We start from the raw sequence: 141928 nt of genomic DNA, 5'->3' as shown, positions 1-141928 counted from the left end.
AAATAGTGGACACAGAAGGAGAAATTAGCAAATTTTTCTTTCCAGTCTTCTAAGTAGCAAGACCAAGCCTGAAATTAATGCCTCAACAAATTAGCTTGCTAAGAGTTTTAAAATGTATATCTCTCTCATGTTTTTACTGTGAATTTAAGAGACTATTATTTCTTGAAGGAGGGTATTGGCACATACTTACACATGATCTTAGAAGTTTTTTTTTTCTTTTCTTCCTTTCCTGTTTAATCCGGGCATGGTGAAAAGTCAGAAAAGATGGGCAGTCCTTTTTGGAGGGGAAGGTAAGAGGAATCACGAAATCATTTCCTGTGAAACATAGTTTCTGTTAGCCAGAGATTCCAGAGAAGCATGCTTGGCAGTCCTGTTTTAGCAGTTTCTCTGTCTAAGGTACGTGTCTGTCATGTGGAAGCTCATCATTAGAAAGCCAGACTGGGACCAGAGGGTCAGCTTTCACAGAGGGTCACATGGATCCCTCAGATGGTTGGCTGTTGTCAAGAAACCTCAGTGACTCTCCAGGAAGGTCAGGTCTCAAGACTCTTGAGTGTCCTGACAGGACAGCTTCTGGCAGGGCAAGAGATCCAAGAGCCTGCAAGACAGAAGTCACAGTGAGGCAGCTCTTTCAAGTATTGCCGTCATCTCCACTTTGGTCACATAGACAGACAGACCCTGATAAAAAGAGACCACACAAGGGCATGAATTCCAATAGAGGATTGTTGGGACCCCTTTGAAGCTGTTATCACATATATAGTCTCTGAAGTCACATCTATTTTTTTAATTTTGAAAAATTTCAAACTTACTAAAAGTACGCAACGAACTCGTATATATCCACCATTCTTAGTCCATAACTGACAAGAAAAGCCCATCGTATTTTATGCAAATATCCCTGGGAAATGCATGCTCCTCCTACCCTGCTTTGCCCGCCCCTGTTCTTCCTTTAGAGAGCATTGCAGGCTCTCTTCCGTCCCTCTCCTCTTTCTACTGTGTTTGGTAGGGGAAATAAAGTAACAGGAAAGAAAAAGGCCCTTTGAGCTGGACATCAGTTTTAAGAGTTGGTACCTAAGCCAAGTGGTTGTGGCACATCCTTTTAATCACAATACTTGGGAGGCAGAGGGAGGTGGATCTCCAAGTTTGAGGTCAATCTGGTCTACAGAGAGAGTTCCAAGACAGCCAGGGCTACACAGGAAAACTGCCTTGAAAAACAAACAAACAAATAACAACAACAGAAGAGTTGGTATCTATAATTTATGTTGCTCTTTAGTCTCTTTTAATCTCAACAACACTTAACTTTTTAAAAATATACATACAAACCACCGAGGACTCTTGTTAACAGTGAGATTCTGAATCACTAGTCCAGACAGGGACCCAGTAGCCTGTGGGTCTAACAGGCTAGATATTAATGCTTTGGATCCACAGGCCATCTGTTGAATCACAAGCGGCTAGGTGTAAGCCATTTAAATAGGTAGCCATTACTTAGCACATTTGGCTATGGAATTAATTACCAATAAATAGCATTAGAAACCACATCTTCAGTTTTCCTAGCCATGCTGAAAATAGCAGTGACATGTGGCCAGCTACCCAATGGAACAAGGCATTGTCCCAGGAAGTCCTTTGGGTGGCACTGTATAGAGAATTGACTCATAACAACTCTCCCACAGCTGCTTTTTAGGCCAAACAACTACCTATTAATTCACAACAAAAGACAACCTGTTCAGGATAAATAGCAACAGGTTATTTATAGTCTGTATTTATTTCCTCTTGCTGGAATAGATCAACTCAGTGTTCCTAACTACAGCTTCAAAGGTTATTTGTCTAGCTCAGGGCTTGAACAAAAGAAGCTGCATGTATCTACTAGCTAACGAGACTGGACGAATTGCCTCCCTCCACACTAGAAGTGTTTTTTCTTCAGTTGGACTGGCCGATATTGACCACTGGCATCAAAGCAGAGAGTGGTTGGGGAAGACATCCTTTAAGGATGCTAACTTTTGGGTCTGGAGAACACAAAAAATTGGGGTTGAGGATATATTTAGTTGGTAGAGTGCTTGCCTAGCATTTAAGACATCCTGAGTTTGATAAAAACCAGCATAGTTTATATAAAGTCCCGCCTTAAAATTAAAATTAAAAATAAGTAATAAGCAAGGATCCAAAATCGTGTGTGTGTGTGTGTGTGTGTGTGTGTGTGTGTGTGTGTATGTGTGGTATATGTGTGTGTATGTGTATGTGACCTTGCAGAGCCCAGAAGAGGGTATTGGGTCCTGTGGAGCTGGAGTTACAGGTGTTTGTGAATGCTTGATGTGAATGCTGGGAGTTTAGATTCTTTGCAAGAGCATCAGGTGCTCTTAACTGCTGAGTATCTTCGGCCCTAGTGGGTGCTCGCTCACTCACTCCATCTATCTATCTATCTATCTATCTATCTATCTATCTATCTATCTATCTATCTATCTATCTACCTACCTACCTACCTACCTACCTACCTACCTACCTACCTATCTACCTACCTATCTATCTATCTATCTAGCTATCTATCTATCTATCTAATATATTCGAGTACACTGTAGCTGTCTTCAGATACACCAGAAAAGGACATCAGATCTCATTATAGATGGTTGTGAGCCACCACGTGGTGGTCTGCAGCAACCATATGAACACATTAACCAGAGCCTGAAAATAAGTCAATGGTGTGGGCTGGCTGGAGTACCATAGACAGTTTACAGTGCTCTGGGCTCTTTGGATCTATCAAACTCATCTAACAGTGTTTGGTTTAATCTATAGCTCCCAGTCAAGGCTGCCCTGCCTTTATAGAAGTGATTGTCCCAGGTAGCTAAACTATGAACATTCTCTTGACTTTTGATGCTCACATAGTCCTGCACTTAGTCACCAGATAGTTGTTTCTTGGAAATATATCTGACAACTGTGTGGTCTAAACCATTATTTATCCCTTAAAGACAAGATTCTGCTACCACAGTCTCCCTGTACCTGACTAGGCAACCCAGAAATAGAGAATCATTTCCAAGGTATGGTTACAATTTCCTACCTCTCAATCCTTTATACTGTGGGATTTGGCTTTTTTTTTTTTTTTTAGATTTTTGTCATGAACCTGAAAATGTTTTCTTTTCCTGTTCATACAACCCTCTCTTTTGATTTTTAAAGGCTTTTAAGTCTAAAATTAAATTTTAGCTAACAGGCTTCTCAGCTAAACTTCATATCATACAGATTCTTGACTCGTTTGCATTCTGTCTGGAGAGCTTGATGTTCGAGTTCAGGGAGTCAGAGTTCGTTCACTTAGGGATGGATAATTTTAAACAGCTAAGGATGTTTCTCCCTGATCTATGGCCATTTGGTTAACACTTTGTGTGAATAGATCTTTCTCCTCTAACCTTTCTTTTTATTTGTTTGTTTGTTTTCTTGATTCTTTGAGACAGGCTTTCTCTACATAGCCTTGGCTATCCTGGAAGTCACTGTATAGATCAGGCTGGCTTCAAATGCACAGAGATCCACCTACTTCTGCCTCTCAAATGCTGGAATTAAAGTCATGTGTCACCATGCCCAGCTCTAACAATGTTTTCTGCATCCAGTTCAATCAGGTTTGAGGAATTCCAACCATTTATACTGTTCTTAACTGGTTAACATGTTAATTATAATTTGGGCTGATCTGGCCCTTACCTGTAATGAGAGAGCATCAGACGGCCTATGTTGTAAGAGATTTTAACAGTCAAGTTCACTGGCAGAGCAGTAAGGGCCAGGAGAAAGAAGTGTCATTTTGTGGTTTAGTGTGCAGCCTCTGCAGCCAAGCTTCCTGTCCTTGCTCGTCCGTCACTGGGAGGGGGCAGTTACTTAGCCTATACTGTGGAGACAATAAAAACACCTGCCTAATGGAATAGTGAGACTTTAGCTGGCTTATCCATCCCAATAGAGTTTCTTAACAGGCAGTAAGCACTACACATATCAGGAAGCAGGAGCTGGCTACCGTTGCATCTTTGGTTGGGGTGCTTTCTTAAATGTATTTTATTCTTTACCAGTCTCATATGTGTACATAATGAATTGTAGTCATTCTCACACACCCCATTACTCTTCTTCACCACCATGCCTGCCACTGAAATCCTTCTTCATAGCAAGTTGCCTCTCTCTCTCTCTCTCTCTCTCTCTCTGTGTGTGTGTGTGTGTGTGTGTGTGTGTGTGTGTGTGTGTGTAATCAAGTTTAATCAAGCATTCTTGCACAAGTATAAGTGGGAACTTATTTAGTGGAGTACGGAGAGTTTATGAAAGGCCACATCACTTACGAAAGCCAGACCTCTCATCCCAGCCACAATTAACTGTCAATAGTCCTTAAAACAAGGGTGGGGCCTCATGAGCCCTTTCACCGTCCATAATAGAATGTTGATGGGCCTAATGTCCTGCAGGTAACCACAGCTGCAGACTCTCCACTGACTCTCCATGTACTATAAGACTGTTAGGGACAATTCCAAACACACAGAATAGGGGGAAAGCTGTGATCTGTGGTCTATCTATATTCTGCAGGGTCCTATGTTCCAGAGTCCAGTGGAAGTTTACGGATAGAACAGAGTTGTAAATCTTAAAGAATGGGAGGCTATGGGGCTGGCGAGATGGCTTGGAGCTTAAGAGCACTGCCTGCTCTTCCAGAGGACCCTGGTTTGATTCCCAGAACCTACTTGGAGGTTCACAAGCTTCTGTAATGCCAGTCCTATCTGACACCTTCTCTGTCTTCCACGGGCTCTGTGCACATCTAGTGCACTGACATATGCAAGGAAAACACCATACACATAAAGAAAAAAATGTAAAAAATTGGGAAGTCATGAGGAAGCCACAATAGCTGCTGAACTATCAAGCAGGACCACATGTCATTAGCCTGTCCTGCCAGCTCCTAAGAGGGTTCCTGTCATTCCAACAGGTCCGGACCCAGCACAGGCAGCAGCTCCTTTAAGACTGCGGGAGCTCTGCTGTCCTCAGTTTGGGCCAGACCATAGCTACAGTATCCAGATCAGTTCTGGGAAGCTCGTTTACAGCCTGGAGCACAGCCAGAGGTCGCTGATGGAGCTGTGCACAGTCCAGTAATCATATTATATGCATTTGCTCACAAACATCTGTTGAGTCCCTAGGGCAGAGCACTGTGTTACAGGCCTCAGGGTGAGGCTGGATAAAGTGGATGTAAACATCCTTTGGAAATAGTTCTTCTCCTGTCTGGGGCCTAGAAAGTAAGATATGTACTTTAGCAAGTACCTATCAACTGCCTGTTTTGTTCAGGATTCCCTGTAAGTGATATGACTTTGGGGTCTAATAGAAAGATCTCTGGATTGACTCCAAGGCAGCTGGACTCCAGTTCTGCCCCTGTCAACTATGGAGACATTACCCCACGTCTCAGTTTTCTTGAGTAGAAAGTAGAAATTATAATCCCTTCTTTATTAACAGTTCACATTGGGGTGGAGGAATGGCTCAGTGGTTAAAACAACTGGCTGCCCTTGCAGAAGGCCCAGGTTCAATTTCTAACACCCACAGAGAGGCTCATAGCCCTCTGTAACTCCAGTTCCAGCGCCCCCTTTTGTCTCCCTAGGCATGACATACACATGGTACACATGCCTACATTTAGGCGAAACACCCAGATGCAAAAAAATAAAAAAATAAAAAGAAATCTTTAAAAAGTGCAAATTGCAGAGCTGCTGACCCATTGAATCAGTATCTTCTTAATTAAGATCCCGAGAGGCACTTTGATCAGGTAAGTTGGGGAGCACTATCTGAGGCGATTTGAATAGGATTGGCTCCTATAGACTCGTGTGTTTGAATGTTTGGTCTATAAGGAATGGCACTATTAGTAGGTGTGTCACTGTGGGGTGGACTTTGAGCTTTCTTACGTTTAAGATATACCCAGGTTAGCACACTGTCTCCTTCTGCCTGCCTATCAAAATGAAGAACTCTTGGCTCCTCCTGCACCATGTCTGCCTACATGCTGCCATGCTTCCCACCATGACAATGATAGACTAGACCTCTGAAACTGTAAGCCAGCACCAAGGAAATGTTTTTCTTTATAAGAGATGCTGTGGTCATGGTGTCTCTGCACAGCAAGAGAACCTTAACGAAACCTTAACTAAAACCCTACCCTTCAGAGCAATGTTCTCTAGATGTGTGTTCCACAGACTCCACTAGAAGGTCGAAAGAACTTGGAAAGAAGATTCCGAAGCCCATCTCCAGATTTACTTAGAAGGCTCGGGTTTAGGGCCTGTAAGTCTTTATTTAATGTGATTCTAAGTGATTCTTTGTGCCCTTAGATTTAAAAGCCATTATTATAGAATTTGGCAGGGTCAAGTGAAGAGTTTTGAGGAAACATTGGTCGCTCATGCACAGAGGACGATGGAGCACGAGGAGTCATCATAAGCACTCTTGGACAATGTAGAATGATGTACCGTTTGAAATCTTCAGAGCTGCAAACAAGAGTCTCATGCAGTCTGGGTGTGGTGGGGCATGCCTTTACTCCCAGAACTTGGGATGCAGAGGTAGGCTGATGTATGTGAATCTGAGGCTTCTGTGATCTACACAGTGAACTCCAGGCCAACCAGACCAGCCAGAGATACATAGTGAAACCACCACCACCACCACCACCACCATCAAAACAATAACAAAAACAACAACAATCTTACATAGCAGGCTTTGGGAAGAGAGATTTGCTATAAGACCCCAAAAGGCAGCCAGAGTACTAGCTGAGGAAATTATGGGCCCACAGCCTCCATAGAGAATTGAAACAGTGTTGTGAAATGCTAAAAAGAGGCTTTCAAGGACTGGAGAGCTGGCCCAGTGGTAAAGAGCACCTGTTCTTGGGAAAGACCAGGGTGGATTATCTCTGCCCATGTGGAGGCTCCCCACCTTCACCCATGTGGAGGCTCCCCACTTTCTCAGGAACCAGACATGCGTGTGGTACGGCAGACATATGGCTAAACATTTTTAAATCTTAAAAAAATAAAAGAGGCTTGTAATCCAAGAGTCACTTACTTGTTTGTTTGATTTGTTTTGTTTGTTTCTATAAGGGCATACTTGTAGGTCTTGAGTAGGTCAAATTGCTCCCATCCAAAATGAGGAAGCCTTATTTTTAAGTGTTTTTCTTTGGCCTCTGTGCACCCCAACCTTTCATATTTAATTATAGTATGTGACCAATCTCCATTTAATTACTGTGATTAGTGGAACAGAGTTAGTTTTGTTCATAATACCTGGATGCATAATGCCTGGGGTCTGCTTTCTTTTTAGGAAAGTAGGGAAAAACCTTAAAGGAAGCACAGGGCCGACACAATGGCTCTGCAGTTAGGAGCAGATTCTGTTCTTTCCAAAGGTTCCCGGAACACACACCAGCTGCCTCACAACTACCTATGCCTACAGCTCCAGGAATCCAGTAGCCTCTTCTGGCCTCTGTGGACACTGCATTCATGTGTCCAACTCCTCCCCACCCCATACACATTTTTCATTTTTTTCTTATTTATTTATTTATTTATTCAGTATACATCTGAATATCAGCCCCCACATAATTTAAAATAAACAATAAAATCTGGGGAAAAGAAGCAAGCCCTTTATTTCCCTAGAATAGATGTTTATGAGAAACAGGAAGGAAAGAAATGAAGTGTGTTTCAGAAAGTTGGTAGTTCAGTTCCCTTTGTGAACCTAGCAGACATTCCTGCAATTTCATATCTGTTTCCTAGAGGCACAGGCTTCCTGAATTGCTAGATTGAGAACATCTAGATTGAGAATTCTTCTGGGCCTTTTAAGTGATGGAACTTCACTATTGCCTAGCAAGGGTCAGAGAAACAGATTCCTACACCATGTTCACAAATATCCTTTGACAGTTCAGCGATGACTCATCTCCATCTTGAGGTGGTATGCATTCCATCCCAGGAGGCAATTGGGTGCCTGACCGGTTTGCACAGACGTCCCTTCATTCACTCGTTCATACACACCCCATTCACACACGGTGAGCCACTCTCCTGAGTGTTAGGAGTGCAAGAGTGGAATACGAAGGTACACACAAGAGAAACTCTCTTCTCAGTGTTACCACTCAGTGAAGGAAACTAAGATTCATGTTGTTGTGGGACACAGTGGCAGGGACAACTCACATAGAAAAGGCTCAGAGAGTCAGAGAAGGGAAAAAGATGAGTCTACAGATGGGTCCTGCCCAGCCCCAGAGAGTGACCAGATGGCCTCTAATCTCATTCCAACTCTGTCCAGTGCAGCAACAGAGACAGTGGGTAGCTGCTGTTGGAGGGGGCTTCAGCCATGCTCTTCCACACAGATGTATTGTTAAAGTAATACAGCAACAACGTGCGTTCTGTACAAACAAACTTCAGGACACACCTACCCCCACCTCCTGCCTTTCAACCATATGGCAACCTCTTAGCCTGTCCCATGTGGAAATTCTGGAACCGCCATTGACCCTAAGTTCAGAACCCATCCCAGTGATTAGTACTGGGATGGAACATCTTCAATTGGCTGTTGAGGTAGAAGCCAGGGAGCACCTGTGAGAACAGACTGGTTAGGATGCTGAAGTGGACAGAGGGGAGGGGAGTGAGCTGAGCACAGTTTGGCTATGCCCAGCTCCCCATAATTGTTCCAACTCTGAGGTTGAAAGCATTTCCTTCCCTGCAGGTTTTCTTCCTTTTCTGCGCCTGCTTCCACAGACAGTACACCCGCCCTTCCTCCCTCCCACCAAGGTCACCACTCAGCAGGCTTTGATAAATGTCATCTTTTTTTGAAAGTCGCCTTGGAAAAAGGCAATTTGACTGCAGTGAGGCAGAACAGGGAGCTGAACACCAGCCGCCCTTTATCGACCAGAGCCCAGCCTAAGAACAAAATGAAGAAGAGCGTGGCGTGGCCCTGAGCTCCTGGCAAGGCTTGGACTGGCTCTCCCCAGGGACCTGTGCGCTGAGCAGACAACCTTATGGAGGAGCTGAGGCCTGGGGGTCCAGGTCTCCTCCTCCCCCCTCTGTCCTTCTCCTGAGCCCTTTGTCTTCTGCTGCTTGTTTTCTGGCTGGTAACTAGAGGTCCCCGAGACCCCCCCCCACACCCTTAGCTCTGGAGGCGGGAGCCCTCTCCACTGTGCAAGCAGTGGGCCGCTGATTAGCGCAGGGAATAAATAACAGCAAGCTAATTATCTCCCTGATTGCGGCTTGCCTCACTAACAAGGCTGGGCTGGAGTGGTGATGCGGCAGTTGATACTATTCCAAGCATGCTTCTGGGCTCGGGGAAATTTCCATGCCTTTCCAGTCTGTTGCTACACTCCCTTCCCAGATTCCCTGGAGCTCTAAGTGGAAATGTTCACTCTTCTGCTTCACCTTGGAATTGAGAGACTCACCCCAGACAGTTTATGTCATTCCCTAGTGGGTGCAGGAGCCGGCTTCTCAAAGAAACAGGCAAAAGCTTTCAGAGGGAGGCTAGAGGTTGGCCAAGGGCATGGAAGGATGGGTCCTTAGGGACCACATACTCCAGTACTTAGTATCCTAATTACATCTGTTACTCCTAAAACTGAGTGGTTTCCATTGGGCTCTCAGATAAAAGAAGGAGAGTGTGAAGAAGGGTGTGGGTCCGGACTCTGGCCAGACCATGACTACCTCTTCCACCTTAGGTTATGTGCTCCAAAACCACTTTCTCCTTTATGAAGGAAGTGTGATGACTTCGGAACTTTGTTTCAGTCTGGAAGCACAGTTTTGTGACTACTCCTCTGAAATCTGATTGCAATGTTGTTTGGAGTTCCATGCTGTAGAAGCTGCCTGTGCCTCTGGTGGCCTCATCCCCAGTAAGCACTTTCTCCTTCTGTGCTTCGAGCATAGCTCTTCCTCCCCAGTGGGTGGAACAAAGGGTGAGCAACACCTGCCTTTAGGAAGAGTTTCTTTTCTTTTCAAGGTTTATTATTTTGAAATTATATGTCATATATGTGTGCACATGAGTGAGGGTCCCCGAAGAGTCCAGAAGAAAGTGTCAGATGCCCTGCAGCTGGAGCTATGCATAACTGTGAACCTCCAGATGTGGATGAGCTGGACCCCTCTGCAAAAGCAGGGCATGTTCTTAATTGCTGACCCATCTTTCCAGTTCCAGAAGAGTCCCAGCAGCCTATACTGTGCTAAATTTGTAGAGCCTGCAGTAGTTACCAGCCTGCAAAAAGATAGATGTGGAGGTACCTTCTATTAGAACAGAACTGCCTCTGGACTACAGTGGACAAAAGAAAAAGTCAGCTTGCCTCCTAGGCATTTTGGACCATCCCTGGTTATAGGGCCTATTAGTATCTTCACACCAATTGCAAGAGGACCCAACTGAAGGACCATCCCCCTCCCTCCAACAAAAGTCCCCCCCACTCTCTCCCTCCCTCCCTATCTATCTATCTATCTATCTATCTATCTATCTATCTATCTATGGTGTGTGTGTATGTGTGTGTGTGTGTGTGTGTGTGTGTGTGTGTGTGTGTGTGGTGGGAGAGTGGGAGTGAGAGAGTAGGGGGTTGAGAGTTGGGGGTAAAAGGATGAGGGGTGGGGGGGTTGGTGGGTGTGGGATGTTAAGTCTATCTCTACTGGAGGGCAGATGCTACACAAACCAGATGTTTTCATCTCATCTGAAGACAAATCTAGTGAAAGCAAACCTGGAACTTTCTGGGAAAAGAATGGAGAACAACATGTGGGTATAAACTCCTTTCAAAGGGGGAAGGAAAAAGGGGGGAGAACTGATGTTCTATTTGGACCAAAGAGAAATGTGCTGTTTGAGGATAGCCCCAGGTACCAAGTCTGTACTACCGGCCTGTCCTGGCAGTGATGCTAGACTTCAGCACTTCTAATATTGTATCTGGATAATTTGCTGATTTCTGAATTGGGTAGGGTGAGCTTATCATAACCCCCAGCATCACTGGCTGATCTCGGCAGAAGGTGCAGCATAGGTGCACAGTGACTGTCCTACCTGGTGACACTGGGTAGCAGCACTGTCTATCAGAAGTCCTGCTCACTGGACCTGCTTTTGAATTCTCTGCTGGGCCCTCTGCATTCCGTTGGCAGTTGCCAGAAGAAACAGGGAGCACAAAAAAACAAAACAAAACAAAAAAAGAAACAGGGAGTATGCTGGATTGTGTGGAATGTTTTAGAAGTCAAGTTTGCAACTGGCATTCATCATTTCTGCCACATTCCCCTGACCCATGATTTGGTCGTATGAGTACATCTGACTAAAGGGGACTTCGAGAAATGTACTCAAAGCTATGTACGACGGAGGTAAAGAAGAAACCATTTGGTAAACAGCTAGTTAGTCCCTGAAAGACATTGCTTGAAATTCTGTTTCTGGGTGGCAAGGAGCCTAATTTTTGTCATCTGAGTGGGTAAGATAAAAAGCAGAATAGGATGCATGACCTTCACAAATGCAGAGTAGATATACAAGTGTGTTTGTCTCAGATTAACGCGCAATTAACTAGTCTAAACCCTGGTCTACATAACAAATACCAGGCCGGCTCAGGCTGCATAGTGAGACCTTCTCTCTGCTTTTTTTCTCTTTAAATTGATCTAGCATTAACTTTAAAATTACAGGCTCTATTAGAACTATTAGAGCTCTCTGTGGTTGGAATACATTTATTTGAACTGGAGGACATGGGTTGGAATAATGGAGGGACTGAGTTAATGCTGTGATGGAGAGAAGCTCTTCAATACATTCAACTCTTAAAGTTGTAGAACTTTTGTCCTTCCTCTCCTCTTGCCCCGGTTCTGAGTGGAGGACCCAACCAGTACAGCTGGTGTGGCCAGTGTGCCTGGGGTCATGATTTGGCTGCCCCAAACTGCATACTGGAGGAGCCTGGCGCAGAGAGGGTAGCCGGTGTGCTCTTGATCAAAGAAATTGAATAAACAAATGATTTATTGAGGATGAGAACAGTGTTTCTCCTGTAGTAAACTTGGAGTTATCAGTGTGGAAAGCCAGATGTGTAGGTACGTTGGTAAGAAGGAGGTAATTAAGTCCACCTTCGTGTTTGCAATATAAAAAGGTGTAGCTATGTGTGTGTGTGTATATACAATCATATCTCTTTTGTCTATAGTATAGGTGTGTGTGTGTGTGTGTGTGTGTGTGTGTTCACATCTGGTCATTTGTTTGTGGAGACCAGAGGCAAATCATGTGTCTTCTTCAATTGCTCACTAATCTAACAATTGAGACAGGGTCCTCGCTGGACCTGGAACTCACTGATTCAGCTACACTGACTGGGCAGTGAGGTCCAGTCTCTGCCTCCTCGATTTAGGGCTCACCGTTAGCAACTACTAAGCATGGCTTTTATGTGAGTGCTGGGGATCCAGACTGGGGTCCTCATGCTTGTGTGGCAAACTTCATTGGCTAAGCCACCTCCCCAACACTGTACAATTATTTTTCTATTGTAATCTAAGAATTCACTTATGTGCCTTGAGAGATGTGAGAAGTACTAGCAGCAAGCACCTCAGCACACAGATCTTGGCTTCTATCATTTTCTACACACACACACACACACACACACACACACACACAATTGATAAACCTAGAGATTATTCATAAACCTGGGATATCTTACAATAGAAATGAAGAAATATCAAAGAATGATGTAAACTTAGAAAGTTCAACCTTAAAGGATACTCACCAGTCAAATCTGAGACAAGTTATGTATCAAGACAAATCATTTTGGTATTAGGTTATAACCCATTGAGTAAAATATGAATGAATTGGTGTATGCTTTAATAAATAAAAGGGAAATGATCATCTTAGCCAATATAAAAAAGGATAAAGTTCGAAAAATCACCACTTGGCAACAACCATCATAGTAATAAATAATTTAGGGGAGACCCATCTGTGGATGTTAAAACCACTGGGTGAAATTTTGATGAGGAATTAGATATTTACACAACCTTAAAGTGTCTTCCCACAAACAGTGCTAATTGATACGTACACAACACCTATTGACTTTATAGTGGAGAAACTTGGCTGACCTCAACCCAACTAAGTGACAAAAGCTAATGTCCCAGATGATGGGACAGATGAACATGGTCACCTCTGCATGAAGTGAGCTGAGAACAGTAATGAACACCATCACTTCTGTAAATTCCTGTCAGAGCCATATAACCTAAGTTCACTGGCTAGGCTGCCCCAGTCAAACCCAAACTGAGAGATGTTCTACAAGGTAACCAGAGAGATATTTATTCTTAAGAAAAAGTGATGTAGTGGCACACACTTTTGATCCCAGCATTCGGCAGGCAGAGGCAGGCAGACCTCCTTGAGTTTGAGGCAGCCTGATCTACAGTGAGAGAGAGAGGTCTAGGACAGCCAGGAATGTACAGAGAAATTCTGTCTCAAAAAGCAAACAACCAACCAACATCAACAACCCCCCCAAAAGAATATGTTTTGTATGTGTCTGTGTGTATGCACAAACATGTATATTGTTCCAGATTGGAAGAGATTAAAAGACAGTTTTAAATGCAACGCACATCATTTTAGATCCAGATTAAACCTTGATCTGTAAGCAACGTCATTAGGACAATCTAGGAAATTTGAATTGAGCATTGTTCTGCATCAAGGTTAGAGTCCCAACTGCAATGTTGTACTGTGGGTATGTTGGAGAATGTCTAGGTTTTTCAAAATTAAGTATATACTGAAATATTAAGCTGTAAAAGGACATTATATCTGCAATCCACTGTCTAATGTATCAGAAATGGTGCACACACACACACACACACTTACACACACAAAGAGTGAGAGACAAGGGCACAGAGAGAATAGAACAGTTGAGATGTAAATCAAACTGAGGAAACCGATTGAAAAGGGAATGCAAGAGTTCTTTGAAACTGTTCTACAAATTCAAAACTATTTCAAAATAAAAAGATGGAGCTGGAGAGGTGGTTCCATGGTTTAGAGTGGCGTTGCTCTTTCCGAGAACCCAGGCTCAGTTTCTTGTGCCCACGTGATGCTAAAATAACCTGCAACTCCAGTTCCAGAGGATTCAGTGCTCTCTTCTGGTCTCCTGGGCACTGCATGGATGTAAACAAAACAGCCATGTGCATAAAATGAAAATAAATAAAATTGTAAGATAATAAATAATAAAATGCACACGGTGAGCAGAACGATTTAGGACCCTGGCAAGAGAGACATGTAAGAGGTAGAGTTCACAACTGTGAGAAGGGGGTAGTAATGTCAGGGAATGAATGCATTTGGGTTCGACGGAAGCCTTGGATCAGGTTCTGATCTTGTCTTCTAACAGTCGGGGGATCTGGAAGAAGCCATTTCACCTCGCTGAGCCTCAGCTGACAGGATGGAGCCGCCCAAGAGTACAATGCAGCTTTAAACATTAATGTAATAATATATGTGACAGAACTCTGTGAGCCATGAAATGTGGCTGCAGGCATGTCACAATAGTGTTTTCTCTCGGGAAACTACAGCCAATGGATGCCCCCTTTACACCCAGGCTTCTCCGCTTCTCATCCAAGTATCCACGTGGTCACTCTCATGGAGATGACCTCTCTTATGGACTCAGAACTAAGTCCTGGCTCCCAGAAAGAGGTGCTATTGGCATAGCCACCAGAGCTTGGGATGGTGTGTGTAATTGTGTTCATGTGTGCAGCTGTGTAAGCGCACATGTCTTGGAAGCCTTGGTTTCTGACACTCTCTGTGTAAACAGAGATGCTGTGGGACTGATGTTGTTACCGATTCATAAACATCTGCTTGAGTGGCCTGGGTCCCTTCTAGAAGGGAAGCCCTCCAATTGTGTCATGCGTATCAGAAATAATCGGGTACAAAGTGTTATATACAATCAAGACAGCTTAGGAAGTGGGGTGCTAATACTGCCCACCCACCCACTGGCAGACAGCAGTATGGACCAAAGAAAATCATTGCTGAGGTCTGAGCACTTCTCAAAGCCTTTCACCCACATTCCTTTGGGTAAGCCTTCCAGCCACAGCAACCTGGGCGGCTGATTACTTACAGATCAGAACTTGCCCTGATCTGGTCTAGGATTTGCCACAGGCCACAGAGCTTATAAAGGGCATCCAGGAGAACAAACTGGGGACTGGAAAAATGTTCCTTACCACAGGCACTGTTGTCTCCCTTTGTTCCCTTCCTTGAACCCCTTGGACAGGATGTCCTTGATTCTCAGCGCTCTCTTTTCCAATCACAAGACCTCCCCTGAAAACATCCTGCCCTGGGGCTCCTGCTCTAGCTGGTCCAACCATCCCTTCCTCCTCAGATTCCAGCTAGAACCAGAGGGGTTCAACATCTTAGTCCCTGATGCGAGGCTGTCACTCCTTCCCTCCCAAGAGGAAACAAAGATTAGTATCTTGTGGGCACAGGAAACAAAGATGCCTGTGGCCCCAGGAAGCCCCAGACCTCACTCACAGCCCCGCTGCTTCCTGGTGCTGTTGCTATGACCTCTTCATCTCCTGTAGACATCCCCTTCCCTCTCACTGTTAGAAGGAAGAGCAACCCTGGTTTCTAGTCTATTCCCGTGTAACTGGTTACAGGGAGTTCAGCTGAGGCAAAGTTGTCCCCAGGCTCTGTCTGCCCTGAGCACTGTTTGGCTGCAGACTGACAGATGGCTCTCTGCCTTCAGACAGAGCGGAGCCCAGTGGTCTCTGCTAAGCCTCTAAGGTAGTTGATGCTCCTTTACATTACTGAAGCTCATCTGTTAGGTGACTCTGGTGGTGTGACCAACGAGTCTATGACAGTCCTAGGTCCCGTCACTGTTCCAAGAGCCCTGAACAGATTGGAGACTGGGAGTAAGGAGGGGTTAGGAGTGAGGATGAGGGTAGAGGGGGTGTTTTCTGGTTTGTTGGAGAAGATCTCAGAGCTAAGCCATTCGGTGAATCCTACCAATACTGGCCCAGTTGGAGTCTGGAAATCTGATCCCCAGTCAGCCTGTGGATGTCCTTAAGCAAAGCCTCTCACCAGGACTCAACCTCCTCATCTGTAACACAAATTCCAAGTGCCCTTTTCTTCCAAGTATTCTACTTAGAGCCAAGCACTGGTTTCTAAGGACTGAAGATCAGTCCAGATGGAGCTCAAGTCTAGAATTCAGACCATTGTCTGTCTGTGCTTTGTTCACGGGTGATTCTGCAGGGCCGTCATAGCGGTCTAGAGAGCAGAGGGTGTCGTATGTAGCCTGGCCTCTGTTCAGCAGGGGCAGGACCACTGTCTGGCACTACAGCAGCTGGGGCCCTGGGAGGCCATGATATGTGGGAGGGACAAGAGCGAACAGATCCACCCTTCTCCTACCTCTGCCAGAAACTGGAGGACATGTGCTTGGGAGACCTCAGGGCTCCAGGAAAACTCAATATGGAATGCTTGTGTGGGGTGGATGAAGCCGGAAAGGAGCACCTGGTAGACTACTTGGTCAGGTACAGCAGGACTCAAAGCTCAGTCCAGCCATCTCTCACTAATTCAAATGAGGGAGAAACCCATGATATTTTAGAAGTTCCTTCCAGGTTTCACACTTTTAAACTCTGAAAGTAAAGAGCCAGTTTACTAAGCAAATTCTGGGCTCCCTCGAACCCCCCCCCCCCCCCCCGGTCAGACAACTTGCCTCAGGTGCCATCGGACTGAGCCCCAGCCCAGGGATGGGGAATTCCAGAGAACTGTCCTCTCTTCCCTGCCGCCTTCCAGCACCACTATTCCCTAAGGATCAGGAGATCTGCCATTGCCCCATCCTACAGGAAGCCAAACCCAACTGAGCCCAGGGGCACACTGAAGTGGCCAGGGGCCAAGAGAAACAGCTGCCCTGGGTGTCATCTTGCTGCAGGAGTGGAGAGGACCTGGACTTTTAAGGTCCCCTTTGAGACTGGGTAGGTAATACGAGCCTTTCTCCTCCCATTGCCCTGGGAGACAAGGTTGGAATGGTCCCCAGAACTGGGCCAGTACTGGCTCGAAAGTGAGTCTATTTCACCAAGCTCCCAGATGGTTAGAGCTGGGTTTCCAAGTGTGAACTCAAAGCTTGTGAGCAGGAGGCAGCCTTTGAGAGAAACAGAGCCCAGAGAGCCAGAGGAGGCAGCCACCAAGCTGTTCCCCCCACACACAGACAGGGTATTGATCCTGCTTGCTCACCCCGCCTTTTCTCCACTTCATGGCGCAGCTAATGGCCTGGAAAAGACTGGCCAGCTGTTCCCCAGCTGTGACATAATGAGCTCAGGGACGATCAATGCCGTTCCGGTCTCTAATTAGGCCGGGAACTGGCTGGGGTGAAAGTGTGGCCTGTTTCCTGAGGGTGCAGCTTCCACTCCAGCCCCCAGCTGCATGCTGCTGGGAGCCACCTGGGTCCCTGCATCTGTGCCCTGGAGGAATAGACAGGGCCCTCCAGTGGCTGTTGGGAGGGTTTCTGGCCCAGAATTCTGTCTCGGGAGGCAGAAGTAGGGGCTAAAAAATCTTCTCTCTCTCTCTCTCTCTCTCTCTCTCTCTCTCTCTCTCTCTCTCTCTCTCTCTCCTCTTCCCCCTTTCTTTATATCTGTCTCTGTCTCTATCTCTGTCTGTCTGTCTGTCTCTCTCTCTCTCTCTCTCTCTCCTGTGTGTGTGTGTGTGTGTGTGTGTGTGTGTGTGTGTGTGTGTATGTGTGTGTGTGTATGTATATGTGTATATGTATGTATGTATGTGTGTGTATGTATGTATATGTATGTATGTGTGTATGTATATGTGTATATGTATGTATGTGTGTGTATGTAGGGGGGCTCCCCCTCATTTGCTGTCATACCCTATTCTTTGTTTGCAGTCACTCTGTGCAGTGGTCTTCAACCCTGATCACCTCCAGCTCCATAGGCCTGAGGCTCTGTCTGTTGAAGCCTCTCCCAGTCCCAGGTCCCAGATGCCCAAGCCAGAGGCTAGAGGCAAATCTGGCTGCTGGCCCAGCCTCCCTCTGCTATTTATACCCTTGTCCAGGGAGGCAGGGATCAGCTTCTCAGTATATCACTGCAGGGGAGGAAGTCAAAGGTGTACATTCAGGCAAAGATGGAGTAGAGTGGGGAGCTGACCCAGAGCTCAGAGAGAGAGAGGGATGGGGCAAAGGAGGGAAACAAAAAGCCAAACAAGAAAGGCAGAAAAGGCGAGAAAATGGGACCTCTCTGAAGAAGCAGGAGCTTAGGGACAAGAACCAGATACACCTTGTGCTTGGACGGTCAGGCCCCAAGTGCAGGATCAGATGCCCCACCAGGGAAGCTGAGGTGCCACAGAGACTCTCCAGGGGCCTGGTGTGTAATTTCAGGACCAGGAAGAGAATGGTTGGGGTCAGAAGGGCACAAGGCAAGAACCCCGGGTGTGTGGGAGGGGCTGCCCAGAGGGCCGAGCAGGCCTGTGAGCTGTGCTCTGTAAGTACAGGGGGAGCTGAGAGCAAACGTCAGAAGAATAGAGGAGTTATTTAAGGAGTCCTCAAGAAATCTCTGGAGGGAGGGGGGCTGGGATTCTGTAGCCTCTAACTCAGATCAAGTCAATGTGGCCCCCATAATTTCAGGGGTAGCCTGAGTTGAAGAATGTACATTCCCAGCCCTTGTACCACTTGAACCTTTAAACACAAACCAATCAGACCCAATTAATTATGGTTATCTCTTTATTGGCCCATCCCCTACCCTTGGGCACTGTTTCTGTCTGGCCATGATTCCAAGAAGAACGACCCATTTGGAGAGATCAAAAGTGCTCACTTTTGTTCACTGACCAGGCAGTGAGCCTCTAAAGCTGTCAGGGCCATGGAGCCAGGAGCTACCACCCGAAGACCACAGCTGCTGACTCAGATCAAAAGACACACAGGAAAGGACATTCCCTGCCAACAGTCTCAATTCAGCTTACTCATTAGAATCTGAGGCTTAGGGAAGCTAACCTGTCCACACAGGGGTGCTGTGGGGATGTCAGTTCATCAAATCCAGCTCACAGACTTTTCTTTTAGGAGCTCTGTCCCTTCTGACCAGCCATGTGAAAAGGTGCCCGAAAGACCACAAGCCCCCAGAATAAAGAAAGCAGGTGTGGGCTTGGCAGAGGGAAGCAGTGTCCCTAGACACTGCAGTAACTCTTCAGAGCTCTGTGGCCAACACTGCTCTCTTGTGGTTAAAGTCTACCAATGCAGGCTGAGGGACCTAAAACATCGCTGTTTGGTTTTCCTTTCTCTCTTGATCCTTCTTATCCAGGGTCCCCCAGTCTCAGTATGAAGGTGCTTTAGACTCACTTAAGATTATTCCTGAGAGTCAGTCTGTAAGGAAGACAGGTTCCACATACCATTCTTTATCACGCACTCTAAGGGGGCATTCTCAAGACATCTCTCGATCCGCAAAGAGCAGTTCAGAGTTAAAGGTCTCGGAGTGTGGTCTGGTGGGCATGTGAGCCAAGTAAGGCATGGTTCTTCTGATTGTAGGTAGTCCAGGAGTACAGGGCGAGAACTAGGAAGAATGGGGAGTTGCCAGGGAAAAGACCACAAGGTGGGGCCAGCCTGGAGAGAGAAGAGTTTAGTTTCTCTAGGGCCCATTAGGGCCTGGCTGGGTTGGGCTAACCTCAAGACGCTTGAACAGTTGCCCCCAGGAACATAGAGCAGAGGTTACTCCAAAATGAAGAGGTCAGACACCCGGGGCTGGGGCTGCTTTGGTTCTTTCCAGAGGGGAAATCAGCCCAGCTCTTGTTCTTAGGCCAAAGCTAAAGTTGGTGTTCAGTTGGGCGTCGGAAGCTGGGATGACCATCCGTATGGCCTTGGGTACCACATCGTGCATCAGGCTGGGCAGCTTCTTATGACATCAGAAACTGAGACGGGTGATATCTAGGTACTCAAACTGCTCCTTTTTCCCTTTGCACCTTCTCCCCAAAGAAGGGACATGCAGCCTGCACACAGTTACATGGCCAAAGTTCTCCAGGCTTCTCTGGAAACCTGAGGATTGTTGGTCTCCAGGTCTCCTCCCCTCTGACCTGTCTGTCCTCTTCTCTATGTTCCATTGACCTTCCATCCCATCAAGCCTAAGTCCTAACTCCCTCATGACATAGACACTTTATGCTCCTCTCTCGGGTTTCAAAAGTCAAGGCAAAGCCTATGTGCATAGTTTATCCCCCTTTTCTCTGGGACTTGTAAGTTCAGCCATACTTAACCATCAGCTCAAAAAGATCACTGGGGACAGGCCCATGTTTCCCTGCCCACAACATTTTACTGTGTTGATTTCCTGTGTCTGACTCCACAGGCAGGCTCACAAGACCCCTGCAACCCTGTAGGGGTGCCTGTCTATTCTCCCTCCTTTCCTACGTGTGAATTATTTTCCTGTCAAGTGAACAACTCTAGACAGATGTCTTGATAATTTCTTTCCTCTTTCTTTTTTATATGCCTTCCTTCCTTCTTCCTTCCCCGCCCTCTCTCATTGTGTATGCATGCATGTCCCGGTGTCCATGCGGGGTCATGAGTGATTAGTGCACATGCACATGTCTGTGCATGCATGTGGAGGCCAAAGAGTAAACTTGGGTGTTATCTTTGGAAATACCTTACATCTCTTTTGAGACAGAGTCTCTCATGGGCTAAGAACTCACCCTTTAGGTTAGACCAGCTGTTCCAACACTCTCTGTGGGCCCTGTCTCTGCCTCCCCAGTACTGGGGTTTCCCCCCTCCTCCTCCTGCTGCTTTTACATGAATTCTGGGGATCAGGCTCACACCTTCTTGCCTGCACCACAAGTGCTTTAACCTGAGCCATCTTCTCAGAGTTTTTCTTTCTTTGAGACAGTTTCAAATGTAGCTTAACCTTGAATTCATGATCCTCCTGCCTCAGCCTCTTGACTGCTAGGATTACAAGGATATATTTCCATTCAGGGCTCCTGATGTTTTCTTTTCCTTTTATTGAAAATGGGTTTACACAAAGGACCTGTAGGGTGAGATGGGGAGAGAGACAGAGAGACAGAGAGAGAAGTTTAAGAAACAAAAATTCCTGACACTGCATTATGGAACAAGAACCACCAAAGCTTCTGCTGAATTTATCTTTTGTTGGCCAATACTGCTGGGCACGCAGCCTACCCTTAAGAGTAGTTTGTGCCCCCAGAGAGACTCCCTTGGAGAAAACTAAATTTTTATTTGCAAGCGATTATCAATTGGAGATAGCTAAGGCACACCCGACACTGCTTGGGTGACCAAGAATCTGAGACTAGATTGCTTAGGGGCCTAAGGTAAAGCCAAGTACTAGTGTTCTATTAAAAGAATGTAGCAAAAGTCTCCTTATCAGGAATTTACTGATCATCTTGTAAAAACCCACACCAGAGTCTCTGTTCAGAGGACCCAGGCTCCAGCTGTGGCTACCACATAAGGGTTTTTATAACAGACAAAATAAATGAACTAAGTCTGTTAAAAAAAAAAAAAAAAAAAGAATGTAGCAAATGACTCCTAATGGCATTCTGCTTTACTCATAGATCAGTGCCTTGCTCAGCCATCATCAGAGAAAGTGGTGGGAACAAATGCAGAGAGACGCCAGACAACGTGCAGACCGTGAGGGATCTTGAAATACTCAGCCCTAAACAGATGTCTCTATCACATCTCTTCCCTCAGGCCTCAGGGAACCCTGGGAGCAGAAAGAAAAATGTAAAAGCCAGAGGGAATGGAGGACACCAAGGAATCAAGATCTATACAACAGAGTTGCCCAGCACAGATGGTTGTGAGCCACCATGTGGCTGCTGGGAATTGAACTCAGGACCTCTGGAAGAGCAGAAACCGCTGAGCCATCTCCTCCCCCCATATGGTTCTAGACTCACCATTCTCCATGATTTGCTAAGCCTGTGCCTTTCTTCTGAACCACCCATTCAGCTTCCTTCCTTCACTCACTGTTAACATCCCCCCACCCCCAGCCGAAGCTTCTAATCTCCTACAGCACAGCATGGTAACTGTGGTCAGAAACCAATGGACTCTCTCAAAAATGGGAATTGAGCACTGGGGGCATAAGCCTGCAATCCTAGTCCTTGGGAAGCTGAGCTACAAGGATTAGGAGTTCAAAATCAGCCTGAGCTACATACTGATCTGTCTTAAATACAAAACAAAACTTACTCCTATAGAGGAGTTTGAATGCTTCAACATAGATAAATGATAAACAGAGGGTGAGCTGGAGAGATGGATCAGAGGTTAAAAACACAGGCTCCTCTTTCAAAGGACCTGGGTTCAATTCCCAGCATCCACTTAACAGCTAACAACAATGGTAGTTCACAACTACCCTTAACTCCAGTTCCAGGGGATCAGATACTTTCTTATGGCCTCTATAGGTACCAGGCATTCACGTGATACACAAATATAAGCACAGACAAAGCACTTACATACAGACAGACAGTCAGTGGTGGCATGTGTCTTTGATCCCAGCACTCAGAAGGCAGTGGGAGGCTGTTCTCTGAATTTGAGGCCAGCCTGGTCTACAGAGTTTCCAGACAGCCAGGGCTACACAATCCCTGTCTTGAAAAAACAGTCTCCCCAAAACAACAACAACAAAATAACCACACTTATATACATAAAATAAAAATAAGTAAGTCTGAAAAAGAAATAAATGATACATGTGTGAGGTAATGTTAATTACTCTGACCTAACTATTAACACATTGTATACAATTGTCAAAATGTCAGACTGTGCCTTGGGAAAACATACAATTATTATGCCTGAATTGAACATGGAGATAGCTCAGGCAGTAAGAAACTTGCTGTGTATGAAGGAGTGAGTCTGAGCCATAGAATCTCCATTTTAAAAAAGCCAGGATTAGCTGGGTGTGATGGTGCATACATTTAATCATAGCACTTGGTAGGCAAAGGCAGGAGGGTCTCTGTGAGTTCAAGGCCAGCCTGGTCTCCACAGTGAGTTCTAGGACAGCCAGAGCTAAATAGTGAATCACTGTCTCAAGGCTTGTTGTGTGTCTTGATATCAGGACTGGGGAGGTAGAGACAGATAGATAGGTCCCTGTAGCTTTACTGTCCAGCCAACTCAACAGCAAGCCTCAGTTCCCGGTGAGAGACCCTGTGTCCAAAACACCAAACAACAACAGAACACCAAATAAACAAACACCAGTGGGACTGAACTCAGACCAATCTCTGCAACCACACAGTGGAAAGAGAGAACCACTCAAAGGTTGTTCTCTGATCGCTCTCTCACTGTCTCTCTGACCCTCCCTCCCTCCCTCTCAGATATACAAATACAAAAAAAAAAAAATGTATTGAAAGTTTTCAAAACAAAATGAGGAGTCAGAGGGCCACACAAACCTGACAGCTTTAGTTCGATCCCTGGAACCCATGCAAAGGTAGGAGAGATCCAACTCCACAATTGTCTTCTAATCTCCATGTGTGCAGTGTGACATATGTGTGCCCACACATACATATCACACTCATGAAAACACACACACATACACACACATGTACCCCCACATGCATGCACACATGCATGAATGCACACACACTCACATACATGCACTTATGCAGACACATGCATGAATGCACACTTGCACATGCACACACACACACACACACACACACACACATGCACACACACACAGAAACTAAGTGGATGGATCCTGTGGAAAGGCACCAAAAGTTTACCTCTTGCTTCACATGCATGTGTACACACACATTAATGCACACATACCTGCAAACACACACATGCACGTGATATATAAATTAATAATTTAAACATTGGGAGACAGTACAGACTGAGAACTTATGTATCAAGGTTGACATTGAACATCTGATTCTTCTTTGCCTCTCTAGTGCTGGGATTCCAGACACCCAGCATTATCCTCAGTTCACGAAACCATTTGCAGTAGGGATTGAACCCAGGCCTTTGAGTATGCTAGGCCAGCACTCTTCCAACTGAGCCATGGCTACAGTTCAATAACGAACATTTGCAATTCCTAGAAAAAAAATCAAACATAATCCTATCCCTCCTTTAGAGTTTATGCCACCTCATTAAATCTTCCTTGGCCTCCTCATGGAATATGTCCCCCCCCAACACCCCGTCTTTCTCTCTCTCCCTCTCTCCCTCCCTCTGCACGCCCCTCCTTTCTTTGGCTCTGCACAGCAGCCTGACTTGCTCTTGTGGTTTATAACCTGCCCTCTGTGCAGCCAAAGGCAAGGCCTGGTTTGTCTGTGTATCCCCAATCCCTCTGGAGCAAGAGTGCGATACGTATTTATTGAGTGAATTGGAGCTTCCAGTTTGGGCTGTTGGGAGCAGAAGGCACGGGTGGGGACATGGTGCTATGGGACTTTAGGAGATAGATGTCGAGACAAAGCCTGTGCAGTGAGGAAGGGTGCCAGGGTGTTGGGAAGGACTCCTCGTTACCCTGAGCCAAGTGTAAGGAATAGACCAAAAAGGGGAGAGGGGGATAGAACCTAAAAACTTGGGGTCTGGTTGACCATAATTCCTCCTCTAGCTGTGGAGCCGGGGCAAATATGTTCTCCTCTGGTCCTATTCACCTGTAAGATTGGAGCCAGGCTCCCAAACTCTCAAGACTCCTTCAGCTCTGGTACCCTCACTCCGAAAGACTGGAGCTTGTCATCACAGGGGCAGGGGGCACGGGTGGGGCTTGTGTGTGACGTATGTCCTGGATAAGCTGTGAGGAAGCAGATGTGGAGACAACACCCTGACTCATAGCAAGTAGGGGCAACTGGACATGCCTCATGGGGGAGTTTTGAATGACCCTCTCCCCTTTCCTCTGCTGTGCTTCCTGTCTTCTTCCATACCCCATATGCCATTCCCCGTTTGAGTGATGCTGAATCCTAGAAAGTCAACTACGTGGCTTGGAGAAAAAGCCACTTAACCCCTCCGAGCCGCCCTCTGTCCTGCTTTTGGAGATGCTGAAACTGACCCAGAAGACTGGGTGAGGAAAAGTGCTTGTCTGGAAGGTCCCGCATTGTGCCTGTTCCCTGGCTGGAAAAGAACACCTGCTACTCATTTGTCCCCCGGGTCCCAGGCAAATGGTCAGCGATGCTCTACACAGAGCTGGCATGTGTGAGGCCTGGGGGTAGGGTGGGGGTGGGGCAGCTGATGAGGGGGTGGGAGCTCCTGATAGTGAAGCTGTTCCCGATTGCCACCGAGATGGCCACTCAGCCTGTAAACCTGTTTATTGTGTTGTTAGGGAACCTGAAGCTGTCTGTGTCCCCCCCCCCCCTTTGGGGGTCCAGGACTGAGACAGGCTGCTGGGTAGGAAGCAGCCAGGATGGCCAGACCTGTTCATTCACTGTGGATGTTTCTGTCACTCTTTTGAGCCTGGTTCATCCGAGGCCCCCAGTTTCTAATCTGGTTGGGAAGGATTTATTTTTGGGTCCCTGTAACCTAGCAATGGGCTCACATGACCAGTGGCAGCTGCAGGCTGAATATACTGTTGGATCTCGGCTCCTGGCAGGGGGTGTGGGCCAGACTTGGGGAGGCGGGCGGAAAAGGAATGAAAGGGCTCTCACCTCTGCCCTGCTTCCAGCCCCTCAGCCCAGCCCACTCAGATGGGGGCAGGGGAGGTGGATGCTTCCGGTACTGATGCACCCCAGGAATCTGGACAGCTAGGGCCTGAGCCACAATGGAGAGGCCCATGTGAGAGCCTGCTGTTCGGGAGTCTGTGCCAGGGTGGAATGGTTGGGGCTCCAGTGGCTGGAGATGGGTACAGACTGGACACAGTGCTGGTGTGCTGGGGTGACCAGAGAATAGGCAGCTTAATGGGCTCCCTGTATATAGTAATGAGATGTGAGGGGCACTTCTGGTTCATGCTATAGTCCTTGGCTTCTTCCCTTTGTTTCCGGTTAAACTGTTAGTACTCCTTGGAGAGAGAACACGTGAAGCTACTCTCTGAACAGATTGATCAAGTTCTTTCCTGAGAGCAGGCTTTGGCAGAGGGGCAGGGAAGGAAGACAGGGGGACTGCTAAACAGTGGAGAGGTGGCAAAGGAACGTCTGGAAAGCCACTCAACATAGATGTGCACAGAGGAAAGGTAAACCTGCTCAGCTTCTTCACCTTGGGTAGGAAGGGGTGGATGGGATGGGGAAAGCTTCTCGGGGTGGGCAAAGATGAGATGATGCTCTTGAGGAGTTTAGGAAGGTTCTCAGGGCTCTACCTGACCCTAAAAAGAGACATAGCACTTTGAGGCCTCTTCCCTCAAGCCTGTGGCGGAGGTCCTAGGCGTATGCACTAGACCAAGGGGAGCTGTGGCCCTGGGTGGAGGAGGTCTTCCCCACAATCCTGTGACAGAGGTCCCATGTGTGTACACTTGACCAAGGGTTGCCTGTGAAATCTGAGGGGTCACATCCAGCGGGGCCTTCCTTGGTTTTCTCACCTCCTCTGTTTTGCTGGGCCTGGTGGCTCTGATCTAGAAGGCTGTAGGAAGATCATATGTACAAGGTTAGCCTAGGTTACCTTGTCAGACCAGATACTTTCTCAAAACAAACAAACAAACAAAACAAAACACAAAACAAACAAACAGGAATGGAGAGATGGCTCAGTGGTTAAGAGCACTGACTGCTCTTCCAGGGGTCCTGAGTTCAATTGCCAACAACTACATGGTGGCTCACAATGATCTATAATGAGATCTGATGCCCTCTTCTGGTGTGTCTGAAGACAGTGTACTCATATAAACAAACAAACACACACCCAAACCCTAAATTAGCAAATGGGTTAGAGTTGAGATGTAACGTTGAAAGCTACTCTGATCTCTCACTGAACAGAGGTAACAGCAGCACCTTTGCTGTTGCTAGTTTTGCTGGCATGGGTTGCTCCAGCCTTAGACCTGCAGTTTTCTCCCCTGCCCACAGGTCCCTTTCTCTCTTCCCTGAGCCAAGACAGCTTCCAGCACCTGAGAAATTGTGCTAGAACCCATAATTCTAACCCTTTTCTTCAAACCTTTTTCTTCTACAATAGCTTTGTAGAAGGCTCATGATCTTGCCCATGACTTATTGGCCAGCCACTGTAACTGTCCTAACTCCCTGGGAAGCAGACCCTATCTGTTTTAGAGCCTTTGTTTCACTGTTAGAGACACTGGGCAGTGAGGAATTTTGACTTTTGCATATATGGAAAAACTTGTGGCCAGCAGAGCTCACCCAAAGCTGAACCTTGGTTTCTCACCCAGTCTAGTGCTTTTTGTCTGTATTTCTGTTGGAACGATGGTGTCTGCTCTATCTTTCTCTGAATCCCGGAAGAGTTCTAGGTCCTGTATCAGGACCCCAGAGAGGCATAGGACTGAGAAAGACTGAGAAAACACCTCACTTTCAAACTGACTGGGGTTCAGATATTGGCTCTGGCTGTATTTGATCTGGAGAAGGTCACGTCACCTTGTGCCCTCTTTTCCCCAGAGGTGCTGCTTTGAACACTGATGTGAGGACTGAAGTTTATGTCATTAGGAATTCAGAGATGGTGACTGCTGGAGTCGGTTACCAGCGGTAGGCTTGTCAGTTCTCATGGTTGTTGGCTTGGGGCCTAAAGAATCCAGCCTGTTCTGAGCTCCCTGGGCAAAGTCACTGTTTTTATGTCTCTTTGTCTGGATCTAATTCTAGAATTCCCTTTTGGAGCCAGAAGAAGTTGTTGAATACGTAGGTCAGTCCCCACAAGGCTGTGGAGTCAGCTCTAGATCTGATCCAAATTCTCTGTTCAGGCTCAGAGTTCTTCTATGTGGAGCTATGGACACTGAGCAATTGTCTTCACCTCAAGAATACAGATATCAACCAGGTAGTAGTGGTGCATGCCTTTAATTCCAGCACCTGAGAGAGAGGCAGGCAGATCTCTGTAAATTCAAGGCTAGCCTGGTCTACAGAGTGAGTGTTAGGATAGCCAGGGTTACACAGAGAAACCATATTTTGAAAAACCTGAATGAAGAAAGGAAGGAAGGAAGGAAGGAAGGAGGGAAGAAGGGAAAGAGGGAAGAAGGAAGGAAAGAGGGAAAGAGGGAAGAAGGAAGGAAAGAGGGAAAGAGGGAGGAAGGAAGGAAGGAGGGAAAGAGGGAGGGAGGGAGGAAAGAGGGAAAGAGGGAGGAAGGAAGGAAGGAGGGAAAGAAGGAGGGAGGGAGGGAGGAAGGAAGGAAGGAAGGAAGGAAGGAAGGAAGGAAGGAAGGAAGAGGATACCTGGCAGCTGGAGAGTGGGGTCAGCATTTGTGTCTCTTTCAGAGGACCCAGGTTTTGTTCAGTACCCACATGGTAGCTCACTTCTAACCATAACTCCAGTTTCAGGGGACCTTCTGACGTCCATGGCCAGCACACACACAGGCAGTGCACACACATATATGCAGGCAAAACACCCAAACACCGAACAAACTTAAAAGAGAGCAGATGTTGAGTCCCTGTTCCGTGAACATTTTAAGCTGCTGTTTTAGGAACCTATCCTTGGCATCAGTCACTGATAATGTTCTTCATGGCTAGCAGGGAGCCAGACCCCTTCTCTCCCTTCTAAAGGTTTGTCACATGATGGTGACACTCTGAGTGATGCTCCCAGCCCTGTCATGTCCTACAAATGCAGACTAACCCGAGCCTCACAGAGAATCTGGCTTCTACTCTGCCTTCAGGGAGCAGAGGTGTGGCTGTTTGGGAGGTCGTTCAGTTATTAGATTCCCCTGTCTCCATAAGCCCCCAGAGGTTCGTTTCAAATAAACATACAGTTTAAGCAAATAATAGTGACGTGTTTTGGGCAGTGGCAAGTGCCGGGTCAAGATAGGACCTTTGGCTCTTCAAACCTTACTGTTGCCCATTAAGCTGTCTGCTATACAAGTTTGTCACTTTCTTAAGGGCGTCAAGTCATGGATCAGCTTCTGGAACCTCAGCCTTTCCCAGGTCTACTCTTGACATTCTGGTTGTGCACTGACCTGCCTACTACATAAGCACCTTGGTTCTGTTATTGTACAGAACCAGGCAATAAGCAATAAATCTGCCAGAAACCTTGAGGATCATCCATCCCCGAATCATATTGAACAGATCAGAAACAAAGGCCAAATGGAAATGACTTGCTCAAGGTAACTCAGCTATTAAGTGCCAGGGCTTTTTCTTTAACCAAGCTGATTGGGAGGATTTCCCCTGCCTGTCCATCAGCTGGCTCCTGGAAGCTTCGAGATGCAGTTCAGAATCCTGAGAGAGGCACGAGGAACTGGGCTTTCTGAACACTCTGCCTGGGAGCCCCAAGGCCCAGCTGTCTGCTCCAGAAGTGGCTCTAAGGGGCTGGTGGATAGCAGGAGGCCACTAGGACCCAGAAGCTCTCTGAGCATCCTGCTTTGCTGGCTGCTTCTCTCCGCTCACTGCAGTGGTTCAGGCTTCAGCAGCCTTGGAGAGGCATCAGCTGAGAAGAGCTATCACATAGGAGCTGGGAGCTTCTCAGCAAAGGTAGGAGTTGCCGACTAGGCCAGGGATGCAGGGCAGACCCAGGGCCTGGTGGTGAGTGCTGTCTCAGCTTACAGAAGGGTGGCATTCCAAGGAGCAGCCCACCCTATCCCGTGGTGAGCAGTTCTGTCATAGGATGGGCTCTCGGGTGTCCCAAAGGTAGCACTGGCATGTGGGCATCCCTAAACCCAGGAAATGGGAGGTTGATCATCTTCTGCTGGCCAGAGAAACTACACCCTGCAACAGACAGCATTTTCTGTCTTCCTTGCTCAGTGTCATAGAGATAGGTCCCCACATCCCTGGAATAGGCCCTACGGCATTCTAGGATGATGGGTCTCTAAGTCCTGGGCGTGGGCAGCTCTGCTAGGAAGAGGTGTTGAAGGTCCCTGGAAATCTCCCCTGGCCTAAGAGGCCCATAGGCAGGCCAGGCTCTGATCCTTGGCATAGAAGCTCTGGATGTTAGAAACAGGTACATAAGAATCCCAACAACACCTATGTGGCCTTGGGCTAGGCACGTGTGCACATCCTACATCCTGAAGTGATATCTCCCTCCATGGCCCTGCCAGAAGCCAGACCTCAGACCCTTCCAGGTGCTTGAAGGTCTCGAAGATGAGGAGGAGATATTGAAGGAAACGGTGGGAGGATGCGAGCGTCTAATGAGGCATGATGACATGAGCTAGGAGTGGAGTCAGACTCCTTGGGTTTCCCCTATGAGGCCATTACACCACAGCCCTCCCCTCCACAACCCTCCATCAATGAGAGAGTACTAAGTAGCCAACTATATTGGTGTTTCTGCTACGTGGTAAATTGGAATCCTGGAATTTGAAGTCACTGTAGAATTTTTGACAAGACTGGAGGGTGGGGGCTGGGAAGGGAACTATAAGAAAGAAAAAAAATGCCTAGTGTCTGCCTGCCTAAGGCTCCATCATGGCTGCACACCCATGTCCATGTGTCCACGGGAAAATCATGTCTGCTTTTCTCAGTCAGCGACTGTAGCTAGGTCTTGCTGGATTGGACTTCTGCTATTCGTTTATACCTGGTGGACTCTTCCTTCTTTAGGTACTACATCTTTTAGGCCCCCATCCCCAGGTCGAATGGATGAAGGGGTAAAGGATAAAGATGCATCTTCCAGGATTTCTTTTGAACATTGTGTTTTCCCTGGTAGACTGTCTTATGAGAATCTGACATCTCCCTGGAGAGAGAGGCAAATCTCTAGGCATTTGTCCAAAGTTAGAGAAGCCGCAAATCCAGGAGCCTGGGCTCTCCTCTCAGAAGAGAATCCCCTGGCTGGCACATAGAAGACTGACTGAGTATTTCACAAGTTTGTACTCTGGGGCCAGGATTCAATTAGTCAATTTGAGTCTGATACAACTCACGAGAATTGCACCGAACACCTAATGTGTGTGTGGCATGTCAGAAGTGGATTAGTGTAGACTTCATGGTGATGTCCTACACTGACAGTGATTGTAAGGGAACTTTGAGAGGAGTGAGACCCTGGAAGACTATGTGGGTCTCTTCATGGCTGTTATAGAAAAGGTAGATTTTCTTTAAGTGGAGCTACCACCAGGTGCTCCCTAGCCCAGAAGCTCACAGAGTACTAAAATGTTATATGTAGGAAGCTTGGCTGGCTTCTAGTCCAACATTCCCATTTCACAGATGCAGAAAGTGTGGCCCAGAAAACTTTTAAGTTGTCTACAGAACAGCCATCAGACTTGGTGCTGTGGCTTGTCTCTCAGCACACTCTATGGAGGGAATATATATTTTTATATATATTAATACATAATAATATACATTATGTATTATATGTACTATATAAAATATACAGTGTAATATATAGTACATACGTATTCCATGTATATATGAAAGCACGATGATTACACTGGGGACCATTTATTTCAATTATATGCAAACTTGATGTGGTGATGACTCTTAATCAGGTGGGACCTGCCATTTGATCAGGAGATATGGGAGGTGCCGATTGAGTTTTCTCTGCTTTATGTGTACCTAGTTCCCTAATAGCAGTCCTCTACCCTGTCCCCCAATACTTTCACCCTTTTCACACAGGCATTTACCTTCACCTTTTGTTCTGTGACCACCGGAAGGGGTCAAAACCAAGAGGGTATTGGGATAAGCAATTCTTGGTTAGTTGCAATGACCAAGCTACATGGGAAGCCAGGGAATGGGAGGTAAGGAGCTGCTGTTCATCTACCAGCCAGGACACTACAAAAGCTAAAAAGTAGGTAGAGAAGGACAGCATGTGTCCTCTGGCCTTGGGAGTTCAGGAGCGGAGGGTGGTGGTGCTCCCAGCTAGGCATTCTGCAGTGTGTGGCTCCTCATCTGTCCCAAACTGGCAGCCCTTTGTTTTGGCAGTGAAGATGTCAGTAGGGACTAAGTACAGTTGACCTTTCCAGATGATTGATGGTGAGCAGCCCTTAGTAGGGTCTTTTCAATTTCAACAGTGATTTACTGGAAGCCTACTAGATTCCAGTTGATATAGAGGTTGCCCTCTGCACACAACGGCATCACAGGCAAAAGAACTGTTCCCAGAGCCAAACTACATCGGACTGTGTGGTCTTGGTTGTGCTCCCTGACTTCTGTAGGCTGCAGATCTATCTGTGGAGACATGGGGATTGTATCATCTGTCTCATAGGATTGTGTGAGGATGCGGATGGACCAATGGACACAGTGTGCATAGGCCGGGGCCTGGCGCGTGTAGAGCACCATGTGACCATCATTTCCCATGATTGGTACTATTAAAGCAACCAGACTAGACCCTATGAACAGTTACAAAATAGGTGTTGTTCCTTCCTTCTACAGATGCCTTCATGAGGAAACCGGAGTCCGGGAGAGTCGCAGAGTGAGTAATACCCAGACCTGGAACTAGAAGCTGAACCTCCTGCTCCTTCCACTCCCTGTTCTGATGAGAAAAGCAGACATTTCACAAAATCAACCCTAAAGCCAGAGCACCGTCCTAGAGCAAAGCAGGACCTTGGAGAAGGGAGACGGAGGATTTAGCATTGTCCTCAAAAGGGAAGAAATGAATGGAGAACTAGAAAATCAAGCAGGAAAAGAGGTGCCAGAGGCCACTCGGAAGGTGGAGCACTTCGGAGTATGAGAGAATCCGTCCCCTACATGGCTGCTACGTCTCATCACCGGGGCTGACCCTGGGGCTACCTTCTGACAGAAACTGGACATGAGCTCCTGAGTTTGGAGTAGCCTCGCCTGGCACTCTAACCTCATAGGAGCCCGGCTTGAAGGCTGGTGATAAGAGCCTGCCTTACAGGCTCCATCAGAAGGTCCCCCAACAAAATTGGGAAGCCTGGACCTGGGCTTACATCCCAGGGTTGTGGAGTAGGATGGGGGATGGGCCTGTAGCAGGAAGTGCCCTGGGTGTCCTCTTTCGGCCCCATGGAGTCCTCACCCATCCCCCAGTCATCAGGAAACTCGTCCACTTTGGGAAGGGCCCTTCAAACCCCCGGTCCCTCTACTGCCAGTGGGGTCCCAGAGTTGGGACTACGGGACGTGGCTTCAGAATCCGTGGCCCTCTTCTTCATGCTCCTGTTGGATCTCACAGCTGTGGCTGGCAATGCTGCTGTGATGGCTGTTATTGCCAAGACACCTGCCCTCCGAAAATTTGTTTTCGTCTTCCATCTCTGTCTGGTGGACCTGCTGGCTGCGCTGACCCTCATGCCTCTGGCCATGCTCTCCAGCTCGGCCCTCTTTGACCACGCCCTCTTTGGGGAGGTGGCCTGCCGCCTCTACCTGTTCTTGAGCGTCTGCTTTGTCAGCCTGGCCATCCTTTCAGTGTCTGCCATTAATGTAGAGCGCTACTATTATGTGGTCCACCCCATGCGCTACGAGGTGCGCATGACACTAGGGCTGGTGGCCTCTGTGCTGGTGGGCGTGTGGGTAAAGGCCCTGGCCATGGCTTCTGTGCCAGTGTTGGGAAGGGTCTACTGGGAGGAAGGAGCGCCCAGTGTTAACCCAGGCTGTTCTCTCCAATGGAGCCATAGTGCCTACTGTCAGCTTTTTGTGGTGGTCTTTGCTGTTCTTTACTTCTTGCTGCCCTTGATCCTCATCTTTGTGGTCTACTGTAGCATGTTTCGAGTGGCTCGCGTGGCTGCCATGCAACATGGGCCACTGCCCACGTGGATGGAGACGCCCCGGCAACGCTCTGAGTCTCTCAGTAGCCGCTCTACTATGGTCACCAGCTCTGGGGCTCACCAGACCACCCCACACCGGACGTTTGGGGGTGGGAAGGCAGCAGTGGTCCTCCTGGCTGTAGGGGGACAGTTCTTGCTTTGTTGGTTGCCCTACTTCTCTTTCCACCTCTACGTTGCCCTGAGCGCTCAGCCCATTTCAACAGGACAGGTGGAGAATGTGGTGACCTGGATCGGCTACTTTTGCTTCACTTCCAACCCTTTTTTCTACGGATGTCTCAACCGTCAGATCCGGGGCGAGCTCAGCAAACAGTTTGTCTGCTTCTTCAAGGCAGCTCCAGAGGAGGAGCTGAGGCTGCCTAGTCGCGAGGGCTCCATTGAGGAGAATTTCCTGCAGTTCCTCCAGGGGACATCTGAGAACTGGGTTTCTCGGCCCCTACCCAGCCCTAAGCGGGAGCCACCACCTGCTGTGGACTTTCGAATCCCAGGCCAGATTGCTGAGGAGACCTCAGAGTTCCTGGAACAGCAACTCACCAGCGACATCATCATGTCGGACAGCTACCTCCGTCCTGCCCCTTCACCAAGGCTGGAGTCGTGATGAACACTAGGAGGGAATAAGGCTTGGGGCTGGTTTATGATCTCCAGGACTGCTTTTCCAGATGGCTGGGGTTTGGACTAGGGTCTCTGGACTTAGCTTTTGCCTGGTGTTTCCTGAGTTAGGACCAAGTCAACCGGATGGACATGTGGCAAAAAGCCTTGGACTTGGCTGTGATCTTTGACTATTGGGGGAGGGAACCTGGGTATGGTGAGACGGTGATGAGAGAAAAGGGTAACAAAGGTGAGGGAAAGCCTTTCTACCAGTGAACTCTTCATGCCTCAGGAGACAGGGAAACTTCCTAAGGGTAGGCGCTGGAGCGGCAGGCTAGGAACAGTTAGTTATTCTGGGGACCGTTGAGATTTACTTCTTTCCAATGTAATAGTTCAGACTAATACTTACACTAAGACGAGGTAAGAAAACAGCCCACATCTCATTTGCTGACTAGGTTAAAAAGGAAGACTAGCCAAGTGTTTCCATGAGTTAATAGATCCCTTCCTAAAAGTTAATGTCTAAGGTGAGAGGACCTGTAGGGGTGAACTCTTTCCTGGATTTGGCCAGCAGCAAGGAAAAGTTGCAGTTAGGGTAGTGGAGAAGACAGAGGGGCTCTGCAGCTCTCCTGTTTTTCACTTTCCTGCATGCAGATTAAGTGTGGGTCCTGACCTCAGCAGAGATGAGCAGGAGACAAGATGTCCCTTTCCTCCCTGTCTTTTGAGTAACTAGAATGACTCAGGGGTCAGAGAGCGGAGGGTGGGTGTTAGCCTTTGAGTTGGTAGTGTGGCTGGATACAGAAAGGCCAGGTAAATTACTCTGATCAATAATACTGCCAATCTTTTCTTTCCAGGACTGGCCTCCCCGATCTATCTCCTCATGGCAGTGACCCACTTCCAGCCCCCTGGACATTCGGGTACAAGAGATTCAGGTCGGGCACGGGAAGGGTGGGGTTTCCATAGTCCACGAAATGCCTCCCTGTTCTCATCCATTGCTCTCGGAATTAGCTTCTGTGACAAAGACTTAAATCTGTCTCCTACCTGCAGCCCTAGGTTGGAGAGAGAGAGAACAGAGAATTGGGCCTTGCTGTTTATTGATTAAGACTATAGGGACCGTGTTGGTTAGTGTCAGCAATGGTATTTTCAGTGGAGAGGGTTTAATTGCAAGCTGGACAGGCTTCCCCTCTGGGCCATGTCCATTCCATGTCCCTCAGCTGAGCACTAAAGTGTCAAGTTAGGACCAGAGGGTGATGTGGTTCATATCTGAACAAATTTCTGATTCACTGAACATGAAAGAGGGAAAGTGTGTTGGGGTGGAGTAGTTTCCCCTTTGAACAACCAATAAATTTTATGATAAAAAGTTATATTAATATCAACACTGACTCCTTCCATTCTATTCAATGCAAAAATAGCTGAACACCAACATGCTCCAGGGGCATACACATATACTGTGTGGTCTCTGCCTTCAGGGACTTCACAGTCTAACTCCATCAGATATTTGTATTTCTGTAGAGCATTTAGGTCTGATAAAGTTGTTCAGTAAGGAGAATTTATCTATGGTCCTGGCCTTTGAGATTTTATTGAAGTGATACATAGAGACTCCACTCAGGCTGTGGAAAGCATGGTGGGTGTAAGCAAAACTCTCTAGTGAAGAAAAGAATCTACTAAATAAAGCTAGGCAAACAGCCTTTTCCCCTTTGGCTTAGGTACATTTCCAGGTTTCTGTCTTCTCATCATTTGTGGTTTTTTCTAGTCTAGTACCTATTACATTTAGGAAATCCTTTAGAAAGTAATACACAGCACACGAGAGTCCTCCTGACTTTAGAGCCATTTCCCTTTCTTTTGAGATAAAACTCATGCTGAGAAATCTCTTTAGTATATCATAAGGGAAAAACTTCATATTATTAATCCACCAATCAGCTAGTAAACCCAGAAACTGCCAGTAGATGGCAGAGTGAGCCCAGTAGAAACAGGAAATGTACACAATCTGTGTGTGTGTGTGTGTGTTGTGTGTTGTGTTAAACATTGCTTGGAAGCCATTTTGTTAATTTTTTTTTTTAAACTTTGTCCTACAACCCTTGTTTTGCATTAAAAGGAAGTTTTAAGAGCAAAGATATTTCTAATTCATATTGAAGTACGGAGACCTTGCTGCTGTTAACTACTAAGCTGCCATTTTCCTCCCTGGCTGTAGGAAAAGATCATAAAGGAAGTAAAACTTTCCTTTTATATGAAGAGAACTTTCTCCACAACTTTTGCTATGACCACCTTCCAGGAATTTTCTAGTCACTGAAACGGATTGGTAAAGTTCAGTATACAATCCTTAGCTCTCAAAACTGCTCCTAGACGTAATCTCCCTTACATGCTGAGGAAGCAACAGGGTAAGACAATAATCCTGTCAGTGAATTGTGCCAACATCTTGGTATTGAGGTGACTGCCACCCATAAACTTTAGATTCTCTGTTGTCAGGTAACTCCGAGCGGTTTCTTCTAGAGGTCTGGTAGGAAGGTATGCCTTTGAAACTAGGCAGCTGTACCTACGGTGGGACATGGGAAATCTTAATTTCTCTCAGTCTATTCCCTCATTGGTGACAGCGGGGATCAACAGTACCTACCTCACAGGGCTGTTGTGAGGATTAAGAGATATGAAAGCGCCTACCCGGCAAATAGGTCCTCAATAAATGTTGTGTTTCCCCTTTCCTTTTGAACCTTGCCCCCCAGTAGGGATCAGAAAGGACTGTTCCTTTTGAAAGGTCATTTGGAAGTCAGCGGAAGACTTTTCAGATTTGGAATTGATAAGCATTATGGGTAACATGGATGAGGTTAATCTAATTAAATGGTTCTAATTAATTAATTTTCACTACTGAGACCTTTCTGTTAGGAATTTGATTTGAAGTTGACCTCCTACTAGAGAAATGTTTTAAATTCCAGGGAAAAGTTTCAATAGCTGCAAAAAGTGCCCCTTCCTAAAACGGGTGGTGAGTCATCTGTGGGGCTCTTTGACAGTAAAGGCACGTTAGGATATTCTTCACAGGGTTATGATTCACAAATATTCAGGTGATTAATTAGAGAGACGACTTTTACTAAACTTCCCCTTTTCTGTGGATATCACACAGGATCTTGTTAGGTTAGAGAAGGACGCGCTGGTTTACTTCTGGGTATGGAACTAAGCCCCCAGTGTAGAGCCGCTGGGTTATATGGGAGAAAGGTAAGCATGGAAACGCTGTAAGTGAACTACAGCTATTTTCGTGTTCTGATACTCATTACCTACTTGCTAGCGGTCGAGTGATCCTTTACCAACATAGGAGTGCCAGGCAAATGTACAGCTCAAAGAAATTCGTACGCAGTAGCAGAAGGACTAAAGATGTTTGGCATAATGGGTGTAGCCTGAGGAATGGATGAAAACCCAGGCTGGGCATCTCAAAGATCAGACTGAGGAAAGTTTTGCTTAAGTGTTCAATACTTGGCTTTGGGCAGAGACCCGGGCTCCACAATCACAGATGAAAAGGATTTTTTGTTGTTTGTTTGTTTTTATTTTGTTTTATTGTTATTTACTTATTTATTTATTTATGGAGAGGGAGACTTCCCGGGAGAAATTCCCAGAGGGCTGTGAGCCCTTGTTTGGGAATCTGATCCTCACCGCCAAACTACCAGTGCATCTTCAAGAGCACACCATGTGCTGGAAGTCCCGCTTCTTCTACACTTGGAATCCAAATCCCGGAGCCCAAGAAGTAAAAGGTATTAAGGCTGGGAGGTGCGAAGCGACTGATAACTATCCCTCCACAGGAACAGCCAGGTTCGCAGGGACTTCCGCTTTCCGTACCTCCTCCGCCTCCCACTGCCACAGCGCTCGTAGTAGTAACGGCCGCTGGGCGTCGCCGGAAGTGTCGTAAACAGCAGATATCCGGTTCTTCCGGGCGCTAGGGGAGCTGACGGAGAAGGCCACCGCCCAGCTCAAGACGCGTCTCAGCCGGTGTGTCGCGGTTCCCGCGGTGTGTGAGTGAGCCAGGGCCCGGTCCCCTCTCCCGCCGCCGCCATGGGCTGCACGTTGAGCGCCGAGGACAAGGCGGCGGTGGAGCGGAGCAAGATGATCGACCGCAACTTGCGGGAGGACGGGGAGAAAGCGGCCAAAGAAGTGAAGCTGTTGCTGCTCGGTGAGGGGCTGGGGGGCGGAGCTGGAGTGCTGGAACCAGAGAGCCCGGCCCGGGAGCAGCCCGAGCTGATAGGGGTCTGGCCAGGCCGGCGGAAAGCACCCCAAAGGGACAGGGAGGGGCGGGTGCTGGGCTTGGTGATTGAGGCCCCGAAGGCGTGGGGATTTCAGGTTGGAGAGGATGTAACCTGGCTGGGATGGTGCTTGGCAGAGTTGGGGAGTTTGGAGCCCTGAGACCGTTGGGAAACCAGGAAAGGCTCCTAAAGGGGGAGGGGGCGGGGACCGATATTAGGGAGGTTTCCCACTGGACTGGAACGTGTTGAAGAACATAGTGTATGGATGGTGTCTGGTGGGCCTGTCTAGGGTTTGAGTGAGTTTGATACTTGATTGTCAGGATAAAGCTGGAAGGATTGAATGGTTAAAATGAAGCTAGAACAGAGAGGTCACATAACGAACCTGTTCGCAAGCCTTTTTGTACTGTTGGTAAGGTGGATTGTCCAGGAACACCCAGGAGGCGGGTTAAATGAATGACAGGTTCTCAGGTATAAAAGAAAAGTACTTGGTTCAGAGGCCGCCAATACCTTTTCAACTTTTCTTATCTTTTTTTATTCTCTTGAGGTTCTGTAACTCTTGTTTTTATTAAAGGGTTAGGGATGTTGGAAGCTGGGGAAATTGAAAAAATGCTATTTTTGAGGTTCATGCTAGAGGACAATAGATAACAGTGGGACCATGTGTGTCCGGAATAGTATAGGATAACATATGGACTGGGCATCTTTATTGTAAAGATTGTGATTGTGATACATTTGGGAGGAGCTGATTTTTATTGTTTTTTTTTTTTTTTTTTCAAAGTAAAAGTATTGGCTTTCAGACTACAAACAGCGTGTTGCCTTATAATCAAGTGGATTTTTATATCTAGTCAGACATGTTTTAGTCATAATAGTTTAGTTTTAAACTTTGATAGGCCCAGTAAATCATAAAAATTTATTTGGTATTAGCTTACCAGTAAATCCAGCTGTATTTATTTTCGTGTATTTGAGTAATCTGTTAGATGAGAGTAAGTACGAGTCACGGGTTCTCTAAGCAGCAGAACTTTTTAGATAAATACAATTCTGAAAGGTCAACTGTAGAGTACAGATTTCACTTTGTAAAGCTCCGGAGGACAGACAAAACTGCCGTACTATCAGACTGACTTTGTGCTTTAGGATGGGCTGGCTGCTTATTTATATATTTTGGAAGTTCTGAGTGACAGCTTGAATATAAAGAAAAAGTTTCAAAGTGGAGTTTGAGCTTCCAGAAGGTACAAATTCAAATCATAGCTCTGGACCACCAGTGCCTGTATCACAGGCATCTTCTATGGATGAATGTGGTTTCTGGTACTTTGTGAGGCTTAAATATTTACCATTAACAACCAGTGTAGTCAAGCTCATGCTGAATGTTGGTTCCTGGGGACCTTTGGGAGTCTGATGTAAAATACAACACTTGTCGGGTTTCTCCCCTGCCCTCATTTCTGTATTTTGAGACAGTGTCACTCTGTAGCCTAGTCTATCCTTCGATTCTCCATCCTCCTGCAGACGACGGCTTTCCCAGTGCTAGGATTGCAGCATCTGTCAGCAAACCAGTGACATTAACATTTTTTGTAATTGATTGTGACATCAAAGATGCATTCTCATGTTCTGGAATTTGATCTATATTGACCATCGGAAAAATTTGGGCAAGCAGAACTATCCAGGTATCTGGAAAAATCTTTATTCAGGGCCTTTAGTTCCTTTAATTAAAAAAAATAATAATAAATGCACAATAGCTTACAGAATTAGAAAAGTTTAAGTTCAAGTCAATGTACTGAAATATTTTTTAAAAAATATTTACAGCTTTTTAAAAAAAAGTTTTGTTTTGTTTTTGAGACAATCTTAGCTTCAAAATTCATGACTTCCTGTAGCTGAGATTATAGATGTGTACTACACCATGAAACTTTCCCCTCTCAGAATTTCTTATGACCATATTTTGAACAAATTAAAGCAGTAGGCTGAAGTAGGTTGCAGAACAGCTGGTCTTACCTGAACTGTGTCATGATTCATATTCAAAGTTAAAATGATCTTTTTTCATGGGGCTGGGGACCCGTCTCAACAGTCAGGAGCACTTGCTGTTCTTACAGAGGCCCGGCATTAGGTTCTCAGTACCCACATGGCTCACAACCATCTGTAGGTATGTACATAAACATACATGCAGATTAAACATCCAGACACATAAAATTAATAATTCAAATTAAAGACTTTTTAAAATGGTATTTCTTTAAGTAAAACTTGCCTATGTGGTATATAAAAACACCCTACATGATCCTCCAATTATTCCCCCCCCCTTTTTTTTTGCTGCAGAAAGCTTCCTTTGGTACATGTAAGCCCTTTTCCTTTAGCACTGTGCTACTATCCAATTTAGTTTACATTAAAATCTACCTCTCTCGTCTCTGCTGGTTTGTGTCTTTTCTTTATGTGGATGTAATTTCATGTAGTGATATGCAGCATGGGCTTTGAAGTCAGAAGGCTTCTAATTCTAATTCCTGTTTACTAACTGTAACTTAGGGAAGTCATCTCCACTTGCCTCAGTTCCTTTACTGTTAAGATATAGAAAGTAGAGATCCTTTAGAATTGCTGGGAAGATTAAATGTGGTAATAATATAAAGCAGAACTCATTCAGTGAGTATTAACTGTTTATTATTGTTAAAAGTCAAACGAAGAAGTTAGTATAGGCTTAATTCCTAAGGAAGACTTCAGGACTATAATTCCTCCCTTGGTTTGGATTTCCTCTAGATACTCTTGGGAAGATCTTGTTATGTCAAATTGCTGTTTAACCACAGTTTGCTACTGTGTCCTGTAAGTATTCCCAAGTGGTGTGCATAGGGTTGTATGTAGGTGTGCTACTTGGAATTGTATGTTCAAATTTCAAGTTTTGTTTTGAGATGGGCTTACTGTATATGTGGCCCGATTAACCTGGATCACACACATGTGCCACACCGACCCTAGCTCTGACGTCATTGTATAGCTTCAGACTTTACAGCAGTTGGAATAGTATTTGGGCAATTTGGGTGTGATTTTCTCTGCAAATGTCTTCAGTATGATAATTTGAAGAGAAATTTTTTTACAAGGATTATAGTTCAATGTTTAATAACCTGTAATATTTTACATTTCATTTTCATGGCATAATCTTGTAAAGAAAAATCTCTTCCACTAAAATCCTCCCCTGTATGTGTTGTGATGTCACAGAGGCCGGTGTAATCCATAATGACACTGCTTTTGGATTCAGACAGAACTAAACTAAGTTCTCACCTCCACCTACTGGTTGTGAAACCCAGATTAAGTCACTTAACCATATGGATTATATTCACATATGTAAGTAGGGACAGTTCTTCCTGTTTCATAATATAAGGTGACATAACTTACATAGAATGCTTAGGGTAGTGTCTAAAAGATAACAATCAGTAAATGGCAACCTCTGTCAGAGTGCTCGTGAGGCATGTCATTTTAGTTTCTATTTTTGAGGGATGTTTCAGACACTTGACATTCTTCATGTTAATATGCAGAGATTTTTCAGTGCTTAATCTTGTGCTGATAATAATTTGTTTATGGCAAAAACTGTTGCATGCAAAGAATTGGAATATTGCATTTTAATTTTATATTATACAATTGGTTATTCATATTTAACTTGCAAATTACTGACAGAATGTAGTTATGGAAAATAAGCATCTCCTTTAATCCCTATGTATGGTGGTAGTTGTATTTTTGCTACCTCTTTAAGGTTGCTTGTAGGACCTAAATTTCTAGTAAGGATTTATGTATCACACCTGGAGAAAAAGAGAGAAACTGGGGAAAAAAAGAGTAGAAATGAGCATTGAAAATAAAAATATTCTTTTTAATAACCTTATTTTTTTGTGCCTTAAATTTTTTCTTTTTCTTTTTTCTTTTTTTTATAAAGAATCCAGGTTTTATCTCTTTAATACCAGCATTCAGAAAACAGGAAAAAAAAAATTGAGGCCAGCCTGGCCTACAGGGCAAGTTCCAGGACAGCCAGGGCTACACAGAGAAACCCTGTGTTGAAAACAAACAAAAATGTTTAGATTCATATTTTTCTATGTGTTTTACCTGCAAATTTGTAGGTGAACCACATGTGGACCTCGTGGCTACAGAGGTCAGAAGAGGATTTCAGATTTCCTGGAATTGGAGTTAAGGATGGTTATGAACTGCTGTGTGGGTGTTGAGTTCTCTGCAAGAGCAACAGATGCTCTTAACGGCTGAGCCATTAGCCAGCCCCCTCTTTGAGCCTTTTATGTGAGTGTATTCATCACTTTCACAGTATGAAAGTGTAGCACCTTTCCATATCCTGTCATGATTTTCTCTGGCTGCAGTTGTAGGTACCCAGTACTTTGAAGATTTACAAGGCATGTGACTTCCAAATTGAGGGTACAACTGTACTTCTTTTAAAAATAATTTCAGCCGATTACACTTGGACCATTATAAAATGGTCTTTAGTTTGAGGACAGTTGTTTCTGTTCAGAATGTTGTTTGATGGTGAGATCAGTTTCAGAGGCTAGTGAAAATGAAACTCAGTTCTTACTGGTATTCTGAACCTCTTTTTGAAACCTCGCTCTGTGTTTATATCACCCGTAATGAACACACACAAACACACACCACATACCTTGCTTCTAACTATATTGTCCTTTAGGCAGGAGGTCTAGGGATTTCTCTGTATCTTTTGTTGTAGGACATAATCTAAGGAACAGGAAATGGTTACACTAGTACAAGTAAAGGAGAGGTTATGGACAAGATATACTAACTAGCAGCCTCACAGGCAGTTGGCATCCAAGGATAGGTAAGCAGTGAAATAGGAGCAGGCTGCATGCTCATGAATTACAATGCCCTCTTCACTTCTAGAGCAGATTGCCTGCTTACACTGCTTTGCTAGCTAAGTCACATCTTCCTTTCATCTTTCTTGCTCCCTTGTAATACTCCTTGTTTCCCACCACACACCAGTTTTCAACTTTGGCTTTCTCTGGCACTTTTCTGGCTCACACACTAACACACCTGGTACTTAAGTCTTGTTGTCTAGCACAGGGTTCCAGGAACCCTGATCCAGATCCCTGGGAAAGCATCAGGTTGGTCTAACCTTGCTAGGTACCCACCATAACCACTTGTTTGTGGTGGGTGTGCGATAGAATTGATGGAGAATCCTGAGTTCTATAAGGCTGACCCTTTCAAGTGTCAAGGTAGGCCGCGTTCTCTAGTAAAAAGGCATGGGTAGAGAAATAATGATTAATGACGGACAGTGTCTTTGCCTAATAGACAGTCTTATCATCTAAGCTGGACATGGGATGAGGTGGAAACATCAGAGAGCCAAGCATGTCACCGCTTCAGTTTCTCCCTCATTCAGGTCTGGTCCTTCTCAGTGTTAAGCTGTTATTTTATGTAACTGGCAGATAGGTTTAAATTCCCCTGCAGGTGGACTGTCGAGTCCTCAGCGCATATAAGGCAGAATAGTCAGTGTCACCTGGATTTAATTACCTTTAATTTAAATTAAACAGAAAACACAAGCAACCTGTTTTTGTCCGTCCATCACTCCTGGTTTCTCTCTAGCCAACATTTCTGTCTGCTGCTTTTAAGAAAATACTGGAGTGGGACCGTCCAAAACTAAGGAAAGAGGCACAACAGACTAGTTTGTCACTAAAACCTTTGCTTACAGGATTAGTTAAGGGGTAAGTAAGAAACTTGTAGCAATGTAAATTTGAGTACTGAGATGAGTTGATTTCTGGGTGTCCTTTTCTTGTGGTATCCAGTTTGCCTTAGTTTTTCAACCCCTTAGGTCTAGCCTAAGGGAAGTGAGGAGAAAGATGTTTCAAATGCTCAGGTGTTAGCATATTAATAGTGAAGACCAACTTAAGATGGGGTCTCACACTGAAGTATCTAGAGCTGTGGGTACTAAGTTTGTCCTAATTATTAATTTTAAAATGTTTTCTAGTCAGCAGAATTTAATATACTAGTATTTGTAAATCTCAGAATGAGTAACTTAATTCAGACATGGAGGCACCATTTAGTAAAGGGCACAGAGTCTGAGCCACATGAGAGTGGTTCTATGCTCTAAGCTTCATTTCCCTCCTTGGAACCAGTGAGCCATCTGAACTGGGTCTTGGGAATCCCTTGATTATGAGAGTTATATAATTCATAAAGAGGACTATTTTTTTATTTTTCTTAGTTTGGTTGAAATTAGTTTCTTAGTGTTATTTTTCTTAGTTTGGTTGAAATTAGTTGAACATCACAGGGCTGCTTAGGAAGACAGTTAAAAAACTAAAGACATGCATCATAAATGCCCGTGGTGCTAAGGTTCAGCAGAGCACAGAGAAAATATGTTATTTCAGTGTTTGATTTTCTGTGTTGTCTTCATTTTAGAATAGCTCTTTTGTAGGCTCTCAAAAGTTGGTGTTATCTTTAAGCTTTTATCTGTCCAGGTTATCCTGTTACCCGATTGGTGATCAGCTGTATCATTGCTGTAATTTAAACTGTTTGAACTGAATAACACTGCTAGGAACAGGTTCAGTTGTTCTGGTTGGATATAGTACTCCTTGTGAGTGAATTTTCTTTTGTCCTTTGGCTGTAACAGAAATTAATTTATTTGATGTGAACTAAGCAAAGGAGGAGAATGCTTGAAAGTCCACAGTTGAGTGTATATGAACCCTGGTTAGAGTTTGGAAACTTTAGGAGGAGCTGATTTTTAGACCTGAACTTCTTTTGACTTCCACGTTGAACTTAAGGTTAAAAAAACTTGTTAGGAATTAACTGAGATAGTTTCATGTTTTTGCTATTGATACATCACTCTTGTATGTACACTATGAACATTTTATTACTAAATCCTGTTTTCAAGTGGAAAGTTTTAATATTCATATAAAAGATTTTTGAAGGAAGGTAGTATTTTACATCTTAGAAAATCCTTGTTAACTTAAAGCAGTTCTCTGCTAGCTATGATGGTGTACTCTTTAGTCCCATCTCAACACTTGGGAGGCACAGGCAGATCTAGTGAGTTCAAGGCCAGCTTGGTCTTGTGAGTTCCTGGTCAGCCAAGATTACAAAGAGAAACCCTGTCTCAAAAAGGGGGTGTGTGTGGTTTTCTGACTGCCCCCTTCCTTTTGATTGATTGATTGATTGATTTTTGTGTGGGGTATGAGTGTGGGTATGACACCACAGCACGCTTGTGGAAGTCTTGTGGGAGTTGGTTTTCACCTTCTACACTGAGGGTGCCAGAGATGGAACTCAGCTCATCAGGCTTGGCAGCAAGAGCCTGAGTCATCTCTCTGGTTTTCTCCGAGTCTGTTTGCATGTTTAAGCTGTGCTTGCATCTTTTATTCATCTGTGTTGTTGTTAACACTACACTGGTCATATATAGGGACCATTTAAATAAATCAGGACTATTTAAACTTAGCAAGGTTGCTCAATTGCTGTCATCTTGTAATTAATCATCCTCTAGTGATTGCATAGCCTCTTGATAGTGGGCCAAATAACAACAGCAAAATAATGTTTTTCAGTTTGCTTTTAAATTTTAAGTAGTATTCTGCTAGATCCTAAGAGCTGTGGCAGTGCTACTCTGTGCTGCATTTTGATTTGTTTTAGTCATGTACTGATGTCAGGGGCGGTGTGTGTGGCCCACATGTGCTAAGGTGCACATGTGGAGGACTGCTTCAGGGGCCAAATTTTGCTTTCTACCATGTTTGAAACAGGATCTGTTGTTCTGCCATTGTGCAACATACTCCAGGCTAGTTGACCTGCAGGCTTCCATGATCTTCCTGTCTCTGCCTTTTGTCTCCTCATAGAAATACCAGGAGTAAGATGCATGTGTGATAGTCTGTCCAGTTCTGTGTGGATTCATCTGAGCTAAGGTCATCCGAATTATATGGCAAAGGCTTTTACCTACTAAGCCACATCCTCAGTTTCCTTAATATGTTTATTTTAAAAGACAAGTAATTGTATTATGATATGACTAGGCTTACCAATGTGGTTTTGGAATCATTAGATTAAAAGTATTTAAAAATCACTGGAGAAAAAGGAGGGGATGGTGGCATATCTGTAATTCCAGTACTCTGGAGGCAAAGGCAGGCAGATTTCTGGGAGTTCTAGGCCTAGGCTTGGTCTACACAGAGTAAGTTCTAGGACAGTTAGAGCCATATAATCGAGACTTGTCTCAAAATAATAACAACAATAAGTGAGACACAGCAAAATGCTTCTCTGTTTAAAGGGTATTTATGATGTGGGACTGGTTTGATTCCCAGTACCTACATGGCAGCTACTAATATCTGTAACTCTAGTTCAGGGAATCTTACGCCTTCTTGTAAACTCTCTGGGTACTGGACAGGCACAGTGCAGTACACAGATGTGCATGCAGACAGACAGGCATATCCATAAAATAAGTAAATAAAAAATGTAGGATAAAATATTTTAATAAGCTTTTTATTTTGGATTAACTTTACTTTTCTAGTTTTCCTTAGTGCTGACTTTCTAAATAATAATGTTATGTTTATCATCACTAAGAAATTAACGCTGCTATATAAAAGTTAACGTTAGCACAGTATTTAAATTGTATCAGTTTTTCCATGAATTTTTTTTTAGGGTCCTGGGTCAATCTAGGATGCTGCATTGTGTTTAGTCAAGGTTTTCTAAGCTTTCTGGTTTTCAGCATTACACTCTAGCTGGATTCTCATGTATAATTTATGATTATGCATTTCTCATTGTCTTTCATAAACAAAGGTTCTCTCCTTCTCTCTTATACCTTAGATTTTTTTTTGAGACAGTTTATATAGCCAGGGTGGCCTTGAACTTGTGATCCTCCTGCTTCAGCTTCCCAGTGGTGAGTTATGTTGTGATTGATTATAGGAATCAGTTTTGAAAGGAACATGACATTTGAGACAGTCCTTAAAGAGATAGAAACTCTTTCTGATGAGGTTTGTGGTGCTGGAGATAGACTCCATACTGGGGAAGTTTTCTACCATTGAACTGCCTGCCAGCTCCAAGAAGTGTACACAAAGGCTCCGAACACAACAGCAGGTAGCTTTGACTGGATGATTGCTGTAGAAAAGGATTTAGGAGATGATCTTCCTGCCTTTGCCTTCCCAGTGCTGGGATCACAGCTTTGTACCACCACAACTTGCTTTATTTAAATCATTTAAGATTTGTTTTTAAATTATGAGTATGTGTGTGTCTGTGGGGCATTGCACCCACGTGTAGGTGTTACAGGTAGTCTCAGCTGCCTGACAGTGATGAGAACCAAACTCTACTGCAAGAGTAGCACAATTAATACTAAATAAATAGAGTAATTAATAATTAATAGAATAGTAAATGCAAGTAGGAAACCCAGACTTCTTTGAGTTTTGCTGAGCATTTATATGGTAAAGGAAATTGAAATCAAACACTCGCTCATTTTGTAGGCTCTTACTTGTGCTTTACTGTCTTACTGTAAATGACACTAAAGCGCGCTGTTTACATTTGATTAACCATGTACAAGTGCCCTGTGCTGCCATCATTTGACTTTAACATTGCTATTAGCTTCAAAGAACATTCCCCACTATAATAAAGAGTTATTTATGAATTAAATGAGGTCTTTCGACTGCTGGTGCATTACAGTTGTTTGTGGCATTTCTGTTTCCTTTTATTCCAAATGAAAAATAGTTTTAAGCCATAGCATAAATACCATATAATTTAACACCAAAATGGGGTTTTGTTGCTTTGCTTTCAAAGAAAAAGGAAACTTACTCACCACAGGCCAAAATTAGAACTCTGAGGCAGTCAGAGCATAATCTGGTTTCTGGCTCACAAGTGACTGCTTCCCAAACATTATTATGTTCTGCAGAGGTGAGGAGTGAAGCTGCAGTCTGCCCTTTTACCAGCCAGACACCAGCACAGACACCAACACTATATATGTATCTATATCTATATCTATATTTTTTTTTGAGACAGGGTTTTTCTGTGTTTTAGCTGTCCAGGAAGTCATTCTATATGCCAGACTGACCTTGGACTCACAGAGATTTCCTCCCTGCCTCAGCCTCTCAAGTGCTGAGATTAAAGGCATTAAGGAGTGGGCCACAACACTCCAGCAGAATCCCCCACCCTCTTTTGGTAACCAAACCAGTGTCTTCCTTCGATGACTTATTGGTGTAAGCTAGTTGATCTGTTTTTTTAAAAATGTACTTTGTGTGTGTGTGTATGTGTGTGTGTATCTGTATGTATATAAGGCTGGCCTTGAATTTTCTATGTAGCTGAAGATGACCTTGAACTCCTGATCTTTGACCTATCAAGTATTGGGCTTATAATGTGTACAGCCATACCCAGTTTATACCGTACTGGTGATTAAAGTCAAAGCTTTGCCTGCTAGGCAAGTACCATACTAACTCAGCTACATCCCCATCCCCCTTATCATATTTACTTACTCGTTTGGTTTTATTTTATGGTGCCGGTGATCAGACCTAAGACCTTGCATATGCTAGGCAAGTGCTTTACCAGATGAGCTTTGAGTACTGTTCTGTTTTATGGTTTTTGTAAATATCTCACACATACACACACACACACCCATTTAAGAATATCTGCCTATTCCTAAATCCCCTTCTAGGACCCCCCCTTTTAGTGGGCAGTGCCCTATATTTGTATATACATATATACACACACATACATATACACACACATGTAGTGTGAAAGCAGAACTCATATATGAAATATATAAATATATATTTAAGTCTAGATTCCAAGTATGAGAGAAAATATTTTCTATGGTGTTTTCTCTCCTCTCTTACCTTGCCTCCCTTCCCCTCTTTAGATCCTTTGCTCATGGTCTCCTTTCTCTTTTCATGTCAGAGTGTGTGTGTGTGTGTGTGTGTGTGTGTGTGTGTAAGTGTGTAAGTCTAGATTTTTCTTAGGAGAGAAAACATATTTGCCCTTTCAAGTCTGACATTGCATTCATTGTGATGATCTCCAGTTCTATTCCTTTTCTCTATTTTCATATTTTTATGGCGAATAAAACTCCCTTGTGTATTTATGCACAGTTTCTTTCAGTCATCTGTTGAAGGACATTTAGGCTGTTCCATACCTTGGCTCTTGTGAATGGTGCAGTGTTTTTTTTTTTTTTTGTTTGTTTGTTTTTTTTTTTTTTAAAGATTTATTCATTTGTATTTATATGAGTACACTGCTGCTGTATTAAACTAGAAGGCATCAGATCCTGTTACAGATGGTTGTGAGGCACCATGTGGTTGCTGGGAATTGAACTCAGAACCTCTGGAAGAGCAGCAGTCAGTGCTCTTAACCTCTGAGCATCTCTCCAGGTCCCGAATGGTGAAGTGTTAAGCACTGATATGCAGGTGTCTCTGTGATGTGCTGACTTTGGGTCCTTGGTTATATACTCAAGAGTGGTGTAGCTGGATCACGGGCCTTCTAGTTTTAGTGTTTGGGAAACTGCCACACTGATCCCCACAGCAGTCATGCTGGCTTACATTCTTACCTGCAGTCCATAAGGGTTCCTCTTTCCCTACATCCTTACCAGCTTTTTGTTGTTGTTTGTTTCTTGGTGATAGCCATTTCAACTTTAGTGAGCTGTGAATCTCAATGTAGTATCAATTTGCATGTTTGTGATAGCTAGGGAGACATTTTTTAATATATTTATTGGCTTTTTGTATTTCTTCTTTTGAGAACTGTTTGCTCAATTTACTTGCATATTCATAAATCAGTTTTAGGGCATTTAATTTTGTGAGTTCTTTAAAGATTGTACTAATATCCTGTTAGGTATACAGGGGGCAGATATTCTCCCATTTTTCATTCTTACAGTCCTGAGCTATTGGACTTCCGAGTTCTTTGTGTCTGTGTGTTCAAGTGTTGTTGTCTTTATGCTTCTGTATAGCAGTGTTGACGTTTCAGGACTTACGTTAAGGCTTTGATCCATTTCTAACTGGTTTTTATTGAGGGTGATCTAGTTGCAGTTTTCTACATGTGGATGTCTAATTTTCCAAGCACCATTTGTTGGAGAGGCTGTCTTTTCCAGTATGCTTTTGAGACTTTGGCCAAAAATTGGATGCTCAATAAATGTTTTATAAAAACCTTCTCATGATACCTTTTAAGCCTTTTTGGTGACAGGTAACTTTTACAAAAAGCAGACACACATGATCTTTGCATTAATTACAGATTCACTGCCCTGTTTTACGCTTATTCATTCATCCACTGACAGATACTTGTGAGTGTTCACTGTTTCACAGCCTCATGTGTTGCAGTGGATGGACAGATTGACAGTCATTTATTCCATTAGAACACAATTAGGTGTGTGTCAGAGGAGCCAGGAGAGCAGGTTAGAGGGAAGTGAAGCAAGTGCTGAGTCCAAACTTCCTGTCATCTGGTCATAGTCTGAGAGCTGAGAGTAGAGTCGGGAGTGGTCATGCACCCAAGTAAAGATAGCTGGGGAGTGGGGCTCTCTCTGTTAACTGCCCACATCGAAAATTCCGGACATTGCAAGTAGCATTGGGCAACTGCTGAATATCATAGCCACTTAAGTCACTCACCTCACAGCTAATTGCTGAGTGCCTCCTGTGCCCTAGATTGTGCTCTGGGGTTGGAGGAGTGCGCCACAGAAAGAAGGCACTGTTGTACTCTTTATTTTTGAGTTTGGGGCTGGCAAATTCTAAACAATCATAAACTCTAATACTTAGAAGAATTTGACCAAGCACTAGTGTTACAGAATTTAACACTGTCTTATAGGGCCAGCTTAAGCCTGGTTAGGTTGATTTTTAAGGGAGAAGTACACAAGCGCGGAAGGTTTTCAGGTTATGCTAAAAAGGATTTTGTAACTATGCTAATCAAACTAAGAAAACCAGTTAACAGGTTGTGACAAGCCAGATGAGCGGGGAAGGTAGTCACATGTGTACGTTAGAGCAGCAGGCCGGGCCAGAGGTGCTGACGTGAGTGCTGAGAGGAGCCGTCCCAGTTCCTTTCAGACAGGGACTGCTGCGCCTGGGAGAAGTCAGGGACGTAGCAGTGGGCACTGAAGCTTGTTTGCAGTTGCTGTGGGGTTGTCTGTACACTAGAAGAGGCTTAGCATAGAGGGAAATAGGCTGGGTGGAGAAGCCATGTTTATGCTTTAGAGCAAGGAAACGTTCTAATTTCACAAGAAAACGCTTAACCTCTGATGGCTCCTACCAGACCAAAGTTCTGACCTGACCTGAATGTAAAGTCTCAATGTCCAGGAGTTCCAGATATGCCAGGCACGTTTATTAAATGGAAACAAAGAACAGTTGTTTTGTGCAGACATTTTTCCCTGTGATTCTTTTGACCTTTTGTTTATTTCTTTCTCAGTTTCGATCTTTCTTTCATGTGTGTGGATGTTTTGTCTGCATAGGAGTACCATGTTCATACAAAGCCCGAAGGCCAGAAGAGGTCAGATCCTCTGGAATTGCATTATGTGGGTGCTGCTAATTGAACCTGGGTTCTCTGGAAGAGCAGCCAGTGCTGTTAAGCATTGAACCATCTCTCCAGCTTAGTTTTATCACAAATTAGCATACGTACGTATATGGAAGTTAGAGGACAAATCACAGTAGCTGGCTCTCTCCTTCCATCACATAGATCCTGGAGATTGGACCCAGGATGCAGCTTGGTGGTCAGTACCTTTACTTGCTGAGCCATCTCTCCAACTCTCCTCTTTATATTATGTGTATGTGTGAGTCTTTGAGGTTATGTATGTGTACAAGGTACCTTTGGAGGCCAGAAGTGGACATTGGCTCTCTTAGAGCTGGATTTACAGGTGGCTATGATCCACCTGATATAGATGTTGAGAACCAAATATGGGCTTTTTGCAGGGGCAGCAAGTGCTCATAACCACCGAGTAGTCTTTCCAGCCCCCTATTCTAACCTTAGGATGAGTTAAGCAATTCCAGCACTTGAGCCTCTTAGATAGGAGGATCCTGAATGGAAGTCTGAGTTACATGGTGAGATCCTGTCTCAAAAAAAGAAAATAATAAATAAATGGAAACATCAACTGGATTTTGTAATAAGTATCATGTATAGAAAAGCATTTTATGTGGAATATTTTTACCTTGATCTAAATTTTTACTAGTAGCTACATGTTATTAAGAAACATTATGAGGTGGGGTGGGGAGTAAAGGGTGGGTGGCCTGAGAGATTACACAGCCTGTAATAGCTTTTATTGCTTCCCCTCACCCCCCTATTTTTCAAGACAGGATTTCTCTGTGTAGACTTGTCTGTCCTGGAAGTTACTCAGTAGATCAGGGTGTCCTGGAACTCAGAGAGATCCACCTGCTGGGATTGAAGGGGTGCACCACTATCCTCCAGCTCTATTCACAGCTTCTTATAGAGGACCAGAGTCTGGTTCTCAGCACTCATGTCAAGTGATTCAAAACCCTGGCAACCATATCTCTAAGGGGCTTTAAGTCCTCTTCTGGTCTCAAGGCACCTATGTGCATGTACATATAACATACTCCAGACAACCATATTCACATGCATACATTTTAAACAAATGAATCATGGGGCCAACAGGATGGTATGTGTTGCCAACCTGATAACCTGAGCTTGATTTTCAGGACCCTTGTAGTAGGAGAGGTCTATGGAAGCAGTCGGTATCCCTATTGGAAGCAGCATGGGTTGTGCTCTTTGGATCTTTCATCGTCAGGATTTGTAATTCACCTCCCTCCTTCCATCCCCTCTCTGTGCTCCCCTCCCCCGTTCCATCCTGACAGTAGCAGTATAAGCTGGAATGCTCTCCAGATAGGGTACTTCCAGCAGGAATGCAGGAGCTGGCATGCTCTTCCTTCCTACATTGGTGCCCTCCACTGTCCTGATCATATAGACCTGCATTATAGTAGCTGTTTTGAATTGTTTAGTTGATGGGACAATATAGATTTGTGGTTTGATTTGAGTCCTGTTTTAGAATAAGAAGTTAGTTAGCTGTGTATAACCGTAGAACACATCTAGGCCAAAGCGCTTCATGTTTTATAGATAAGGAGACAAACATTGCAGTCAAGTGACTTACCCAAGGTCATATTAGCTAGACATGGAATAGTAGCACTAAAATTTACTGTGACATTGAGTTTATTACACTATGGTTTTAACAGCTGGAAAATTAAGCCAAAGAAATCAATGTATTTGTTGGTCAAGCTTTCATTTTGGTATTTGGGGCAGGGGGCTGTCTTTGCTCATGTATGTATACTGGTCTGGTACTGCTAAGTTATTCATGAGTGGTGTCATTTTAGGACTCAGCTGCTCAGGAGTTACTAGAAACTTCAAAATTTCTTTATAGAAGCAAGTATTTAAGAGGAAAAGGGGTCTCCAGTGCCTCTGGAATGCCTCATGGGATAGGCCTTGGGGACACTTGAAGGAAAAGCTCTGAGGCCGAGATGGGTGACGTATGAGAGCAGAGATAGCAGGTGGGGCCACAGTTATACCAAGAAGAGAGGTTTTTGTTCCTTAGGGTGGGGTGGAGAGAATGACTAATGGGCGCACTGATGCAGTTTGCCGCAGTTTGGGGTTTACAAGTTCCTTTTTGTTTTGTTTTAAATGTGTATGAATCCAGATGCATGTAGAGTTGTATTATTTTGAAACAACTTCTGAAAACAATTGCCATTTCTGTAGGAATTTGCACCAACATCGATATCAACATGCTTTTAGGAAATAAAATCCTTTGAAGCCCTAACATCACTGGGTAATGTTCTCAGCAGTAAGGACATTTTATACACAGTAGCTGGGTAACAGTCACTAAGCATTACTGCAGACCAGGTACTGTCCAAAACATTTTCTGTTGACCGTCTTATACTGTGGAAATCCATCTTGCTTCATGGCATACAAGTAGGAAAAAAGCATACTAAACTTAAGACCTTCTTTGGACTGACTTTAATTAGATGAAAGGAAAAGAGATAGCATGTGGTGACCTTCCCAACCTTTTTTCCTTACAGCCTCCCTCCCCAGGGTTGCCATTCTTACTGTCTGCTGGGCCATCTTCAGTTCCTCCTAGTCCAAGCCATAGTTTTCCTCTGCTGTAGTCTCTAGCTATTCCAGTTCTTACATCCTGTTATCCCTGGTAGATTGAAGATAGGCAAGTAAAAATTTTTTTTTTTTTTTTTTTTTTTACCTTACTGCTTTTGGAAGTAATATAAGAAAAAAGATTAGGTAAAATTAGGAAGTCCAGAATCCATATGTGTAGTTAGAGATAGGGAGGGCAAATATAAGAGCCAAATGCTATGGAAGAAAGTTGCTGGTCGAGTACTGTATCTCAGAGGTAGAGCCCAGATCTCAAGAGGAGAGTTGAAGAAGGTGCTTAAAGACTTTGGAGAGTCATTGGCTGATGGGTTGTACAATAGTGCTTTTTGGAAATGGTGAAGGAGCAGGAGTTTAAGAAAATTACAGCAGTAATATATTAGGCGCAATATAGGCTCAGTTAGATGTGTGAAGAGTGAAGAGGTTAAGTAATTTGAGAAATATTCAAAGAGAGAGAAAATTAAGCTTACCATGCTGGCTAGTTTTATGCCTACTTTTTTTTTTTTTTTTTTTTTTTTTAAAAAAAAAAACAGTACAGACTAGAGTTTATTCAGGGCGTGGGGAGGAGAGTTAAGAGAGTAGTAGAGAGAGAGAGAGAGAGAGAGAAAGAGAGGAGTAGAGAAGCAGAGGCCAGCCATGAGTGAAGGGAAGGGTAGGGGAGCAAGAGGCCAAGAGAGAAAGAGTGTTTTATGCCTGCTTAATACAAACTAGAGTTGTTGTTGGGAAGAGGAACTCTTAATTAAGAAAATTCCTCCATAGATCCAGCTGTAGGCAAGCCTGTAGGACATTTTCTTAATTAGTGATCATGGGGAGGGCCCAACTCATTGTGGGTGATACCACCCCTGGGCTGGTGGTCCTGGATTCTGTAAGAAAGCAGACTTAGCAAGCCATAAGGAACAAGCCAGTAAACAGCATCCTCCATGGCCTCTGTCTACATAAGCTCCTGCCTCCAGGTTTCTGCCAGGTTTGAATTCCTGTCCTGTCATCCCTCAGTGATGGAGTGTGACCTGGGAGTTGTAAGATAAAGTAAAACCCTTCCCTAAGTTGATTTTAGTCATGATGTTATATCACAACTAAGATATCTAGAATAATAAGTGGACCCCAAATCCAAATGACTCTCAGATTTCAGAGTGTACTCTTAGAAGATGGGTAAAATGGTGGTGATACTTTTCATGAGAGTCTACAAATTGAGTGGGCCAAGGCTTTTTGATATAAAATGTGATTATATATATAAATATAAATGCATGAATATGTATATGCATATATGTATATATATGTATATGCATACACACACACACACACACACACACACACACACACACAAATGCTTAGTAACAGAGGCTGAAAACAAATCCTGTGGCAATAAGATGAGATGGACTAAATGCCCAATGAAAGCCAGGGGAGAAGTACACAGAGTAATAATAAAAGGGAGGGCAGACAGACATCTTTTTTTTTGCAAAATAGGGGTGGAACTAGGGCCTTGCACTTCCTAGGCAAGTGTTCTACCACTGAGCTGTATTCCCAGCTCCACAATGACATTATTTATTATCTAGGGAATCTGAGAAATAGAGAGAGCGAGAATAGCATAGAGGTCTCTCTCTCTCTCTCTCTCTCTCTCTCTCTCTCTCTCTCTCTCTCTCTCTCTCTCTGTGTGTGTGTGTGTGTGTGTGTGTGATGTAACACTTTCAAAGCGTAGAACTTAATGAGATGGGTAGAAATTTGTGATGAGATTAAGAGATTTATAATCTTTTAAAACAGTCTGAAACAAGCAGTAGGAATACCATTTTTAATATTTAAGGAGAGCTTTAATTACAGTACTTCATTGCACAATTGCTCACACGGGATGGTTTGGGAACCTTAATTTAACAATTAAAAAAAGTCAGCATTTCTGTTTTCCCAGAACTGAAATGCTTTTCTAGGTATTGATAGTGGAATTATGTTTTTGACGGTGTCAGAAGACCCTGAGCTACTTGAATATTAACTGTAGTCTACCTAGTTACCAACTATGAAGTAAGAGCAGAGATAAAGTCATATATAGAAACACTTCTTGATTCTGCAAGAATGTAGTTATCTTTAATTTTTAGTATTTAGATGTTACTTAAACTAGTTTTTTGTTGATAAAGTTGAGAAATATTTAGTGCACTGTCATGCTTATTAAATGCACATTTGTTCACTAGTTATTTGATTAATATTTGACTAATTGACATTGGGTCTGGTTGGGGATCCTGGGAATACAGAGAACAGCTTGGCAGAGTTTTTGTTTCAGTGAAGAGACAGTAAGGTGAACACCAGGAGAGTGAAGATTCAAAGATTCCTTCGTGCTGTGAGAGTGAGAAGTGTGGGGTGGGAAGCGCTCAGGTAACTCCCTCAGGGATGTTCTGAGGGGCAGAAAGGTGAAGAAGAAAATCTAGCAGAAATGATTTCAGTCAATGAGGGTAGAGACGATGAGTCAGAGTCCAGCCCTTTAAGAACCAGTTTTGCATGTTAGAGGAAACACCAAAAGCTGGTCTGACAAGAGCACTAAGGCTAGAGTAGAGACCAGCAAGAGATGAGGTAGGCAGGGACCAGAGTGTATTGGACATCATTAGCCACACATTATAATTTGGGTATAAATGGGGGCCAAGAGGCAACTCCAGTAAGTGTTGTGACATGATCCAGACAGGCCTGTTGTACACATGTGATTCTAGCCACTGGACTATTGGTTGGCAGAGAAAAAGAGGATCACAAGGTCAGCCTGGTGGACATAGAATTCTCAGACTTCCAAGGTTACACAGTTAGACCCTATGTTTAAAAATTTTTTAAAAAGTATTATAGAACTGTTTTAGGTAGACTGTGATTTCCATTGTACAAGGACCAAGCTGTTAAGATTATGTCTGTGTTTTTAAAACAAAATTTTAAGCAAGTATTAATGCTGGTGTCCCCAACCCTTCTCTGTGTTCCTTTTATGTCATTTGCTAGTTTTGACCTTAGTGAGCTAGATTTATTAGCAAATGTTAGTCCCATTTACTGGGATGAGAGACTGAGGGAAGAAAGTTTGAGGTAGAATGGAGAATGAATAACTTTGTCAGTGTTGGACATTAAGTTCGAGGTGCTTCCTTAACAGCGGCTGTAATGCCAAAAGCAGGAGGAGATGAGTTTGAAGTTAGCATTGGAAAGCAAGATTGGAGAGCTAAAGTCTGAGAATCTAGTACATGTCAGCTTTGAAGTGAGAGTGGAAATTTCAATTTTGCCACCTTCTGTATAACTGGACACATTCCTGGACCTTTCTGCTGTATTTATCTCATTATAAAATGAGGGTAATAATGTCTACCGATCAGAGGTGTGAGGGTTGAGTGAGTTCATATTACCAAGATACATAGAGCGTCCTGGTACATGTTACTCATTGCAGTTTAACTTTTACTCATGAATAGTGCCTTAAGCCAAGTTAGTGCCTTAAATCAAGTTAGGCAAGCTAGAAAAAAAGTATAGGGTCTGGAGAGGTGGCTTAGCATTTAACTGAGTGCTCTTCCAGAGGTCCTGAGTTCAATTCCCAGCAACCACATGGTAGCTCATAACCTTCTGTAAATGGAGCCCTCTTTTGCCATGCATACTTACAGGGAGACAGAACACTCATATACATAAATAAATAAATTTGAAAAAATAAATATAGATAGAGAAAAAGACAAAAATCAACTTTGTAAAAGCTGTCTTGAAAGGCAGGGGAAGGCCTAGAAATAACCACTGAGCTTGTCAGGTGGTTTAGAAATGGTTTCAATACAGTGGCGGGAATGAATTGGAGGTACTTAATTGGAGATTGTAAGTATGGATGACAGGCTAGGCAAATTTCACTGTAAAGAAACCCAGAGAGGGGTGGCAAAGATAACTCAGTAGGTAGAGTTGCTTGCTTTTTAAGTTTGAAACCTCAGTTGATCCCTGGGACCCTCGTGTGGAAGGAGAAAACTAACTCCTGTAGGTTGCCCTCCGACTTCCACACATGTTCATGTGAGTTGTTACTGTCCCCCAACACCACAAGTGAATAAACATATTAGATCTTCTAAGAAACAAAAGGCACAGGGAAAAGGAAATAGTAAGATGGAGGACAGTGAGCATGTGTGTGGGATGTGTCAAAGAATGGTACTGGTGGGGTGTATATGAAGACGGTAGAACCACAGTTTGTGTGCTAAGACTATCCTAGTAAAGAAGAGAAAAATAGTGATACTTTGGTGACACTGGGAATTGCAACAGCTACAAGTGGAGGAGAAATGAAGGAGTTAAGTATATAAGCAGTGGTAAGAGCACTGAGACTGATGAACTTAGAGAATATTAGTGGAGATACAGGTAGATTCATACATTTGGTTATGGGAAATGGGGTAGCGTTCTCTGATTACCTTCTGCTTTCTCTAAAACGGAGGAGCAGAATTGTCATTTATGAGTCAGAAGTAGCATTTGATGTTGGAGGGAGTGGTAATGTTTCAAGAGGCATTCTGGAAGAAGGAAGAATTATTAATCAGGGAAGACCTTGCAGGCAGACTGTCAAGATCTGAAAGTTTATTTGACCTTTGATCTTTAGTTTAAGTGTGATCTCAGTCATCAAAAGAGGCTGTGTAAACCCCTCCCCCCAGTCCCAGAGTTGCTGCTTGGAACCTTTCTAGCCCTGTGACTAAGAGTATTGCTTCTGGAACATTCTTCAGGTCCATGGGCAGGTTGCAGAAGTAATAACTATGACTAGGCCTGTGGACTATTTGTTGTCAGTGTTCATTGAATATATCATGTTTTATGATGTTACTAAAAATATTTGTGTGGCTGTCTTTGAGTAATGTCTGTTTTGTACAAGTGATACCAATATTAAAAAAAAAAAAACAAAATGGCTCTAATTAAAAAACAGTTTTCCTAATTGACATGACAACTCACCAAAATTTCCATTAGGACCTGTATTTTTCCTTAATCTAGATTTATTAGTCACATTACTCTGTATTTGTTTGATTACAAAGAAATCCAAAATCTATTTTTGTTTTGTTTTTTAGGCGCTGGAGAGTCTGGTAAAAGTACCATCGTGAAACAGATGAAGTAAGTTCACACGGGGCCTTCTAAGACTGAATTTCCTTCTCTTCATAAAAAGCTGATGATGTTTTCATGGCATTGACTTGTGGTCTTCTTGTTTTTTGAAGAATCATCCATGAGGACGGCTATTCAGAGGATGAATGTAAACAGTACAGAGTGGTTGTCTACAGCAATACTATTCAGTCCATCATTGCCATCATAAGGGCCATGGGACGGCTGAAGATTGATTTTGGGGAAGCTGCCAGAGCAGTGAGTATTTCTCATTTCCTCTTCACTCACCATGCTTCAGTAGACGAAGTTAAGCCAAATTTGTGTCACATCTTAGGGAACAAGGAGACAAGATGGTACAAAATACTGTGTGTTTGTTTTTGAAGTGCTGGATCTGGTTCAGCAGACAGTAAGTTCCTGCCGCAGGCCAAGCCCTGGGAACGGGATCCTGTAGATCAGCTGTGCTGGCTCTGTTCAGTTGCTTCCTTTGCAGCACCATAGGCATATGTTCTATAGTAGTTGGCCATAGTAAATGTGTACTCTAAAAGACATGTTGCATACTCAGGCTTGCTTTTAGAGGTGATTTTGGGTGTTCAAAAATATCTCATCACTGTCTTTCATTGAATTCTGGGTTCAGTTAGAACTGGGTTGTTACTTACTCCGATATAACTCTTTAATGCTTTACATTTATCAGAATTTAAGTCAGTTAATAATATTTTTTATACTTTGGGGCAGTTTATGAAGTAGGATGTTTGATGCCAGTGGAGAAAGGACCAAAATGAAGACAGGAGATCTTCTATATTATTACCAACTCAATTTCAAGAACGTGCTAGAGAAGTGTAGAGTCCATTAAAGGAGATCAGCCATGTTCCGTGGTGCAGTACTTAAATGGAAGTGACCGGAGGGAGGAATGGGGGGCCTTACCTGGAAAGACGAAACCAGTGTGCTTGTGAGCAGCCTGGGGATGGCTATGAGCTGCAGGTCAGTATGGATGAGTGGGAAGGGAAGGAGACTGTTCAGAGAGCTGCTGTGGCTTTGACTTGTTGAGTAGGATATATCTGGGAGGTGAGATAAGGGCATAGGACTTAGTTAAGGGTTGGAGGAGAAAAGAATAAGAAAAGATTAGGGGAAATACGTGAGCGACTTTTACTGTCGTGGCACAGTTCAGGTCGTCTTCTTCCTCCTGGGATTGTACTTGGCCTCAGCTGTGCTGGGTGAGCACGTGCATTTAGCCCACAGGCCTGTTTTTCTTTTTCTCTTTTTCAAATTTTGTTTTTAATTATGTGTATATCTGTGTCCACATGCGGATATTGCATTTGTGTGTATCCCCCTTGAAGGAGCTGGAATTACAGGTACTGAAAAATCAAATTCTGGTCCTCTACAAGCAGAGCAATCCGTCGACTTCTAAGCCATCTCGTCACACCCCAGTTTTGTTTGTAGAGGCTGTCTTATGTAGGAGTCCAGGCTAAATCTGAACTCACAGTAGTCTTGCTGCACAGACTAGTTGTTTATTCTTAGGGAAATTTGATAATTCAAGTAAAATCTAGTTTTTATTCAAACCTCAGCTTTTATCTCACTTGAGTCTTGTTGACTTTTCTTCTCTGTATTTTATAATTGGTTAATTATGCTGTACTTATTTTTCTCCTCTGCTGACTTTTTCTCCTGTTATTTATTCCTCTTAGTTTCTCAGATGTTTTCTTTTGCCCCTTACTTTGTTCCCATTCTCGGTTCACCTCTGTTTCTCGACCATTCCTCTCCAAATCATTTCCTTCCTTTAGATGTCATTAGGTGCTGGAGAGTTAGAGCGGTCAGGAGAGCTCTCACTCAGCGTAACAACCTGAGTTTGGTCTCCAGAACTCACTAGAAAGCCAGGTGCTCATGGTGCGCACATGTCCTGTAGCGCTGGGGAGACAGATAGGATCCTTGGGGCTCTCTGGACAGCTGAATCATTGAGCCACAGGCCAGAGAGACCGTGTCTCACACAAACAAAAAGGCAGATGGCTCCTTAGCAACAGTGCCTGAGACTGTCTTTTGCTCTGCACATCTGCTCAGGTTCTCGCACAGACACAGCTGGTATCATTAATACTCCTGTGTCACCTGATGGCCCTGACAGTCATCCAGCTGTGCAGTATCCACTCAGCCTACTCGGCACTCCTGAAAAGGGACATGTGCAGTTTCCTCTCCTGGGAAAGGGTCTATATTTGTATCTGTCACCCTGCTCCTCTAGTTTTAATGGCTGCTAAGAGAACGAAAAGAGTAGAGCCGAGTAGGGGAAAGAAGTATGGAGTTTGTTGTGAAGAGGGCACTCTAAGTCTGCAGAGAAGGTCTATTGTGAGGAAACTGGAATGAAGTAGAAAGGGAAAATGTTTCCCTAAGAACTTCAGTTAGAATGGTGTCAATTTGTGCTAATCACCCCTGGATCTTCAAGTTTCTAAAATTTGAGTAACATGGTATTTAAAAAATAATACAAGTACTTAATTATTTGTATACTTGCTTAAGTATAGGTCAAATTTTAGGACCTGTGTAGTTTTTAAATGTTAGATAAAGCAGTGTGTGTGGGAAAAGCCTTATTTGTCATTTGGTGGTTTTGGCAGTTTATATAATGCTTAACCATTTCTTAATCATTTGCTCTTTTATTTAAAATAACAATGACGATGAGATGTTGGTGATGAAGAATAAAGAGAAGAGGGGCTGGGAAAGTGGTTCAGTGGCTAAGAGTGCTTGCTCCTTAACCATAAGGACTGATTTAAAATCCTAAGTGCCCTCATTAAGAAAGAATCATATATGCAGCTGTAGCCCCAGTACTAGAGGATGAAGTCAGATAAATCCTGGGAGCTTATTGGCTACACAGTCCATATAAATGACAAACCTTGGGTTCACTGAGAGACCATGTCTCAAGGGAATAAGGCGAAAGTGTTAAAAAAAATGTCAGACATCTTTGGCGCTCTTTTATGTTCACACCTGAGTGTGTATACATACACACATATACAACACTCACTCCTCCCACACCGCAAGAAAAAGGAATGGGAGGGAGAGGAAATACAGATCATGCATGGAGTTTGCTACAAAGACGAGCCACAGTGTCACTAGAAAGTACGGACAGGATCTTGATGCCAGAGTTTGGCAAAGTCAGTTAGAATGCAGTGTGGTGGTTGTGTGGGTAGGTAGATGTACACGCTGTAGGTGTTCTGCATCTGTATTCCACGATGCCTTTTGCTTGCTAGTGGTCACTGTCTTAATGACTACTTGAGATATAAATGATCACGTCTCTTCTCACTTTTTATTTATGTATTATGTGATTTTAAAAAAATATTCTTATACTTGGAATTTTTACCGTTGTAAATACTAAATTTATATAGTGAAATCTTTGAGCTCAGTATTCAGTTTTGTTGTTGTTTTGAGATAGGATTTCTCTGTGTATCTATCCCTGGCTGTTCAGGACTCATTCTATGGACCAGGCTGGGCCTGCGTCTGCCCTCCTGAGAGCTGGGATCAAAGGTGGGCACCTCCACTGCCCTGCTGTCTTCAGGTTTAAATATTGCATGTAGGAATGGATAAAATAAAGAAAACCCACCAGTTCTGGTATTACCTTTTTAAAGGCTCACAAACTAATACAGTTCCTGCCTGAGAGTCACGTCCTTCTGATCCTGTTGCTCTGCTACGGTGTCCCTCTCCAGCTGCCTCTCTCCTGTCTTAGAACAGTGTTCCTTTGGGAAAATCTAGAGACTAACCATTTTTCCTGAGGGGTCAATTCCTGGTACTAGGCTTTCTTCTTCTTACATTCTTCATCCCCTCTTCTGTTTCTGCTGTCTCCGATGAAGGGAAGGAAGAGAGCCTTTGCCTTGAACTTGATTCATGTTTTAGTCCCTATGCCATGGTTAGACTTTCCTTCCTATGTGCAAATCTTTTCATTTCCATGCAGTAGTAGGTAAGCACTCTACCACTGAGCTACACCCTCAGCAGGTCTGAGGGACAGAAGTGCAGCCATTGGGGGAGAGGGAACATGCACTTGTGGTCTCAGGTCTTTTGCTCTATCGTTTTTCTCTTGATGTTTGGAGAAAGTATTTCTCCAAGTCTGGAGCGTGTCCTTTTAGCCAAACTGGCAGGCGAGGGACCTCCAGGATCCTCCTGTCTGCTCCCCAACACTGAGGGTACAGGCTTGAACCATTGCATCTAGCTCTGAACTCAGGTCCTCATGCAGTTTATCACTGAGCCATCCTCCTTGTCCTCAATAACGGCTTACTTTAACAGAATGGAAAGTTATTACATGTACTTGTCTCAGACTAGAATCTCACCCCCCCCACCCATCATAAATCATAAGTCATCAGGGTAGAGGTTTCTGAATCCATCAGAAGAGCCCTTTTCTGAGGATGGTGATATGACATGGAGAATGAAGAGGCAGGCAAATCATTGTTCAGCTGTGTTTAGGACTGTCATGAGAGGGTGGGCTGGGGCTTAGTTGCAAGTTTCTCGTGCTGCCTTGCCAGAAAGGGTCTCTGTAATACCGCTTCTAAACTGTGATTCAGTAGAGTGTTTGTGAGTGCATAAGTGTGTGAGAAATGAGACTCCTCATCTAGTCTTAAGCTCATCTGTACCTGTCTTAACTGTTTTTCTCAGGATGATGCTCGACAGTTATTTGTTTTAGCTGGCAGTGCCGAAGAAGGGGTCATGACTTCAGAACTAGCAGGCGTGATTAAACGTTTATGGCGAGATGGTGGGGTGCAAGCGTGCTTCAGCAGGTCCAGGGAATATCAGCTCAATGATTCTGCTTCATAGTAAGTCATTTTTTTTCCCCTTTGAAACTATAATAGAAAATAATTTGGTGACTCTAGAGAATGTTCAGGGCCTATCCTCAGGAAATGTTTAAGTACTAAAAATGTCTAAAAGTCTGTAGGATCCTTTATTCCAGTTGTCTCATTTTAAGGTTATCTCAGTAATCTATTTATAATAAGATGAGACATCTAGGTGCCTCTGAATAGGACAAGGCACTGATAGCCAGCTAGAGGGGCACCCCCGCCCCCACACACAGAGAAGGGGGGCAGGGAGGGAGGGAGAGAGAAAGCCCGGGAGCGAGTGCTGCCTCACCCCCTTATTTGTTATTATTGTGTTTGAGACTGGATCTTACTGTGTAACTCTGGCTGGCCTAGAACACAGATCCACCTGCTTCTGTCTTACATGCTAGGATAAAAGATCAACTGGTATAACAGTCCTTTCATACTCTGTACTGGCTGTACTGTGAGCTTTTCTGGTAGTAGTCATTACCACTTAATCTTTTGTGAATGTGTGTTGTACTGGGATTAAACCAAAGCCTCATGCATGTTGGGCAAAGGCTCTACCACTGAGTTACATCCTCGGCCCTCTTGAATGTTTGAGACACAGTCTCACTCGTGTTGGCATTGAACTGATTCTATAGCTTCGGCAGGCCTGAACCTGTCATCCCTCTGCTTCAGCGTTCTAATAGCTGGGATTACCAGCCTGTACCACAAAACCCAGCACTGTGTACCTGTCCTGCCAGACTGGGTGGTGGCTTCTGTAGGATGAGAACACTGTCATAGAATGGAGCGAATTCTTTCCTTGTGAAGGAAGTTCTCGAGTATTAGTTGTAGAGAATTGGTAACTAGTACTTTTATTTGTTTGTTTGTTTGTTTGTTTGTTTTACTGTTCTATTTGATCTGTTTTGACCCCCGACATGTTTATATATTCATGCTGAATTTTTAAAATTTACTTTTTGGAGGACTTGGTGAGTACATGGCATCTGTATCCCCCCCTCTGATCAAGATAAAAGGCTTTTGGTTAAGGTATTTTCTCTAGTCTTATATTTCCACATTCTCATTCTGTCACAGATTGTTACAATAGTATATAAATGCTGTTTATAACATTTACTTACTCTTTCATTTAGCAAACAGTAAAATGTTTCATTTACCCACTTTTTAAAACTAAGATTGTCTTTATGTGGGTATACTGGTAGTTCAAGCAATTCAGTGATTATCAAAGGTAGATTTTTAGTCATGTCTTCTGTCATTTAATGAGTAAGCTCTGACTCCCCCATCTACATGTTTATAAAGCTGGCTCCCGCTATCACTGTTCAATAGCTCAGCTCTGTTAATGGCAGTGTTTGGTTTGCAGGCGATCTGAAAGGCACACTTACAGTAGTGCATTGGCTCTTCATTTTTTTTGTCTGGCTTCAATGAAGATTTAGCCTTTGTCTCTCCCCTATCCCCCGCCCCCCCCCCCTTTTTTTTGAGACAGGGTCTTGTTACATAGCTCAGGCTGGCCTGAAACTTTTATTGTATCTTCCTGATTGGTGTCATACTTGTGGCCTCTTGACTCTGCATCCTCAAGTGCTGGGTTTAACTTATCTTAGCATATCTACCTATATTCTCACTGAATGTGGTTCTTCTAATTTTCATAAATCAGATATCACTTTCTATGGAGCTGTCACATAGTTAAGTTATATATACACTGGCATAAAGTTTTATCCAAGAACTTTACACTTTTTGTTGTTTCCTTTTCATATGGGTCTTGCTATGTCACTCAGACTTTCTTGGAATTCTTCAGTCCAGGGTTATAGGTCTTTGCTGCAATCCCAGTTTGGTTTGTTTTTTCTACTATATAGTATGTATCTCATTTCATAGTAGATTTCAGATTTTTTTTTTAACAATAATGCAATGGCTTTGTTTTTAAAATTTGCTTTTACAGTATATTTAAAACCATTCTTGTTACTATGTGTAGAACCTATTCATTTTCCTATACTAGATTCCCCCTTTTTCCCCTCATTCTGTGATACTGAAGATTTAACATTTTTCTGCCCCTCCAGAGTTTCAGGGTCTCCTTTGTTTGTTGTTTGTTGGCATTCGGGATTGAACCTAGGCCTCACGCATGTCAGTACTCAACTAGTCCTGCAACCGACTTCGGCCAAGCAGCTAGTTTAGTCTGTTGATCTGTCACATCCAAGGTGGGTTTTACCAAATAAAAACCATTATGTATTTTATTTAGTTACCTAAACGATTTGGATAGAATATCCCAGACCAACTACATTCCAACTCAACAAGATGTTCTGCGGACGAGAGTGAAGACCACAGGCATTGTGGAAACCCACTTCACCTTCAAGGAGCTCTACTTCAAGTAAGTCATGAGCCTCTTCCTGCCTGCATCTGGCACAAAGTGCCAACAGGTCTTTTGGTTTTGTTTTTGAGACAAGGTCTTAACAATGTAGATCTAGATGATCTAGTTCTTGCTTGTAGACCAGGTTGACCTCAATTTTGCAGGTGCACACTGCATGCCTGGCTTACTGACTCCCCTTAGCCTCTCTGTTGTGGGTTAAGATTTTTGTAAGCGTTCCTTGGTTTAGAAACTTAATATTTTAAGGGCATTAGCTTAATGTTTATCTGATTACCCCACACACATTTGTTTTTCTTCTCCAGATAGCCTCAGTATTCATATCCACTTAAAGGAAATTGAATGGACCTACCATTAGAGCTAATTATACAACTACCAGTCTGTGTTTGTTTACATTTTCAGCACTTTTTTGTTAGCTGCCAAATAGGTATTGACTATTGCTAGAAAGATCAGAACGACACCAAACAGGGAAAAAATAACTTTCATGGGCGGCTTCATCTTGACATGGCGCTAGTAAAACAGAAATATTTTCTTAGCAGCACCACTCCTCTCTGAGATGGTTTCCCTCCCGTTAGGCTTAATGGGGCAGAGCTGAACTTGGCTGGGCCTTTGGGTTTGTACATGCCCAGCATCATGCTCAGTTAAGTTTGTAGTGCAGTGCAGAATAAGCCTAGGATCGAGGTGTTGTAGAGCGGTGTGATGATGGCGTCGACAGTGGATCTTGTACAGGACATTTTAGTGTTTTCAAAGGATCTTCTCATAGCACCAGTAATTCCAAGAAAAGGCCTCTTCTCTTTTTGTTAATGGTCTTTTAAAACTACTAAAGCTGTTTTTGTTCCTTTTTTCTGTGTTAGTTTCCTTAAAGGTTGGCAGTAACCTTTTCTCCTTCAGTGCGCAATCAGTTTTTAAGAAATGACTTGGTTTATGTGTAATATATGAAAGTCAGAATTACTGCATATGACAGGAACCACCACCTCATATCCTCAGTTACGATCAAGATTTGTGAAGTCCACATAGGACTTAAGTACTAGTATCAGTTGAAGTATTGGGAATCTTAACAACCTAAAGTGGATTTGAAACCTGATGAATGGTTTCAGGCAAACTGGCCACTTATCCTAAGTACTGATGAAGCCACTTAACAAAGTCAACAGAAACTACATAGATCACCCTATGAAGCCACAGGGATGAATTGTCTCTGTATACTATAAAATTAGTAATTCAGTTATAACTAAATACCAAAACCATTTTTCGCTAATGTCATAGGTTGTTGTTTAGCTAGGTAACTGTCTTTCTATGCCAGGTTTAGTTGCCAAGATCAAAGTGCCACATGTTCTTTGTATTGGCATGTAGCTGTCTTATGATGTACTGTCACCTCTTCCTTTTTCTTTTCTCTAGACAAAACCACTCTCCATTTATTCAAACTTTTATTTGAGTCTCTACTATATTACAAGGCATTGTGTAATTGCTTACTTTCCTCTCAGTTATGAAGTAATGTTAATAAAACACTGATCTGTTAGTGAATAATGCTGTTACTAGGTACTAAAAGCCAGCCTTGGGACTTCATAGCATTCTCTTAGTTTTATGGACTTTATAGAAAATGGGGATGTAAACTGAAATTATTGGTGTACTAATGTGCCTGTCTTTGAAAGATTTGTATGGCAAAATGTTAGCCTTTCTAAAACCTACAACACGACCCTGGATTAAGGCCAATCTGTGATTACATCGTTTAGCTATCATGCAAGACCAAAGGTTGCAAAGAACAGCAAGATCCTCGAATGGAAGGGTTGGGTCAGGAAGAGATAGGATGCATGCTCACGTCATTAGGGAGATCACATGTACTTTACTTCTCCTCATCTGCAGGGCAAAATATCTCTGGAAATTTAGGTCCCAAGTTACCGAGGATTTTACTCACTAGAGCTGTGTAGTAGGTGTTAGCTTTTAAAGGCTTTCTCATTGCTATCAGATACAGACCTTGAGAGTGTGAGCATCTGAGCACTGACCCCATCCAGACTCAGGCATTGACTAAAGACAGAGCAGGACAGTGGTTCCTGTGGACATAGGAAGTAAGGACGGACACTGTCGGCACAGACTTAGCGCTCCGGACTAAATCATCCAGACTAGAGCACAGTGCATGAGCAGCTTTTGTTTTTGTTTGTTTGTTTGTTTTGCTGATGATGATGAGGTTCAAACAAGCTTTGGTGTTGGGGAATACTTGGTTGTTTATTTACTTTTAAGATGGTCTTGCTGTGTAATGCAGACTGTTTTTGAATTTGCCATTCTTCGATCTCAGCCTCCTAAATGCTGAGAGTGTAGTCATTCTCCTTAAACCTAGCACAAGATCTCAAAATCTTAAAGTCTAATATCAAATTTAATTTTTTCCATAATTCTCTTCATTCTTTTCCCATTAACACAAGGCAAACTTTGGCCTCAAGTATAAGTTGGGTATTCAGAAACAAGCCAGTTTGAGAATCAGAGTGGGGCTGTAGAAAGTATTTAGAGACTGGTCTCAGAGTGCCAGATGGTCCAGGGCAGTGCCTGGCGCCATGGTAAACACCGAACAAATACCAGTTGTTGTTATGGCTACCGTTATCTTAAGCCACACTGTTGAGGTCTTCCTTGGATCCATTTTAGTTCTTAACTCTGCTGACTTTTGGCACCTCCGGTTCCTGTGTTGGAAGGGGGAGGTTCAGCTGTGGCCTGTGCTTTTAGCCACTGACAGTTGTTTAGACACATTGATTTGCTTCTTGTCTTCTCTGTTACAAATGGGGTTTGAGTGTGTGATAATGGGGAGGTTCTAACCGTGACAGTCGAGAGAGATAAAGGATGAATGTGACATCACTGACTCTGCTTTTCTGTCCTTACTCAGAATGTTTGATGTAGGCGGCCAAAGATCCGAACGAAAGAAGTGGATTCACTGTTTTGAGGGAGTGACAGCAATTATCTTTTGTGTGGCTCTCAGTGATTACGACCTTGTTCTGGCTGAGGATGAGGAAATGGTACGTTGAAGCTTTGGGTAGAAAGTCCATCTGATACAGCTGGGAAGTGGTCATGACTCTGAGGAAGATGGGTTGCCACTGTTTGCTCATGGGACCAAAACTTAAAGCCCTTTATTTTCTTATCAGTGGGGTTAGATTTCCCAAATCATTGTTCCATTATACATTTGCTCTTCATAGCCACATTGTGTGCACAGGATTGCATCTTGTCAGCCACTCTTCTTACCCCTAACCCCAAGGATTATGCAAATCAGACTGACTCAGCTTCAAGTCACATTAGTACTACCTTTTTTCTGGGAATTCACTTTGCTGTTTTAAAACCTCTGGTATGTAATTTAATCTGCTTTTTATTTTTGCTGCTAATCTGTCATAACTGTTTGTTTTTCAGAACCGAATGCATGAAAGCATGAAATTGTTTGACAGCATTTGTAACAACAAATGGTTTACAGATACTTCAATCATTCTCTTTCTTAATAAGAAAGATCTTTTTGAGGAAAAAATAAAGAGGAGTCCATTAACAATCTGTTACCCAGAATACACAGGTAAAGGGCGTGAGGTTCTGTTGGCGGTGTGGATCTTAGGACAGTGTTTCACAGCTGGTCATCAGCTGTCCAGGGACGCAAGCACTCCCTAACGGGCTCAGCAGTAAGAGTCTGAAGAAAATCCCTTATGTTTAGAGTGTTGCTTCAGAGATCAGTGTCCTCATGTTTGAGTAAAATGAGATACAAAAATGAAATTTTGGCATATGTTCAAAGAGATATAAAAAACCTTTTAAAATGGAAGTCATGAGGCAGGATAGAAGCGCTTAGAGAAGAGGATTAGATGTAAGACAGTATGGAAGCTGAGCGGCAGCCTGACTTGCTCTGGATGGTGAAGGGACATGTGGCAGCTGTGGGGTTTCCTTTCCAGGAAGAAGCTGGCCCTGTGTCTTACACAGTGGCAGTGGGCAGTGATGTGTGAACAGCAGCCTGGCAGCAGTGTAGTGACGACAGTAAGGACTGCTTAGGATGCAAATACAGACTTTTGGTGAGAGTCAGGATTGCATCTTAGAAGCCAAGGACAAGGATCCGGGTGTGGCTAAGAATGAAAGTCAGACTATGAAGTCAGTGCAAGGCACCTCTCTAAAGGAGGTCACTCCATCACTGTCTCTTTCCTCAGCTCCATGTTTACTCTTTTCTGTCCACCCACCAACATTCTTTACTATTCAGCGTATAAGATGAAAGATGGTATTGCCATCATTCCATTAAAACAATGAGGTTATACTGGGTTTCCTTAACTTCAAGGTTCTCTGGAAAAGATTCTGGTTATGGCTAAAGAAGGTAAAACGCTGTAGGCCAGTCAGTTATTTGAAATTAGGGATCATAAATAATGATTGCAGAACTGTGCCATTATGAAAGCCGTGAACAAATGGTCAGAGTTAGCTGTTTCCATGGAAGGGGACTCTCACTGTCTGAGACTCTATATCTTCCTTTTATAATAAAGTGAAAAATTCAGCAAACATTAGGAAGCCAAAGGTGTCTGCACTACAGTCTCAAAGGTGGATACTTTTGCTGTGGTCTGAATTTATATTTAGGAATGTTGGTTTAGCATTATCTGTGGAATAGCCAGATAGAGGTGTCTATTAGGTAGTGATACTTATGCTAGGAACATAGGTAGAAGTTAGGTTAGATACATAAATTTGAGAACAGTAGTAATTAACATAGTAGTAGAGATAAATGAAATTACCAGAGAGATGACTATAAAATGAAGAGAGAAAAAAAAAAGACAAATACTAGCTGCCAACAGGAGAGAAATAAAGGTTTATAGAGGATATAAAAGAAAGAACCAGAATATCTTAAAAAGTAAGGGGAGTGGACCAGTGAGATGGGTTATCAGATAAAGGTGCTTGCTGCCAAGCCTGATGGTCTGAGTTCAGTTCCTGGACTTAGATTACAGGAGAGAACTGACTCCTAAAAGATGCTCTCTGATGGCCACATGTTCACTGTGACATGTATGAGCCCACATACACACACCCATAACTGCTTGTAAATATATTTGTGGAATACTTGGGTTTGTTTTTTTAAAGAAAGGAACATATTTACAAATCAGTAGTAAGGAGTTGTCAGCAGTATCATGTGCAGATAAACAAATAGCCTTTGGACCTAGCTGGCTGTTCTTTGTTTTGGCTTTTCAAGACAGGGTTTCTCTGTGTAACAAGAGTTCTGTCTGTTCTGGACTCCTATTGGTAGACCAGGCTGGCCTCTAATTCAGTGATCTGCCTGCCTCTGCCTCCTAAATGTTGGGATTAGAGGGGTGCACCACTGGCCTGGCCTAAGTTGACTGTTCTTAAAGAGTAGTGAGAACAGAGCTGGGTGCACCAGGTGATGAGGGCAAGCCTGTGCTCCCTGTGAGCAGTGTAGGTTAAAGGGGAGGTGCACCAGGTAACTGAGGGCAAGCCTGTGCTCCCTGTGAGCAGTGGGGGTTAAAGGGGAGGTGTACCAGGTGACTGAGGGTAAGCCTGGGCTTCATGTGAGCACTGTGGGTTAAAGGAAGGGAGGGAGATAAAATGTTCCTAGGTAAGTGGTCAGATCCTATAGTAAAAGAGAGAAGCAGAGGTAGTTGATGGAATAATATTTACAAGCAGGTGGGAAAAGAAGGAATTCTGATTCAAGTTAGCACCAAGGAGTAAGCAAATTGTGGCATGTGTCTAGAGCATTAACTTAGTCATAAAAAGAACTAAATACTAGTAGGAGGCTAAACCTCAGAAAACTATATTAAGTAAAAGAGTCCAAACACAAAGTCACTTACTATATAGCTCCTGTTATGTAATATATCAAACAATAGGCAAATCTTTAGTAAAAGAAAACATTTTGGGGGTTGTAGGTTATGTTACTTAATGATAACAAGAGTATTTTCCTTAAATAATAATATTTTAAAACTAGGGTGGTAGTGGTTATATAATATCATGAATATACCAGATGTTCTAGAGTAATGTACTGAGAAATGGTTAAATGTGTATTTGGGGAAGTTTCTTTGTAATTAAGGGGCACTGAAGACTAGCTCAGTGCTAACTACGGAGCACCTGCGCATGCCTTTAATCCCAGCACTTGAGACACAGAGGTAGGTGGAGCTCTGAGTTGGAAGCCAGCCTGGTGTAGTAGAGTAAGTGAGAAACCTTGTTTGGAAAAAACCAAAATGGGGTGGGGGGCTCTAGGCACCTAACAAAGTAGTCTTCCTTTATTTCTTTATTTTGAGTGTTCTTTCCTGAGCTCCTCTCTCCCAGTCTTCTTTATGCACTTGTTTGATGTTTCTTGTCTTGCTTGCTCTCACTGAAAATAGTCTCTGGTTTATGAAAACAAGTGTGGACGATAGAGTGTTAATTATAAATATTTTAAAAAAGGTTTACTGTTGGTCTTCCCGTGCTCTTGCTCCTTAGAAAGCAGCAGCTTTATTGAGAGATTATTCCTTAAAGTGTGTTACTAGCTGTGCATGAGGACCACGCCTGCATCCCAGCACTGAGGCTGAGGGAGCAAGTCACGAGTTTGAAGCCAGTGCTGGGTGAGGAGAGGTTGTGTCAGAGTCTGCAATTAGGGTCCCACTTGTTTCCCATCTCTTGCCTTTGTTGGTGCCTCTTTAAGATTGGAAATATTTTTAAATAAATGCTTTACCTTTTTGAAATCCTTATTTCAGGATCCCTCCAAGAGGCAGACTGAGATTTTTAAGGCCTGTATGCTCTAGAAACATACTGGCCTACTTTTCCAGTTCTTTTGCATACTTTTTAGATTTCAGAGGAAGTGAAACTTGTTTTCCTAATTCCTTGTGTGTCGTGATTTTAGTTTAGTTTCAGTGGGAGTCTTTCTCATGAAGAATCTAGTGACCACAGAAAATCCTAATGATAATAGATACAGAGGAAGAGTTCTGTTTGTGTTCAGTTGTGTGGTGTTGCTCTCCTTAAGTAAATGCTGATGACCTTACTTAGCTGGGTGCAGGCAGCTGTTACCACTTGAGTTGACAATGTTGGTTGTCTGGTTCAGGTTCCAATACATATGAAGAGGCAGCTGCTTACATTCAGTGCCAGTTTGAAGATTTGAACCGAAGAAAAGATACCAAGGAGGTCTACACTCACTTCACCTGTGCCACAGACACCAAAAATGTGCAGTTTGTCTTTGATGCTGTTACAGATGTCATCATTAAAAACAACTTAAAGGAATGTGGTCTTTACTGAGGGGATGGCATAGTAAAAGGTAAAACTTCGGACAGTGTAGTTACAGTGCTGGGGGTGGGGTGGCTTTGCAAATGGTGGCTTTGCAAATGGTTTTCTTATTAACAGTGTTTTTTCTTTCTTAGCTACTACAGGGCGGAGTGTTGACCAGACATCATCTACTGTCTCTTGGGTCAGCTGCAAGCATGACAGGACCAAGGAATGGCAGCAGCATGCAGAATCTTAGCACTCTTTAGCACAATCTTCTGTATTAGGGAATGTTTAATTGGCATGGGATGTTCAAGTCAGACATGGAATTGGACAACTGCAAAGTATGACTGGATCGATCGTCAGGGCATCACTTTGGACTTTATAATCTAAATGTTTAGGGCATATTGAAATTGAGGTGCTGCATTCCAGAACTTAAACATGTAGCTCACTTTTCCCGTCTTTTTAACAAATACCCAGTAGTTAATTTCTAAGGGTTTCTCATCAAGAGAAGAATACTTAAAAACTCTTACTTGTTTGCAAAAGAATCTTCTGAGGACTCAGTCTTAACTATGCACACAATGTAATCAGACATCTGAAAATACTCCTCTTAGTAGGAACTGTTTGTTTTTAACTCTTGGAATGGTCAGGAGTAATATTTCCCTAATTAAAATTCTTCCTGGTTCTTGGGACTATATTAATAGAGCTTTTTGGAATGAAATTTATGTTACTGTCATGTTTAAAGTACCATGGTGGCTTCTAAACAGCATTCACTTTGGAGAGTTTTACAGTAAGATTCTAGCTCTCATTTCTTTAAGCTTAAGGTTGGAAGTTGACCTTGTTTGTGCTGATTACCAAATTACTAGATGAATGCTGATGTAATATGAAAACTGCTTCTTGGATACAGACACTTGCAGGGTAGCTGTCAATTAGAGATGCAGACTGCTAAATTGAGAACCAATGACTTGCTGCTACAGATCTACTAAGTTGACCACATTGATTCTTGCCTGTCTGTCTCAGTCACGGGAGGTTTTGTATAAGGTACCCCTTGTTTTTGTCTCTGTGACCTTTTTGTTACGAGACATCTAAAAGTCTATCAACAGCATACGCTTTTCCTTGTGAGTGTGGTGCCAAAGCCCTGCTTGCCATCGTTCTGACGGTAGCAATGTTAGCCGTAGTGTCGTCCTTACTGTGCTTTTTCTAAAACTTGCATTTGGGGACTTTTCCACTTTGTCATGTGTACAGATTTCAATCTGTTACAGTTGGCAGCAGTATTAAAATGGTGAGTGAAGAGCCTAGGATTGCTCCTGTTTGTAACTAGTCCTTCCTGGAAATCCTGTCTTCTGTTTCTTTTTGCCCCTGCTGAGTGTTCTTTGGCCTTTGTCTGAGAGTGGGTTGAGGTAGAGAAGTGTCTTTAAAGTCTAGATCCTTGATGTAATAGTAATAGTATTATCAAATCCAGGGCTGGTGGCTCTATGTCCAGTCTGCACAAGTGATACACATCATAGTCCAGCTTTCCAATATGGACGATGTTTTTGTCTGAGAGCTACAGTCCTTTTGTACAATCAGTCAAATTAAACACCGAGTGGACCACTGAGGGACAGCAAACACAGAATGCATTTTGAGCATTTCAGATCAGTAGTTTGATCAGTGCCTTTTGAGGTCCAGTCTTTCTAGATTGGATCCATTCATCTTTTGATGTTACCTCCTACTCATTTGAAAGAAGGTTGGTGGTCAGAACTGGTTTGGAAAGCAAGCGACGGTGATCAGTGCCTTTGTTGGCAGCTTTTACAATGATAATTCTTACGTGTTTTACAAAATCATTATTATGCAGACAGTATAACTGTTATCTTACAAATATTTCAGTAGGGCTAAGAAAATGTCACTTGAAAAAGAGTATTGATTTCAACCAGCGATTGACTCAATTCCCACAGTTTAGGGGCTAATAAGTCTTATTCTCAATTTTTCGTTTCTTTGTTGTATTCTGTAATATAAAACATCTGGGAATGAGAACTAGTGAAATATTGTTTTCATAATTTTTCTATACCTTGGGTTTAATAAAATGGTGTTGATAATCTAAAATAATAGATAATCCAAATTTAATTTTACTCCAGAATGCATTTTGTATTTTTGTTTGAATCTGTATTTTTTAAACCTTTCTGTTAATTAAAAAATAGAAGTTCTCCACTTCTTTGCCTCCATACACCCTTTCATTTGCTTTGTGTTTACATGAAATTGTTCTTGCCTTACCATCCAAGTTCCTTCCTTTAGGACAGAGAGAGGTAGTTGGAGTTTTCAAATATGATCCGAGGAAAAATCCTCTAAAGCTGTCTGAAGAGACTGTTTGGTGGCTGGTGGGCTTTTAACCTGTAAAGACTAAAACATTTCTTTTGAGTTAGACTTTTGCATCATTAATGTGTATTTTGAAGTACATTTCTTAGCCATATCAGAATGTGGGAGTTAAACATCTGATTAGCCTGGAGGGAAAAAAAAAGATTAATACTTATAATTAAAGAAGTCAAAAGTTAGGTATTTTTTCTGCAAAATACTGGTCTTTCCTGATGGATGTTATTCACACTGAGGTAGCCAGGTCTTTGGACCATCCTTGAAGTCAACCAAGAAGATTAACATTTAATTAATAAGAGACAGTAAGTAGACCTTAGTTGGGAGGATGGCAACAGTAGTCTTTGTTGTCGACAGACACATTTTCTCCTGATTAAAAGTGTGGGTGGGTAGGTGCTCTCCTAACCGGACTCTCCCTTACCTCATCAATTCAGGGTTGTACAAGCCTCTGCCATGAAATTCCAAAAACTACTATAGTTTGTCAATGGGTCTTGACACAGTATTTTCATCTTGGATAGTTTAAATTCTAAATTGTACAACTCTAACTCACTGTATCATTTAATCAATGGGTTCTAACTGTTTACAAGATGCCAAAACCATACAATAAGTGGACCAATTTTTAAAAGTCTAAATTCTCATCTATATCATTGTACATGTATTTTAGACATTTTAACCAAAAGTAACTGCTGGCTTTTCTGACTCATTCACTCAGCATATGCCCCTTCCCTGGCCCCTGCTGCTGGTTGTACTTGTGGTTTTAGGCAGCACTTTTTTGACCTGACTTGTTATGTCCGGATCTCTGTCCATTCATTTGGTACTTGTTGCAGGACTCCTTGGTGGACTGAAGGGACATAGAAAGTCTCGTTCTGGTTAACAACCTTCCTTTCCTTCTTCCAGATGGTAAGGGTGTTGATTACAATCCTCTAGTCTAAACTAGCACTTGGGTTGGTGAGTGTCAGCACCTGGGAACCTTACAGTTTTTATGTACAACTGACTAAGGAAAATGCTATTTTAGTTAGCCTCCATTGCCAGCTAACTGTTGTGTTCTTTCTCCAACTGTATAGTACAGAGACCTGATCCAAATCACAACTCTCCATGTGACTCTGACCATCATGCATTATTATATTGTTCCCAGTATGCATAAGAGAAAATACAGGACTTTTTTTTTCTACAAAAAGAAACTTGTCTTTTATATGAATTATTAGGAAATAAAAATAAAGATTTTTTTTTTTTTTTTAAGATGCTAGGAACCCGGTTTCCAAAATGGTCAAGGTCTTCATTTATTTAAATTTTCTCTCCCTTCCTCCCCCTCCCCCCTTTCTCTCTCTCTCACTGTTTTTAGTTATTTTTGTGGAGAGTGAGTCAGGGAAGTACAGTTTTCCCCTTTAATACCATGTCTGGGCTGACACACCAGATCTTGAGGAATAAGGCATGACACCCTGACATGGTTCACTTACATAGACCCTCCAGCTAAACCGAACTAAATTTAAAATCACAAAGGCACCCTGGAGAAACGCACTTTTTACTAAATTCCTTAAGCAACTTGTGCCAGTAGTTGAGGGCAACAGCACAGACTCTGATATTAAAGAGAAAACATGTATTCATGCAAGAATATGCATCTCAAGGCCACTAGTGACTGAATGAGTTTTTATTCTTATCAGTAATTTAGAAATACTTCTGGGTGCTCAGGTGATAGCTCAGTCGTTAAGAGCACTCTGCTCTTCTCGAGGACCTGGTTTCAGTTCCCAGTGCCCACATGACAGCTCACAACCATCCAAAACTTTAGTTCCTGGGACCCTGACGACCTCCTCTGGACACCAGGTAAAAGTGGAACATGTACATATATGCAAGCAGAACAGTCATATATAGAAAATAAAAATGCCCCTTGTTTAAAAATTACTTTTACATATGTCTGCAAAGTGCCTTTTGCACAAACAGTTGATGTGAGGACTGTTGGGACAAAATATATTTCTGTATCGTGGGTGCAGAGTGCTTAGTTCTTTCCAAAATTTCAGAAGAGACTTGAACACCCAAGCATGTATTTCTGTCTGCTTCATTTGTTTGTAGCATTTACATACGCAATGACAGTCTTGAACATCTTGTGACAAGTGACTTAACGAGTGAGTCACAGGGCAGCAGAAGTGATAAATAATTCCTGATACACTATGGCAGTGTATTAGTATTGGCTAAATTGACTTGTGATCTGACGTAGATAACTTGCCTGTCCCCAGGTCCACCTATATTGGACTACTCAGACATTTCCACTGACACGTTTGTTGAGATTTCCTCTTAGAAACCTTAGGAGACTGAAAATTATTTGGAGTGTTCTGCTCTTTCCTTGGATTCTACCTAAGCTGTGAACTTTCTGAGCAAATCGCTTTCTGTCTTACATTCTTCTTTTGTTGTCCAAAGATAGGCTACACTAAATTGTTCTTTCTAGATGTGATATTCTGGCCAGATAGAGTGGAGATGGAATGTGTTTCATGACAATCAGGATTGTACTACAAAAACATCATGTAGAGCACACAGTAGCTGATGCTCAGCATCACTCCCCTGTATCCCCCCTCAGGACCTGAATTGGAGTCGCTACTGAATTTGTTTACTCTGTGAAGCAGGGTAGAGGCTTTTGTTTTATATTTCAGTCATTTTTATTTTCCATTCATGTTGGTATGTTCCCTTCCTCTAGCTCAGTATGCCTACCTTCCTCACAGAAACTTGGCCAAGCCACACCACCAGAGGCCTGGCACGTACTGTCCTTTGCCAGCTGGGAAGTCCTGCTGGAATCTGTGCTGGGCAGAGAGGGCAGTGTGAGGTAAGCGCTCTCCACCCTTGACCCCCTTCTCCCAGCATTGCCAGCGACTTCTCCACCATGTCTCCAAGTAGAGAGCAAGGCTGGAATGCTATTGTGGCACCTTGATTGACAGGAAATACTGATTCGATGGTGTGATATGGTCAAAGTAGGAACTGTCAAGAGTATGTGAGTCTTTTATGTTGCTCTTAAGACTGAATGGCTGGTGCTGCTTTCATGCGTTGTTTCTATCCTCGGAAAGTATACCAGCATAGTTGTGCTTTTTTTTTTTGTGTTGCAGGAAAGAATACATAACAAGTCCCAAGTTTTATAACTAAACATTCAGTTGAATAGCATGAAGCGCATTCCCACTGTTGTACATCCATCACCCCATCCAACTCCAGAATGATTTCTTCTCTTAATTGGCATCTCTGCCTACTAAACAGTAACTTCCAGTTCCTTCTTCCTTCTAGGGCCTGGTAACCATCATTTGTAATGTTTTTATGGTTTTAAATAGTTCAGATAAGTGGATCTATACATTTGTCCTATCATGTTATCGTAGTATTAAAAGGACCCACAACTGTACCTATCAGAGTTATGTGAAATTTAGCGGTCTATCCAGGTTGTCACCAGCATTCTTTAATTATGCTGTGGAAGGGAAATGCATACCAGTCTCACTACGGCCTAAGACCAAGCTAAGGCTATGCCGTCAACCAGCCAAATTTGCTTATAACTTTTACAACTGCTAAATTCTGTTAGGGAACCTATTTTATTCGTTGGGCTTCTTTTGAATTCTGAATTCTAAGAAGATCACAGTAGAAGAAAATAGGCTTTGTTTTTGTCCTTAATAGTGAAAAGAATTTCTGTCAGCTTATAAAGAATATTTCATTTAGTAGTAATGGCTAATGTAAATTTCTGATAAGGCAGAAAAAGCAAAAGATAGCAGAATATATGTGTAGACTTGGCTTTAAGCCTTTTTTTTTTTCTACACAAAAAGCTTTCTGTGTACATAATCAAAATGCCTGAGATAAAAATAGGCCTTTTAGTCTGGTGTGGTGTCTCCCTTTAAGCACAGCAATAGGGAGACAGAGACAGGCGGGTTTCTGTGATATTGAGGCCAGCATGGTCTTTACAATGAGACACTGTTTCAAAACCGCAAGCAAGCAAGCAAAACAGACTGTTTGTACAGAAGTGCAAATTGACTTTGTAGCTCTGCCATTGGGTGGAGGGACATTCTCAACCTGCCTGGTTAAGCTGGAGTAAGGATTAGAGCGACAGTAACTATGTTTTTTTCTTTGAAAGTGAGCCCAGGCTGAGGTTCAGAAAATGTCATTTTGACTTTGTTTTAAGGTACAAATGTGTGGGTGACCAGGCCCCAAGGTGCTAGGCTCTGTAACAGGGCACTTTAACTTGAAAATATTCTATGTTCGTAACCACACCCAAACATCAATTGAAAACAGCTGGGGATGTGGTCTTTTAAAAGGTTGCGTTCTATGTTTTCCAAGAGAATAATTTTGCGAGATTTGCATGCAAAGTAGATTATGTGAATTTTGAAGCCAGTCAAACATTAATATGTTGGTCAGGAAGCAGGAGAGGACTAAAATGCAGCTCAGATTTTGGTGAGAATTTTATGGTTCTGCCAGAAGTCAAGTTGCATTGATTCTTACACTAAAGGACAAGTTTTGTGTGAATGTTAGTAGCCAAAGATATAAAAAGTGAGCAGTCCTAGTACAGTGCAGAGGGAGGCTCTCCTGTGTGGAACAGGTGGGGTAAACTTGTTTAGGGCCTCAGTAGATGATCATACTCGGGTCTCTGTTCTTTGGAGGTCTCATTATGTCTTGCCTCTGCCTCCTGAGCTCAGTTCTGGAATTTAAGCTGTGTGACAGTGTTCCTCAATATTTTTCAGGGTCTTAAGCTCCAGAGTCTACAGATAAAATTGTTTCATCTGCTTGTTTCCTTTGTGATTCTGAATTTTATTTTATACATTTTAAAGCATTCTGAAGGAGCAGGTGGGTGATGGCTCAGTGGTTTAGAAACACAGGCTTTTCTTCCAGAGGACTTGGGTTCTGTTCCCAGCACCCACATGGTGGCTCACAACTATGTGTAACTCTTAATTCCAGGGATCTGACGCCCTCTTCTGACGTCAGTGGGCACCTGGCATGCAAGTGGTACACAGACATATATGCAGGCAAAACACTTAAAAATAAAAATGAATCATTTTTAAAAAGCACATTCTAAGAAGGGTCTGTATTCCTGGCTGTTCGCCCAACTGAGTATTAATCTGAAAAGAGACCCACAGCCTTCATCCCTCTGAAGGGGATCATGATGTACAGCAGACTCACAGTGTGCTGTGTGAGAGCGAGCAGATTGGTGGTGGCTGGGGCCATGTGGTCTTTGTCGTCTCCTTTCTGAAAGATGCTTTGCCCGGGTGGGGCGCATTTGTTTGCTTGTCTTTGTGTTTAATTTTTTTGTTTTTAAATTGTTAGTAGCCAGCCATATCTATAGTAGTTCCTGTGGTAGTTCTGGCAGGTTGGTGCGTGTGTGCATGTGTGTACGTGTGCCTGTGTGCATTCACATGTATGTGCATGTGTTTGAATCCCATGTCTGTGCTCTCAGGTTCCCCAGTGCATTCCCAGCTCATGAGGCTGGCTGGCTCTCTACTGTTAATATTGCTGGAAGCAGCTAAGTGTGAATGGGTGTTTCTGGCAAGGAGCAGACTTTCATTTTAATTGACACATTCTTTTATATACTAAACCAGGGATGCCAAGTGTGTTCCTCACTAGTGGTTGTAAATGCTAAATCTATACATGGCTTCACCACCTCCTGTCAAGATAAATGCAAGCTTCATCTCCCCCTCTGAGGAGTTCAAAGGAATAATTTATTCCTGGTTTGTTTGGGAAGATGTTTGCAGCCAGCCTCACATGAAGCCAGCTGCAAACATTTCCAGCGCCTTAAGCAAGCTCAGCAACCTTTTCTGTTCCTGTGAAATATGGAGCCGTTGGAATGAGAATTCAGATTGCTCACTTGTTCGAATTCTGTGACACAGAAGTGGCAGCCATAAAAGCCTAAGTGGGAGCATATTGATATCAAGTTCAGTCAGACTCTTGAAAGCTAAGCAGTGGGCTGGAGAGATGGATCAGTGGTTAGAGCACTGGCTGCTCTTCCAAAGGTCCTGAGTTCAATTCCCAGAAACCACATGGTGGCTCATAACCATCTGTAATTGGACCTGATTCCCTCTTCTCGTGTGTCAAGGACAGTGTGGTCATAGACATGTGTGTCATATACATAAAATAAATAAATCTTAAAAAGCAGTTATTTACATAGAGAAAGGAAACTGTTTGGAACCCAGGATGCAGGAGAGGGAAAATTGTTTTTAATAAAGATGATCATTTTTGAATAAGTTCCTTAGAAATGAGCAGGCTCATATCTATCCCGTGATCTGGGTCTCTGAGCTGAGGCATATATATGTGCCAGTAAAAACACAGGGGCGGGTTAAATTTTTAATACTTTATTGCTCAATGTAAGAAAGGCTTACCGTTAGGCTTTGAGATAGTTTATTCTAATACGCAAGTATGGTAGCCCATCAATGCAGCTGTCATGGCCGCTTTCTGTGGCCAACCACAGCAGCTGTCCTGTGCCTCCCCTTCACTGAGGTTTGTGCTCTTCAGAATGACCCCGCAAAGTAAGTGAAGAAGTCACCTTCAGTATAGAGACAAGGGCTTTTGTGTCAGAGAAATGAAGCATTTCTGTTCTTGTACTAAGCAGAACCAGTACTGGAACCTGGGCTGTAGGATCGTTGGCCATGTGACTAACAATTGTGAACATACCTTCTCTGTCACCAACAGAATGGGCTTGCTCATCCTGTTCTGGTACATGCTGACTAATTTCTACATGGAGCCTCAGATTCTAAGCTTGCTTATAGACTATATATTGGAGGAACTGAGCGTTAAAAGAGCCCACAGTCCTTGAGGTTTTCTTTGATGATAATGTCTGTAACTGCATCGAACACAAATTTGACGTTCTGTGTGTCCGTAGCACAAGTCATGTGACTGTAGATTTCTTTGACATCTTTTCTCATGTTGAGGTCAAGGAACTGACTCTTGATATAATTCCCGGCATCCTCATAGGAGTTGTTTCCTAGTTTTTGTTTTTAAAAAAAAAAAAAAGTAACAGAATAAATTAACCTATGATCGTTCTATTTTTAGGTGACCGATTTGGTTCTTGGAATATTGTGTTAGGCCAGTGGTTCTCAACCTGTGGGTCCTGATCCCTTTACAGGGAGTGCATGTCAGATATTTGCATTCTGATCCATAACGGTAGCAAAATTATACTGATAAAGTAGCAGTGGCATGATGATATGGTTGGGGTCATCACAGCATGAGGAACTGTAGTAAAGGATCGAAGCTTCAGGAAGGTTGAGAACCCAGTGGGTTAGACTTTCTGGTAGGTGTCCTTGGAACAGTCAGTGGTTCTGGTGAATCTGTCTGAACTTGAACCTTAAGGCTTTGGCCTATGGAACGAGGCAATCCCATCACTATGTTACTCTTTCCTGCACTTACCGTCATACTCGGGGAAACAGATGCTGAGGTGGACTTTCTTAATTTTTTCCCCGAAGAGGTCCTTCTTGTTGAGGAAGAGAACGATGGAAGTAGCCGCAAAGAACTTGTGGTTACAGATGCTGTTGAACAGATGCAAAGACTCATGCATGCGATTCTGGTGAGGAAGCATGGTGGGAAATAGCACATGAGCTTGTGGGGCAGATGTCTGTTTATTCCTGTTCCAACCGAACAGACTAGTGTTTCAAATATAAAGGGAAAGCAAGGGAACAGACCATGTTTTTAGTGTGGTGGCATAGAACCAAACATTTTGGTTCATTCGAATTTCCTGTCATTTCAATAGCTCTGATTTGGGCAGAGACTCTTGGAGTCTCAGTTTCCTTAAAGAGTTACGAAAGCTACATGAAGGTGTGTGTGTGTGTGTGTATGTGTGTGTGTGTTAGTAGCTGCAGGCAGGGTACAGGTAACATCCATAGAGCTAGGCAGCAACCAGGTCTACATTAGCTCTTTGTTGTTTGCATCTCCAGGATGATTTTTCTGCGCTCCTGTCAGGGGATCTCAGGTTTAGCAGGGGAAGACTGTGGCATGGATCCTTTGGCCCTGTCACAGGTAAGGGTGGAGAATTTCTGTGCTGTGCCACCACCTCTTCTCCCATAGCTACGGTGACAGAGGAAGAGAGACGTGCCATATGTCTGCGGAGTCCAGGTTAGCCAGTGCCCAAGTCAGGTGAGCATTTAGGGAACAGCCTTTGGGTACTGAAGGGTGCCGCCAGCTGACTGGAACTCATTCCTGTCCACCGAGCAGGTGAAACTGAGTAGATGAAAGTGAGGAAAGCTTTTCCTCACTGTAATACCCTGTAAACTCAGAGTCAAGTGGAAGAGGTCTTGGAACATGAATAATGCAATTAAGACATTTTGGCTAAAAGGTACAGAGTACTCTACTGTGAACCCTACCAGTTAAAGAGAAGGAATGGCAGCAAAGTTGGAATGAAGATGGGATAGACCAGAGCTGGAGTGACAGGAAAGAAGCTGTGTTTTCTGTTGAGCAGCTGGCCATCATGGAATACATGTTTATGTGCAATTAGTGTTTTCACATCTTTGATTTTTTTTTTTTTTTTTAATCTCAAGAAAAGGGAGCTGGCATGGAGACAGAATGCAAGTCCTTCCTTCACTGTTTATCCGTCTCCGTCCACTTGGCATCATTTCCTGTGGCTATTGATGGCCTATAATATCTAATACTTGGATTTCTAATCTCAGACCAAACTATTGCTCAGTCAGTTAGGAGCTTTGCAGTGCTAACCTAGAACCTACAGCAGAAAAGAACCTACATGTATTATATATATTAATAAATGTGAGACAGATGGAATGACACGGTTTGGAGGAGGCTCACGAGGAAAACCAATCCCACTGAAACTGGAGGCCACTCACCACTTCGTCATCCTCCACCAGCACCATGTCATAGGCACTGAGAGCAGCACAGAAAATGATGCAGGTGACTCCCTCAAAGCAGTGGATCCACTTCTTCCTCTCTGACCTCTGCCCTCCCACATCAAACATCCTAAGGGAAGAAACAGCTGCTCTCATGGGTGTGGCCAGATGTGACTCAGTTGCCTTTGGTATTCACCCTGAGGCATGGCCACCACTTGGGGCCAGTTAGTAGCAAATCAGAAATAGGAGAGGCAGGAGGAGACGGGGAGGACAGTAATTAAGATGGGGCATCAGCAAAGGCTGAGAAAACACTCTGTGAGACCTGAGCTGCCCCAGGGAACCCAGTGCTGACCTAAAATTCAAATCTTTAACAGAAAACTTGGTCTCAATAATGCCTGTTGTCTTGACTCTGGATCGAAGTACGTCTTGCTCACTAGGGAGGTAGTCAGGGTCTGTAATCCGGTCCAGCTGGTTCAGGTAGCTATCAAAGAGAAGGTGGCATTAGTGATGGGACAGTCTACAAAGACTAAAGGAGGCAAACGGTCTCCCATAGGTCACACAGCTAACACAGTGTTAGAAGCAGGACTGGAGTCCACAGCACCGAATCCAAGATTCTGCAAAGGCTTGTGTGCTTAGAAAAGGTGGGGGCTGGGGGCCACACCCTGATGAGGCAAGTACTCTGTCCCCCTGACTCTGCCTTTCTAGACAGGAAAGAGATCTAAAGAGGCTTTGAAGACATGAGATGACAAGACTGTGTGGGCTCTATCCCCTGAGTCAAACTGGGGAGTGGGAGCACATTTTGAGAGTTGGAGATACTGAGGAATTAAGTGTTTAGTTGTGGCGATATGGCTTCTTTATGTTTTAATGGAATTCCGAGGATGACGTGACAGCTGCAGAGTACTGAGAGTAATCCAGTGAGGGGTGTGAAGTGAACTCAGAGCAGCCGTGAATCAGCCGCAAACTAGAAGGTTCACTGTATCTCACCTTGTATGTTCAGACCTTTCCGCAAGGATGAGACAAAGTTTAGGAAGGGTAGAAAGAGCGGGTGTGAAACAGAATGACTTAATATGGAGAGGGAAGGAAAATTCACACAAATGTCGATATGTACTCTATGTATTTAAGCATTTAAATTCTCACTAAATCTTAGAAGACTTAAGAGTCATGTGCCCACTTAACAGATATAGTAAAACTTCAGAGGAATTATTTGGGAGACTGAGACACAAGGACTGAGCTTCAGGCCAGCTTTGGTTACAAAGTAAGACTGTCACAATCAAAACAAGAAAGCCCTGTAGCATACTATAAAAACTCAGCTTCGTAGCCACTGGAACCTGGACTCAAGTACAGCCTCTGCTGCTCACGCCCCTTGGCCGAGTTAACTGACATCACTGGACTGCAGGTTTCCTACTAGAAAATGGGGCTAATGTACCTTGAAGGCTAGTGTACAGACAGATAAAGGGCCCTGACATATAGCACATGTCACATACCTAGCAGGGACAGAAACTTAGGGAAGTTTCCAGAAACTACACAACATTTCAAGATGAGGTGACAGGGCATAAACACAGGGCTGCTTGTTCCCCACAGCTCGTGCCCACTCCTGATACTCCACTGTTGGGGGTTGATAACTCTGTCCCTTATCTTTGTGGAACCAGCTTTGCAAAGTCGATTGTCTCTTAGAGTCTGACCATCTTTCTTTGGTTTGCCTCTTGAGATAGGGCCAAGGGCTGCTAAGCAGAGCCCCTGGTTTGAATGTTGTTTTCAGCTTCCTAGGCCAAACAGAATCATTCTGAAGGACTTAAACTAGTGGGGACTGGCAAATGTCTCCACAGGCTTAGGTTCAGTTTGTGGGTCTGCCATGCCCACTGCCTGAGCTTGAGGCTGGGTGAGGTTTTCCTGAGCATTATCCCACGGCTTCCCCAGGGTCTTACTAAGATGCCGAGTCATTGAGCTGGAACTCTGCAGCTCTCTCAAAGCAGGCTTGAACGCCACCATCCTTCCACAACTTTCTGATGACCTCCACCAGCTCAGGAGGCATGGTCCCCTCCTCAGTGGAGTCAGCCAGGTTGTTGAGCTGTCTCCCGGCATCCTGTGTAATCCAGAAATCTGGCTGAGAATGAGCTAGGAGTAGGTCAGCGGCTTTCCAAGGGGTTTCTGGGAACTTACTGAGTGGAAAGCCTCTTGCTCCCAAAGCCTAAGGTAGGCTTGTCTCAGTGAAGGTGCAGTTCAAGGAAGCATGCTAATTAACCTCAGGCATGCTCTCCAGATGTAGCTAGCCCTGGGAAGACTTCAGATGACCCTGTTGGTCGGTTTCTCCTGCTTCCACCCGGAAGCAGGTAACATTCATCACATACCGCACAACTTGGTTCAGCATAGTCAATGCCTAGTGTGGACATGGCCCTGATGATAGCCAGGATGGACTGCAGTACGTTCCCGTAGATGACGGATTTGAACTCCAGGCATTCTTCGGGTGAGTAGCCATCCTGGTGAATGATCCTTCAAGGAACAGACACTGAACCTTTAGCTGGACCTGGGGAACCAGAACTAAGGGATTGGGACTCTGTGGGGTAGGAGGGGGGATATTAGGGTCACAGGAAACCACTTGTATCCCTACTGCGGTCCCCAAGTGCAGGGTGAGGGAAGGAACATTGGGGCACCTTTCGCTCAACACCAACTCCAGCTCCCCTGGCCCCCCACCCCAGGACCCCCGGGATTATGTTTCAGCTCACTTCATCTGTTTGACAATAGTGCTCTTCCCTGACTCCCCCGCACCTGGAAGGGAAATGTTCATGTTAGCTTCCACCAGTTCTCCCCAGGGGTCCAGAAGATGATGTGTGAACAGTACTTTCTGGGAGACACCTTGAGCTCAGGCCATTCACCCTAGATTTTGAGCAGTTTCTCCCCATTAGCTCTATTTACACTGGAGGCTGGATTTTTTTTTTTTTTTTTTTTTTTTTTTTTTTTTTTTTTTGAGGGTGTAGGGAGAGGTTGAGACAGGGTTTCTCTGTGTAGTCCTGGCTGTCCTGGAACTCATTCTGTAGACCAGGCTGGTCTCGGACTCAAAGATTTGCTTGCCTCTGCTTTCTGAGTGCTAGAATTAAAGGCATGTACCACCATGCCAGCTATGGGGATTTTTTTTTTTTTTTTAATGGCTGCCCAGTACATGGTAAGATGTTAAAAACCATCCCAGGTCTCTACCCAGTAGAGGTCATTAGTATCCTACTCTTGGTAACAACAAAGTATCTCCAGACATATCTAGTAGTCCCTGGGACTCACAGTCTCCCCATTGGGAACCACCGCACTGATAGGCTCATAAAAATTCCTTTAACATAGTCACGCTGCCTATTTCTGACTCAGGCAAGTAGTCTTGGGTAGAACTGGAAAGAGCTGGGCCTCTTCCTTGAAATCCTTTCCCCTATAATCTGGAGAGTGTCTGTAATGACTAAAACATTCTGATATCCTCAGTCAGGCTACCCTCTGGCCCATCGAGAACTCATGATCTTCCAGGCCTAGCTACTGACCACCGGCCTGATCCCTCAGTCTCCTCCCACTTTTCCTGTGCCTGTTCCCTCTAAGCTGCTTATCCTGAACCTAGACAATCTTCTTAGGCTTAAAAGATCTGTCTCTGCCGTCTCTCTTCCCTGTGTGCAACTCTTGGATTCCTTAGAGCCTGGTCCAGCTTACAGATAGACCCTTTTAGTGTGTCCTTGGGCTTTGCTACTCCAATTCCCCAGGTTCTTTATGAAAACCCGTCCCAGGAAGCCAACTTGCTGCTATAATAGTGATCACACTTTAGAAGGACCATTGCTGTTTTGGTTTCTTGTTTTGTTTTGTTTTGTAAGCCAGGTGTCAGTTTCTTATTTTCTCTATGAAACCATGATCGGTTTCCCTCCCTGACCCACTGAGGCCCTTTTATCATCTGCACCAGCCAGGGATCTGCTTAGAATGCATCAAGTTGATGAAGCTGCCAGATGTCAGAGGCTTTAGAGCAATTACTCAACAGAAAGCCAGGAGGGAGTTTCTGTTGTTAAAGACTCCTCCTTCCCCATGTCCCTCTCCTCCCTGCCAGGTTCCTCTGCTTCCAACATCTTGAAAGCAGGAAGAATCCAGTCTGCTTGGCAAAACCTAGTAGGCTTGTTCTTGAGACTGTTGGGATGGTATAGCGGTGCTTCATGAATCCATTGGTGGGAGACAGTCCTGTGAACTTTATGGCACAGTTCTTTGACTACAGATCTGGTGTGTGCCTACATGGCTGGGGGTTCTTGGTAGTGGTTGAACTAAAAAAGATGTTGTTGCAGTTGGGTAGCCCAGCCTTGTCTTTGTACTATTCATAGTTCAAGGGAAATTAAAACAGTTTTGGTAACCCTGACATTTTGCAGGGTCCACAGTTACTTTGCTCTAAGCTCTAAGCTCTGCTTGGTTTCCTAGCTTGGGACTGCAGCAGAGTAAGAAGACCCCTGTGCTAGGTCATCTGCTCATGTCACTCACCGAGCAACAGCAGCTTGACAGTCTTGGCTTCCTTGTCAGCATCCTCCTGCAGCTTCTTTTCCAGCTCCCTGGACCTCTTGGCAAGTTCTTTGTCCTCGGCACTGATGCCACTCCCCATCTCTGCTGTTTTCTCTGGCTCTTAAATTTTCCCTATCTGCAAGACAGAGGAAAAGAAAGAATCGGTTAGGAGAGAGTAACTTTCTCTCGCTCCCATGAAAGATGGGCGAGAGTGTGCTTGTACCCTGCCCACCTCAGCTTGAGACTCCCTACCCAGCTGGAGAACTACTTCTTAATCCAGGGATTGTCCCCTTTATGTCTAGCAGTATGACAGATCAAGCCAATTAAAAGCTTTGCCAGTCAGATAAAGGACAAAGACTAGCATTTTTGTTTGTTTTTGTTTTTATTTTTCAATGGGAAAATGATCTGGGTTCTGATATTTTCTGAAAGAATGCAGGTGTTGGAGCTCTGGGAGGAAACAGCCCCCTCCTCCTTTCTGAAGAGCCCATCTAAAAGCTTCTGGTCCTGTGGGCTCACTTGCATTGGAGAACTGAAGGTTAAGGGTGCAGCCCAAGTTGAGTCTTCAGATTTCAAGGTTTTGGTTTAAGAGGTCAAAAGGATAGTTCTGCAAAAGACTTGTGTTGCTCCAGGAGCTATTACTGTTCCTTCGCGCTGGCTGGGTCATCTCTCAGGATGACTTTTCTGTCCTTAGCACTGTGTGAGTATGGCAGGGTCTTACAGTGTATCCCCAGCTTGTACAGATCTCAGATCCGCCTGCCTCTGCCATCTGAATGAGTGTCATTCTAAGGCTGTGTGCTACCACTTGCTGTTTCATATTGTCCATTGTTTTCCTAACTTATTTCTTCCATTCAGGGATCGAATCTGATTTACCTCTGAATTTGTGGCTTACTAGTAGGTCCTCATCAAACCTCTGGTAATTGAAGAAGTAAAGGACAGAGTATGCTGTAGAGACCATGAGTACTTCCCCCTTGACCCACACCAGCTTCACTTGGCCAAGTAGATGTCACTAGCATTTTGTTGGTGTAGATGTCAAGGTTGCCTCACACAGCAAACTTGTTCCTTGGGCAGTTGGACACTAGACTCTGCCTATGAGAGGAAGGGTTCACTCTGCCCCTCACCCTCATCTCCATGGCTCTTCTGTGGGAGTTAGGATAAGACCAAGCAGTTGCCTCACAGACACCGAACACACCTTAGCCATCAGTAGTTTCATTTAAATGATTCTTTCCAAGGCAGTCCCCTTACCCAGAGTAGCTCAGTGGTTCTCAGCCTTCCCCACATGGGGGCCCTAATACAGCTCCTCATGTTGGAATGACTCCTATTTTTGTTATAAATCTTAATGTAAATATCTGATAGGCAGGATATCTGACCTCTGTGAAGGGGTCTCAATCCACAGGTTGAAAAACATTGCTTTATAATGTTGCTAACCCATATGTAATGCAAGGACCAGCTGCTTCACAAACCCTGGAGTTTTGTTAGGAACGCACTCTCAGACCTCAGCTAAAAAGTCCAATAAATAATCTACATTTTAACAATACTTCATTTAACCCACTGGGCATTCAAGGTTGGGAAGAACTGCCCCAAGCAACTGTTTCTCCCCAAACTTGCCTGTTCTTTCTGTCTGTTTCCTAAAACATGGTTGGAAAATTACATGATTTTCAAAAGTATTAATACTTTAAAATATTTGTAATGGGTATGTTTTAGAACCTTATAAATTCCAGCAACAGTGTTAATTCTGGAGCCCCAAATGACGCTAATATAAATGGTTATTATCATCTGGCAAGTCTGAAAAATTTGCCCTACAAAAATATAATTTGGTGTGTATACACTGGCAATTACTAGAAAGATTTCTGTTGGGTTTTAGCCATGTCCAAGTAGCCTAGCTGTACTGGCTGGTTTTGTGTCAACTTGACACAAGCTGGAGTTATCACAGAGAAAGGAGCCTCAGTTGAGGAAATGCCTCCATGAGATCCAGCTGTGATCAAGGGGGTTGGGGGGGGAGGGCCGAGCCCATTGTGGGTGGTGCCATCCTTGGGCTGGTAGACCTGGATTCTATAATAAAGCAGGCTGAGCAAGCCAGGGGAAGCAAGTCAGTAAGTAACATCTGTCCATGGCCTCTGCATCAGCTCCTGTTTCCTGACCTGCTTGGATTCCAGTCCTGACTTCCTTTGGTGATGAACAGTGATATGGAAGTGTAAGCTGAATAAACCCTTGCTTCTTGGTCATGATGTTTGTGCAGGAATGGAAACCCTGACTTAGACACTGGCGTAGGTTTGGACTTTTTTTTTTTTAAGATTTGTTTATTTTATGTATATGAGTACACTGTAGCTGTCAGACACACCAGAAGAGAACATCGGATTCCATTACAGATGGTTGTGAGCCACCATGTGGTTGCTGGGATTTGAACTCAGGACCTCTGGAAGAGCAGTCAGTGCTCTTAACTGCTGAGCCATCTCTCCAGCCCGGTTTGGACTTGTATAATGAAGGATAAGCTTGATATTCTGATCCTCCTGCTTCCACTCTCAAGTACTGCGATTATAGTTGTATGCCCAGCACCCAGGAGCATAAAACCAGGCCGTTATGCCTCCGAGGCTGGCTCTTCTGGAACTTGCTCTATAGACTATGCCGGCCTCGAACTCAGAGATCCACTGGCCTCTGCCTCGCAAGTGCTGCAACTAAAGGCTTGCTCTACCACTATTACCACTTGCTTGGTTGGTTGTTATTAAAGATGGATTACATTGGTCTGGAGTACAGTCTAGGCATCAGATTTAAATTTCTCCCCAGGTGCGTTGTTGGTACAGCCGAGGTGGAAAACAGCCCTTGAAGGTGAACATACTGGTGCCTTTTAGAGCCAAAATTGTGCAACAGCTGGGCGAGGAAAGTAGGAGAAGCTAGGTCCCCATGAACCAGACAGTGGAAGCTGCAACCACTTAGCATCTTCCTCTGTCCTCTTTCCGAGAGTATCTGGGAGACCAGGCTTTTGAGACCATGAGAAATAGCTGTGGAGGTGCCCGCCAGGGCAGTCCTGCTTTCCCAATCCCAAACTGGCAAGTGCTTAGTGACTTAAGGGAACACAAGAGTCTTTTTGAAATTGTGACTTTGGAAACTTGGCTAGGAGGTTCCAGTAATTATACCTCATCACCAGCCCTGCCCTGCCCTGCCCTGCCCACAGCGCTGGTAACTTACTCCAAGACCAGAGCTGTGCTGAAGGTTGCCCTGTTCAAATGGACCCAACAGCAAAGGACCGGGACTGCGCCTTTGTTGCAGGTGGCTCTGCAGCTCATTTCAAGTCACATGTCTTAGTAAACAGAGGTAATCTTCCTTTCCTGAACTCCATCTCACTGGGTGAGAAAAAGAACAGTTGGGCAAACGGGGAAGTGGACAGCTGGTGGGCCTGCACTGTGAGAACAGCCACTAGCTTGCTTTGCAGCCTCTGGTGCTGCTTCTGCTTGGTCTGTGGCTGTTGTGTGAGAACTCCATCTTCACATTCAAGCTGAAGGATTTTTGGTCCTCCCCTAGCTGCTGAGGGTACAGTGACCTCCTGCCTTCCCTCTGGTTGTCGCATTTGATTATTAACTTTAGGGACAGTGTTCTGGTGAAGAGGGCAGGGCACAGGAAGTGTAAACAGTGCCTGCTCTAGAGGCAGAGAAGCATAGAGTAGTGATCCCCTCTGCACAAGGGTGTCTGACCCACAGCCTTAGACTGCCATACCATTTTGAGTGAGCGCAGTTGTTGTTTCCTGTGGAATTTGGGCATGCTTCTTAAATGAAGGAGATTTCAGGATCTGCCTCACATTTAGTGAGAAGCTGTGCCCCAGATGGAGTGTGGGACATTGACACAGGAAGAGAGCTGCCTTTGGGAACTTGCAGTTCACAAGAGGAGGCTGTTCCCCAGCAGAGCAACAATTAAAGGGTTGGTGCTAATATGGGGAATTCAAGAACTGCTGAAAACCTTGCTTCCACCCCCCACCCCCCCCCCCCCCCCCCCCGTAGGAGAGGCAATTATATACACATCTACTGTGTGTGTGTGTGTGTGTGTGTGTGTGTGTGTGTGTGTGTGTGTGTGTGTGAAAGCCAGCAGCTCATACCCTTAACAGAGCATGCAGTAGGTTGACGCAGGAGAATCCTAAGCTCACAACAGTGTTTTAAATAACAGTACTGAAAGCAAGGGGTGGTTGTGAGGTGCACAGACTTTCCACAGGGAGCCAGGTCAGCAGAATGGAGGATGAAAGTCTGGGGAGAGGAAAGGATGAAAGAGAAAGGGTTTGAGGTAAATGTGGGCTTGAAGAGACTGGAAAGTTGGATGTGACAGGACATGAAAAGGTAGTGCTGGGAGATGAGGGAAACTGAGGCCAGCTAGTGAAAGGCCTCGGATGACAGGTTAAAGGATTTGGCTGAAAATTGCTGGGTATCTGACCGGAAAACATGCACAGATAGTGGTCAGTGACTGGGGTGTGGGAGTAAGAGTTAGCTGCTGGGTCAAGCTTGATTCTAGAAAGGTCTGGATATAGGCCGGATCTTTGGGATATTGCCCCGGGCAAATATCCCTTGGAAGCTTTAGATACTTTCTCCCAAATCTTGTATCTGCTCATAGGGGTCTGTCCTAGCCAGACTGACATTACCAGGAAAATGAAGGTCAGGAAATCAGGGAAGCTGTTCTTCAGAACAAACAAACAGGAGTGTGCTGATATTGGGAGGGGTTCAGGAATGTCCTGCTGAGAAGCCTTAGGTTAGGAGGAGGAAGCTGTGTTTAGAGGGAAGATCCCAGCATTAAGGGGTTTAGTACCAGGAAGTCCAAGGCCACAGGATGACTCAGGCCTGCAGTCCCCAAGCTCTGCTCTGCACAGACAATGAAACCCCACTGCAGGTCTTGCCAGTGTTGAGTGGGTGAGGTACTGATACTTAGCTGGAAGCAGGGAAGACTTCCTGATAACCACTGCAAACCATGTGACCTGGAAATGTGGGGGTGGGGAATGGTCATGGACTGAAGGGTGTGTTGTTGCTGGTGGGACTTCAAGATGAAGGCTCTCTTGAACTAGTTTGCCTGGCTTGGGTGGAGAACAAAATTGCCACCCATTGGCTGGGTAGGTAGGTAAAACTGGACTAGGGGATCCACATAGGCCTGACCCAGTATAAGGCTGTGACTCTTTAAAATTATGCCAAAATCTGCATCTTACAGAATATGTGGTACTTGATTGTTAATTTTGGGATTTATTTTGTTCATTTTTGGAAGCCAACAATCTCACAATGTTTCTCAGTCTGAGGGAGACTGCAGGTGATTGGCGAGTTCTGGATTATTGTTGATTTCTACAGTAACTTTCTGCGTGTTTCTTCTCTGTGTATATCTTATGTATCACATGATTGGGACCGTTCTGTTTGTGTAGTTCTTCCAATCTGTTCTTTCATCTAACTTTATGATATAAAGATTTTCCATACAATTAAAAAAATTCTCCAAGAACAGTATTAGTGGTTGTATTTCATTGCGTTCATTTAAACACTCCCCTGTTGTTGGGCCCTTATGTTTCCAAATTTTCTGTGGTAAACATTGCAATATTGAACAACTTTGGATATTTTTCTGACAACTCTTATTTAGAACAGATTTATGACTCCCAATCACTGAGGAAACCCCTGGAGGCTGCCATGAAGTTTTCTGGGTCCCCTACCTTCCTGAGCCCTGACTTTTCTTTTGTTCTTTCTCTTTCTTTCAGCACGTATTCCCCTCTTCTCTTCTTCCAGGCTGTGGAGTTACAACTTGCACACTCCGGGGCTTTCCCTATAAAGTTATTTTTGAGTTTTAAAGAAAGACTTGTTGGAAGTGGATTACTGGGTCTAACAATGAAACTTATTGAGATACTTGATTATATTTTGCTAAACAGTTCTTAGATTATACTAGTATTTGTGGCCACATAATGCATGTCCCAGTTCAGTACACCCTCAGCTGTATCCGATGCTTCCAGTGGCTCCTGTTGTGATAGTTACACATAATGATGTAAGAATAAAGTATCTCCTTGTTCTGTGTGTGTCTTACTGATTCTGTGAGCTGGATTCCCGTCACCAACACTCTTCTCCCAAGTTTATGGAGGCCACTTGTACGGGTTTTTTAAATTTCTGTTTTCATCTTTTTTGCAATTCTGGGGGTTGCCTTCACATGTTAGGCACAGGGTTACTGCCACTGAGCCCACACCCCCAGCCCAAGGCAATAGCTTTTAAAAGTTTGCTTTAGTATAGTGGATTGGAGACTCCGTGGAGGCCACATCGGATGCAGATAGAGAGCAGGGATCAGGACCTGGAGTTCTGGATGGGGAGAGGAGAGGAAGGATATAGTGGGGTGATCTGAAAGCAGCTGCATAGACAACTTTGGAGCAGCTGAATGCGGGGGCAAAAGACTCCCCTGAGGGAGAGGAAGGGAAGGGATCGCTGCTCAGAAGGTAACCACTTCCAGTGAGGAGACTTCCCTTTACAGGTCTTTAGGAGACAGGAGGGCTTGTTTGAGAGCCTGTGGAGCAGCCCAATTTAACCCACAAGGATAATCATGTGTTGGCAATAGGGATCCTAGGCCAAAGCAATCTTACAGGCCAGGCATAATTCTAAGCACTTATAATGCTCTCATTTGTCTTCATCAGGGCAGGTGTAAGAGCCAAAGTTAACCTGTAAAATCCAGAGAGAAGTTCACCATCAGTCAGGAAGTAGGTGGAGATGTCTGAATCTGAACCTAGGCATTCTGGCTAGTCTAACCTCAACACAGAAACTAATGTGGGATGGTGAACCAGCTTTGAAGGGCACACCCTGCCTACCAATGTCTGATGGCCGGAAACAGACTCAGGTGGGAATGTGGAGAATTCAGGGGCAGGGCTTCTGCTTAAAAACGGATTCTGGGACCCTAATAATAGCTACCTGACTTTGTGCCAGGCATTGTGCAAAGAGGATTTACATGCAGTCCTCAGTAACTCCTTCGGATGAGGTGTTGTCATTACCTCATCCCACCTTACTGATGAAGCTGACGCACAAAAATCGCCCAAGACCAAAGGGCCCAAGCCAAGGCCAACCCTGGCTGGGAGACTGCCCACGTGGCGTAAGGGAACAGGAAAATGGTGGGGGCGTGGCTAGGAGCCCGGAGGCGTGGTCGAACGGGGCGTGGCCGCGGACTTGGCGGGGCCTTGGGTAGGCGAGATTGGCGCGCAGCCGGGAAGGTTTCAGCGGGGTCGCACCTGTTGCGTGACTCCCCCATAACCCGGCCACGGGAGTCAGATCCCTAGTTAGTACCCAGAAAGTGGTGAAAGAACCCTAGGCGAATTCCGGGTCCGGTTTTCTGGGGAGCACGTGGCCTGTTTCCTCTTAACTGCGGGCTTGGGGTCGCGACTCCCGGGTCTCCTGAGGTCAGTCTGGCCGCTGAAGCCGGTGGGAGTCCGCCCCTCGCCAGCTGGCCATTTTGAAAAGCTGCTTTCCTTCCCACTTCTCAGTGCGGGTGCAGGGGCCAGTGGAGTGACTTCGCCCCGGTGGGGGCCCTCTCCCCTCCTCAGCCGGGCTTCTTAGCTGTGCAGACTTTGGTAGGCAACCTTCCTGGTGCCACTCGGGACTCAGGCAGTATGGCCTCTGGTAAGTGTGTGGCGCGTGTGTTGATGATAAAGGGTCTCCAGGACAGAGGTCGAGTGATTAGAGGGTGGAGGTCTTGGCAATGCCTGCAAGACCTAGGGGATGTGAAGAACCCCTAGAAGGGTCCAGGGAAGTAGACCTTGAGTGTGCAGGCAGAGGGACAAGTCCGAGTAGGCTGGGGTCTTTCCCACCGACCTCAGACAAGACCCTGCCTCCTACTCTTCCTGTCTTCATAGGAGGCAGCTTCTGCCGGTCAGTGGAATTTTCCCAAGACAGGCCCCTCCCTCCTGGGCTCGGATTCTCAATTCTGCCTCCTCCCGGAGCTGGGCTGTCCCTAGAGCAGGGGTCAGATGGAGAAGAAAGGGGGGCTCTGTCCCAGAAGCTCTGGGCTTTCATGAGTACGCTTGCTCCGTCCCTGGAGGAAATGGAGCTTGGAGAAGCTCAGGCGGTATTCTTGCCTATTATTTTTCTCTCTGGCTGGCTGGACCAGCCTAGCCTGGACTTTGGCTTCTTTGCCTTGAAGCTTTGGCAAGGGATGAGGGTTCCCGAGGTGGGGTGAGGGTGGTAAAGAGCTGAGACCTGGTGCTGCTGTATCTGTTTTCTTTGCACCCACACCCCAGTCCTAGTCACCATCAGATACGGCACTCTAGAGACTGGAGTGGGAAGGGAGGGATAAGGGGCAGGATGGAGGCCCCACTCCCCGAGGTTGCCTAGACAACATCAGAAATCGTGGCCAGGGCCTCTTCCGCCTGCGGGGCGCTGCTTCCTGCATCAGTCACTCCCGCTGGGGGCGGGGCGGAGGAAGGGGTTGGATGTGGGAGAGCTTGGCCCCAGCCGGTGAGGTTCCTCCGCTGTCGCCTTGGCCCCAGCCATGGCATCCTATCCTGGCCCAGGCAAGCCCAAGGCCAAATATCCCTTTAAGAAGCGGGCCAGTCTGCAAGCTTCCGCTGCTGCCCCAGGTGAGAGTTCTTGGCTTCAGGCATGGGCTCTCCGTCCTCTTGTCCAGGCCACTGAGTGCCTCGGAGAAGGGCCCCCTTTCTGCTGCTGCACCCTCTCTGCAATGATGCCTCTCGACCGCGGTTCCAGGGCTGACTGGCTGGCTTGGTGGCTCAGGGAGGGAGTGGGGGGGTGCCTGAGGTTTCTATGTCAGGGATGCTGCCCTCCGTAACAAGGAGTGGGTGTGGATGTGGGTGCAGAAGGGGTGTATATGCACACGTGTCTGCTTGTGCAGATGCTGTGTGTGAAGTATATGTGAATGGAGTGGGGAGGGTGTGGGACTGACTGCGGACTGGCTACTCTGATTGGCGCCTGTGCCTATACTAGGCAGGCTCAGGCTATACTTGCCTTTACTTAGGCTTTCCAAGACCCTGGATCTCGAACTCCCTTCCTGGTGAGTGGGGGTGGCAGGGTCTGACATGGGGTCCTGCATTGCTAGCACATCCACCAAAACTGGGGCTCAGTTGCCAGGACCTTTCCTGTTTGCTTGTTCCTGGTCTGTGTTGTGAGTCTCTTCAGTAAAGTGGGGAGTCCTTGAGATGGTGGGTGGGCTGTGTCTGCTGCAACCTTCGGTTTGGTTTCCTAATGGGTCTAAGTGGGCATCTCTGCACCATTTGCAGTGGGTCTTCTAGTCCATCCAGGTGAGGACTTAGCTACTAGAGATTGTACTTCCAGGGATGTGAGTGTCTGCAGCTCTCAAGTCTAATGGCTAAAGAAAGACCATTGATTGATTGGGTGTTATTAACCCCTTATTGCTGCCCTTATTTACAGTCTGACTGGCTTCCTCTAGCCTATTCTTACACTGCTGAATATGCCTGTTTAGGCTTTGTACTGCTGTACTGAGATTCTCTGTGCTTGGATCAGTCTCCTAGGTGAATGCCCTGGGGCTAGCTCTGTGCTGGTTACTCTTTTGCTGAACCAGGGACCCTTAGGTGCTTATACATGAGAGTATCTTGTACTTGGGATCAAAGCCTAGTGAGGCAGTCTTGATATTGAGAGAGGAGGCTCAGAGTCAAGATGGTTGACTAGCCACCAGAATCCTGGAGTGGATGGAGTGGTCTCCCTTTGGTTTTTGCCTGTATATGTGCATATGTGGTACCGTAGATGGATCCTGGCTTGGGAGAGTGGAGATTATCGCTTGTGTTTCGCCTCTGGCGAGTCCCTAGCAGTCTTTTGCAGTCATGTGGCAGACTAGGAGACTGACTCTGGCTGCCGGAACCCTTTCTACTCACCCAGCTCTTCAGTGTCAGTCCAGGGCTATCTGATAGGAAAGCATTTAAAATGAGGGCCTTGTCTTCATTTCTGCAGCTCTGTGGTCTGCCTTTGGGGATTTTACAAGTAGTTGGTGGCCTGGTGTAGTGACACACACCTGTAATTTAGCTATTTGGGAAGCTGAGGCAGGAGGATCATGAGTTCCAGGCTTAGATACTTAGTAAGATCCTGCCTAGAAGTAAAAATAGAAAAGGATGAGGATATAACCCAGTAGTAGAGGACTTCCCTAGCTCACACAAGACCTCAGGTGTGGTCCCAGTAAAGCAAGAGAGAAAACAAAGCCCCAAATGGTCTGGAACTGTGTTTGAGAAGGCTCTGGGTTCCGTTTTGTTTTGGTTGGTTTTGTTTTTTGAGACAGGGTTTCTCTGTGTAGCCTTAGCTGTCCTGGAAGCCACTGTGTAGCCCAGACTGACCTGGAACTCACAGAGATCTACCTGTCCCTGCCTCTGTCTACTGGGTGCTGGATTAAAGGTTTGTGCCACGATCTGGCCTAGGGTCTGAACCCTGGGTTGGGTGAGTAGGTGTTGATCTTTGCTTCCTCTTCCTATTCTGCCCTCTTTCAAGGGAGAAAGAAATAGCATCACCTCATCATCCCTACAGAGTTCCTTTCTCCTTGGTCTCTTCCCCTCTTATCAGCCCCTGACCCTGCACTGGGTCAGAGACCCTCTCACCTTCCTCACCGAAGGGTCTCCATGTGGGAAGTGTTTAGAGGGTCCCAGGAATTTCCAGTTGTAGTCCTGTAGGCTTAGGGCTTGTAGGACATTCCCCTGTGAGTCCTGGGGCTGTGGCCAGATAGGACAAGGCTACTTCTCACCCACTGATAGTCTGGGTCCAGAAGTTAAGACAAGCAAGTAAACAAAAGCAGAGCCCTATGTGTCTTACAAATGCTGTTGCCATATTCCAAGGTGCTCTTCCTGAACAGGTTGTTCTCACCCTGACATTAGCCTTGGAAACTGTCATGAAGAGTACCCATTTGGTCTAGGAACCTCTGTAACTAGCTCCTACCCACATTAGACCAGCGGTCCAACTACCAGCCAGCTCCTGTGTAGCAAAGACATGTCTCTCTTGGAGAATCCAAAGTCAGGGCTCAAAGGACAGTGGTGGGCAGAGGAAGCCGTCCTGAGGCTGCAGGGCTCAGGGGAGAGTTGCTGGTCTCCCTCTGTGTCTCTCCTCCTACCCTTTGGCCAGCCAGGCTGTGTCCACTTTCTGTCCCCTAGGGCTGTGGTTTTAAGGAGACTTGGCCCCTCCCCTGCCAGGCTGCCTTGGCCACATCAGCTTGTCTTGTTTCTCGCTATTGAGACCCTGGATCTGGGTGGCCTCACTAGCATGGAAGAGGTCAAGGCCCTGTTAGAGTTCTCATCTCTCAACTCCTGCTCCTTCTCTGGATTTCTGAACTCCCCTGAACTCTCCCAGCCCCCTACTTGTGGCCATCTCAGGGTCTCCCCCGCTCATAGCTGCACTTGGTACAGCCCATGCCAGCCCCTGAGCTGTCCTGGGGGACTAGCTGCAGCTTTACCAGGCAAACAGGCAGGCAAGGGGCGCAGGGCTGCTGACCAGAACATTCTTGACCTCTGCAGGTAGCGTTTCAGTAGGGACCAAGGCAAGTAGGTAGCTGGGTTCTGATCTAGGGGAAGCACCCTTCTTTGTCCAGCATTGGGGCTGGAGTACTAGGAGGTGGGTCCAGAGACCTTAAGGCACAATGCCCACACAGAGCCTCTGAGTTCTTTCCTAAGCCAGTGGAGGTGGGGGAGAGGGTTCTGGAGAGATGGGTCTTCTACAGCTGGCTTGGAGAACCAAATGGTCTGTGGAGAGCTTCCAGCAAGAGGAGGCTGAGACTGTTGAAGGACCCTGGGAGGTTCCTTTCTGGTGGGCTAGGAGCTTAGGCAGCCCAGGAGACTAGCAGCTTCTGACCTTCAGTGTTAGCCTTGGGTTAGGGCCCATGAAGAGGTCTGCCCTTTTTGAAACAGAAAAAAAAAAAAAAAACAAAAAAAACAAAAAAAAAAAAAAAAAAAAAAAAAAAACACCCTGGCTTCCAATTCTCCTTTCCTAGGGCCCTCCATGAGGCCTCCTGCCTAGATCCTAAGGCCTCCGAGTGGCACAGACTGTGGCAGTTCCTTTGGAGGGTCAGCCAGTTGTGGGACAGGTAGCCTAGGATCAGTCCTCATCTTGGTAGCTCTGGGATTCTGGAGAGAGGACAGGCCTCCAGTGGGAGACAGGTTTCCTTGCCAGCCAGGTCTTCTTTCTTGAGGGTTGCTTCTCAGGTTAGAGCTGGATGGCTGCTGGACTTGGCTGTTCAGGTCTAGGAAGCAGGCAGTGGCTTTCTTCATCTCAGTGAAGGATGTTAGGCCAGGAGTACATCTGACCCTGGGTTAGTACCTGAGAAGTTGGCGGTCCTTAATCTGTCCACTAAATGTGACCTACCTGAATGAGTGCCTGGTGTGTGTGTGTGTGTTTCTGTGTTTGTGTGTGTGTGTGTGTGCATGTACATCTCTTTTTGGAAATAGTCATAGGCAGATAAATTCTCCTGATTTATTTAAGGGAGTGGGCTACTCCCACCTCAAGTTCTTATTGCAGAGTTGACTGGATCCATCTGCTCCACAGGCAGGCGCAGGACCTCATCCCTGAGCCTGGGGTGGTGAAGGGCCTCTGTGTAGATGCAGATGAATACCCTTGGGAGTCCCATATGATTGGCTCTTCTTTCTCAGTGGAAGTATTGTCCAGTGTCTAGGCCCTGGCTTTTAATAGGGTCTGGCCCCTGGGTGGGAAGGGGCTCTTGGCTTTCAGAGAAGCATTCATGCCCTGCCCTCCTTCCTCCCCTTGACCTTGGCACTAATGTCTCTGCAGAAGCTCGAAGTGGTCTGGGGGCCTCTCCACTGCAGTCTGCCCGATCCCTGCCAGGCACTGCCCCCTGCCTCAAGCATTTTCCACTTGACCTTCGCACGTCTATGGATGGCAAATGCAAGGAGATCGCTGAGGTAGCGCCCTTATACCTCAAACTCTACCTCTGTTGCTATACCCTCTACCTCAGCTACCTCTCATCTTGGGACATCCTCTCATCAGGAGCAGTGCTTGACTGGCTCTGATGCTAAGCCTTTCCTGGGAACGCTGGCTCTTGCCCTCACCCTTCGCCCAGGCTCTGCAGGGAGGACAAGGGCAGAGGCCTTGAAGGCCACCTACCATTTCCTCCTTTCTCTCACTGGTACCAGGAGTTGTTCAGCCGCTCACTGGCTGAGAGTGAGCTCCGTAGCGCCCCTTATGAGTTCCCAGAGGAAAGCCCCATCGAGCAGCTAGAGGAGCGGAGGCAGCGGCTGGAGCGCCAGATCAGCCAGGATGTCAAGTGAGCCTGCTACTGCCCCTTCCCTGTCCCATTGTCTCTTTGAGGTCTGTCTGGAAGGCAGCATAGAACACATTCTTCGGAGCCAGACCACTGCTCGATTAATCTTCTTGTAGGCTCCTAGTCTACCTGATAACTTACTTCCGGAGCTGTTTTTTTACCTCTGAAGTGGGGTGAGAACAGCCCAGGGTCCACAGGCCTGCCCATGGACCACATATGATGATATGTAGACAGAAGCTGGCACTGTGCTGGGACCTGAATGCTGTAGCCACTGCCTTTGCTCCACCAGACTTTACTCCTCCCACCTTTAGGCTGGAGCCAGATATTTTGCTTCGGGCCAAGCAAGATTTCCTGAAGACAGACAGCGATTCTGACTTACAGTAAGGAGGACAGAGGGGCATGATCAGATGATATGGGGTGGGTCTGCACCATGGCTGTGTCTGACCCATTTTTTATCTCTTCCCTATAGGCTGTACAAGGAGCAAGGAGAGGGACAGGGTGACAGGGGTCTCTGGGAACGTGATGTGGTACTGGAACGGGAATTTCAGCGGGTCATCATCTCTGGGGAAGAGAAGTGTGGGGTGAGTGTGGAGAGAAGCCTTAGGTTTGCATCCATGTGTTCTAGAGGGTTCTGGCCTGGGGACCTGGTGGGAACTGGAGAGGGTGTTTCTTTTTCCGGTGCCTGGAATGGCAGAGGTTGTGTTGATTTGCTGGGACCAGAGAAGCCTGGATGTTCCCGGCTTTGAGGCCTTTGAGACCTACTGGGGGTAGGCAGTGTGAGGTCTGGGCATGTTCACAGGCCGGAGGTGAGTGTGAACATGAGTGAACACAGAGACCAAAGGGAGTGACAGCTTGTCCTTGTCTTCAGGTGCCATTCACAGACCTCCTAGATGCAGCCAAAAGTGTGGTGCGGGCGCTTTTCATCCGGGAGAAGTACATGGCCCTGTCACTGCAGAGCTTCTGTCCCACTACCCGCCGTTACCTGCAGCAGCTGGCTGAGAAGCCCCTGGAGACTCGAACCTATGAACAGAGTCCTGATACCCCTGTGTCTGCTGGTGGGAGCTCCCATCCCTGTCCAACCCCAACTGTTCTGGGGGTCTAGGCTTGGGGTCTAGGCACTTCTTGTTTTCATCTCTCCACCTCTGAGCCCAGGCTCTTTCAAGCTTCTTGATAATCCAGGAGGGTGGAGGGTGACGACCATAGCTACTCTTTTGGGACTTCTGGCATACGTAGCCCTTTATGGAGCCCATAGACATCAGGCAGCTGCTGGCCTTGAAGCTCCCTAGTTCTGATTCTTCCTCTTCTCTTGCAGATGCCCCGGTGCACCCCCCTGCACTGGAACAGCACCCATATGAGCGCTGCGAGCCGAGCACCATGCCTGGGGACCTGGGCTTGGGTCTGCGCATGGTGCGTGGTGTGGTGCATGTCTACACCCGCAGGGACCCTGATGAGCAGTAAGTGGGGTATCGTGTGTGTTGGGGTACACCATATGGAATAATGCATTGGCTTGGGAGGGACCAGAGGACTTGGCTTGCTCTCCTTACCCGAGCTTCCTGTGTGCTAGCTGTCCAGAGGTGGAGCTTCCATACCCTGACCTACAGGAATTTGTAGCTGACGTCAATGTGCTGATGGCCCTGATTATCAATGGTCCCATGTAAGTTTCTACCTGTTCATTCAGCTCACATGCCAGATTCTCTCAAGTCTCAGCCCTGCCTTGCCCTGCCCTGTCCCAGACAACTGTCACCTTGTCTCCTGCCACTCCCTGGTTACCCACTCCTAGTTGGCTGCCCTCTTGGCTGCCCGTATTCTGTGTTGTCCCGTCTTCAGCTAACCCAGGAGCATTCACCTGAGCTCCTTTCTTCTTGTCCAGAAAGTCATTCTGTTACCGCCGGCTACAGTACCTGAGCTCCAAGTTCCAGATGCACGTCTTGCTCAATGAGATGAAGGAGCTCGCTGCTCAGAAGAAAGTGCCACACCGGGACTTCTACAATATCCGTAAGGTGGGCCCTCAGCTAGTGCCCCTGTGTCCTGACCTACTGCTCTCCTCCAAAGACCATGCTGTCCCCCCAACCCCCGCCCCTAGCATCCAATACGAGAACCCTTTTATACCTATTGCTTGAGTCATGGGCTCTTCCTTTAAAAGTGAAAAATTTATTCCATTTTAATGTAATTTTTTTGTAATTAATGCCATTTAATGTAATAAAATTTTAAATAAAAATTTAAAATAAAAAATAAATTTTTATTACATCTTAATTAATTTGTGTATGGGTGTGGGCAAGTGGAAGCAGAGGAGCTTACCGGGAGTCGTTTTTCTTCTTCCACTGTGTGGGTCCTGGAGCTTAACTTTGTCAGGTTTACCTACTGAACCGTCTCTCCCAAACTTTGCATTTGTATGTGTTTGTGTGTATAATGTGTGTGCATGTGTATATATATGCATGTTTGCAAGTGTGCGGTTGTGTGTGTGTGCGCGCACGGACACGCTTATGTATGCATATATACATGTGTAGTAGGAGACCAGAGTTGACACTGGGTATCTTCTACCTTATGTATTGAGGCAGAGTTTCTTACTTAACCCAGATTTGCTGTTGATTAGTTAGGTAGCGAGCGTATCCTCTGCATCTCTGCCTCTGCTTCCTCATAGTAAGATCACAGGCAGGTGCTGCACATACTTGGCTTTTCTGTGTGTTCAGAGGGTCCCCACTGTTGTCCTCATGCTATATAGTAAAGAAACACAGATGGCGGAGCTCTCTCCCCAGTCCCAAGCCTATGGTTTGCTGGACAGCATTCCCTTTCTACCGCAGGTGGACACGCACATCCATGCCTCGTCCTGCATGAACCAGAAGCACCTGCTGCGCTTCATCAAGCGGGCGATGAAGCGGCATCTGGAGGAGATCGTGCATGTCGAGCAGGGCCGTGAGCAGACGCTGCGAGAAGTCTTCGAGAGCATGAACCTCACTGCCTATGACTTAAGTGTGGACACACTGGATGTGCACGCGGTCTGTCCATGGGATGGGACCGGGTGTTGGTCAGCACTAGGGCCAGGAATCAGGGTGACCCAGGCCTTCCCATCTCCTCCAGGACAGGAATACCTTTCATCGATTTGACAAATTCAATGCCAAATACAACCCTATTGGGGAGTCTGTCCTCCGAGAGATCTTCATAAAAACCGACAACAAGATTTCTGGGAAGTACTTTGCTCACATCATTAAGGTATGGAGAAGATTCTCCCCTGCTGAGCTGGAGCCCATGTGTAGGAGGGGGGCTCAAGAGACAGGAGAAGGGAGGTGAGAGGCCTGATGAGACATGTGAGGGGTACACGGGGCTGGGAGGAGCCTGGATGTCATTGCTTCTGGTGTCTAGGAGGTGATGGCAGACCTGGAGGAGAGCAAATACCAGAATGCAGAGCTCCGGCTGTCCATCTACGGGCGTTCGAGGGACGAGTGGGACAAGCTGGCACGCTGGGCAGTGAACCACAGAGTGCACTCTCCCAATGTCCGCTGGCTGGTGCAGGTGCCCCGTCTCTTGTGAGTGTCCCTTAGAGTGGTTGGAAGCTCCATAGCTGTGTACAAGGGGCCGGGGCCTGCCTCCTGCTCTGCTGGGATGGCCGAGCCTTCGGTCGCCAAGCTAGGCACCCTGAGTGCCAGGAGAGGCCTCCCAGGCCAGCCCACAGTCTGTCCAGCCTGGTTTGTCTGGATGTCCCACTCTCCCACTCTGGTTCAGATGCGCTCTCGTGCTTCTCGTGACAGCTCTGACTCACTGGCCTGCTGCTGGCCCTGACCTGCATATGTTGGTGTCCTGTCTCCCTGCAGTGACGTGTACCGCACCAAGGGCCAGCTGGCCAACTTCCAAGAGATGCTGGAGAACATCTTTCTGCCACTCTTTGAGGCTACCGTGTACCCTGCCAGCCACCCGGAGCTGCACCTCTTTCTGGAGCATGTGAGCGGTGGCGTGGGCTGGGATGCAGGATGCCTGGGCTCAGGCCAGCCATGGCTCTAGGCTTGACCACCAGTTCTTTGCCAGGTGGATGGTTTTGACAGCGTGGATGATGAGTCCAAGCCAGAGAACCATGTCTTCAACCTGGAGAGTCCTCTCCCAGAAGCTTGGGTGGAGGAGGACAACCCTCCCTATGCCTACTACCTGTATTACACCTTCGCTAACATGGCCATGTTGAACCATCTGCGCAGGTGCTTACTCCAGGAGTGCCGAACCCCTGCTTGCTGTGCTTTGAGCAACCTGAGCTGAGGTCACAAGTGCCCTAACACACCCGTTGCTCCTGTGGCCCAGACTGACAGGCTCTTTCTCTGCCCATAGACTTAGTGTTTTCAGCCTTCCCCATCAAGGCTCTGCCCGTCTTCTTTCCTAGCTCACCACTGTCTGTCCCTAGCTGGAGTACGTACCCAGCAGAGATGTGGGGTCTGGGGGCAGGTGAACTTAGGCGTGCCCAGGCTGACTCTGTCTTCATACCCCTCAGGCAGAGAGGTTTCCATACATTTGTGCTGAGGCCTCACTGCGGGGAGGCTGGGCCCATCCACCACCTGGTATCAGCCTTCATGCTGGCCGAGAACATCTCCCACGGGCTGCTTCTGCGCAAGGTCAGGGTCTACACCCCCAGCCTCCACATGCAGCTGTTTGCCGTCCGGATCCTCCTCCCCCAGCCATGAGATCAGATTCCTCCTTCTCAATATAATTAGCTCTTCCCACCCATCCTTTAGTTGTGGAGCCCAGCCCAGGATTCCTCATTCTTATGTGAGAACTAGCCTGGACCACCCCTGTTCCCCTAAGCCCCAGAACCAGCATGCCCTCCCAGCACTGAGACCACCTGACCTGTTCTACATTCCTCCTACCTGCCCAGGCCCCTGTCCTGCAGTACCTGTATTACCTGGCTCAGATCGGCATTGCCATGTCCCCACTCAGCAACAACAGCCTGTTCCTCAGCTACCACCGGAACCCTCTCCCTGAGTACTTATCCCGTGGTCTCATGGTCTCGCTGTCCACAGATGATCCCTTGCAGTTCCACTTCACCAAGGTCAGACCCAGGCCAGCGGGCAGCCAAGGGCGGGTGTCTGGAGGATGCTGGGTGTCTCTGGGTTGGTGCTGCCCCCTTGTTGGTGGAACTTAGCGACTGTTAGCTAAGTCCTTAAAGGAGGGAGGGACTGCAGGGGCCTGATGCTTCCCCTCAAGGAACCTGGCCTGTGCAGGAACCCCTGATGGAAGAGTACAGCATCGCCACCCAGGTGTGGAAGCTCAGCTCCTGCGATATGTGTGAACTGGCTCGTAACAGTGTGCTCATGAGTGGCTTCTCTCATAAGGTACGACACTCCGCCTGCTTGGGGCTGGGCATCACCTTTCTCCCTTCCTTTACATTTTGGGTCCTGACCTTGTCCCTGTGAGAGTTGGACCTACCTGCATCTCTTCCTGTTACCTATCCCCCTGCAGGTGAAAAGCCACTGGCTGGGACCCAACTATACCAAGGAAGGCCCTGAGGGCAATGATATCCGCCGAACCAATGTGCCAGACATCCGAGTAGGCTACCGCTATGAGACCCTATGCCAGGAGTTGGCGCTTATCACACAGGCCGTCCAAAGTGAGATGCTGGAGACCATCCCAGAGGAAGTGGGCATTGTCATGAGCCCAGGTCCTTAGTGAACCTGGCCAATGCAGTGCTTGCTCCATCTCAGTGACTTGATTGTGTCTGTGCTTAGACCTCTCCCACCTGATGTGGTCTCTGCATGTCTCTGTGCTTTGTTCCTGTCCTGCATGTCTTTGACCATTGTCTTGCCTTTGGGCCACCTCAATGAAAGCAAGTCCAAGAAACTGCTTCATTATTGTCTCAGCTCAGGTGGTACCTCATGGCCGAGATTTAAGAGTTGGCCCTGCTAGTGACCCGTCCCAGAACTGTCAGAAGTCTGGCTGTCCCACGGAGTCTTCAGTGTCCATAGGGGCTTGGGATGGTTGTGTGGGGCTGGCCCCTTGAGCCCTCGGAAGCCCAGTTCAAGCTGAGTTTCCCTCTTGTTTATGTGACTGTGGGGCAGGAGGGGCTCATTATCTCTGCTGTGGCACCGACTGCTCAGCCTCTGAAGTTTCGGGTGGTCTGTGCTGGGCAGAGCAGGACTTGGGCTTGCTCACTCATGGCCCCGGAGGCCTGGCCTGAGGGTCTGGACCACTGCCCCTGCTGAGTTACTGCTCATCAGCCTCTGGTTCCTCCCTAGTCCACATGGTCCTTTGTTATCAGCTTCTTTGTACCCCTGTGTGAGGGGGCAGCCGCCCTGCTCTGTCTGTAGTTGGAGGCTGCTGCAGTCAGAGGGTGCTAGGACTGTCATTAGCCCTGGAGGTGGCACCTTCTTTGGGGGTTTCCAGATCTTTGACCAGACCCAGTTCCCAGCTAGCCTCTTGTGTTATGTTCTAGACCGAGGCTTTTGCTATGAAGAACAGCGTTTCATATGACCCAGTTTTCCTAGTGCATGAGAAATAAAAAGATTATTTAATTAATGAGGGGTGTGAAGGTCTCTGTTGGCCGAGGGAGAGGAGGGCGGCAGAGTGGGAAGGCACTTGGGTGGAGTACGGTGTGGGCCGCTGTATAACAGGCTGGCAGTCCTGCCGACGCTTCTGAGTGCTTGGATTACAATATATGCTGCCAACCTGTGACGTACAACACATTCTGAGGTGCGCGGCCTGGATGAAGTGGATTATGTGCACACTGACTGAGGTGTCTGTGGGAGAGGAGATCTCACTGAGGCTCCTGGTCCATGGTGTGTATTCTCGACACATCAGCTTGAAGGATAGCACCGTTCTCACCCCGTGCTCCTGTGCAGCCTCTACATGGCTATCTGAGGCTTTTCGGGAGCCAGTTTAAAATGTTCTTCCCAGGTCCCTCCCGCAGGGATTCTGACACCAAGGTTGCAAGCGTGGTGACAGACATACCTGTCAGATTGTATGGTGTGGAGTTGGAGCTGCTTGCACTGGAACCCATCGCTAACAATCCACTTTCCATCCACTCTGTGATGCAATTTGCAGAGCACCTGCTTGCCACTAAGCTGGCTAGAACCCGCTGCCTGCCGATGTAATAGAGGGGAGCAGAATGGGCCCTGGGCAGCACAGGGTACTTACTACATAGGCAACAGACGCTTGCAACAGCTGCTGCTGGGTGGAGCAGGTAGGGGCTGCCTGCCTCAGAATTGCAAGCCTGTGTGATAAGAAGACCTGGTTGGGAACCCAGGGAGGTCAGCATCATCCCCCATCCCCAACCCCTGGCTCTGAGCAGGTAGAAAGCCTCAGACTGTAGCAGGTCCCCCGGAGACCCAAGGCAGAGCTCTACTTGCCCGTCTGCCTCCCACTGGCTCCAAGCCAATTCATTCAACCCGGTTTGGTGTCTGAACTGGATGCCGGCATTAGGGCACGAGCTGTATAAAACAAGACTGATTTCTGCCTAGGGAAACCGGTCAATGGGACAGAGAGGCCAGCAACAGAATAGACAAGCACCATCCATGTCTGAGGTTCTCCATGCCTCCCTGGGCCTTGTCTGCCCTGCCCCCAAAACAAAGCTTTCAAGGGTGATGGGCACTAACTTTTGGAAATCAAGGAACCTGGAGTAAGAGATTCTGCTACACTGTTCCTTGAAGGCCAGCAATGCCTGTTCACACCAGCACCGAGGACTCCACATTCCTCTCTGAATTTGTCAAAAGGTTAAATCCTTTCATTTTCCTGCCCAGCTTTTCTCAGTTTGTGCTGAGGAAAAGCGCACCGCTTGCTAATGAAATGTTCCCGAGAGGCCTCTCGAGTCTCATATCGACTGGACCTTGGTTTTTCATTGTTCAGACGTTTCTCTTTTAAATGTTCATCAAGAGTGAAGGTTAGTGAGCTGTACACACAGCCCAGGAACAAATCAAAGGTAAGGAAGCTTTTCCTAGCTAAGACCAAAAGGAAACTCTCTGCTTCCATAACTCTCTGCTCTTGAGCAATGCTGAAGAGACATCCATCCTCGGCAGCCTGTGCTCAGGTTCTTGGTTCCTGACTGCCAGCTGGCCATCACTGGTGATCACAGAGCTGGAGAATGAACTTCCCTGCCAGGCTAACCAGGTTCGGCATGGTCAGCCCAGCTCTGACTGACCTAGGAGAAACAATAATCCACTCCCACCCATGGCTTGCTTCCATTGTACTGACGTCCTTAGATGGCAGCATAGGCTATGAAAAGTTTAAAATGAAAACACAGGAAGATCCTGGGATTCTTTTCTCTGGGAATATAAAACAAAAACATAAATAAAATGCCTTCATAGAAGACATTTCTTAAAAGGGGACTTTGAAGATACAGGAAAATAGGAAGCAAAAAGCCTATTCCTGCTGCCAGATTTACCAAGTATTTGCTTATGACCTGAATACCTGTGCTATATGTATGCATGAATATATTTTACATATTTCTGTTTTCCTTCTAGTTCTTTGTTCTTCAAAAAGCCTTTTTATTACAGTGTGTGTGTGTGTATGTGTGTATGTGTGTGTGTGTGTGTGTGTGTGCATACATGTGTGCATCTGCATGTACTCATCATGGGGCATATGTGGAGGTCACTTGACCCTCTCCTACCACATGTGTCCTGGTGATGGGTCAGTCAGGTTGACAGGCTTGGCAGCCATCATTTACTGAGTCACCTTGCCATCCTCACTTGTTTGCAAGTAGCATTTTGTTTGTTGTTGAGACCAGGCCTCCTGGGCAGCTCAGGCTGGCCTTCCACACAGCCTTATCTGTGCAGAGGTCACACACAGTTGCATGCTACCACGTGCCAAGTTCAAGGGATTTTTTTTTAAAAATCGAGATTATATTCTTATTATGTTTACATTTAAAGTTATTAACACATCTTTCATGTTTTGTTAAGACATCTATACATGTAGGCTTCATTGCTGTGTCCTGCCCCGTGCTGATTTACCAGCATAGCATTTCTCTGTTAAGAATAACTAGGCCTGGGGCTGGAGAGATGGCACAGCGGGTAGGGGACATTGCTGCCAAGCCTAGCACCCTGGTTCAATGCTTGGGTTTTACATCATGGAAAGTGGAAGCTGATTCTTGAAAATTGTCCTCCAGGCGCATGCTCCGCAGCATGTGCATGTGTGCGCATGCTCAAAATCTAAGACGCGGAGTAAGCAGGCCTGGGGTGTGGGACCGGCTGCACTGTGGAGCCACAACACGTGGCCTTAGCTGTACTCCTCATCTGTGTGAGACAGGAAAGGTACTTCCTTCTTTGTGCCTCCAGATTCTTATTCATACTGCTTTCCTCATGCTGAAATGGATTTAAAGCATTAGGTAAGATTCTCGTAAGCTTTAGCTTTGGTTTGCACAAGGCTTGGGATTCTCACACTAACCGACGTGCCCATAGAGAGAGTTGTCAACTTTGAGATATCTATTTCACTTAGGATGAAGCAAAGCCCCTCCCTTGCTTGCTTGCCCTTTGCCTTGTCAGACCTCTCATATGGTCACCCTGCCAGTCTCTCGATGTGACCTGCTTGGGGGTTGAGTATGGACCCCTCCTGAGGAAGGCAGCATCTTACAGCCCTCCAAAGGTTGACCTTGAACTCATTATGTAGTCCTGGCTGGGGCAGGAACTCCCTCTCACTTGCTGGGTTGAGATTGGTGGTGGACTTTGAAAATCAATGCTTTAAATGCCCCAACCAGCGCTCGAAGCAGCAGAAGAACCTTAACCCTTTGTGGCCCTTGGGCTGGTGCAGGGAAGTCTACACCTAGGCCATGCAACTGTTAAGTTCCAGCCAAGTGGACAGCAACCTAGGCTGCTCTGAGGGCGCCCCCTCCTGGGGAGCTGCAAAGGAGCATGTGGGGACATTTCTTGTGCTCATCTGTCACCCTGTCACACTATTGCCTCCTGGGTGAATTTATTCAAGGAAAGTCCAATAGAACATTTAAACATTAACTCAAGTTTTGTCTAATGTTCAATAATTCACTTTGTTTTCTGTATGGGAGCAAAGTCACTCAACTTGGCCTTGCCTGGTCGATGACTTGGGGTAGGTGCTCTCTGCAGATAGAAGCCACAGGGGCTTGGCAGCATCTGGAGTTGGGGGTAACCCAGGATCCCCAGTTCTGGATGTGAACCTGTGGAGTGGACTTTCAAAGGCTCGAGGAAGGCTGGGGAGCTAGAACTTTGGAGGCTGTAAAATAAGAGAAATTGAAACTAACAAATGTTTAAAGAGATGCCTTCAGAAAATAGCATGTCATCTTCAATATTTGTTAATTTTAGTATCCCTACAAATGTCATTATATTTGGAAACAGTTTGTAAACTGGATTTGGCAAACGCTCCAGAATCCGCAGCATGACTGGAGTCATAGCCAGTTCTAAACTAAAGGAGTTACTCATAGTTGGGTAACTTCAAAAGCAACTTCAACAGTGAGTGGAAGGGGGCCCTTTAGTTAAGTCCAAAGACAAGTTTCGTCAAGTGAGGATGTGGGGCCATTTGAATGTTGGTTACACTTGGAGGGGAGTGTCCTCAGAATCAGATGCCGGGTCTACACAGGGCTCAGGAGAGCCCTGCCTCCGGCCCTCTTCCAGGGAAGATTGGTTCAGCCTCAGGTCCAGCCTTCAGGTTAGTGCTTCTTCCTGGCTGTCTCTGCTACAGCCTTGGCTCCTGTCAGCAAAGCAGCCACTTTGCTCCTGGAAAACTGGCCTGGTTGCGAGCCTGTTAGCTGGCCAAGGGAGCCCTGAAACTTCAAGCAGGTAGAGGAGTAAAGCCCAACCTACCCTAGGCTGGGGCCCTATGAAAGAAAATAAGGGGTCTAGGGTGTGTTTCTAGTACCCTGCACACATAGCTCTAAGTTCTTTCTGTGTGAGTGTGTGTAATATACTAAGGGCTGCTTTGCATGTCAGCCATGTATTATATTTCCACGCTTTCCTTTCCGATGTGAGGGTTCTCTCTCTATCCCCCTGAGCTCACTTGTAGTCTTGGCTGGCTTAATATATATACATATATATGTATATATATTATGTATATATATATTATGTATATATATGTATGCAAATGAGGACACTGTAGCTGTCAGAAGAGGGCATCAGATCTCATTACAGATGGTTGTGAGCCACCATGTGGTTGCTGGGAATTGAACTCAGGACCTCTGGAAGAGCAGTCAGTGCTTTTAACCCCTGAGCCATCTCTCCAGCCCCCTTGACTGGCTTTAAATCAACAGGAGTCATTCTGCCTCACTCAGATTCCTAAGTACTGAGATTTCAGGAGTTCACCTCCAGATCTGGTGTTCTCCCATCCCAAAAGAGAGAAACACCAGGTTCAGTGAGGTTGAGGAATGAGATGGCTCCATTGGCAAGTACGAGCCAACCCCTCAGCCACTCTACTGTGGCCTTTAAGGTTTGTATCTGTTTGGGGCAGAAGTTGTCTCTGAGAAGGGACAATGTCCTGTGTCACCCTGGCACGAGTGATCTGGCTGTGGCTGGTAGCTGTAGGGGTGGAGAAGGGCATTTAGAGAGGCAGTTAAGATTTGTAGTTAGGCCGGTGCGTGTGTGGTGGCAATGCTCTCCTTTAGTCTCAGTGCTTGGGAGGCAGAGGCAGATGGATCTCTGAGCTTGAGGCTAGCCTGGTCTTCTGAGCGGATTCCAGGACAGTCAGGGCTACACAAAGAAACTCTATCTTGAAAAACCAAAACCAATCAACCAAACAAAAGTCTGTTGTTAACGGCTGGCTAAGTGGTCAACAGCTCTTCCAGATACTCTCCAAAGCAACATGGTGGCTCACAATTGTCTGCAACTCCAGTTGTAGGAGACCCAGCTTCCGACCTCTGTGGGAATATGGTGCACAGGTCCGTGCATACAGAACACCCATGCAAATAAAAATAAAAATAATGAGTACAATTAAAAAGAAAGATCAGTGCTTTGGGACTGGGGTGGGGAGCATAACGGTTGGTAAAAGCCTCACTTTTTAAGTACAAAGACCTAAGTTCACCTTCCCAGAATCCCAGTGCTGGGGAGGTGCAGGCAGGAGGTTCCTTGGGGCTCACTGGCCAGCTAATCTAGCCTAATTGTCTCAAATGAGGTAGACAAGGTTCCTAGGGATTATATCTGGGTTGTCTGGCACAGTCTGACAAAAGGCTGAGAGCATGCATGCTGAGAGATGGTGACAAGTCCAAGTCTTTCCTTTCATGGGCAAGAGAACGAAAGCTCAGAGTCCACCTTCGTTTCCCAAGAGCTCACGTTAATAAGTGGCCCTGCATCCGGGCGTGTCTGCTCTCACTGGGGCAGAATACCCAGGATAACTTAAAAGCACAAAATTATTTTGGTTCACATTCAGAGGCCTGCATCCATGGCCACTTCCTCCTTTAGCTGTGGACGGGTGACAGCACAGTTTTCAGTAGAGGGAGCATGTGACAGAGAAGGTCCCTTTACCCCTGGAGACCCGGAAGCATCACACGGGGGAGGGTCCCAATATCCTCTTCAAAGGCAAGGTACCAACTTATCTAACTTCCTTCATCGAGACCCTACCTCTTAAAAACATCACCATTTCCTACCCGCTGGTGCCTCAGGCTAGGGAGCAAGCCTTCCACACATGGGTCCGAGTGACATTCCACATCCAAACCACAGCATGGGCTCTACCGAGATCAAATTCTATGTAGTTAGGGGTGAGTTTGAACAGGGGACTTGGACAAGGCTTATATCAGAAATTCTACTGTGGGGATTTAGAGAACTTTAGGTTAGTTACCCTTTGGAGAAAATAATCCAAACTGTTTTGTGACACCAGCTTCTCCACATTTAGTTTTTTTAGAGTACTGTGGGCTAAACTGGAATGTGGTTGTTCTTACCCACAGTCTCAAGGCCTTTTAGAGCAAGGTGGGGTCGACATGTTCAGAGGGGCCTATGGCACAGAGAGCTGAGTGGCCTCACACCTCACCCGTCTCAGGCTAGGAAGTGAGCCCGGTGAGAGCTCGGTGTCAGACTTCGGTCCGGTGTTTAATCTTTGATCTCCCTTTGGAACACCCTGAAGATTTTGGTCAGGCCCTGTAAAATGTCCTGAATGAGGAACAGAGATAATGGGGTTTAGGGTGAGGGTAGAGGTAAGAATAAGGATGGATCTGGGACTTCACTAAGGGCACACGTTTTTTTCCAACAAACTATTTTTATTATTATTTGGAAATTTCATTTCATGTACCCTGATCACATTCATTTCCCAGTCTTTCCAGCCCCCCCCCCCCATACTTGTGATCCCTCCCAAGAAGAAGATGGAGGAGAAAGAGAGAGAGAGGGCAGGGGAGAGGGAAGGGAATAGAGGAGGAGGTGGAGGAGGTGGAGAAGGAAGAAGTGGAGGAGGAGGAGGAGGAGAAGGAGGAGGAGAAGGAGGAGGAGGGGCAGCAGCATTGTCATACTCCCAGTAGCCATCTCCTTAAAGAAAACCGAGTTCTTCCCACCCCACCACTGCCAGAAGCCATCAGCTGTGGAGAGCTACACTTCAGCATCCTTATCACGATTGTTAAGAGTTCTTTTTCAATGGCTTTCTGTCTGGACTGTTACTCTTTTGTTGTTGTTGTTGTTGTTTTCAGAGTAGAATGGGGTAGGGGTTGTCACAGAAGCCTCCTCTGTCTCTCTCAACTGTGAGTCTACAATTATCAATACCACTGCAAAAGTAGTTTCCTTGCCCTTTGCAGTCAGCAGGAGCATAGATCACAGACTTCCACATGGTTTCTGGTGACAACACGGACCACAGACATTCACATGGTCTCTGGTGTCGGCACACACCATGAACTGAGCATAGATCATGGGTATCAGCATGGCTGTCTGCTGCTGCGTGGGTCACAGATGCCATCATAACTCTCAGCAGCAGCATAGGCCAAGGACTTCAGCATGGAAGGGCACACTTTTGAAGGCAAGCGCCCCAATGTCTCTTAACTCCCAGGATCTCCTCCTCTGTTCCTGCTGCACACCCCAGCCTTGGCCCTGAGCACCCCCAGGGGAGCCCCCGTGATCATGGGTCTTAGGAGATGCTTTGGGAGTGGCAGTGGAGACTCAGACACACTGTCACACCAGCTAGTCAACGTTCTATGCCCGCCGGACAGCATCTCTTTTATAATATACAGCTCACAGGTGGATATCTTTTTTTCCCCCTTGGCTTTGGATTTTTAAAGACTTTTTATTGATTCCTTGTGAGTGTCACATCCCGCACCCCAGTCAGTCCTGCGCATATCCACCCTTCACCCTTCTTTGCAGTCTTCCCCACAAAATAAAACACACACACACACACACACACACAGTGTGCCCCACAGTATATCTCTGTCCACACATCCACTTTCAGATGTTCAATGCAGTGAGTCATTGGTCTGGTTAGAGGTCTCTGGCTTCTGTGACACCATCAATCTTGTATCCTCATGCAGCCCTGGATCAGCAGGACTGGCCCCATCACACGTCCCAGCCATTTGCTGGTGATATAGATTTTGGGGTGGACCGACTCAGAGCCCTGGATTTGGGTCCGGACGGCAGACCAGCTCTACCTTACTCACTAGGGTAAGCTGTGCACCTGCTCCGGCCAATGCCTCCAGCTGTCAGCTCTCCTCTCATGCCCTTGGAACCAGCTCAACCACACCCACACCTCCAAAGCCAGCTCCACTGGGCTGCCCTGTCAAGGTTCCGGGCCCAGTCTCCCAAGTGCTGCAGCCAGAGGGCGGGGCCGGCTCTGCTGCTTTCACACCCTCGGGCTGGCTCAGAGGATGCCTTCACCATCAGGGCCAGCTCCACTGTGTTGCCCAGGCAGGACGCAGGGATCACTTTCCTGAGTGCTATGGCTGGTGAGGGGACAGGGCTAGCTCTCCCACTCTTACGACCCTGGACGCGCTCTCTGGGCTACTGCAGGCGAAGGGGGGGAGGGCATTACCCCACCTCCACACTACCTCAAGGCTGATGAGTGGGGGGCCAGCTCTCCTACACTCTCACTCTCTGGGCTGGGTCATTTGAGCCCCCCTCCACAGAGCCAGGTCTACTCTGCTGCCCAGGTGAGGTGCAGTAGGTGAGGGGCAGGGCCAGCTTGCATGCTCTCATGACCCCAGGGCCAGTTATATAAACTGCTACAGGGGCGAGTGAGTGGAGAGCATCCCTCCCTCCCCAGCCCAGACTACCTCGTGGCAGATGGGCAGATGTGTGGCAGGTCTAGCTCTCCCTCCCTCTGTCATCAGGGCTGGCTTACCCACTCCGACCTGGGCCAGCATTACTATGCTGCTCAGATGCAGGGCCTTCTGTTCGGAGTGATGCAGCCAGCAATAGACAGGGTTAGCACAGATGGAGATTCTGATCTACAGATTAAGGGATTTTCTGCTTGCTCAGTGCACTGGGTGGTTTTGTGTGTCAACTTGACACAAGCTGGAGTTATCACAGAAAAAGGAGCCTCAGTTGAGAAAATGCCTCCATGAGATCCAGCTGTAAGGCATTTTCTCAACTAGGGATCAAGGTGGGAGGGCCTGGCCCATTGCGGGTAGTGCCATCCCTGGGCTGGTAGACCTGGGTTCTATAAGAAAGCAGGCTGAGCAAGCTAGGGGAAGCAAGTCAGTAAGTAACATCCCTCCATGGCTCCGCATCAGCTCCTGCTTCCTGACCTGCTTGGGTTCCAGTCCTGACTTCCTTTGGTGATGAACAGTGATATGGAAGTGTAAGCGGAATAAACCCTTTCCTCCCCAACTTGCTTCTTGGTCATGATGTTTGTGCAGGAATGGAAGCCATGACTAAGACACTCAGTGTTGTGATGTGAGAGCCAGTAATATTCTCATTTATTTGACTCTAGATCCCAAGCCGAGCCATGATGCTATACCACCTCTAGTGTTCTAGAAACCCCTAGAGTTTTGCAGATGAAGTTAACTTGGAGCAGCTGAGTTTCTTGTTGAGATACAGTGACACACAGCTGGTGTGGGGACAAAGCAGGAGAACTCACAACCCACTGGTCTGTCACCAGAGTCTGACTAGTCTGTCCTGCTTGGCAAGCTGTGCTTCTGTGTTACCCACTCTGCCTGGGGTCACCCAAGCAACGTTTCTTATTATTTTCTGTTCCTTTTATTCATTAGTTTGACACTTCCTTCTTTCCTGATGCCACCAGAATAACTTTGTTTTTCCTGTGCAGGGCTTCTCTGTGTATCCATGGCTGATCCGTAGACCAGGCTGGTCTCGAACCCAGAGATCCTCCTGCTTCAGCTTCCTCAGTGCTGGGATTAATGGTGTGCTCCACCACTGCCTGGTGTAGAATAACTTTTCAGTAAATCGATCTCAGTGGCTGGGGGGATAGCTCAGAGGGAAAGTGCTTGCCTAAACCCAAGGATCAGAATTCAGTCCCTGGGACTCATATTTAAAAGCTGGGAGTAGTGGTTGTGTACCCCTTTACTCCAAGCACTCAGGAGGCAGAGGCAGGTGGATCTCTGAGTTGGAGGCCAGCCTGGTCTACAGAGCCGGTTCCAAAACAGCCAGGACTACACAGAGAAACCCTCTCTCAAAAACAAACAAACAAACAAACAAATAACAACAACAACAAAAAAGCTGTTCATGGTGACATGCACTTCTAATCCCGGAAATGGGGAGTTGGAGACCGGAAGATTCTTGAGGCTAATTTCAAGCCTGTCTATGTTACTTGGAAAAAACACCAGGCTAGGGAGAGAATTTGTCTTTAAAGTAAAAGGTGGCAGGAGTGGTTGGTGCCAAGACAGAGATGATGCCCTGTCTTACACCCACACCCACAAACACCCACCCCCCCCCCAACACACACAATTTCCTCCTTCCTTTATTCCTCTACTTCATCAAATTCTTTTCCTGGTCCTCCAAACCTTGAGCCTCTGTTACCCAGTGGTCACTTCTCTGGCCTCTTCTTTGGGGTTTTCCCGTTGTGTGGGTCTTGGAACTGCCTTCTGGTTCCTTTGCCTTTCTGCTGCCCATCTGGTCACCAGACAATCCTGTCTCCCGAGAAGGTCTGGAGATGCTTCTTCTGCAGTTAACTGCTCTTCTCTCAGACCTTGGAGCCAGAGGCTCCTGTGGGGACAGACATGGGAAGGAGAGAACAGGAGAGGAGGGTCTTGGCAGTGTTACTGGAGGGCCCAGGCTGAATGGATATATTAGCAGAGGAGCTGATGTTCTGGAAGCTCCTGCGGGATGAGGCCTCACAGGCCAGATCCTCACTTGGATGTCTAGAGATGGCTAATCCTGGAACCGACTCTGTCTTACCTAAGAGTGAACCACTGAGCCGCATGCAATAAAGACTCAAAATACCAAGCATAGGGTTTGCAAAAATGTCCATCAGGAGTCCTCTGGGGAGCAGGAGGTGGAAGCCATGGCTTTGAAAAGCAGGCGTCAATCTTGTATCACCTCTTTTTCTGTATCAGTGTGGCCCTGACCAGGGACATGCTACTCTGCAGTTCAGTGCTTTGTGCATTCGGAAGGTCCTCCTTCCACGGCTGACACTGCTGCCTGCAGGGAAGCACGGCTTTCAGATGCAATGGCCAAGAGGCTCTTGTTTTATTCTTGTGGTGGTCTTGACCTGGGGTCCCTGAGGCCTTCCAGATTCATCTGAATTATCATGGATACCTCTGGTTCTTTAAAAAATGTTTTAAATTTGTTCTTTGATAATTATATACATGCAATATATATTTATATATGTTATAAAATATATGCAATTTATCTTGACCACAAATTTGTCCAGCCCCTGCCACACTACTGGTTCTTGCACTTGAGGTTGCTACCTGGCTGGGTATGGAAGCAGCAGACAGCCTCCTACATGAGCCTGTATCAGCTGATGGTCCAGCCATCCCTGCTCCCACACCACTCCAGTCCTGTCACCTGTACTGCTGGAGGTCTTCCCGTAGGAACATATTTTGCATATTCACACCAGTGTATGCCCAGGGACCCCACTGCAGGGAATCCTGATGTATGGCTTTTTCTCTCTTCTGTCACATTTTGTCCCCATGAACCTTGTGTGGCCTTTGCATTATGTGCAAACCCACGGCTGTTTTTCACCTTATGCCATCTTTGTAGAAATGAAGAAAAAAGGTGGGATCTCTGGGAAGATTGATCTGGGTCTGATAGCTCAGGGAACGGATGGCATCTTTGATTAAAAAAAAAAAATCTTCCCCTTTAGGTAGTGTGGTGTTTGCTGATTGAAGACAAGTTCTTCCATATAATGGGCTAAAGGAAGGCTACTGCCTTGTAGTTGCACATTTTGGACACCAGGGGTCACTGTGGGAGTTGTTGATGCCAGAAACCTTGTGGGGATTTAAGTCTCTAAAGCGTACTAATTGCCCCAGTTTGCCGCTGGGTTGACTGGTGATCAGGAGGTCTAGTAACTTTGGGATGTCAGGATCTTCCTGTTTTACTTGTTGACTCAGTAGGTCCGAGGTTAACTAGTCCCAGTGGCAGGTTTCTGAAGGGAGTCTCGGCTGTAAACATCTAAGATGAGGAAGTTGTAGTCCATGCTCTCTGCACGCACCAGCAGCATTTGCAAATGGGCAGGAAATCTTGCCAGCTCCCATGCATCTGAGGAGCTGGGGCCCTTGTCAATAATAGACATTCACTCAGGAATTCATCTGCCCCTCCCCCATACCTGTAAACACTAATATCAGTCTTGTGGGTGTAACTATTGTGAGCCGATCAACTGTGTTCATAAAATAAAACTGAGAAGCAAAAATGTATAAATACATATCACTGTATATGGTTGGGACTTGTGTGCATCGAGCTGTAGTCATCTAAGTATCTTAGTGAACTCTTAAAAAAAAAAAACCAAACTTTTGTTATATTGTATATAGGTGGGCACGGACATGCCACAGCATACTTGTGGAAGTCAGGAGACAACTTCGAGGAGACAAGTTTCCTGTTTTTATTTTTATGTATGCTCTTGGGATCAAGTTCAGGTCGGCAGACTTATGTGGTATTAAAAGTTAAAGTGACGGAGCTGGGGAGACGGCTCAGCGGCTAAGGGCGTTGCTGCTCCTCCAGAGGACCTGGTTTCAGCTCCCAGCACTCGCATTATGGCTCCAGCTCCGCGGGATCTAACAACACCTTTCTGATCTCTGCGGGCACCACTTGTATGTACCCATGCATATACACACGCGTGTACACATATACACATACCTATACACAAATAATAATTTTTTTAAAAGTCAGAGTAGCAGTTTTCGGAAAGAAGCTGATGTGAAATTGCTCTGCAGAAGTGATCTTAGTTAGGTGAGAGATCCTTGTGATCATGGAGAGGGGCTGTGATTGGCCCTTGAGGTTAGAGATCGATCTGGATCTCCAGTGAACGTCCTATCAGAGATAGCATGGCAGAGCCTTCAGGGAAAGGAGAGGAGGTGTGGCGGTCCCCGTAGGCTCAAGTATTTGAATACTCGGCTCCTCTACTCGGTGGCACTGTCTGGGAAGGATACACTCTGAGTAGGAGGTGGAGCCTTGCTGGAAGAATCAGTCAGTCACTAGGAGCAGGTTTTGTGTTTAGAGCCTTGTTCCACGTCCAGTTTTGCTTTTCTCTGCTCCATGCTCACACTTGGAGATGCCCTCTCTCCCTTTCCTGCTGTTAGCTGTCATGGCTCCTCTGCCATTGTGACTGCTCCTTCTGGAACCAAATACCAAAATAAACTCCATCATCCACAAGTTGCTTTTTGGTCATGGGATTCGATCATAGCAACAAAAAGTAACTAATGCAAGAAGCTCCTCCTTAAAACCTGGAGAGGAGCTTCACGGAGAAAGAGAAAGTGGGGCTGGAGAGACGGCTCAGCTCAGCGGCTAAGAGCACTGGCTGCTCTTCCAGAGGTCCTGAGTTCAATTCCCAGAAACCACATGATGGCTCACAACCATCTGTAATGGGATCTGATGCCCTCTTCTGGTGTGTGAAGACAGGGCACTCACATATATTAAATAAACAAACAAAACTTTTAAAAAAGAAGGAGAAAGAAGGAAGGAAAGAAAGAGTAACACAACAGGAGGGTGTGTGCAATATGGTAGGGCCTAGAGAGGAGAGACAGAGAGACAGAGAGAGTAAAAGCTAGAAAAGCCTTACTTTAGTGTTCCCTAGGGCTGGGGAGTATGCCACCAGTTTCAAGGTGGCAGGGGTGTGTGTACAGGGGACAATGGAATTGTTTGTTTAGACTGAGAGATACAGAATGTTTGCCTGTGCGTTCCCTTTTTCCTCACGGGAGGCAGAGAGCAGCAGAGGAGGCCTGGCCTCACTGCCGAGACACAGGAGGGAGTGAGGGGGTCTGTGGTCCAACATTCCCAGCTTTTCTGTTTTTTTTTCTATGAAGAAGAAATGAAGGAATGTCTTCATAGGAAAAGGAAGATAGAGGAGGGACCAAGGGAACCTGGTCACTGAATTCAAGTCTCTGGCTTCCTCAAGTTGACCACTGAGGTGTGGTAGGGTTGGGGCAGGGTTTCTTTTGCTGCTGCTAAGTCAGTATTGGTCTTTGAGGTGGAGGTTGGTTACCTGGATTTATGCATTGGGAAAATATTGTCCATATAAGTGTTGAATGGCAACCTGGGTAAGTCGGATCGGCAGGCAGACCAGAGCAGGGCTTGAAGATGGAAGACTCAAAAAGCAATTTTCAGAAGAACCACAGGTGTAGATGAGTTCTGTGACAGGCGTTGAAGCTGATGTTGGGTTGGATTTGTTAAGGAGTGACGAGGTAGGTAGACGTCCTAATGATGGAATAGCACGTAGTTTTGTTTTTGAGAAACAACCTCACTGTGTAGCCCTGGCTGGCCTGGAACCCACAGAGCTCTGCTTGCCTTTCTTCCCACATGCTGGGGTTTAAGGGGAGCACCACCCACTTGGCAGGACAAACACTGTGAGGGTTATCGGAGGGGTGGGCGGGCATCAGTGGACAAAGACCATGCTTTACTTTTATTGCGGTGATAAAACACTCTGACCAAGGCAGCTTTAGGAAGAAAGAATTTGTTTTTTTGATTACAATTCCAGAGGGGTAGAGTCAATCTTTGCTCTGACAGGCAGTCTGGAATTAGGGTGGTGGGAGACCATGTGGGGGGTGGGCTACAAGACAGGAGGTAGGGATGGGCTGTAAAACCTCAAAGCTGCCGGGCAGTGGTGGTCCATTTATGTGCACTCTGGAGGCATAGGCGTGAGACTCTCTTATGAATTCAAGGACAGTCTGGTCTACAGAGTGAGTTCCAGGACAGCCAGGGCTACACAGAGGAACCCTGTCTCAAAAAATCAAAATAGATAAACAAACAAATAAAAATAAAAGTCTTTAAAAAGCCCCAAACAAAACAAACAAACAAATAAAAACAAAGCCACAAAGCTCACCCCTAGTGATGCGCTTTCCCCACAATACTTCATTTTCCCAAACTGGGACCAGGTGCCCCGGCACATTCACCTTCAGGAGACATTTCTCATTCAAACTATAACAGGACGGTTTTACTAGGGTTGGTTTGTTCTTGAAGTTAATTTCATTAAGTAGTTTTGGAGTTCCAGTAACGGGAATATTACGCCATACACAGAAGTGAGCAACAGACTGCGTACTAATAAAGCTAGAGTAACTCAAGACAACTTTGACTTTGGAGTTGTAACAACCTTTCTGTTTACATAAAAGAACAACTCTCGCTGTCCCAGACGGCTGTGGAGGATGACTGAGGAGCAGGTTCTAATACTGGATGGCCCAGGCCATCTTCTGGGCTGTCTGGCAGCCATTGTGGCCAAGCAGGTAGGACTGGGCCGGAAGGTGGTGGTTGTACATTGTGAGGACATCAACATTCCTGGAAAGTTCTACAGAAACAAGTTAAAGTATCTCGCCTTTCTCGAAGCCCCTACCACTTCCGAGCTCCGAGCTGCATTTTTTTGGTGCACTGTGTGAGGCATGCTGCCCCACAAGACCAAGCCAGGCTGCCCTGGAGTGCCTCAGGGTGTTGGATGGGATCCCTTCATTCTATGACAAAAGCGGATGGTGGTCCCTGCTGCCCTCAAGGTTGTGCTGTTAAAGCCTGTCAGAAAGTTTGCTTACCTGGGTTGTCTGTCTCATGAGGTCGGGTGAAAGTTCCAGGCGGTGACAGCCACTCTGGAGGAGAAATAGAAGGAAAAGGCTAAGATCTACTATCAGAAGAAGAAACAGCCCTTAGGACTATGGAAACAGGCAGAAAAGAATGTGGAGAAGAAAATCTGCAAGTTCACAGAGGTCCTCAAGACTAATGGACTACTGGTGTGAACCCAATAAAGACAGTGCCTCAAAAACCAAACAAACAAACAAAAAAAAAAAACCCCCAAAAAAACAAAAACCAACAAGAACAAAACAAAACAAAACAAAACAAACAAAGAACAACTCTCCACACTCACTGATGCTATAGGTTTTACCAGGTGAGTTGTCTTGGAAGCTCTAACCTAAGTCTTTTGTGGCTTGATCAAAAAGAGCGATGGCACTGCATGCCTGACATTCCAGGGACAGGGTGATTTGGAGTTTGAGGCCAGCCTGTGTCTGCATAGTAAGACCCTGTCTCAAAACACAGGAGCAAACCACCCTTGTGGGTCTCTCTACCCTTGTGGATTGTTGGCCGTTTGGGACCACAAGGGAAAGGGGAGTAGAAAAGTCGAACAGAGGGTTCGGAAGCCCTGTGAGTACATGCAGTGAATGAACACACTGGACCCCTTGTCAGCAGGCAGATCGACTTTATTTAGGGTGATTCAAGGCTCATAAAATTATGGGGTTCTGAGGGCCGAGACATTCAGGATGGGCAAAGGTCATTGGCTGGAGACTTTGGTGTACCTGGAAGGCCTCTTTAGCATTTCAGGAATCTCAGATGCTGGCTGAACATATTTTGTCAGAAGGGAAACTGATCCTATAAACTAATTGAGGCTACCTGTTCCAGGACAGCCAGGACTAAAGAAAAGATAAAATAACAGCAACAACAACAAAAAAAAAAAAACCAAACAAAACCTCAGCTAAGAACAAACAAACAAAAAAGGGAAGAGAAAACCAGAGCATGGAGTACTGGGCCTCGGCTTAGTGATACAGCGTCTTTAAATGTGTGCGACTCTTGTGTTCCTCCCCACCACTGCCAGTCTGTGACAAGACAAAAAGCCTCAGCAGGTCACCACAGCATAGACACTTGATCAAAGAGGTGGAAACCTTCCGAAAATGCATATGTATAAAAAAGAACAGGCCCTCACTTACCGGGACATTTCAACATTTTTACATGCATGGGCAGCTCACACACACAGAGGCAGTGAGTCACAGTGGTGGAACTGAACTTCCCTAGCTTAAAAAGAAAGAAAGCCCGAGGCTTTGGGAAATGCTGGCCTAGGTTCTGGAATCCAAAGGCCAGGGAGCCTGGAGTGCTGATGTTCAAGGCAGTAGCAGGAAGCTTGGTCTCCACTTTCAGAGACAAATTAGCTTTCTGTGTTTGTTCTCTGTAGCAGGGCAGACTGGTTGGTACTGAAAAGGCCCTGGAGGGAGAGGCTATTCTAAAGAGAGACACTTACACTTGTCTGTACTTAATCTCACGATGGAGGAAGGGAAAGGCTGAAGTCTCCGTGCCAGCCAAAGAAGGAACTTGCTTCCCATGAAGAGATTTCAGTCTGATACTTGTCAGAATTCCAGGGAGGACAGACCAGAGCCAAGAAATTGTGTGAGGGCTGGGCGGGACCTCCCACACTGGTATCCCAAAGACCAACTTGAGTGTCACCCGACCTTGTCATTTGTTCTTCTTTCCAATGTGATCGAGTTGAATAACTTTTCTTTCTATGATTTTCAATATCCCTTGTCTCTTTAATTGGTGTGCTGGGGACAGATGGCTCAGCCTGCCTTGTTGGGACTGCCAGTTCCCAGGCTCTGACCCTAAGATCCGGTAACAGTTCCACACTGAGGTGTTATCTTCCCTGACTAGTCCACTCAAACGCCCACACTAATCTTCTCTGGAAACACCTTCTAGGCAAGCCCTGAAAATGCTTCACCGCACTCTTAGATTTTCCTTCCACCCAACATCATGTGAACAGTATACAAATCACAGAACATGCTAATTTTCTCTGCACAGGCTGGCTGGCTGCCCGTCTTAGGCTTTCAAGATTTCAACATTTGGGATTTCCATCTTTTGAGGTTGTGATTTTTCAGGTTAGAAATTTTAATCTTTTGGGATTTCAACAGGTAAGATTACAGCATTTGGGAATCTGTCTTTTAGGATTACAATCTGCCAGGTAGACACAAGAATTTGCTATCACTGGGGAGAAACATGAAGGAAGCAGGTGTCCGGCCAGAAGGGGCAACTTGAGCTGGGAAGAGCTAGAAGGACAACTCGGATGAACGGCTGTGTGTGACTTGCCAGTGTGCGAGTCGTCTAAGGCAAAGCCATCACCATTCGGGACCGGGACTCCTGATTCCAGACAAATGAAACTAGGTTTTAGAAATTAGGGAGGTGGGAAGAGCCAAAAACATTTGGTTATTTTTTTAAATTTTAATAAATTTTTGCTCTGTCTTTATTTCTTAAGATGTGATTACTTTTAGAGATGCTAACACATGTGTGTTTGTTTTAGCTTAACGGAAGGTTTGAGTGATGTGAGACACGTACTTATAGAAAGAGAGCTAAAGTACTAGTTATGGTTAAAATAAGCCTTTGTTGTGCTATGGGACAGGAAGATGACATAAATAACAAAGCCATGTGTTCTTCAGAAAGCTGGAAGAAAGAGTCTGGACTTTTTTAATTATAAAGAAATAATTCAGTGTGATGTATATTTAACACAATTTAAATATTACATGACATGTAAACTTAGCAAAAGTAATATGTATAATTTTTATTATTATGTGTAATTTTTACATGTTAGTTAAAAATAAATTTAAAGGGGCTGGAGATGTAGTTCAGTTGGTAGGGTGTTTGCCCGACATGCTCTGGGTTTGATTCCCACTACCACGTAAACCAAGTGTTGTGGCCCAGAACTGTAATCCCAGCATTCAGAAGGTGCAGTCAGAAGGGTCAGGAGTTCAAGGCCATCCAGGCTACATAGGGAGTTTGAGGCCATCTTGGAATAACTAAGACCCTGTCTCCAAAATAAGCTAATAAATTTAAAAATAGCTCAAAAGTTTATAAAACATTTTTCCTCTTGGATTATTTTCTGTCCAGAGAAAACAAGAAAAAGATTGTTTATTCTAATTAAAGAAAATAATTAGGCTAGACAGTTAATTGCATCGACTTCAGTAATTACAGAGAGACCCAGTTATGTGGACAGAATAGGGAATGGTTTTCTGCTTGTTTAGAAAACTTAACACTCACTGATAAATTTAAGCATTTTATCTAGCCTGGTCAATAAATCAATTATATTTAATGTATATAGTTCAAGGCTTTAATGCATGTTTTCCTGCTGAGTAGTGGGTGCTCTTTGTTTATTTTAGATATAAACCCCTCAGTGGGCATGAAATTCACAGATGTTTTCCCTGCTCTGTTGGTTCTTTCCTGTCCTTTGTAGAAGCTTTGGAGCTTGGCATCACCCTCTTATTCTCAACGTTCACTTTTGCTGTCTATGTGTCCGCTGTCATCCCCGAGAAGGCTTGCTTAGACCACTGTCCCAAAATGTTTTCTTCTAAGTGTTTTATAGAATCAGGTCTCAAATTTCAACCTTGAGCCCATCGTGACTTGACTTTTGTGGATGGGAGAAGGTTCCAGTCTGTTTTTTTGACTGTAAAGCGGGGAATAATGAAGGTTAGATTTTTCACCAATGGTGCTCACAGTTACTTATGTGTCTCTCTGTGGCTATGTTGGGTGTCTGCACACGAGTGCAGATATCTAAGAGGCCAGCGGTGTCAGATCGCTCTGAGGCGGGACATTGAAAAGAAAGAAGAAAATGGTTATGAGCCACTTTTTGATGTGGGTGCTGGGAATTGAACTCAGGTCCTTGGGAAGAGCAGTATGTGCTTTTGACTGGTTCAGAATCTTATCTAATTTAAAAACTATGTGTACTTGTCTGTGGTTATGTGTATGAGTGCAGGAAGCCAAGAGAGGGTATTGGACTTTTGGGGGCTGAAGTTGTAAGTGCATTCGAGTCATCTGACACAGGTGCTGGAACCAAACCTTGGTTATCTGCAAGAGTAGTACCTGCTCTTAACTGCTGAATAATTTCCCCAAGTGGTTGTTGTTTGTTTTTGTTGGTACTAGGGATTGAACTCTGGGCTTTGTGTATGCCAAGAAGGTGCTCTACCACTAAAGCATACACTGAGGTTTTCTAAGAGTAAGATTATGAAATTTGTAAATCAAGGTAAACTTTCTTTCCTTTGCACTGTGGGGGTCTTTAAGTCTTTTGCTTGCTTGGTTGCAATGCCATGGCTTCTAGTGCTGTGCTGAATGGGAACTGTGAGAACTAACATTGGTCATCTTGTTTATGATCTTTGAGTAAGAGGCTGGAGGGATGGGTCAGTGGTTAGGAGCAGTGGCTGCTCTTGCAGGGGAGCCATGTTCAATTTCCACCACCCACATGGTATGTAACTGAAGTTCCAGGGGATCCAGTGCCCTCCCTGACCTTCTTGGGCATCAAGTACATTGCACACAGACATGCATGCTTTTGAGGAAAAATATTTTCAGTTTTAACAGTTAATTATGATGTAGGCTTTTTATTATGTTGACATATCTAGTTGACATATGAGTATAAAAATACTCAAAACGTTCTTTATTTTTTGAGTTATTTAATCATGAGAGTGGTTGAATTCTATAAGATACTACTTCTGTATTTATTTAAACAATACATGATTTTTGTCTTTCAGTCTGTAACATGACAAGGCCAATTGATTGATTTGCATTTGTTGAACCATCTTTGCAAAAGACCAGAATAGACATTTCTCCAAAGAAGGTATGAAGACATTTAACAGATATGTTAAAAGACTCTCAACATCGAACCCACGGTTAACTATCATTTCACACCTAACCAGAGTAGCTACCTGCCCTGGTCCCCTATAACAAGTACAGAAACTAGAATGATCATATACTGTTGGCATAGAAAATGGTGAAAACTCTATAAAAAACAATATGGGGGCATTAAAAAAAGAAACTACCATATGATTCCAATATTCCCATATCCGGTGATATAAGTTGCTTCCAATTGAAAACAATATCTCAAACAGATATTGCCATTCTTCTGATTATTGCTGCATAAAACTACGGACAAGGCACGCAAACAACTTAAATGCTCATCAGTGGGCTAATGGATAAAAAAAATGGGGTCTATTACTTAATTACTTAGCCTTAATGAAGAAAGGAATTCTGAAACACGCAACAACATAGATAAACCAGGGAACTAGTCACAGGGAAACATATGTTGCATAATTGCACTTAGAGGAGATGTTTAACAAAAGGGAACTTGTACAACCAGAGTAGTGCAAGAATGGAGTCTGCCTGGGGCTAGTGGAGCAGAAACTGCCAACTGCAATGGGTATGTCACCTCAGTGACTCAAAGGAAATATGTGCTAAGTGTCCGCTATAGAACATTGTGCTTATGGTTAACAGAACTACACTGTGTACTTAAAAACATTTCCAAAGCTTTAAGTAGGTGCGTGGGGGCACATTGTGTAATTCTAGCATTTGAGAGGCAGAGGCCGAAAGAGGGAGACTGTGAGGCCAGCCTGGGCTAACTACGGAGACCCTATTTCAAATACAAAGAAAGTAGTGTTTTTAGTACATCACTTATTTTATTAGTTTATGTGTGAAAATCAACTATAATCTGTCACAAACATAGTGTCTTAGGGTTTCTATTCCTGCACAAACACCATGATTAAGAAGCAAGTTGGGGAGGAAAGGGTTTATTCAGCTTACACTTCCACATTGCTGTTCATCACCAAAGGAAGTCAGGACTGGAACTCAAGAAGATCAGGAAGCAGGAGCTGATGCAGAAGCCATGGAGGGATGTTACTTACTGGCTTGCTTCCCCTGGCTTGCTCAGCTTATAGAACGCAGGATCACCTGCCCAGGGATGGCACCACCCATAATGGGCTGGGCCCTTCCATATTGATCACTAACAGAAAATGCCTTACAGCTTGATCTCATGGAGGCATTTCCTCAACTGAGACTCCTTTCTCTGTGATAACTCCAGCTTGTGTCAAGTCGACACACAAAACCAGCCAGTACACACAGCAGGCTAATGGAGTGGATTTAGAATGTGGATTTTGCATGCTAAGTGACTTAGTTATTATGTACCCGGGTTCCTAGAGCTTTTTCTCGTGAGATTGCTCTGCTAACTCTCCGTGCTTTTCCTTTACTCTTAAATGTTTCTGTTGGAAAGTTGCTAGGAGAGTCCTAACCTGATCTCAGTGGTTACGAGCATTGACTGCTTGTCCAGAGGTCCTGAGTTCAAATCCCAGCAACTACATGGTGGCTCAGAACCATCTGTAATGGTATCTGATGCCCTCTTCTGGTGTGTCTGACACAGTGATAGTGTACCCACATACATTAAATAAATACATCTTTTTGAAAAAATTTGATGACAGAGGCTGGAGAGATGGCTTAGGGGTTAAGAACACTGAGTGCTCTTACAGAAGACATGAGCTCAGATCCCAGCACCCACACTGGGTGGCTCACAACCTCCTATAACTCCAGCTACAGGGGATCTGATGCTTTTGGCCTCTGTGGCCACCTGCAATTGCACTCACATGCACATAATTTAAATAAATCTTCAAATATGTTAGTATAGACCTACATTCACCCTTAAAATATAGACCACTCTGGAGTAAGTCACTTATGGTGTCCAAAATAATTGTGAGGTCTGTCAACGTTGAATGCATTGAAAACGTAGAGTTTTCTGGCTTTGGCCAGAATTACAAAACTTCAGTAACAGATTAAAGCAGAACTTTTAAGTCACCTGTGAGGTAGAAACATTGCCAAGAGGTTGAAGTCACTTTGGGCTTAATAGTGAGTTCCAGTGCTGGGCTAGTGTGGGACTCTGTTTTAACAAAAGAGACCTAAGACTCAAACAAAACGAAGTTCACAGCTACAACAACAATGTCAAACAGCACCCCCAAACCAAACAACCTCTCAAAAAACAAAAAACAAAAACGAGCAAAAGCCCCTAAAAAACAGTAAGTAGACTTTTAGCTTTAATACAATTTAAAGAAATATTGTTGAGCATGGGACCTTGAATCTCGGAGAAGGGCTTTAAGGCAAGCAGGGTGCAACACAGCAACAGTAATAAAGACTATAATCTCCCGGAAAAGACAGGCTTTGGAGGAATTTGAAGAGATGGTGTCTAATTATTACAAATAAGTGACTTAAAAGAGCTGAAAACCTGGAAGCTTTGGGTGTTCCTTGTGTGGCCAGGATGTCTGCTCATATTATCAGGTAAACTTCAGAGGTAGCTGAGTAAAATTGTCTCACAGGACATGAATCAGAAACAATAATAAGCCAACATCGGTGCTGTGACTTCACAGATATGACCAAAGAGGTTTTGAAAAATATGTCCTCCTGCCAGCAGTGTGTCGTTAATCAGTTAATGTGGGGTGTGGAAGAAAGCCAAGGTCTCGAAGAGCCTGCCAACCTCTAAATGGGTATTTATGTGACTGTGAGCCTCCCACAGTGGATTGGGAATGTACTCTGATGGCTTCCCAGCTCCCTCCCCACAGGGCGAATTGAAGCTTTTCCTTTCTTGGATTGCTTTAACTGTGGTCAGGAGAAATATATATATACATGTATTAATATTACATTTTAATATTCTCAGCGGAAAATAGAAAGAGCTAGTAAAATTGTAAAACCCAATGAACAAAGTGCTCTTCGCCCCCATAGCTTAACACGTCCCCAGCAGCTTTAATGATTGGCAGACCAATCTCTTCTAGGCCTGGGAATGACCTCCTGATGAATTCATAAGATGCTGGCCCATGTGTTTGAAAGGTTTACCCCCAATCTTAGATCCTATGTGAGTAAAACAAACGGCAATCAAGGAGTGTAAGAGATTCATTCCGCGAGGTTACCAAGAGGCACTAGCCGTATTGTCTCACTACCTGGCTGTGGTCTACAATGTGAGACTAGTTTCCAAAGTCCTGAGAAGAGGTTTCCTTGAGTCGACAGAAGAGGAATTTTATGAAACTCTGAAGTTTATCCATAGGTTAGTATTGATCAGCTCAAAGAATACATATTTCCTCCAAAGTACGGAGCACCCATTCTATTGGAAATGGTTTTGTTTGTTTGCTTTTGTTTCTTTCAAGACAGGGTTTCTTTGTGTGGCTAGCCCTGGCTGTCCTGGAACTCATTCTGAGAGATATGGAGACATAGTTCTATGCTTCACAATGAGAAGCAACAACTTTGCTCACACCATGGTCTTTAGTCTTGCAAAACTTTAGGCTCCCCCCTGAGGTCATTACAAGCCTGTCAAGCAAGGCCAATCAATTATAATTTATATAGGGATTACTCTGGCTGCCACAGCTGTTTGTTTTCTCAGGGCTACCTAAACCTTTTTAGCAGGAACTGTTTAATTCTACTTAATAAGTCTCTCTTGCACAGGGATACTAAATAGTCAAAAATAAATTTTTAAAAAAATATTTATTTTTATGTATATGACTACACTGCAGCTGTCTTCAGACACACCAGAAGAGGGCATCGGATCCCATTACAGATGGTCATCAGCCACCATGTGGTTGCTGGGACTTGAACTCAGGACCTCTGGAAGAGTAGTCAGTGCTTTTAACTGCTGAGCCATCTCTCCAGCCAATTTTTTTTTTTAAAGCAACAAGTCAAAGAAAAAAAAAAAAAAAAAAAGAACCTAACACTCAGAACTCCATTCTTCTTGAGACTCTTATGATAACAAAGGATACTCACTCCTCCGGAGTCATCTTTATTCCACCATGTCTCATGTGACATGAGGCTGACACCTTCTGCACACGAGCTTACTCAAATTCCAACTAGTCCTTAGAGTGTTCCAGATATTTAAAGCTATCTGCCAAGAGCTCTTGCTTATGTAAGGGTAACTAGATAACCCTTTCAAAACGAGGCAAGCACAGATAATTTGGGAGCACTCCCAGGAGGAACACTGGATTCCTTTTTATAAAGGATCCCTTCCATAGTGGGACTGGAAAACAATACATACAGCAGAAATTGGCAGACAGTGGATCTCTGTGAGTCTGAGGGCAGCCTGGTCTACACAATGAGTTCCAGGCCAGCCAGGGCTAATAGTGAGACCCCCCCCCCAAAAAAAAAAATCTCAACGAAAGTCAAAGAGACAAACACATCAAGAGATATGAAGAAATATTTCTACACTCAATGATGTGTAGGGAAGGCAGAAGCTGAGCATGAGAAACGACAACTTCAGCAACTCGGCAAACCGACATGCAGCAAGCCTCCTTCTATACATCGCCTGGTCAAGGTGCTTTGTCACCGCAGTGGAAAAGTTACTAAGACAAGTACAGAATTTAAGATTACAGGGATATGTGTGGTGACACACACCTTTAATCTCAGCACTCGGGGGCAGAGGCAGGTGGATCTCTGTGAGTTTAAAGCCAGCCTGGTCCACAAAGTGAGTTCCAGGACACCTGGGGATATGAAGAGAGACATATCTCCCTGTCTCAGAAAAACACCAAAACAAACAAACAAAAAACAAACCCCAAACCCAAACCAACAAACCAACCAACCATCCAAACCAAAACAAAACCAACCCAGCTACCTAATCCACTTACCTCCCCAAAACACCAACAACCAAAAAAAAAAAAAAAAAAATTATTAAAGCTATGTGTTAGCTTAAGTCATAGAAGTTTATTACATGGGAAATCCAAGACAAGTAAATTTGTTCTTACACCATTCTCTTAAAGGCAGGTTAAACAAACAGGACACAGTAGGGTAGCAGCCTTCAGTGACTTCGAGGTATATTATTAACTCTTGTTGTGAGGTCTAGCAAAAGTCCCAGTCTCTTAGAATGTAAGGGATGTTGTTGTCATAATATATTGTTACAGTACAGTCTTAACTTTAGTAAGAATTTTAATAATTACAGTCACTTGCCACTTTAGCACATTTTAGTTAATGGGCCCTGTATACTCAGGAAGAATGATAATGGAGCTTAAAATCCTTATCTTTGATGATCTTGTAGGAGTCTTACAGCAATAACAAAATACAATGAATGTGTGATGTCCCTAACTCCCCTACCCCCACAGCCTTTGTACATACACAACAACCAATGTTGTGTGAAACAGTGTGCCCTGCTGTGAAAAGCAGCTATAGACAACTCAGACTTCTCTTTCTTGATTGCATTTGCTATAAACTAATCCTGAGTTGTTATGTGTTGGCCCTGTGTACCCGTGGGCATTTCAGACTTAGTATTAGGTCTGTGTAAGCCCACTAGGGCGGTCACACAATAGAGGAAGGTACCTCTTGTTTTAGTCCTGGATAATATAGACATCCTGACCATGTAGGAGTCAGAGGTTTATTTGTGATAGAAATAATCTTTGAATTCAGATGAGGAACTTCTGAACAGAGAAACTGCTCTCTGCCAGGCGGAAAAGCATCACTCGGGGACCACGGTCAGCAGAGTCCCGCTGAAATCTGTCTTGTTTGACAGCAGGAATGAAGTACTTAATCAGCACTCCCGGAGTGTAACCGGCAAGAAGTCAGCTAGAGCTCTGCAGCTGCGCACTCGGACGATTGGGCGGAACTGCAGGAACTGTAGGAGGAATCGCATATTACTCTTTCCGGTTGGGGGCGGAGCTCAGTAATTTTGGCTTCTGTAGGTGACTGTAGGGGAAAAGCTGTAGGGCGTGGTGTGCTTTGCAGGGCAGAGTCTGGAAGGGCAGGATCACACCGGGCACCAGCCCCGCCCACCAGCCCGAGGATAAAGTCAAAGCTGCTCACGTTGTAGGCCGGTGGACTTAGTCTCTCACAGGCACCAGCATCATGCCTATGACACTAGGTTACTGGGACATCCGTGGGGTGAGCGACCACCTGATGAGTGGGAAGGATTGCAGGGCTAGGATAAGGCGAGCTGGGGTGGGGGTGGGGCGCTAGAGGAATCCCTTGCTTGTCTAGCTCAGGATCTTGCACACATGTCCTTGCTGGTGTGTGCACCTGTGTGTACTCACATGGAGGAGGTGAAGTCACATAGAAATCCCCTGGCCTCATTCCTGACCTATATCTCTCCAGCTGGCTCACGCTATTCGGCTACTCCTGGAATACACAGACTCAAGCTATGAGGAGAAGAGATACACCATGGGGGACGGTAATGCCATTCGTCAGTCAGACTTCTCCCATCCATTGGTGCCTAGCAACTGGTGCCTACATTGCTTTACACACCTCCTGCACTACAGGGCTTCCCCAGGTGGACTTAGAATCTACCTCTTTCAGTAAGCCACAGGGAGTTGGACTTGGCTTTTGAATATAGAACCCTGGAAGTGGAGGGGTAGGTCCCCCTCCTGTTGAAATTAGATCACATCCCCCACAAAGACTTTCCTAAACCTTTTGTAAGCTTCAGAGCCGTAGGGCCCTCAGTCACATGCACTCTTTGTCCCTGAAGACTTCAGGGATAAAGGCTCAGTGTGAGGCTGTAGATCCCTGCCTTAGGGGGTTGGGTCCCTGGAATAGGTGTGTTAGACACTGGGCTGACGTCTCTTCCTATAATCTTACCACAGCTCCTGACTATGATCGAAGCCAGTGGCTGAATGAGAAGTTCAAGCTGGGTCTGGACTTTCCTAATGTAGGTGCAGGGAAGGGGAGGCTTGGGGAAGACATAGAGTTCTCACCTCATCTTGTCTGGCTGAGGGGTTTGGAGTCATGTCTCTGCTCACCAGCTCCATCCCTGCTGACTGCACAGTGTGTCTGTGACGGGCTGTGTCCCAGCTCTCCATCCAGTGTGCACTGTGCTCATGGACGGCTTCCCATGCTAGCAATGATGAATGCCAGGCCACATGTCTGTCCTACTCCAGAGAAGGCTGGGACCGTCTATCCCATCTGACCCATGGCAGGCACACTGAGTGCCAGGGCCCATGTCTGTCTTAACCTAGAGAAGGGATGTTGGGACCTTGTATCCTATCTGACCATCCTGCTTATCTGTCCAGCTGCCCTACTTGATTGATGGGTCACACAAGATCACCCAGAGCAACGCCATCCTGCGCTACCTTGGCCGGAAGCACAACCTGTGTGAGTGGGGCTGGCTGCAGGGTGGGGCATGGCTGACAACTTCTTGGCTCGACTGGGATCCGATGTTGAGGTGAGTGTGCTGTGTGCAGGCGGAGAGACAGAGGAGGAGAAGATTCGTGTGGACATTTTGGAGAACCAGGCTATGGATGTCTCCAACCAGCTGGCTAGAGTCTGTTACAGCCCAGACTTTGTGAGTCTTATCCAACTCCAACCCCGGGCTGGACCAGGCATTGTTTGGGGCAGGACGCAGCTCTCTCAGATCCTCAGTCTGCACCTTCTACCTTTTGAGTTTCTTACCCTCTAGGATGTTTCGTGTGTTGTCCCCATGACACGGAACTATCCAATGAATATACTCTTAAGCCCCACCTATTTTAGGGTGCAGTCCAGACTTCCCAGAGTGGACACTAAGTTCCTAGATAGTGAACTTATGTTTTCCACCTGTGCCCTCTGCTGTAGGCCCTCTACCAGCCAGTTCATATCTTTGCTGTTCACAAAATACACATATTCCATGGATTAGAAAAAGAAATCCAAGATGAGGGACTGTCACAAAACCCTTTCCGGCCTCAAAGTTCTTCTCTTCACACCCAGGGGATTCAGCATATTATTCTATATGCAGGACAGGGTCAACCCTGAAGGACTCTCTCTCTCCTTTTCTGCTTCAAGTTCTGCGCAATTTATGGGGAAAACTCAAGTATATTTCACTCTTCTGGAAGACATTGTATGGACCTCTAAAGTCCATACAATGAGCATTTTAGTTCTCCATTCTTTGATGCTGCCTGGCATCAGTGCCTGCCAGGTGCTTAGGGCACTCATAGGCATCAGCAATGATGATGGCCCACTGTGGGCAGTGTCTTCGTCCCTGGCTTTCCATTGCATTTGAAGGGTAGGGTGGGCTACCGAGGCGTCTAGTAAGTCAGTGCTCATATGTTCAATCAAAGCCGGCACAGAGACTGAGTCTCCATCTTACCCACCCCAGTATTTAGGGCCATGTATGACATTGAAGGAACAGTCCTTCTTCCAGGGAACTTACATGTGACAGCTGCTTTCTGCCTCAGGAGAAACTGAAGGTGGAATATTTGGAGCAGCTCCCTGGAGTGATGAAACTCTTCTCACAGTTCCTGGGGAAGCAGACATGGTTTGTTGGTGAAAAGGTAAAAGAGAAGAAGTTGGGAGTTTTCATTCTTCCAGGGGACAGAATTCCATGTCCTCTCATTCTTGGCCTTTTGCAGATTACTTTTGTAGATTTCCTTGCTTATGATATCCTGGACCTGCACCTTATATTCGAACCCAAGTGCCTGGACGCCTTCCCAAACCTGAAGGACTTTGTGGCCCGCTTCGAGGTGATGCCCTGATCCTCCTTCCCCTTGGTTGTCAACTTTTCCTTGGTCTTTTCATGGGCTTGGAGATGAAGTGAGGATAAGAATCAGGAATTGAGCACTTGCTTTCTGCCAGAATTGGTGCTGAGCATCTAATGTTGATCAGGGTTATAATGACCAGCGTTCCTCCATGGATGAGGGGATTATCAATCTCATTGTTCAGCTAATGAAATGGGAAACTCTAGAGCTACACTTGTTTAGGGTTTCAGCACTAGCAGAGCTGTGCTGGGGTCCCCATTGACTTGCGGCTACTCAGGGAAAACTAAAGGAAGCTGGTATGAAGCACCAGGATGTAGAAAATACTTGTACTTGGCCTTGTTGACGGCTTTGCTGAGACTTGTGTGGGGCTCCTGTCAGAGAATCTTGTCCTGAAATGTGTGTCATGGGCTTTCCTCCCTCCTTCCTTTCCTTTTTTATTGTGAGTGTCCAAGTGTTCTGTGGGATGGCATCATAAACTTATTTTGATTTGTATTTCCCGATCTTTTTATGGGGCACATGTAATGTCCAGTAAGAAAGGAAAAGGTGGTCCTTGGTCCCACCTTGGTACCAAGTGTATCAGATAACATTAGGCATACCAGATTGGGAAGTGTGTGGGGTCTCACTTGGGTACTGAGGAGCCCAGATTCACCAGAGAATTGTTGTTTGATTAACTACACCAGCTAATTTATTAGAAATTTGGGGGTTGGAGACCGATGAGCTTTTCAGTCTGGAATTAATTTTTCTCTCCCATTCCTTGTTAAGTGATGCGCATTCTCAGGTAGCTCTCATTTGGTCCAAGCTGAGTTCTGAGGGGAGAGCCTGTGGAGAGCTGAAGGCTGCAGCTTCAGGTTAAATGGGAACTTGGTTCCCTTGGATACAGGCAGCTCTGATCTCATTGAACTCTTTAGAGATATTCTAGGGGCTCACTCTCCTGTTAGAAGGCCACCAGCATACTTAACTGTCATGGCACCTGGTCCATGTCTGTAACAAGGCTGGAGACAGGATTGGCTGAAGCTCGGTACGAGGTGCAGAGGTGTGGCTTTCTCCTTAGGGAACAAGCAGAGCAAGCCTGGCTTTTCTTTTCTGGTCTTTCCGTATTGATAAACTTTGACCCTGGTTTTGCTGAGTCACTGCCTGAAATAGGGGTTATCTTCCAACATGCAGACCCAGGCAGTGGAGTTTATGTATGCAAAAGGAACATGTCTGTGTAGACAGAGAGGTGACAGGGTCCTTTGGGGAGGTCAGGAAAGCCAGGCTAATCCCAGATGGGTGCCACAAACATTCGTGTGAGCAGGAGGAAGCTGATTAACCTCTCCGGCTCTGAGCAAACCTTAGTTTTTGTTTCTCTGTTTTTCTCTAACTCTCAGGGACTGAAGAAGATCTCTGCTTACATGAAGACCAGCCGCTTCCTTCGAACACCCTTATATACAAAGGTGGCCACTTGGGGCAATAAGTAGGGCCTTGACTGGGCAGGAAGTAGGAACCTGGGCTTCTGGGAACAGTTGAGTTTCCTGTAGCCTTGGTGCTGCCTTCTTCTACCCATCTTCTTCCTGACCCCAGAGTGTCAAGGGGTCCTCTTTTCTTTTCACCCAGTCCCTGCCCCTTCAAGCCCTCTAAAGATTAGGCCCCTCGTTTTCCTTTAGCAAAGTGTCCCTGTAGCATGACTGTGTCCTGCAGCCACTTTATGGTATCTCCTGTCAGTTGCTGTGCTGTTGTGAAGAATTGGGGCTCTCCATCTGTGCTCAGCCTGGGGCTCCCTATGCTTGTCTGGAGACTAGAGATGCCTGATGTATGAGGTCCCTGCACAGCTCTTTTGGGTTCCTCCTGTAGAGCCTGAACCACACTGGCTCTGGCTGCTGCACAGTCAGTTTTTACTGCTATCCCCAGTGCCTGCCTAGTGACCCTGGCAGAGGCTGCGTTCACAGGGATCTTAGTTGGATAGGCAGGGGTTTGGGACTTCCTGGCCTCACCTGATAGTTTCGCAGGAGGCAGCTGCAGAAGGCTCCGTGGAGCTCAAAGGGAGCTTGGATCTCCCTTATGCTAGCAGCACAGGTTTCTCATGCCGGTCTCAGGGGTGAGGATCTAGGCTGCTGGGAGTCCCTAAGCAGTAAGCCAGGGTCCTCTCTGTCAGCTATGATTTGGGTGCCTTATGTCTTTGTGTCTCCAGGATCCTGTCTCTGTTGCCTTCAGGGTATCCCGTCTTGGTCACCAGGGATAGGGGGCCATCTTGGTTAATCCCTTCTCTCTGTGTGTTCCTGTGAAATAAAATTCTTCATGCTTTCTTAATTTCAGATGTCTGTTCCTACCATGTATATCAGCAATACTTTGGAGAGGTACAGAATTGTAGAATGAACTTTCTGTTTCAGGAGGCCTCTCCCCTTTCAGAATTGCGGTGATTCTGGTGAGAAGAATCTGGTCACTCTGACTAGGTTTCTTTTGTACATGTTCTGCGTTGAAACTTCTGATGCCACCTTTGTCTTGAGATCTCCAAGTCAAAGCCTTTGTTGGGATCTGTACTGGGTCTGGTGCTTCTTCACACTTCCTCCTAGCCTCTCCCACTCAGACTTAAAATACAGTTGCTTTGGGTTAACAGTGCTACCTCCAAGAGTCAAAGGCTGTTGAACAACAGCCACACCAATCATGAACAACCCTCTTGTAAGTTGTTGGTCAGGGTTGTCCAAGAGACTCCCAGAACATTCCAGGCTATCTGTTGCTATAGGCATTGGTTGCCTCCTCTGAGAAGTGGGAGTTAAGCCCCTATTGCTGAAGGCACTATGTACTTCAGACATAGGGTCCAGAGGCTCCTAAGCAGGATCTGACTTCAAACCCTCCTTGAGGACTAACTTTCATGGTGCCAAAGGAGGGAGGCAGCCAGTAATCCTCCTCAGCTATGATGCCCACAAACCACAGCAGTGACCAGCATGTCACCATAACCCTTTGGTGGTAACCAGCGGCTCTCGAGTTGGGTTTAAGGCCTGCTCAACAAGAGGGAACATATGCCTGGAATAGAGAACCTAGTCAACTGCCCAGGGCTAGAGAAGCCATGGATCTTGGAGGAGAACCTACAGCTGCCATTTTGATAAACCAGCATAATACATGCTAATGGCTCGTCCTTACAGCTACAGCTGTTCGTTGTAGTCCTCACTCCTCTATCAAGAAACTTCTCTTTGCAATAGATGGACAGCATTACAGAAAACCATAACTAATCAAAATGCATAGCTGTGGTGTATCGGGAAATATTAAAATAGCAGTCCACGCTACTTCCGGCAAGGCACCGGGGCAGGCGTCCTGTTCTCATCTCGGCAGACTCTCTGACCCGGAGCTCTGAAATCTCTCCACCTGGCTGCTAAGTTCCCATGGCGGGTCACTGCCACGCCTGCCCCGCCTGCTTTGCCACTGTACCTTTCTCTCTGGAACCCAGCATGAAAAACACCACACAAACTTAGTTTAGAATCAACTGGTAACACAACCGCTGTGCGCAGCAACTAGCATCCTAATTTGTAAGCCATCCTAAATTATAAATCCTCCCGTAGCGGATCCCAACGGATCTGCCACCTGAACGGGTGGCCTCCACTACCTACATCTTAGCCTTCCTGCTCATCTCTCCGGTCCAAAAGGCTGTATTTCTCTCCTGCTTCCCCTCGTCCTCTCTCAGAAGTCCCGCCTACTCGCCCAGTGATTGGCTCCTTGAAATCTTTATTCATGGGGTGGGGGGGGGGAATTCTGCCACACTGTAGTACCTAGTCCCAACTGATAGCATCTACAGTTACAGCAACATAGAATATATATGTGCAACAATGAATGAAAAAAGTGGTGTATGGAAGGGTCTGGAGGGAGGAAAAGGAAGGGGGACATGATGTAATTATAATCTGAAAAATAAAAGAAATAACTAAAAATTTAAAATAAAGCTCATCTTAATTTTTAAAAAATAAGTATTACCTGTTGGGTTACGTTGTGTGAAGGTGTGTCACTGTATACTCAATTGTTAATTCAGTAAGGATTTTGTTCAAAAACTATAGTCAGAAATACATCTTCAAAAATGGCTTAAGATGTACATAGGTATTTCCCTAAAGTGCACAACCAGTCACTTAGCCCATGGAACCATGACAAACACCATTAGTTAGCACAACAGTGACTAAACCCTGCATAATCCTAGATCATTCCCTGCAGAATGGCTCACATCACATCACCCCATCCTGTGGGTGACAGGAGTTGGTGAACTTGTGTCAGATCCAGTCCTTCATGTGCGTGAGACTC

At 45.4% G+C, this 141928-nt stretch overlaps 5 protein-coding genes and 2 pseudogenes across 9 annotated transcripts; 5 read left to right on the top strand and 2 right to left on the bottom strand.

Annotated features, from left to right (window-relative positions):
• Positions 1-32658: 32658 nt before the first annotated feature.
• GPR61 (G protein-coupled receptor 61) lies at positions 32659-35091 on the top strand (the record flags this gene model as incomplete). The annotated part of the gene is made up of 2 exons (XM_080915601.1): positions 32659-34248; positions 34850-35091. The coding sequence occupies one exon, from the start codon at positions 32659-32661 to the stop codon at positions 34006-34008; it is 1350 nt and encodes a 449-aa protein (XP_080771727.1). The 3' UTR covers positions 34009-34248; positions 34850-35091.
• A 2840-nt stretch (positions 35092-37931) lies between these two features.
• GNAI3 (G protein subunit alpha i3) lies at positions 37932-75672 on the top strand. The gene is made up of 9 exons (XM_080915618.1): positions 37932-38145; positions 59188-59230; positions 59332-59473; positions 63830-63987; positions 66209-66337; positions 69198-69327; positions 69713-69866; positions 73338-73547; positions 73651-75672. Exons 1-8 carry the CDS (start codon positions 38028-38030, stop codon positions 73526-73528), a joined length of 1065 nt encoding a protein of 354 aa, XP_080771744.1. The 5' UTR covers positions 37932-38027; the 3' UTR covers positions 73529-73547; positions 73651-75672.
• Positions 75673-82569: 6897 nt separating this feature from the next.
• On the bottom strand, positions 82570-89206 carry GNAT2 (G protein subunit alpha transducin 2; the record flags this gene model as incomplete). The annotated part of the gene is made up of 8 exons (XM_080915099.1): positions 82570-82760; positions 83183-83336; positions 84607-84736; positions 84959-85087; positions 86532-86689; positions 86955-87096; positions 87330-87372; positions 89089-89206. The coding sequence occupies 8 exons, from the start codon at positions 89204-89206 to the stop codon at positions 82570-82572; spliced, it is 1065 nt and encodes a 354-aa protein (XP_080771225.1).
• A 6871-nt stretch (positions 89207-96077) lies between these two features.
• Positions 96078-96684, bottom strand: LOC308420081 (annotated as a pseudogene). The gene has a single exon. The product of its transcript is annotated as an uncharacterized misc_RNA (transcript).
• Positions 96301-108786, top strand: AMPD2 (adenosine monophosphate deaminase 2; the record flags this gene model as incomplete). 3 transcript variants are annotated; one of them, XM_080916287.1, is made up of 18 exons in its annotated part: positions 96301-96698; positions 101808-101938; positions 102170-102300; positions 102609-102677; positions 102767-102878; positions 103166-103352; positions 103610-103751; positions 103862-103951; positions 104168-104297; positions 105099-105293; positions 105376-105507; positions 105658-105821; positions 106107-106233; positions 106318-106481; positions 106769-106889; positions 107150-107323; positions 107496-107606; positions 107734-108786. In XM_080916287.1, the coding sequence occupies 18 exons, from the start codon at positions 96689-96691 to the stop codon at positions 107938-107940; spliced, it is 2397 nt and encodes a 798-aa protein (XP_080772413.1). In that variant the 3' UTR covers positions 107941-108786. The 3 variants fall into 3 exon arrangements, with proteins under 3 accessions (XP_080772413.1, XP_080772414.1, XP_080772412.1); XM_080916286.1 differs by lacking the exon at positions 96301-96698 and adding an exon at positions 97519-97654; XM_080916288.1 differs by lacking the exons at positions 96301-96698; positions 101808-101938 and adding an exon at positions 97508-97654.
• Positions 108787-123874: 15088 nt separating this feature from the next.
• Positions 123875-124450, top strand: LOC308420411 (large ribosomal subunit protein uL13-like; annotated as a pseudogene). The gene has a single exon. The product of its transcript is annotated as a large ribosomal subunit protein uL13-like (transcript).
• Positions 124451-134963: 10513 nt separating this feature from the next.
• On the top strand, positions 134964-140211 carry LOC308420469 (glutathione S-transferase Mu 4). The gene is made up of 8 exons (XM_080916499.1): positions 134964-135113; positions 135324-135399; positions 135809-135873; positions 136235-136316; positions 136406-136506; positions 137372-137467; positions 137546-137656; positions 139039-140211. Exons 1-8 carry the CDS (start codon positions 135078-135080, stop codon positions 139126-139128), a joined length of 657 nt encoding a protein of 218 aa, XP_080772625.1. The 5' UTR covers positions 134964-135077; the 3' UTR covers positions 139129-140211.
• Positions 140212-141928: the final 1717 nt, after the last annotated feature.

The sequence above is a fragment of the Micromys minutus genome (genome assembly GCF_963924665.1).
Source record: "Micromys minutus genome assembly, chromosome: 4".
Lineage (NCBI taxonomy): Eukaryota > Metazoa > Chordata > Mammalia > Rodentia > Muridae > Micromys > Micromys minutus.
This window is presented reverse-complemented; position numbering and strand designations above follow the sequence as displayed.

Bases quoted from the DNA above. Each gene is read 5' to 3' on its own strand.
- GNAI3 (XM_080915618.1), top strand. From the start codon at position 38,028: ATGGGCTGCACGTTGAGCGCCGAGGACAAGGCGGCGGTGGAGCGGAGC. The intron at 63,988-66,208 runs GTAAGTCATTTT...TATTTTATTTAG, and splicing joins CTCAATGATTCTGCTTCATA to TTACCTAAACGATTTGGATA. The intron at 66,338-69,197 runs GTAAGTCATGAG...GTCCTTACTCAG, and splicing joins TTCAAGGAGCTCTACTTCAA to AATGTTTGATGTAGGCGGCC.
- LOC308420469 (XM_080916499.1), top strand. From the start codon at position 135,078: ATGCCTATGACACTAGGTTACTGGGACATCCGTGGG. The intron at 135,874-136,234 runs GTAGGTGCAGGG...TTATCTGTCCAG, and splicing joins TGGGTCTGGACTTTCCTAAT to CTGCCCTACTTGATTGATGG. The intron at 137,657-139,038 runs GTGATGCCCTGA...TCTAACTCTCAG, and splicing joins ACTTTGTGGCCCGCTTCGAG to GGACTGAAGAAGATCTCTGC.